Source organism: Hyla sarda, unplaced genomic scaffold (assembly GCF_029499605.1).
Source record: "Hyla sarda isolate aHylSar1 unplaced genomic scaffold, aHylSar1.hap1 scaffold_262, whole genome shotgun sequence".
NCBI classification, from domain to species: Eukaryota; Metazoa; Chordata; class Amphibia; order Anura; family Hylidae; genus Hyla; species Hyla sarda.
The window spans coordinates 12,606-142,436 of NW_026609310.1; the positions used below are offsets into that span (position 1 = coordinate 12,606).

Sequence of the window (129,831 nt, forward strand, 5' to 3'; positions counted from 1 at the left end):
GACGTGAGGACCATACAATATAGTAGAGATGATAAGAGTGACCCCATGGTGATGATGATGATCAGTGATAATAGTGAGGATGTGAGGACCATACAATATAGTAGAGATAAGAGTGACCCCATGGTGATGGTGATCAGTGATAATAGTGAGGATGTGAGGACCATACAATATAGTAGAGATGATAAAAGTGACCCCATGGTGATGGTGATCAGTGATAATAGTGAGGATGTGAGGACCATACAATATAGTAGAGATGATAAGAGTGACCCCATGGTGATGATGATCAGTGATAATAGTGAGGATGTGAGGACCATACAATATAGTAGAGATAAGAGTGACCCCATGGTGATGATGATCAGTGATAATAGTGAGGATGTGAGGACCATACAATATAGTAGAGATAAGAGTGACCCCATGGTGATGGTGATCAGTGATAATAGTGAGGATGTGAGGACCATACAATATAGTAGAGATAAGAGTGACCCCATGGTGATGGTGATCAGTGATATTAGTGAGGATGTGAGGACCATACAATATAGTAGAGATGATAAGAGTGACCCCATGGTGATGGTGATCAGTGATAATAGTGAGGATGTGAGGACCATACAATATAGTAGAGATGATAAGAGTGACCCCAGGGTGATGGTGATCAGTGATAATAGTGAGGATGTGAGGACCATACAATATAGTAGAGATGATAAGAGTGATCCCATGGTGATGGTGATCAGTGATAATAGAGAGGATGTGAGGACCATACAATATAGTAGAGATGATAAGAGTGACCCCATGGTGATGATGATCAGTGATAATAGTGAGGATGTGAGGACCATACAATATAGTAGAGATGATAAGAGTGACCCCATGGTGATGGTGATCAGTGATAATAGTGAGGATGTGAGGACCATACAATATAGTAGAGATGATAATAGTGACCCCATGGTGATGGTGATCAGTGATAATAGTGGGGATGTGAGGACCATGCAATATAGTAGAGATAAGAGTGACCCCATGGTGATGATCAGTGATAATAGTGAGGATGTGAGGACCATACAATATAGTAGAGATGATAAGAGTGACCCCATGGTGATGGTGATCAGTGATAATAGTGAGGATGTGAGGACCATACAATATAGTAGAGATGATAAGAGTGACCCCATGGTGATGGTGATCAGTGATAATAGTGAGGATGTGAGGACCATACAATATAGTAGAGATGATAAGAGTGACCCCATGGTGATGATCAGTGATAATAGTGAGGATGTGAGGACCATACAATATAGTAGAGATGATAAGAGTGACCCCATGGTGATGGTGATCAGTGATAATAGTGAGGATGTGAGGACCATACAATATAGTAGAGATGATAAGAGTGACCCCATGGTGATGATCAGTGATAATAGTGAGGATGTGAGGACCATACAATATAGTAGAGATAAGAGTGATCCCATGGTGATGGTGATCAGTGATAATAGTGAGGATGTGAGGACCATACAATATAGTAGAGATGATAAGAGTGACCCCATGGTGATGATCAGTGATAATAGTGAGGATGTGAGGACCATACAATATAGTAGAGATAAGAGTGACCCCCATGGTGATGGTGATCAGTGATAATAGTGAGGATGTGAGGACCATACAATATAGTAGAGATGATAAGAGTGACCCCATGGTGATGGTGATGATCAGTGATAATAGTGAGGATGTGAGGACCATACAATATAGTAGAGATGATAAGAGTGACCCCATGGTGATGATGATCAGTGATAATAGTGAGGATGTGAGGACCATACAATATAGTAGAGATAATAAGAGTGACCCCATGGTGATGGTGATCAGTGATAATAGTGAGGATGTGAGGACCATACAATATAGTAGAGATGATAAGAGTGACCCCATGGTGATGGTGATCAGTGATAATAGTGAGGATGTGAGGACCATACAATATAGTAGAGATAAGAGTGACCCCATGGTGATGATGGTGATCAGTGATAATAGTGAGGATGTGAGGACCATACAATATAGTAGAGATGATAAGAGTGACCCCATGGTGATGGTGATCAGTGATAATAGTGAGGATGTGAGGACCATACAATATAGTAGAGATAAGAGTGACCCCATGGTGATGGTGATCAGTGATAATAGTGAGGATGTGAGGACCATACAATATAGTAGAGATGATAAGAGTGACCCCATGGTGATGGTGATGATCAGTGATAATAGTGAGGATGTGAGGACCATACAATATAGTAGAGATGATAAGAGTGACCCCATGGTGATGGTGGTGATCAGTGATAATAGTGAGGATGTGAGGACCATACAATATAGTAGAGATGATAAGAGTGACCCCATGGTGATGGTGATCAGTGATAATAGTGAGGATGTGAGGACCATACAATATAGTAGAGATGATAAGAGTGACCCCCAGGGTGATGATCAGTGATAATAGTGAGGATGTGAGGACCATAAAATATAGTAGAGATAAGAGTGACCCCATGGTGATGGTGATGATCAGTGATAATAGTGAGGATGTGAGGACCATACAATATAGTAGAGATAAGAGTGACCCCATGGTGATGGTGATGATCAGTGATAATAGTGAGGATGTGAGGACCATACAATATAGTAGAGATGATAAGAGTGACCCCATGGTGATGATGATCAGTGATAATAGTGAGGATGTGAGGACCATACAATATAGTAGAGATGATAAGAGTGACCCCATGGTGATGGTGATCAGTGATAATAGTGAGGATGTGAGGACCATACAATATAGTAGAGATAAGAGTGACCCCATGGTGATGGTGATGATCAGTGATAATAGTGAGGATGTGAGGACCATACAATATAGTAGAGATGATAAGAGTGACCCCATGGTGATGATGATCAGTGATAATAGTGAGGATGTGAGGACCATACAATATAGTAGAGATGATAAGAGTGACCCCATGGTGATGGTGATCAGTGATAATAGTGAGGATGTGAGGACCATACAATATAGTAGAGATAAGAGTGACCCCCATGGTGATGGTGATCAGTGATAATAGTGAGGATGTGAGGACCATACAATATAGTAGAGATAAGAGTGACCCCATGGTGATGGTGATCAGTGATAATAGTGAGGATGTGAGGACCATACAATATAGTAGAGATGATAAGAGTGACCCCCATGGTGATGATGATCAGTGATAATAGTGAGGATGTGAGGACCATACAATATAGTAGAGATGATAAGAGTGACCCCATGGTGATGGTGATCAGTGATAATAGTGAGGATGTGAGGACCATACAATATAGTAGAGATGATAAGAGTGACCCCATGGTGATGATGATCAGTGATAATAGTGAGGATATGAGGACCATACAATATAGTAGAGATGATAAGAGTGACCCCATGGTGATGGTGATGATCAGTGATAATAGTGAGGATGTGAGGACCATACAATATAGTAGAGATAAGAGTGACCCCATGGGGATGGTGATCAGTGATAATAGTGAGGATGTGAGGACCATACAATATAGTAGAGATGATAAGAGTGACCCCCATGGTGATGATGATCAGTGATAATAGTGAGGATGTGAGGACCATACAATATAGTAGAGATGATAAGAGTGACCCCATGGTGATGGTGATCAGTGATAATAGTGAGGATGTGAGGACCATACAATATAGTAGAGATGATAAGAGTGACCCCATGGTGATGATGATCAGTGATAATAGTGAGGATATGAGGACCATACAATATAGTAGAGATGATAAGAGTGACCCCATGGTGATGGTGATGATCAGTGATAATAGTGAGGATGTGAGGACCATACAATATAGTAGAGATAAGAGTGACCCCATGGGGATGGTGATCAGTGATAATAGTGAGGATGTGAGGACCATACAATATAGTAGAGATGATAAGAGTGACCCCATGGTGATGATGGTGATCAGTGATAATAGTGAGGATGTGAGGACCATACAATATAGTAGAGATGATAAGAGTGACCCCATGGTGATGGTGATCAGTGATAATAGTGAGGATGTGAGGACCATACAATATAGTAGAGATGATAAGAGTGACCCCATGGTGATGGTGATCAGTGATAATAGTGAGGATGTGAGGACCATACAATATAGTAGAGATGATAAGAGTGACCCCATGGTGATGATCAGTGATAATAGTGAGGATGTGAGGACCATACAATATAGTAGAGATGATAAGAGTGACCCCATGGTGATGGTGATCAGTGATAATAGTGAGGATGTGAGGACCATACAATATAGTAGAGATGATGAGAGTGACCCCATGGTGATGGTGATCAGTGATAATAATGAGGATGTGAGGACCATACAATATAGTAGAGATGATAAGAGTGACCCCATGGTGATGGTGATCAGTGATAATAGTGAGGATGTGAGGAACATACAATATAGTAGAGATGATAAGAGTGACCCCATGGTGATGGTGATCAGTGATAATAGTGAGGATGTGAGGACCATACAATATAGTAGAGATGATAAGAGTGACCCCATGGTGATGGTGATCAGTGATAATAGTGAGGATGTGAGGACCATACAATATAGTAGAGATAAGAGTGACCCCATGGTGATGATCAGTGATAATAGTGAGGATGTGAGGACCATACAATATAGTAGAGATGATAAGAGTGACCCCATGGTGATGGTGATGATCAGTGATAATAGTGAGGATGTGAGGACCATACAATATAGTAGAGATGATAAGAGTGACCTCATGGTGATGGTGATCAGTGATAATAGTGAGGATGTGAGGACCATACAATATAGTAGAGATGATAAGAGTGACCTCATGGTGATGGTGATCAGTGATAATAGTGAGGATGTGAGGACCATACAATATAGTAGAGATGATAAGAGTGACCCCATGGTGATGGTGATGATCAGTGATAATAGTGAGGATGTGAGGACCATACAATATAGTAGAGATGATAAGAGTGACCTCATGGTGATGATGATCAGTGATAATAGTGAGGATGTGAGGACCATACAATATAGTAGAGATAAGAGTGACCCCATGGTGATGATCAGTGATAATAGTGAGGATGTGAGGACCATACAATATAGTAGAGATAAGAGTGACCCCATGGTGATGGTGATCAGTGATAATAGTGAGAATGTGAGGACCATACAATATAGTAGAGATGATAAGAGTGACCCCATGGTAATGATCAGTGATAATAGTGAGGATGTGAGGACCATACAATATAGTAGAGATGATAAGAGTGACCCCATGGTGATGGAGATCAGTGATAATAGTGAGGATGTGAGGACCATACAATATAGTAGAGATGATAAGAGTGACCCCATGGTGATGATGATCAGTGATAATAGTGAGGATGTGAGGACCATACAATATAGTAGAGATAAGAGTGACCCCATGGTGATGGTGATCAGTGAAAATAGTGAGGATGTGAGGACCATACAATATAGTAGAGATGATAAGAGTGACCCCATGGTGATGGTGATCAGTGATAATAGTGAGGATGTGAGGACCATACAATATAGTAGAGATGATAAGAGTGACCCCATGGTGATGGTGATGATCAGTGATAATAGTGAGGATGTGAGGACCATACAATATAGTAGAGATGATAAGAGTGACCCCATGTTGATGGTGATCAGTGATAATAGTGAGGATGTGAGGACCATACAATATAGTAGAGATAAGAGTGACCCCATGGTGATGATGATCAGTGATAATAGTGGGGATGTGAGGACCATACAATATAGTAGAGATGATAAGAGTGACCCCATGGTGATGATCAGTGATAATAGTGAGGATGTGAGGACCATACAATATAGTAGAGATGATAAGAGTGACCCCATGGTGATGATGATCAGTGATAATAGTGAGGATGTGAGGACCATACAATTTAGTAGAGATGATAAGAGTGACCCCATGGTGATGATCAGTGATAATAGTGAGGATGTGAGGACCATACAATTTAGTAGAGATGATAAGAGTGACCCCATGGTGATGATCAGTGATAATAGTGAGGATGTGAGGACCATACAATATAGTAGAGATGATAAGAGTGACCCCATGGTGATGGTGATCAGTGATAATAGTGAGGATGTGAGGACCATACAATATAGTAGAGATAAGAGTGACCCCATGGTGATGATGATGATCAGTGATAATAGTGAGGATGTGAGGACCATACAATATAGTAGAGATAAGAGTGACCCCATGGTGATGATGATGATCAGTGATAATAGTGAGGATGTGAGGACCATACAATATAGTAGAGATAAGAGTGACCCCATGGTGATGGTGATCAGTGATAATAGTGAGGATGTGAGGACCATACAATATAGTAGAGATGATAAGAGTGACCCCATGGTGATGATGATCAGTGATAATAGTGAGGATGTGAGGACCATACAATATAGTAGAGATGATAAGAGTGACCCCATGGTGATGATGATCAGTGATAATAGTGAGGATTTGAGGACCATACAATATAGTAGAGATGATAAGAGTGACCCCATGGTAATGATCAGTGATAATAGTGAGGATGTGAGGACCATACAATATAGTAGAGATGATAAGAGTGACCCCATGGTGATGGTGATCAGTGATAATAGTGAGGATGTGAGGACCATACAATATAGTAGAGATGATAAGAGTGACCCCATGGTGATGATGATCAGTGATAATAGTGAGGATGTGAGGACCATACAATATAGTAGAGATGATAAGAGTGACCCCATGGTAATGATCAGTGATAATAGTGGGGATGTGAGGACCATACAATATAGTAGAGATGATAAGAGTGACCCCATGGTGATGATGATCAGTGATAATAGTGAGGATGTGAGGACCATACAATATAGTAGAGATGATAAGAGTGACCCCATGGTGATGGTGATCAGTGATAATAGTGAGGATGTGAGGACCATACAATATAGTAGAGATGATAAGAGTGACCCCATGGTGATGATGATCAGTGATAATAGTGAGGATGTGAGGACCATACAATATAGTAGAGATAAGAGTGACCCCATGGTGATGGTGATCAGTGATAATAGTGAGGATGTGAAGACCATACAATATAGTAGAGATGATAAGAGTGACCCCATGGTGATGATGATCAGTGATAATAGTGAGGATGTGAGGACCATACAATATAGTAGAGATGATAAGAGTGACCCCATGGTGATGATGGTGATGATCAGTGATAATAGTGAGGATGTGAGGACCATACAATATAGTAGAGATGATAAGAGTGACCCCATAGTGATGGTGATGATCAGTGATAATAGTGAGGATGTGAGGACCATACAATATAGTAGAGATGATAAGAGTGACCCCATGGTGATGATGATCAGTGATAATAGTGAGGATGTGAGGACCATACAATATAGTAGAGATGATAAGAGTGACCCCATGGTGATGGTGATCAGTGATAACAGTGAGGATGTGAGGACCATACAATATAGTAGAGATAAGAGTGACCCCATGGTGATGGTGATCAGTAATAATAGTGAGGATGTGAGGACCATACAATATAGTAGAGATGATAAGAGTGACCCCATGGTGATGGTGATCAGTGATAATAGTGAGGATGTGAGGACCATACAATATAGTAGAGATGATAAGAGTGACCCCATGGTGATGGTGATCAGTGATAATAGTGAGGATGTGAGGACCATACAATATAGTAGAGATGATAAGAGTGACCCCATGGTGATGATGATCAGTGATAATAGTGAGGATGTGAGGACCATACAATATAGTAGAGATGATAAGAGTGACCCCATGGTGATGGTGATCAGTGATAATAGTGAGGATGTGAGGACCATACAATATAGTAGAGATGATAAGAGTGACCCCATGGTGATGGTGATCAGTGATAATAGTGAGGATGTGAGGACCATACAATATAGTAGAGATGATAAGGGTGACCCCATGGTGATGGTGATCAGTGATAATAGTGAGGATGTGAGGACCATACAATATAGTAGAGATGATAAGAGTGACCCCATGGTGATGATGATCAGTGATAATAGTGAGGATGTGAGGACCATACAATATAGTAGAGATGATAAGAGTGACCCCATGGTGATGATGATCAGTGATAATAGTGAGGACGTGAGGACCATACAATATAGTAGAGATGATAAGAGTGACCCCATGGTGATGGTGATGATCAGTGATCATAGTGAGGATGTGAGGACCATACAATATAGTAGAGATGATAAGAGTGACCCCATGGTGATGGTGATCAGTGATAATAGTGAAGATGTGAGGACCATACAATATAGTAGAGATAAGAGTGACCCCATGGTGATGATGATCAGTGATAATAGTGAGGATGTGAGGACCATACAATATAGTAGAGATAAGAGTGACCCCATGGTGATGGTGATCAGTGATAATAGTGAGGATGTGAGGACCATACAATATAGTAGAGATGATAAGAGTGACCCCATGGTGATGATGATCAGTGATAATAGTGAGGATGTGAGGACCATACAATATAGTAGAGATGATAAGAGTGACCCCATGGTGATGGTGATCAGTGATAATAGTGAGGATGTGAGGACCATACAATATAGTAGAGATAAGAGTGACCCCATGGTGATGATGATCAGTGATAATAGTGAGGATGTGAGGACCATACAATATAGTAGAGATGAAAAGAGTGACCCCATGGTGATGATGATCAGTGATAATAGTGAGGATGTGAGGACCATACAATATAGTAGAGATAAGAGTGACCCCATGGTGATGATGATCAGTGATAATAGTGAGGATGTGAGGACCATACAATATAGTAGAGATGAAAAGAGTGACCCCATGGTGATGGTGATGATCAGTGATAATAGTGAGGATGTGAGGACCATACAATATAGTAGAGATGATAAGAGTGACCCCATGGTGATGATGATCAGTGATAATAGTGAGGATGTGAGGACCATACAATATAGTAGAGATAAGAGTGACCCCATGGTGATGGTGATGATCAGTGATAATAGTGAGGATGTGAGGACCATACAATATAGTAGAGATGATAAGAGTGACCCCATGGTGATGGTGATCAGTGATAATAGTGAGGATGTGAGGACCATACAATATAGTAGAGATGATAAGAGTGACCCCATGGTGATGGTGATGATCAGTGATAATAGTGAGGATGTGAGGACCATACAATATAGTAGAGATGATAAGAGTGACCCCATGGTGATGATCAGTGATAATAGTGAGGATGTGAGGACCATACAATATAGTAGAGATGATAAGAGTGACCCCATGGTGATGGTGATGATCAGTGATAATAGTGAGGATGTGAGGACCATACAATATAGTAGAGATGATAAGAGTGACCCCATGATGATGGTGATCAGTGATAATAGTGAGGATGTGAGGACCATACAATATAGTAGAGATGATAAGAGTGACCCCATGGTGATGGTGATCAGTGATAATAGTGAGGATGTGAGAACCATACAATATAGTAGAGATGATAAGAGTGACCCCATGGTGATGATGATCAGTGATAATAGTGAGAATGTGAGGACCATACAATATAGTAGAGATGATAAGAGTGACCCCATGGTGATGATCAGTGATAATAGTGAGGATGTGAGGACCATACAATATAGTAGAGATAAGAGTGACCCCATGGTGATGGTGATCAGTGATAATAGTGAGGATGTGAGGACCATACAATATAGTAGAGATGATAAGAGTGACCCCATGGTGATGATGATCAGTGATAATAGTGAGGATGTGAGGACCATACAATATAGTAGAGATGATAAGAGTGACCCCATGGTGATCAGTGATAATAGTGAGTATTTGAGGACCATACAATATAGTAGAGATGATAAGAGTGACCCCATGGTGATGATGATCAGTGATAATAGTGAGGATGTGAGGACCATACAATATAGTAGAGATAAGAGTGACCCCATGGTGATGGTGATCAGTGATAATAGTGAGGATGTGAGGACCATACAATATAGTAGAGATGATAAGAGTGACCCCATGGTGATGGTGATCAGTGATAATAGTGAGGATGTGAGGACCATACAATATAGTAGAGATGATAAGAGTGACCCCATGGTGATGATGATCAGTGATAATAGTGAGGATGTGAGGACCATACAATATAGTAGAGATGATAAGAGTGACCCCATGGTGATGGTGATCAGTGATAATAGTGAGGATGTGAGGACCATACAATATAGTAGAGATGATAAGAGTGACCCCATGGTGATGGTGATGATCAGTGATCATAGTGAGGATGTGAGGACCATACAATATAGTAGAGATGATAAGAGTGACCCCATGGTGATGATGATCAGTGATAATAGTGAGGATTTGAGGACCATACAATATAGTAGAGATAAGAGTGACCCCATGGTGATGGTGATCAGTGATAATAGTGAGGATGTGAGGACCATACAATATAGTAGAGATGATAAGAGTGACCCCATGGTGATGGTGATCAGTGATAATAGTGAGGATGTGAGGACCATACAATATAGTAGAGATGATAAGAGTGACCCCATGGTGATGATGATCAGTGATAATAGTGAGGATGTGAGGACCATACAATATAGTAGAGATGATAAGAGTGACCCCATGGTGATGGTGATCAGTGATAATAGTGAGGATGTGAGGACCATACAATATAGTAGAGATAAGAGTGACCCCATGGTGATGATGATCAGTGATAATAGTGAGGATGTGAGGACCATACAATATAGTAGAGATAAGAGTGACCCCATGGTGATGATGATCAGTGATAATAGTGGGGATGTGAGGACCATACAATATAGTAGAGATGAAAAGAGTGACCCCATGGTGATGGTGATCAGTGATAATAGTGAGGATGTGAGGACCATACAATATAGTAGAGATAAGAGTGACCCCATGGTGATGGTGATGATCAGTGATAATAGTGAGGATGTGAGGACCATACAATATAGTAGAGATGATAAGAGTGACCTCATGGTGATGATGATCAGTGATAATAGTGAGGATGTGAGGACCATACAATATAGTAGAGATAAGAGTGACCCCATGGTGATGGTGATGATCAGTGATAATAGTGAGGATGTGAGGACCATACAATATAGTAGAGATGATAAGAGTGACCCCATGGTGATGATCAGTGATAATAGTGAGGATGTGAGGACCATACAATATAGTAGAGATGATAAGAGTGACCCCATGGTGATGATGATCAGTGATAATAATGAGGATGTGAGGACCATACAATATAGTAGAGATGATAAGAGTGACCCCATGATGATGGTGATCAGTGATAATAGTGAGGATGTGAGGACCATACAATATAGTAGAGATGATAAGAGTGACCCCATGGTGATGATGATCAGTGATAATAGTGAGGATGTGAGGACCATACAATATAGTAGAGATGATAAGAGTGACCCCATGGTAATGATCAGTGATAATAGTGAGGATGTGAGGACCATACAATATAGTAGAGATGATAAGAGTGACCCCATGGTGATGATGATCAGTGATAATAGTGAGGATGTGAGGACCATACAATATAGTAGAGATGATAAGAGTGACCCCATGGTGATGATGATCAGTGATAATAGTGAGGATGTGAGGACCATACAATATAGTAGAGATGATAAGAGTGACCCCATGGTGATGGTGATCAGTGATAATAGTGAGGATGTGAGGACCATACAATATAGTAGAGATGATAAGAGTGACCCCATGGTGATGGTGATGATCAGTAATAATAGTGAGGATGTGAGGACCATACAATATAGTAGAGATGATAAGAGTGACCCCATGGTGATGGTGATCAGTGATAATAGTGAGGATGTGAGGACCATACAATATAGTAGAGATGATAAGAGTGACCCCATGGTGATGGTGATCAGTGATAATAGTGAGTATTTGAGGACCATACAATACAGTAGAGATCTTCCAGGCTGCCTTAAGGTAGCACCTGTGAGGCCATGCACCTATATTAGCCAACTTAGGTGGGGCTTGCAGTCTGCCTCCCTCCTCCCATTGTATGTGTGCTCATCCACACTGGAGGTAATCTGGGAGCAGCCTGTAAGTCGGCCTAATGCTGCTGTAATTACCCACTGGCCCCTTTTTTGTTTATTACGCACAGGTAGGTTAGTGTTAGGTCCCTTGCCACTTGAGAAACCTTGGCGTGGTGTGCGGGCTCTGGTGTGTCCTTCATATAAGGATATACTGGCCAATGTCTTTTAACATCAGTGTTGAGGGATAGCCAATGTCATTGTATACATCTACCACAATAGTGACCCATATTCCTGTATTGTATAATTCTTATTGCTACACATCCACACCGTTTATCTGGTGTAGGATACTGGGGGAGCAGATCCTGCCCTTGTAGTCCGTTGCTAGGGGCGATCCCCAGCATAAAAATGCATACAATGGAGGATGCCTGCAGCGGACTACAAGGGCAGGATCTGCTCCCCCCCAGTATAAATGCACAACCGCATTTGGGGTTGAGCACCTCCAGCCATTTGAGACCACGTCTTTTGTTATTTAAAGATACTGCAACATTTTTTGACTTGTATCTGCATGTGTGGACTAATACGGCTACTTTAATTTCCTGTATTATATGTGTAATAATACAAGAAATCATCTTTAATACATGTTTTCTGTGATCCTTTTTTTTCCAGATATTGATCTGAAGGAGATCAGCGCATCCTTGGAGCTGATTAAATCATCATCATCAAGAGGTAATGGAGGATTCACCAGGGGGAGATATAGTTTGGGGGAATATTACAGAGAGACATTTGTATTACATGTTTTATATAGCATATGTTGGATATTACATTGTAGCAAGTGTATTATATTTGTGATATTGCACAGGTGGATAATGGTTATTACATGTGTGATATTATATAGAGGGTGTATATTTCATGTTTGATATTACATGGGGAGTGTCTGTATTACATGTGTGATTATGCATGAGAAATTTCTGTTTAACATCTGTGATATTACATGAGGAGTGTCTATATTACATGTGTGATATTACATGGGGAGTGTCTGTATTACATGTGTGATTAAGCATGAGAAAGTTCTGTATTACATGTGTGATATTACATGAGGAGTGTCTGTATTAGATGCGTGATATTACATGAGGAGTGTCTATATTACATGTGTGATATTATATGGGGAGTGTCTGTATTACATGTGTGAAATTACATGGGGAGTGTCTGTATTAGATGCTTGATATTACATGAGGAGTGTCTATATTACATGTGTGATATTATATGGGGAGTGTCTGTATTACATGTGTGATATTACATGGGGAGTGTCTGAATTACATGTGTGATATTACATGAGGAATGTCTGTATTACATGTGTGATATTACATGAGGAGTGTCTGTATTACATATGTGATATTACATGGGCAGTGTCTGTATTACATGTGTGATATTACATGAGGAGTGTCTGTATTACATGTGTGATATTATATGGGGAGTGTCTGTATTACATGTGTGATATTATATGAGGAGTGTCTGTATTACATGTGTAATATTATATGGGGAGTGTCCATATTACATGTGTGATATCACATGAGGAGTGTTTTTATTACATGTGTGATATTACATGAGGAGTGTCTGTATTACATGTGTGATATTACATGTGGAGTGTCTGTATTACATGTGTGATATTACATGAGGAGTGTCTGTGTTACATGTGTGATATTACATGGGGAGTGTCTGTATTACATGTGTAATATTATATGGGGACTGTATAACGTGTATTTGTATTCATGTCACTGTATGGAAATGGCTGTAGATATTGTATATCCCAAACTGTTGTATCCTCCATGTGACTATAAAGGAAAGAACAGAAATACTCAGGCTGTACATCATATATAACATGTCTACATCATTTATAAAATGTTTTCTGATCCTTTTCCACAGATAAAGACCTGAAGGAGATCAGTGCATCCTTGGAGCAGATCAAGTCATCAACAGCAAGAGGTAATGGAGGATCCACCAGGGGGATATTAACCAATGTTATCCTACCTGTATGTTTTCTTTCCTCTGGTCCAAAGGCAGCACACCAATAAAACATCTGTGCTGCCTGAGGACAAAGAGGAAAATATAAACTACATGAAGATATTCTCTTAGGGGGAGATTTATCAAAACCTGTTCAAAGGAAAAATTGCCAAGTTGCCCATAGCAGCCAATCAGATCGCTTCTTTCATTTTACAGAGCCCTTGTTAAAAATGAAAGAAGTGAGTTGATTGGTTGCTATGGGCAAATTTTCATTTGAACAGGTTTTGATAAATCTCCCTCTATGGGTTGTATTAGACATGTGCAATTCGTTTCATAACGAACACGGAAAGAAACGAATTTTCCCGTTTTCGGATGTTCGTTATGAAAAGAATGCACTAAAAAAAAAATCACTAAATCCCGAAAAAGCATACGAATATACAGTTAACAAATGCATTCGTTATCAGTATACCGAATGTCGGGGCCATGCATCAACTGCTATCCGGCAGCGCATAATGCATAAGCTGCTGCCGGATAGCAGTTGAAGCAACCCGGGCAGGTTCACTCACCTTTCCGCACTGCTCCGGGCCATCCTCCATTGGGTCCTGGGCTGGTCCGGGGCCTTCATACGGATCTCCTTCTGACGTCATTATGACGCTGCCGCGCACAACATCCCGTCATCTAATAGAAACAGCGTGCGCAACAACATGATGACGTCGCTACGGAGGCCCAGTAAGGCCTTGCGGCAAACAGCGTAGGATTGGAGGAGACCAGGAGAGCCCAGCGGAGTACCAAAGAGGACTTTTACATTGCACGAATCCCTTAACATACAAATTACCATCATATGTTGAGGGATCACTAGACATGTGCAGAACCAAAAATCAGAATTAACAAATGCATCCGAAAACGGGAAAAAAAGAATTTGTGGATGCATCCGAAAACCAAATATGACGAATGCACAGCATTCCGAATATTCACAGAACCGAACATTTTAAAAAAATGAAAACGAACAAAATGAAAACAAAAATGTTTTGGTTCTGCACATGTCTATGTTGTATATTACATGGGGAACATTCGAATTACATGTCTAATATTAAATAGGGAGTGTCTTTATTACATGTGTAATATTACATGAGAAGTGTCTGTATTACATGTGGGATATTACATGGGGAGTGTCTGTATTACATGTGATATTACATGAGGAGTGTCTGTATTACATGTGTGATATTACATGAGCAGTGTCTGTATTACATGTGTGATATTACATGAGGAGTATCTGTATTACATGTGGGATATTACATGGAGGAGCGTCTGTATTACATGTGGGATATTACATGGGGAGTGTCTGTATTACATGTGATATTACATGAGGAGTGTCTGTATTACATGTGTGATATTACATGGAGGAGTGTCTGTATTACATGTGTGATATTACATGAGGAGTATCTGTATTACATGTGGGATATTACATGGAGGAGCGTCTGTATTACATATGTGATATTACATGAGGAGTGTCTGTATTACATGTGTGATATTACATGAGGACTGTCTGTGTTACATGTGTGATATTACATTGGGAGTGTCTGTATTACATGTGATATTACATGAGGAGTGTCTGTATTACATGTGTAATATTACATGAGGGGTGTCTGTATTACATGTGTGATATTACATGAGGAGTGTCAGTATTACATGCGTGATATTACATGAGGAGTGTATATATTACATGTGAGATATCACATGAGGAGTGTTTGTATTACATGTGGGATATTACACAGGGAGTGTCTGTATTACAGGTGTGATATTACATGAGGAGTGTCTGTATTACATGTGTGATATTACACGAGGAGTGTCTGTATTACATGTGGAATATTACATGGGGAGTGTCTGTATTACATGTGTGATATTACACGAGGAGTGTCTGTATTACATGTGGGATATTACATGGGGAGTGTCTGTATTACATGTGATATTACATGAGGAGTGTCTGTATTACATGTGTGATATTACATCAGGAGTGTCTGTATTACATGTGTGATATTATACGAGGAGTGTCTGTATAACAGGTGTGATATTACATCAGGAGTGTCTGTATTACATGTGTGATATTACTTGAGGAATGTCTGTATTACACATGTGATATTACATGAGGAGTATCTGTATTACATGTGTGATATAACATGAGGAGTGTATGTATTACATGTGAGATATTATATGGGGAGTGTCTGTATTACACGTGTGATATTACATGAGAAGTGTCTGTATTAGATGTGTGATATTACATGAGGAGTGTCTGTATGACATGTGAGATATTACATGAGGAGTGTCTGTATTACATGTGTGATATTATATGGGGAGTGTCTGTATTACACGTGTGATATTACATGAGAAGTGTCTGTATTAGATGTGTGATATTACATGAGGAGTGTCTGTATTACATGTGAGATATTACATGAGGAGTGTCTGTATTACATGTGTGATATTATATGTGGAGTGTCTGTATTACATGTGTGATATTACATGGGGAATGTCCATATTACATGTGTGATATTACATGAGGAGTGTCTGTATTACATGTGAGATATTACATGAGGAGTGTCTGTATAACATGTGTGATATTATATGGGGAGTGTCTATATTACAACTGTGATATTACATGAGGAGTGTATGTATTACATGTGTGATATTACATGAGGAGTGTCTGTATTACATGTGGGATATTACATGGGGAGTGTCTGTATCACATGTGATATTACATGAGGAGTGTCTGTATCACATGTGATATTACATGGGAGTGTCTGTATTACATGTGTGATATTACATGAGGAGTGTCTATTACATGTGTGATATTACATGGGCAGTGTCTGTATTACATGTGTGATATCATATTGGGAGTGTCTGTATTACATGTGTGATATTACATGGACAGTGTCTGTATTACATGTGTGATATTACATGGACAGTGTCTGTATTACATGTGTAATATTATATGGGGACTGTATAACGTGTATTTGTATTCATGTCACTGTATGGAAATAGCTGTAGATATTCTATATCCCAAACTGTTGTATCCTCCATGTGACTATAAAGGAAAGAACAGAAATACTCAGGCTGTACATCATATATAACATGTCTACATCATTTATAAAATGTTTTCTGATCCTTTTCCACAGATAAAGACCTGAAGGAGATCAGTGCATCCTTGGAGCAGATCAAGTCATCAACAGCAAGAGGTAATGGAGGATCCACCAGGGAGATATTAACCAATGTTATCCTACCTGTATGTTTTCTTTCCTCTGGTCCAAAGGCAGCACACCAATAAAACATCCGTGCTGCCTGAGGACAAAGAGGAAAATATAAACTACATGAAGATATTCTCTTAGGGGGAGATTTATCAAAACCTGTTCAAAGGAAAAATTGCCAAGTTGCCCATAGCAGCCAATCAAATCGCTTCTTTCAATTTACAGAGCCCCTGTTAGAAATGAAAGAAGTGAGGTGATTGGTTGCTATGGGAAACTTTTCCTTTGAAAAGGTTTTGATAAATCTCCCTCTATGGGTTGTATATTACATGGGGAACATTCAAATTACATGTCTAATATTACATGGGCAGTGTTTGTTTTACATATGTGATGTTGAATGGGGATTGTCTGTATTACATGTGTGTTATTACATGGGGATTGTCTGTATTACATGTCTGTTATTACATGGGGTTTGTCTGTATTACATGTGTGTTATTACATGGGGATTGTCTTTATTACATGTGTGATATTATATGGGGAGTGTCTGTATTACATGTGTGATATTACATGAGGAGTGTCTGTATTACATGTGTGATATTACATGAGGAGTGTCTGTATTACATGTGGGATATTACATGAGGAGTGTCTGTATTACAAGTGTGATAGTGTATGGGGAGTGTCTGTATTACATGTGTGATACTACATGAGGAGTGTCTGTATTACATGTGTGATATTACATGGGAGTGTCTGTATTATGTGTGTGATATTACATGAGGAGTGCCTGTATTACATGTTTGAAATTACATGGGCAGTGTCTGTATTACATGTGTGATATTACATGAGGAGTGTCTGTATTACATATATGATATTACATGGGGAGTGTCTGTATTACATGTGTGATATTACATGGGGAGTGTCTGTATTACATGTGTGATATTACATGGGGAGAGTCTGTATTACATGTGTGATATTACATGGGGAATATCTGTATTACATGTGTAATATTATATGGGGACTGTATAACATGTCTTTGTATTCATGTCACTGTATGGAAATAGCTGTAGATATTCTATATCCCAAACTGTTGTATCCTCCATGTGACTATAAAGGAAAGAACAGAAATACTCAGGCTGTACATCATATATAACATGTCTACATCATTTATAAAATGTTTTCTGATCCTTTTCCACAGATAAAGACCTGAAGGAGATCAGTGCATCCTTGGAGCAGATCAAGTCATCAACAGCAAGAGGTAATGGAGGATCCACCAGGGGGATATTAACCAATGTTATCCTACCTGTATGTTTTCTTTCCTCTGGTCCAAAGGCAGCACACCAATAGAACATCTGTGCTGCCTGAGGACAAAGAGGAAAATATAAACTACATGAAGATATTCTCTTAGGGGGAGATTTATCAAAACCTGTTCAAAGGAAAAATTGCCAAGTTGCCCATAGCAGCCAATCAGATCGCTTCTTTCATTTTACAGAGCCCTTGTTAAAAATGAAAGAAGTGAGGTGATTGGTTGCTATGGGCAACTTTTCCTTTGAAAAGGTTTTGATAAATCTCCCTCTATGGGTTGTATATTACATGGGGAACATTCAAATTATATGTCTAATATTACATGGGCAGTGTCTGTTTTACATATGTGATATTACATGGGGATTGTCTATATTACATGTGTGATATTACAAGGGGATTGTCTTTATTACATGTGTGATATTACATGGGTAGAGTCTGTATTACATGTGTGATCTAACATGAGGAGTGTCTGTATTACATGTGTGATATTATATGAGGAGTGTCTGTATTACATGTGTGATATTATATGAGGAGTGTCTGTATTACATGTGTGTTATTACATGGGGATTGTCTTTATTACATGTGTGATAATATATGGGGAGTGTCTGTATTTCATCTGTGATATTACATGAGGAGTGTCTGTATTACATGTGGGATATTACATGAGGAGTGTCTGTATTACATGTGTGATATTACATGAGGAGTGTCTGTATTACATGTCTGATATTACATGAGGAGTGTCTGTATTACATGTGATATTACATGAGCAGTGTTTGTATTACATGTGTGATATTACATCAGGAGTGTCTGTATTACATGTGTGATATTACATCAGGAGTGTCTGTATTACATGTGTGATATAACATGAGTAGTGTCTGTATTACATGTGTGTATTACATCAGGAGTGTCTGTATTACATGTGTGATATTATATGGGGAGTGTCTGTATTACATGTGTGATATTACATGAGAAGTGTCTGTATTACATGTGTGATATTACATGAGGAGTGTCTGTATTGCATGTGTGATATTACATGGGGAGTGTCTGTATTACATGTGTGATATTACATGAGGAGTGTCTGTATTACATGTGGGATATTACATGGGGAGTGTCTGTATTACATGTGTGATATGATATAAGGAGTGTCTGTATAACATGTGTGATATTACATGAGGAGTGTCTATTACATGTGTGATATTACATGGGGAGTGTCTGTATTACATATGTGAAATTACATGGGGAGTGTCTGTATTACATATGTGATAATATATAAGGGGAGTGTCTGTATTACATGTGTGATATTACATGGGGAGTGTCTGTATTACATGTGTGATATTACATGAGGAGTGTCTGTATTACATGTGTGATATTATATAAGGAGTATCTGTATTACATGTGTGATATTACATGGGGAGTGTCTATATTACATGTGTGATATTACATGAGGAGTGTCTGTATTACATGTGTGATATTACATGAGGAGTGTCTGTATTACATGTGTGATATTATATAAGGAGTATCTGTATTACATGTGTGATATTACATGGGGAGTGTCTATATTACATGTGTGATATTACATGAGGAACGTCTGTATTACATGTGTGATATTACATGGGGAGTGTCCATATTACATGTGTGATATCACATGAGGAGTGTCTGTATTACATGTGTGATATTACATGGGGAGTGTCTGTATTACATGTGTGATATTATATGAGGAGTGTCTGTATTACATGTGTAATATTAAAGGGGGACTGTATAACATGTCTTTGTATTCATGTCACTGTATGGAAATGGCTGTAGATATTGTATATCCCAAACTGTTGTATCCTCCATGTGACTATAAAGGAAAGAACAGAAATACTCAGGCTGTACATCATATATAACATGTCTACATCATTTATAAAATGTTTTCTGATCCTTTTCCACAGATAAAGACCTGATGGAGATCAGTGCATCCTTGGAGCAGATCAAGTCATCAACAGCAAGAGGTAATGGAGGATCCACCAGGGGGGTATTAACCAATGTTATCCTACCTGTATGTTTTCTTTCCTCTGGTCCAAAGGCAGCACACCAATAAAACATCTGTGCTGCCTGAGGACAAAGAGGAAAATATAAACTACATGAAGATATTCTCTTAGGGGGAGATTTATCAAAACCTGTTCAAAGGAAAAATTGCCAAGTTGCCCATAGCAGCCAACCAGATCGCTTCTTTCATTTTACAGAGCCCTTATTAAAAATGAAAGAAGTGAGTTGATTGGTTGCTATGGGAATTACATATCTAATATTACATGGGCAGTGTCTGTATTACATATGTGATGTTACATGGGGGATTGTCTGTATTACATGTGTGTTATTACATGGGGATTGTCTGTATTACATCTGTGAAATTACATGAGTAGTGTCTGTATTACATGTGTGATATTACATGAGGAGTGTCTGTATTACATGTGGGATATTACATGGGGAGTGTCTGTATTACATGTGATATTATATGAGGAGTGTCTGTATTACATGTGTGATATTACATGAGGAGTGTCTGTATTACATGTGATATTACATGAGGAGTGTCTGTATTACATGTGTGATATTACATGAGGCGTGTCTGTATTACATGTGTGATATTACATGGGGAGTGTCTGTATTACATGGGTGATTTTACATGAGGGGTGTCTGTATTAAATGTGTGATATTACATGAGAAGTGTCTGTATTACACATGTGATATTACATGAGGAGTATCTGTATTACATGTGTGATATTACATGAGGAATGTATGTATTACATGTGTGATATTACATGAGGAGAGCCTGTATTACATTTGTGATATTACATGGGGAGTGTCTGTATTACATGTGTGATATTACATGGATAATGTCTGTGTTACATGTGTAATATTACATGGGGAGTGTCTGCATTACATGCATGATATTACATGAGAAGTGTCTGTAGTACATGCGTGATATTACATGGATAATGTCTGTATTACATGTGTGATATTATATGGGGAGTGTCTTTATTACATATGTGATATTAAATGAGGAGAGTCTGTATTACATGTGGGATATTACATGGGGAGTGTCTGTATTACATGAGGAGTGTCTGTATTACATGTGTGATATTATATGTGGAGTGTCTGTATTACAACTGTGATATTACATGAGGAGTGTGTGTATTACATGTGTGATTTTACATGAGGAATGTCTGCATTGCATGTGGGATATTACATGAGGAGTGTCTGTATTACATGGGTGATTTTACATGAGGAGTGTCTGTATTACATGTGTGATATTACATGAGGAATGTCTGTATCACACATGTGATATTACATGAGGAGCATCTGTATAACATGTGTGATATTACATGAGGAGTGTGTGTATTAAATGTGTGATATTACATCAGGAGTGTCTGTATTACATGTGTGATATTATATGGGGAGTGTCTGTATTACATGTGTGATATTACATGAGGAGTGTCTGTATTACATGTGTGATATTACATGGGAGTGTCTGTATTATGTGTGTGATATTACATGAGGAGTGTCTGTATTACATGTGTGATATTACCGGAGGAGTGTCTGTATTACATGTGTGATATTACATGAGGAGTGTCTGTATTACATGTGTGATATTACATGAGGAGTGTCTGTATTACATGTGTGATATTACATGGGCAGTGTCTGTATTACATGTGTGATATTACAAGTGGAGTGTCTGTATTACATGTGTGATATTACATGAGCAGTGTCTGTATTACATGTGTGATATTACATGAGCAGTGTCTGTATTACATGTGTGATATTACATGGGCAGTGTCTGTATTACATGTGTGATATTACATGAGGAGGGTCTGTATTACATGTGTGATATTACATGGGCAGTGCCTGTATTACATGTGTGATATTACATGAGGAGTGTCTGTGTTACATGTGTGATATTACATGGGGAATGTCTGTATTACATGTGTAATATTATATGGGGACTGTATAACTTGTATTTGTATTCATGTCACTGTATGGAAATAGCTGTAGATATTCTATATCCCAAACTGTTGTATCCTCCATGTGACTATAAAGGAAAGAACAGAAATACTCAGGCTGTACATCATATATAACATGTCTACATCATTTATAAAATGTTTTCTGATCCTTTTCCACAGATAAAGACCTGATGGAGATCAGTGCATCCTTGGAGCAGATCAAGTCATCAACAGCAAGAGGTAATGGAGGATCCACCAGGGGGATATTAACCAATGTTATCCTACCTGTATGTTTTCTTTCCTCTGGTCCAAAGGCAGCACACCAATAGAACATCCGTGCTGCCTGAGGACAAAGAGGAAAATATAAACTACATGAAGATATTCTCTTAGGGGGAGATTTATCAAAACCTGTTCAAAGGAAAAATTGCCAAGTTGCCCATAGCAGCCAATCAGATCGCTTCTTTCATTTTACAGAGCCCTTATTAAAAATGAAAGAAGTGAGTTGATTGGTTGCTATGGAAATTACATATCTAATATTACATGGGCAGTGTCTGTATTACATATGTGATGTTACATGGGGGATTGTCTGTATTACATGTGTGTTATTACATGGGGATTGTCTGTATTACATCTGTGAAATTACATGAGTAGTGTCTGCATTACATGTGTGATATTACATGAGGAGTGTCTGTATTATATGTGGGATATTACATGGGGAGTGTCTGTATTACATGTGATATTATATGAGGAGTGTCTGTATTACATGTGTGATATTACATGAGGAGTGTCTGTATTACATGTGTGATATTACATGAGGCGTGTCTGTATTACATGTGTGATATTACATGGGGAGTGTCTGTATTACATGGGTGATTTTACATGAGGGGTGTCTGTATTAAATGTGTGATATTACATGAGAAGTGTCTGTATTACACATGTGATATTACATGAGGAGTATCTGTATTACATGTGTGATATTACATGAGGAATGTCTGTATTACATGTGTGATATTACATGAGGAGTGCCTGTATTACATTTGTGATATTACATGGGGAGTGTCTGTATTACATGTGTGATATTACATGGATAATGTCTGTGTTACATGTGTAATATTACATGAGGAGTGTCTGCATTACATGCATGATATTACATGAGAAGTGTCTGTAGTACATGCGTGATATTACATGGATAATGTCTGTATTACATGTGTGATATTATATGGGGAGTGTCTTTATTACATATGTGATATTAAATGAGGAGAGTCTGTATTACATGTGGGATATTACATGGGGAGTGTCTGTATTACATGAGGAGTGTCTGTATTACATGTGTGATATTATATGTGGAGTGTCTGTATTACAACTGTGATATTACATAAGGAGTGTGTGTATTACATGTGTGATTTTACATGAGGAGTGTCTGTATTACATGTGTGATATTACATGAGGAATGTCTGTATCACACATGTGATATTACATGAGGAGCATCTGTATAACATGTGTGATATTACATCAGGAGTGTCTGTATTACATGTGTGATATTATATGGGGAGTGTCTGTATTACATGTGTGATATTACATGAGGAGTGTCTGTATTACATGTGTGATATTTCATGGGAGTGTCTGTATTATGTGTGGGATATTACATGAGGAGTGTCTGTATTACATGGGTGATTTTACATGAGGAGTGTCTGTATTACATGTGTGATATTACATGAGGAATGTCTGTATCACACATGTGATATTACATGAGGAGCATCTGTATAACATGTGTGATATTACATCAGGAGTGTCTGTATTACATGTGTGATATTATATGGGGAGTGTCTGTATTACATGTGTGATATTACATGAGGAGTGTCTGTATTACATGTGTGATATTTCATGGGAGTGTCTGTATTATGTGTGTGATATTACATGAGGAGTGTCTGTATTACATGTGTGATATTACCGGAGGAGTGTCTGTATTACATGTGTGATATTACATGAGGAGTGTCTGTATTACATGTGTGATATTACATGAGGAGTGTCTGTATTACATGTGTGATATTACATGGGCAGTGTCTGTATTACATGTGTGATATTACAAGTGGAGTGTCTGTATTACATGTGTGATATTACATGAGCAGTGTCTGTATTACATGTGTGATATTACATGAGCAGTGTCTGTATTACATGTGTGATATTACATGGGCAGTGTCTGTATTACATGTGTGATATTACATGAGGAGGGTCTGTATTACATTTGTGATATTACATGGGCAGTGCCTGTATTACATGTGTGATATTACATGAGGAGTGTCTGTGTTACATGTGTGATATTACATGGGGAATGTCTGTATTACATGTTTAATATTATATGGGGACTGTATAACGTGTATTTGTATTCATGTCACTGTATGGAAATGGCTGTAGATATTGTATATCCCAAACTGTTGTATCCTCCATGTGACTGTAAAGGAAAGAACAGAAATACTCAGGCTGTACATCATATATAACATGTCTACATCATTTATAAAATGTTTTCTGATCCTTTTCCACAGATAAAGACCTGAAGGAGATCAGTGCATCCTTGGAGCAGATCAAGTCATCAACAGCAAGAGGTAATGGAGGATCCACCAGTGGGGTATTAACCAATGTTATCCTACCTGTATGTTTTCTTTCCTCTGGTCCAAAGGCAGCACACCAATAGAACATCTGTGCTGCCTGAGGACAAAGAGGAAAATATAAACTACATGAAGATATTCTCTTAGGGGGAGATTTATCAAAACCTGTTCAAAGGAAAAATTGACAAGTTGCTCAAAGCAGCCAATAAGATCGCTTCTTTCATTTTACAGAGCCCTTGTAAAAAATGAAAGAAGTGAGGTGATTGGTTGCTATGGGCAACTTTTACTTTGAACAGGTTTTGATAAATCTCCCTCTATGGGTTGTATATTACATGGGGAAGATTCAAATTACATGACTAATATTACATGGGCAGTGTCTGTATTACATATGTCATGTTACATGGGGATTTTCTGTATTACATGTGTGATATTACATGGGCAGTGTCTGTATTACATGTGTGTTATCACATGGGGATTGTCTGTATTACATGTGTGTTATTACATGGGGATTGTCTGTATTGCATGTCTTATATTACATGAGGAGTGTCTGTATTACATGTGATTTTACATGAGGAGTGTCTGTATTACATGTGTGATATTACATGAGGAGTGTCTGTATTACATGTGTGATATTACATGAGGACTGTGTATATTACATGTGTGATATTATATGGGGAGTGTCTTTATTACATGAGAAGTGTCTATATTACATGTGTGATATTACTTGAGGAGTGTCTGTATTACATGTGTGATATTACATGAGGAATGTCTGTATTACATGTGGGATATTACATCGGGATTGTCTGTATTACATGTCTTATATTACATGAGGAGTGTCTGTATTACATGTGATTTTACATGAGGAGTGTCTGTATTACATGTGTGATATTACATGAGGAGTGTCTGTATTACATGTGTTATTTTATATGGGGAGGGTCTTTATTACATGTGTGATATTACATGAGGAGTGTCTGTATTACATGTGGGATATTACATGGGGAGTGTCTGTATTACATGTGATATTACATGGGGAGTGTCTGTATTTCATGGGTTATTTTACATGAGGGGTGTCTGTATTACATGTGTGATATTACATGAGGAGTGTCTGTGTTACACATGTGATATTACATGGGAAGTATCTGTATTACATGTGTGATATAACATGAGGAGTGCCTGTATTACATGCGTGATATGACATGAGGAGTGCCTGTATAACATGTGTGATATTACATGGGGAGTGTCTGTATTACATGTGTGATATTACATGAGGAGTGTCTGTATTACATGTGTCATATTATTTGGGGAGTGTCTGTATTACAGGTGTGATATTACATGGGGAGTGTCTGTATTACATGTGTAATAGTACATGGGGAGTGTCTGCATTACATATGTGATATTACATGTGTTATATTATATGGGGAGTGTCTTTATTACATGTGTGATATTACATGAAGGAATGTCTGTATTACATGTATGATATTATATGGGGAGTGTCTGTATTACATTTGAGATATTACATGAGGAATGTCTATATTACGTGTGTGATATTACATGGGGAATGAATGCATTACATGTGTGATATTACATGAGGAATGTCTGCATTACATGCATTATATTACATGAGGAGTGTCTGTATTACATGTGTGATATTACATGAGGAGTGTCTGTATTACATGTGTGATATTACATGAGGAATATCTGTATTACATGTGTGATATTTTATGGGCAGTGTCTGTATTACATGTGTGATATTACATGGGGCGTGTCTGTATTACATTTTTGATATTACATGGGGAGTGTTTGTATTACATGTGTGATATTACATTTGGAGTGTCTGTATTACATGTGTGATATTAATTGAGGATTGTCCGTATTACATGTATGATATTTTATGGGCAGTGTCTGCATTGCATGTGTGATATTACATGGGGAGTGTCTATATTACATTTTTGATATTACATGGGGAGTGTTTGTATTACGTGTGATATTACATGGGGAGTGTCTATATTACATTATTGATATTACATGGGCAGTGTCTGTATTACATTTGTGATATTACATGCAGAGTTTATCCATTACATGAGTGATATTACATGAGGAGTGTCTGTAGTACATGTGTGATATTACATGGATAATGTCTCTATTACATGTGTGATATTACATGGAGGAATGTCTGTATTACATGTATGATATTACATGGGGAGTGTCTGTATTACATGTGAGATATTACATGGGGAGTGTCTGTATTACATGTGTGATATGACATGGGGAGTGTCTGTATTACATGTGATATTACATGGGGATTGTCTGTATTACTTGTGTGATATTGCATGAGGCGTGTCTGTATTACATGTGTGATATTACTCGAGGAGTGTCTGTATTACATGTGTGATATTACATGGGGAGTGTCTGTATTACATGTGTGATATTATAGGAGGAGTGTCTGTATTACATGTGTGATATTACATGAGGAGTGTCTGTATTACATGTGTGACATTATATGAGGAGTGTCTGTATTACATGTGTGATATTACATGGGTAGAGTCTGTATTATATGTGTGATCTAACATGAGGAGTGTCTGTATTACATGTGTGATATTATATGAGGAGTGTCTGTATTACATGTGTAATATTATATGGGGACTGTATAACGTGTATTTGTATTCATGTCACTGTATGGAAATGTCTTTAGATATTGTATATCCCAAACTGTTGTATCCTCCATGTGACTGTAAAGGAAAGAACAGAAATACTCAGGCTGTACATCATATATAACATGTCTACATCATTTATAAAATGTTTTCTGATCCTTTTCCACAGATAAAGACCTGAAGGAGATCAGTGCATCCTTGGAGCAGATCAAGTCATCAACAGCAAGAGGTAATGGAGGATCCACCAGGGGGGTATTAACCAATGTTATCCTACCTGTATGTTTTCTTTCCTCTGGTCCAAAGGCAGCACACCAATAGAACATCTGTGCTGCCTGAGGACAAAGAGGAAAATATAAACTACATGAAGATATTCTCTTAGGGGGAGATTTATCAAAACCTGTTCAAAGGAAAAATTGCCAAGTTGCCCATAGCAGCCAATCAGATCGCTTCTTTCATTTTACAGAGCCCTTGTTAAAAATGAAAGAAGTGAGGTGATTGGTTGCTATGGGCAACTTTTCCTTTGAAAAGGTTTTGATAAATCTCCCTCTATGGGTTGTATATTACATGGGGAACATTCAAATTATATGTCTAATATTACATGGGCAGTGTCTGTTTTACATATGTGATATTACATGGGGATTGTCTATATTACATGTGTGTTATTACATGGGGATTGTCTGTATTACATGTGTGTTATTACAAGGGGATTGTCTTTATTACATGTGTGATATTACATGGGTAGAGTCTGTATTACATGTGTGATCTAACATGAGGAGTGTCTGTATTACATGTGTGATATTATATGAGGAGTGTCTATATTACATGTGTGATATTATATGAGGAGTGTCTGTATTACATGTGTGTTATTACATGGGGATTGTCTTTATTACATGTGTGATATTTTATGGGGAGTGTCTGTATTTCATCTGTGATATTACATGAGGAGTGTCTGTATTACATGTGGGATATTACATGAGGAGTGTCTGTATTACATGTGTGATATTACATGAGGAGTGTCTGTATTACATGTCTGATATTACATGAGGAGTGTCTGTATTACATGTGATATTACATGAGGAGTGTCTGTATTACATGTGTGATATTACCGGAGGAGTGTCTGTATTACATGTGTGATATTACATGAGGAGTGTCTGTATTACATGTGTGATATTACTTGAGGAATGTTTGTATTACACATGTGATATTACATGAGGAGTATCTGTATTACATGTGTGATATAACATGAGTAGTGTCTGTATTACATGTGTGTATTACATCAGGAGTGTCTGTATTACATGTGTGATATTATATGGGGAGTGTCTGTATTACATGTGTGATATTACATGAGAAGTGTCTGTATTACATGTGTGATATTACATGAGGAGTGTCTGTATTGCATGTTTGATATTACATGGGGAGTGTCTGTATTACATGTGTGATATTACATGAGGAGTGTCTGTATTACATGTGGGATATTACATGGGGAGTGTCTGTATTACATGTGTGATATGATATAAGGAGTGTCTGTATAACATGTGTGATATTACATGAGGAGTGTCTATTACATGTGTGATATTACATGGGGAGTGTCTATATTACATATGTGAAATTACATGGGGAGTGTCTGTATTACATATGTGATAATATATATGGGGAGTGTCTGTATTACATGTGTGATATTACATGGGGAGTGTCTGTATTACATGTGTGATATTACATGAGGAGTGTCTGTATTACATGTGTGATATTATATAAGGAGTATCTGTATTACATGTGTGATATTACATGGGGAGTGTCTATATTACATGTGTGATATTACATGAGGAGTGTCTGTATTACATATGTGATATTACATGAGGAGTGTCTGTATTACATGTGTGATATTATATAAGGAGTATCTGTATTACATGTGTGATATTACATGGGGAGTGTCTATATTACATGTGTGATATGATATAAGGAGTGTCTGTATAACATGTGTGATATTACATGGGGAGTGTCTGTATTACATGTGTGATATTATATGAGGAGTGTCTGTATTACATGTGTAATATTAAAGGGGGACTGTATAACATGTCTTTGTATTCATGTCACTGTATGGAAATGGCTGTAGATATTGTATATCCCAAACTGTTGTATCCTCCATGTGACTGTAAAGGAAAGAACAGAAATACTCAGGCTGTACATCATATATAACATGTCTACATCATTTATAAAATGTTTTCTGATCCTTTTCCACAGATAAAGACCTGAAGGAGATCAGTGCATCCTTGGAGCAGATCAAGTCATCAACAGCAAGAGGTAATGGAGGATCCACCAGGGGGGTATTAACCAATGTTATCCTACCTGTATGTTTTCTTTCCTCTGGTCCAAAGGCAGCACACCAATAGAACATCTGTGCTGCCTGAGGACAAAGAGGAAAATATAAACTACATGAAGATATTCTCTTAGGGGGAGATTTATCAAAACCTGTTCAAAGGAAAAATTGCAAAGTTGCCCATAGCAGCCAATCAGATCGCTTCTTTCATTTTACAAAGCCCTTGTTAAAAATGAAAGAAGTGAGTTGATTGGTTGCTATGGGCAACTTTTCCTTTGAAAAGTTTTGATAAATCTCCCTCTATGGGTTGTATATTACATGGGGAACATTCAAATTACATGTGTGATATTACATGGGGATTGTCTGTATTACATATGTGTTATTACATGGGAATTGTCTGTATTACATGTGTGTTATTACATGGGGAATGTCTGTATTACATGTGTGATATTATATGGGGAGTGTCTGTATTTCATCTGTGATATTACATGAGGAGTGTCTGTATTACATGTGTGATATTACATGAGGAGTGTCTGCATTACATGTGGGATATTACATGGGGAGTGTATGTATCACATGTGATATTACACGAGGAGTGTCTGTATTACATGTCTGAGATTACATGAGGAGTGTCTGTATTACATGTGATATTACATGAGGAGTGTTTGTATTACATGTGTGATATCACATGAGGAGTGTCTGTATTGCATGTGTGATATTACATGGGGAGTGTTTGTATTACACATGTGATATTACATGAGGAGTATCTGTATTACATGTGGGATATTACATGGGAAGTGTCTGTATCACATGAGGAGTGTCTGTATTACATGTGTGATATTATATGGGGAGTGTCTGTTTTACAACTGTGATATTACATGAGGAGTGTATGTATTACATGTGTGATATTACATTAAGAGTGTCTGTATTACATGTGGGATATTACATGAGGAGTGTCTGTATTACATGGGTGCTTTTACATGAGGAGTGTCTGTGTTACATGTGTGATATTACATGAGGAATGTCTGTATTACACATGTGATATTACATGAGGAGTATCTGTATTACATGTGTGATATTACATGAGGAGTGTCTGTATTAAATGTGTGATATTACATCAGGAGTGTCTGTATTACATGTGTGATATTACATGAGGAGTGTCTGTATTACATGTGTGATATTACATGGGAGTGTCTGTATTACATGTGTGATATTACATGAGGAGTGTCTGTATTACATGTGTGATATTACATGGAGGAGTGCCTGTATTACATGTGTGATATTACATGGGAGTGTCTGTATTACGTGTGTGATATTACATGAGGAGTGCCTGTATTACATGTTTGAAATTACATGGGCAGTGTCTGTATTACATGTGTGATATTACATGAGGAGTGTCTGTATTACATGTGTGATATTACATGGGGAGTGTCTGTATTACATGTGTGATATTATATGAGGAGTGTCTGTATTACATGTGTAATATTATATGGGGACTGTATAACGTGTATTTGTATTCATGTCACTGTATGGAAATGGCTGTAGATATTGTAGATCCCAAACTGTTGTATCCTCCATGTGACTATAAAGGAAAGAACAGAAATACTCAGTTGGACATCATTTATAATATGTCTACATCATTTATAAAATGTTTTCTGATCCTTTTCCACAGATAAAGACCTGAAGGAGATCAGTGCATCCTTGGAGCAGATCAAGTCATCAACAGCAAGAGGTAATGGAGGATCCACCAGGGGGGTATTAACCAATGTTATCCTACCTGTATGTTTTCTTTCCTCTGGTCCAAAGGCAGCACACCAATAGAACATCTGTGCTGCCTGAGGACAAAGAGGAAAATATAAACTACATGAAGATATTCTCTTAGGGGGAGATTTATCAAAACCTGTTCAAAGGAAAAATTGCCAAGTTGCCCATAGCAGCCAATAAGATCGCTTCTTTCATTTTACAGAGCCCTTGTTAAAAATGAAAAAAGTGAGGTGATTGGTTGCTATGGGCAACTTTTACTTTGAACAGGTTTTGATAAATCTCCCTCTATGGGTTGTATATTATATGGGGAACATTCAAATTACATGTCTAATATTACATGGGCAGTGTCTGTATTACATGTGTGTTATTACATGGGGATTGTCTGTATTACATGTGTGTTATTACATGGGGATTGTCTGTATTACATGTGTGTTATTACATAGGGATTTTCTGTATTACACGTGGGTTATTACATCGGGATTGTCTGTATTACATGTCTGATATTACATGAGGAGTGTCTGTATTACATGTGTGATATTACATGGGGAGTGTCTGTATTACATGGGTGATTTTACACGAGGAGTGTCTCTATTACATGTGATACAACATGAGGAGTGTCTGTATTACATGTGTGATATTACATGAGGAGTTTCTGTATTACATGTGTGATATTACATCGGGATTGTCTGTATTACATGTCTGATATTACATGAAGAATGTCTGTATTACATGTGTGATATGATATGGGGAGTGTCTGTATTACATGTGTGATATTACATGAGGAGTGTCTGTATTACATGTGGGATATTACATCGGGATTGTCTGTATTACATGTGTGAAATTACATGAGGAGTGTCTATATTACATGTGTGATATTACATGAGGAGTGTCTGTATTACATGTCTGATATTACATGAGGAGTGTCTGTATTACATGTGTGATATTACATCAGGAGTGTCTGTATTACATGTGTGATATTACATGAGGAGTGTCTGTATTACATGTCTGATATTACATGAGGAGTGTCTTTATTACAAGTTTGATATTACATCAGGAGTGTCTGTATTACATGTGTGATATTACATGGGGAGTGTCTGTATTACATGTGTGATATTACTTGAGGAATGTCTGTATTACACATGTGATATTACATGAGGAGTATCTGTATTACATGTGTGATATAACATGAGGAGTGTCTGTATTACATGTGTGATATTATATGGGGAGTGTCTGTATTACATGTGTGATATTACATGAGAAGTTTCTGTATTACATGTGTGATATTACATGAGGAGTGTCTGTATTGCATGTGTGATATTACATGGGGAGTGTCTGTATTACATGTGTGATATTACATGGGGAGTGTCTGTATTACATGTGAGATATTACATGGGGAGTGTCTGTATTACATGAGAAGTGTCTGTATTACATGTGTGATATTATATGGGGAGTGTCTGTATTACAACTGTGATATTACATGAGGAGTGTATGTATTACATGTGTGATATTACATGAGGAGTGTCTGTATTACATGTGGGATATTACATGGGGAGTGTATGTATCACATGTGATATTACACGAGGAGTGTCTGTATTACATGTGTGATATTACATGAGGAGTGTCTGTATTACATGGGTGATTTTACATGAGGAGTGTCTGTATTACATGTGTGATATTACATGAGGAATGTCTGTATTACACATGTGATATTATATGAGGAGTATCTGTATTACATGTGTGATATTACATGAGGAGTGTCAGTATTAAATGTGTGATATTACATCAGGAGTGTCTGTATTGCATGTGTGATAGTTTATGGGGAGTGTCTGTATTACATGTGTGATACTACATGGGAGTGTCTGTATTATGTGTGTGATATTACATGAGGAGTGCCTGTATTACATGTTCGAAATTACATGGGCAGTGTCTGTATAACATGTGTGATATTACATGAGGAGTGTCTGTATTACATGTGTGATATTACATCAGGAGTGTCTGTATTACATGTGTGATATTACTTGAGGAATGTCTGTATTACACATGTGATAATACATGAGGAGTATCTGTATTAAATGTGTGATATAACATGAGTAGTGTCTGTATTACATGTGTGATATTACTTCAGGAGTGTCTGTATTACATGTGTGATATTATATGGGGAGTGTCTGTATTACATATGTGATATTACATGAGAAGTGTCTGTATTACATGTGTGATATTACATGAGGAGTGTCTGTATTGCATGTGTGATATTACATGGGGAGTGTCAATATTACATGTGTGATATCACATGAGGAGTGTCTTTATTACATGTGTGATATTACATGAGGAGTGTCTGTATTACATGTGTGATATTACATGAGGAGTTTCTGTATTACATGTGTGAAATTACATGGGGAGTGTCTGTATTAGATGCGTGATATTACATGAGGAGTGTCTATATTACATGTGTGATATTATATGGGGAGTGTCTGTATTACATGTGTGATATTACATGGGGAGTGTCTGTATTACATGTGTGAAATTACATGGGGAGTGTCTGTATTAGATGTGTGATATTACATGAGGAGTGTCTATATTACATGTGTGATATTATATGGGGATTGTCTGTATTACATGTGTGATATTACATGAGGAGTGTCTATATTACATGTGTGATATTATATGGGGAGTGTCTGTATTACATGTGTGATATTACATGGGGAGTGTCTGAATTACATGTGTGATATTACATGAGGAATGTCTGTATTACATGTGTGATATTACATGAGGAGTGTCTGTATTACATATATGATATTACATGGGCAGTGTCTGTATTACATGTGTGATATTACATGAGGAGTGTCTGTATTACATGTGTGATATTATATGGGGAGTGTCTGTATTACATGTGTGATATTATATGAGGAGTGTCTGTATTACATGTGTAATATTATATGGGGAGTGTCCATATTACATGTGTGATATCACATGAGGAGTGTCTTTATTACATATGTGATATTACATGAGGAGTGTCTGTATTACATGTGTGATATTACATGTGGAGTGTCTGTATTACATGTGTGATATTACATGAGGAGTGTCTGTGTTACATGTGTGATATTACATGGGGAGTGTCTGTATTACATGTGTAATATTATATGGGGACTGTATAACGTGTATTTGTATTCATGTCACTGTATGGAAATGGCTGTAGATATTGTATATCCCAAACTGTTGTATCCTCCATGTAACTATAAAGGAAAGAACAGAAATACTCAGGCTGTACATCATATATAACATGTCTACATCATTTATAAAATGTTTTCTGATCCTTTTCCACAGATAAAGACCTGAAGGAGATCAGTGCATCCTTGGAGCAGATCAAGTCATCAACAGCAAGAGGTAATGGAGGATCCACCAGGGGGGTATTAACCAATGTTATCCTACCTGTATGTTTTCTTTCCTCTGGTCCAAAGGCAGCACACCAATAGAACATCTGTGCTGCCTGAGGACAAAGAGGAAAATATAAACTACATGAAGATATTCTATTAGGGAGAGATTTATCAAAACCTGTTCAAAGGAAAAATTGACAAGTTGCTCAAAGCAGCCAATAAGATCGCTTCATTCATTTTACAGAGCCCTTGTTAAAAATGAAAGAAGTGAGTTGATTGGTTGCTATGGGCAAATTTTCCTTTGAACATTTTTTGATAATTCTCCCTCTATGGGTTGTATATTTCATGGGGAAGATTCAAATTACATGACTAATATTACATGGGCAGTGTCTGTATTACATATGTCATGTTGCATGGGGATTTTCTGTATTACATGTGTGATATAACATGAGGAGTGTCTGTATTACATGTCTGATATTATATGGGGATTGTCTGTATTACATGTGTGTTATCACATGGGGATTGTCTGTATTACATGTGTGATATTATATGGGGATTGTCTGTATTACATGTCTTATATTACATGAGGAGTGTCTGTATTACATGTGATTTTACATGAGGAGTGTCTGTATTACATGTGTGATATTACATGAGGAGTGTCTGTATTACATGTGTGATATTACATGAGGACTGTGTATATTACATGTGTGATATTATATGAGGAGTGTCTTTATTACATGAGAAGTGTCTATATTACATGTGTGATATTACGTGAGGAGTGTCTGTATTACATGTGTGATATTACATGAGGAATGTCTGTATTACATGTGGGATATTACATCGGGATTGTCTGTATTACATGTCTTATATTACATGAGGAGTGTCTGTATTACATGTGATTTTACATGAGGAGTGTCTGTATTACATGTGTGATATTACATGGGGAGTGTCTGTATTATATGTGTGATATTACATCGGGATTGCCTGTATTACATGTCTGATATTACATGAGGAATGTCTGTATTACATGTGTAATATGATATGGGGAGTGTCTGTATTACATGTGTGATATTACATGAGTAGTGTCTGTATTACATGTGGGATATTACATCGGGATTGTCTGTATTACATGTGTGATATTACATGAGGACTGTCTGTATTACATGTGTGATATTACATGAGGAGTGTCTGTATTACATGTGTGATATTACATGAGGAGTGTCTGTATTACATGTGTGATATTACATGAGGAGTGTCTGTATTACATGTGTGATATTACATGAGGAGTGTCTGTATTACATGTGTGATATTACATGGGGATTGTCTGTATTACATGTGTGATATTACATGGGGAGTGCCTGTATTACATGTGTGATATTACATGAAGAATGTCTGTATTACATGTGTGATATTATATGAGAAGTGTCTGTATTACATGTGTAATATTATATGGGGAGTGTCCATATTACATGTGTGATATCACATGAGGAGTGTCTTTATTACATGTGTGATATTACATGAGGAGTGTCTGTATTACATGTGTGATATTACATGGGGAGTGTCTGTGTTACATGTGTGATATTACATGAGGAGTGTCTGTATTACATGTGTAATATTATATGGGGACTGTATAAGGTGTATTTGTATTCATGTCACTGTATGGAAATAGCTGTAGATATTGTATATCCCAAACTGTTGTATCCTCCATGTGACTATAAAGGAAAGAACAGAAATACTCAGGCTGTACATCATATATAACATGTCTACATCATTTATAAAATGTTTTCTGATCCTTTTCCACAGATAAAGACCTGATGGAGATCAGTGCATCCTTGGAGCAGATCAAGTCATCAACAGCAAGAGGTAATGGAGGATCCACCAGGGGGATATTAACCAATGTTATCCTACCTGTATGTTTTCTTTCCTCTGGTCCAAATGCAGCACACCAATAGAACATCTGTGCTGCCTGAGGACAAAGAGGAAAATATAAACTACATGAAGATATTCTCTTAGGGGGAGATTTATCAAAACCTGTTCAAAGGAAAAATTGCCAAGTTGCCCATAGCAGCCAATCAGATCGCTTCTTTCATTTTACAGAGCCCTTATTAAAAATGAAAGAAGTGAGTTGATTGGTTGCTATGGGAATTACATATCTAATATTACATGGGCAGTGTCTGTATTACATATGTGATGTTACATGGGGGATTGTCTGTATTACATGTGTGTTATTACATGGGGATTGTCTGTATTACATCTGTGAAATTACATGAGTAGTGTCTGTATTACATGTGTGATATTACATGAGGAGTGTCTGTATTACATGTGGGATATTACATGGGGAGTGTCTGTATTACATGTGATATTATATGAGGAGTGTCTGTATTACATGCGTGATATTACATGAGGAGTGTCTGTATTACATGTGATATTACATGAGGAGTGTCTGTATTACATGTGTGATATTACATGAGGCGTGTCTGTATTACATGTGTGATATTACATGGGGAGTGTCTGTATTACATGGGTGATTTTACATGAGGGGTGTCTGTATTAAATGTGTGATATTACATGAGAAGTGTCTGTATTACACATGTGATATTACATGAGGAGTATCTGTATTACATGTGTGATATTACATGAGGAATGTCTGTATTACATGTGTGATATTACATGAGGAGTGCCTGTATTACATTTGTGATATTACATGGGGAGTGTCTGTATTACATGTGTGATATTACATGGATAATGTCTGTGTTACATGTGTAATATTACATGGGGAGTGTCTGCATTACATGCATGATATTACATGAGAAGTGTCTGTAGTACATGGGTGATATTACATGGATAATGTCTGTATTACATGTGTGATATTATATGGGGAGTGTCTTTATTACATATGTGATATTAAATGAGGAGAGTCTGTATTACATGTGGGATATTACATGGGGAGTGTCTGTATTACATGAGGAGTGTCTGTATTACATGTGTGATATTATATGTGGAGTGTCTGTATTACAACTGTGATATTACATGAGGAGTGTGTGTATTACATGTGTGATTTTACATGAGGAGTGTCTGCATTGCATGTGGGATATTACATGAGGAGTGTCTGTATTACATGGGTGATTTTACATGAGGAGTGTCTGTATTACATGTGTGATATTACATGAGGAATGTCTGTATCACACATGTGATATTACATGAGGAGCATCTGTATAACATGTGTGATTTTACATGAGGAGTGTGTGTATTAAATGTGTGATATTACATCAGGAGTGTCTGTATTACATGTGTGATATTATATGGGGAGTGTCTGTATTACATGTGTGATATTACATGAGGAGTGTCTGTATTACATGTGTGATATTACATTGGAGTGTCTGTATTATGTGTGTGATATTACATGAGGAGTGTCTGTATTACATGTGTGATATTACCGGAGGAGTGTCTGTATTACATGTGTGATATTACATGAGGAGTGTCTGTATTACATGTGTGATATTACATGAGGAGTGTCTGTATTACATGTGTGATATTACATGGGCAGTGTCTGTATTACATGTGTGATATTACAAGTGGAGTGTCTGTATTACAGGTGTGATATTACATGAGCAGTGTCTGTATTACATGTGTGATATTACATGAGCAGTGTCTGTATTACATGTGTGATATTACATGGGCAGTGTCTGTATTACATGTGTGATATTACATGAGGAGGGTCTGTATTACATGTGTGATATTACATGGGCAGTGCCTGTATTACATGTGTGATATTACATGAGGAGTGTCTGTGTTACATGTGTGATATTACATGGGGAATGTCTGTATTACATGTGGGATATTACATGGGGAGTGTCTGTATTACATGTGTAATATTATATGGGGACTGTATAACGTGTATTTGTATTCATGTCACTGTATGTAAATGGCTGTAGATTTTGTAGATCCCAAACTGTTGTATCCTCCATGTGACTGTAAAGGAAAGAACAGAAATACTCAGGCTGTACATCATATATAACATGTCTACATCATTTATAAAATGTTTTCTGATCCTTTTCCACAGATAAAGACCTGATGGAGATCAGTGCATCCTTGGAGCAGATCAAGTCATCAACAGCAAGAGGTAATGGAGGATCCACCAGGGGGGTATTAACCAATGTTATCCTACCTGTATGTTTTCTTTCCTCTGGTCCAAAGGCAGCACACCAATAGAACATCTGTGCTGCCTGAGGACAAAGAGGAAAATATAAACTACATGAAGATATTCTCTTAGGGGGAGATTTATCAAAACCTGTTCAAAGGAAAAATTGCCAAGTTGCCCATAGCAGCCAATCAGATCGCTTCTTTCATTTTACAGAGCCCTTATTAAAAATGAAAGAAGTGAGTTGATTGGTTGCTATGGGAATTACATATCTAATATTACATGGGCAGTGTCTGTATTACATATGTGATGTTACATGGGGATTGTCTGTATTACATCTGTGAAATTACATGAGTAGTGTCTGTATTACATGTGTGATATTACATGAGGAGTGTCTGTATTACATGTGGGATATTACATGGGGAGTGTCTGTATTACATGTGATATTATATGAGGAGTGTCTGTATTACATGTGTGATATTACATGAGGAGTGTCTGTATTACATGTGATATTACATGAGGAGTGTCTGTATTACATGTGTGATATTACATGAGGCGTGTCTGTATTACATGTGTGATATTACATGGGGAGTGTCTGTATTACATGGGTGATTTTACATGAGGGGTGTCTGTATTAAATGTGTGATATTACATGAGAAGTGTCTGTATTACACATGTGATATTACATGAGGAGTATCTGTATTACATGTGTGATATTACATGAGGAATGTCTGTATTACATGTGTGATATTACATGAGGAGTGCCTGTATTACATTTGTGATATTACATGGGGAGTGTCTGTATTACATGTGTGATATTACATGGATAATGTCTGTGTTACATGTGTAATATTACATGGGGAGTGTCTGCATTACATGCATGATATTACATGAGAAGTGTCTGTAGTACATGCGTGATATTACATGGATAATGTCTGTATTACATGTGTGATATTATATGGGGAGTGTCTTTATTACATATGTGATATTAAATGAGGAGAGTCTGTATTACATGTGGGATATTACATGGGGAGTGTCTGTATTACATGAGGAGTGTCTGTATTACATGTGTGATATTATATGTGGAGTGTCTGTATTACAACTGTGATATTACATGAGGAGTGTGTGTATTACATGTGTGATTTTACATGAGGAGTGTCTGCATTGCATGTGGGATATTACATGAGGAGTGTCTGTATTACATGGGTGTTTTACATGAGGAGTGTCTGTATTACATGTGTGATATTACATGAGGAATGTCTGTATCACACATGTGATATTACATGAGGAGCATCTGTATAACATGTGTGATATTACATGAGGAGTGTGTGTATTAAATGTGTGATATTACATCAGGAGTGTCTGTATTACATGTGTGATATTATATGGGGAGTGTCTGTATTACATGTGTGATATTACATGAGGAGTGTCTGTATTACATGTGTGATATTACATGGGAGTGTCTGTATTATGTGTGTGATATTACATGAGGAGTGTCTGTATTACATGTGTGATATTACCGGAGGAGTGTCTGTATTACATGTGTGATATTACATGAGGAGTGTCTGTATTACATGTGTGATATTACATGAGGAGTGTCTGTATTACATGTGTGATATTACATGGGCAGTGTCTGTATTACATGTGTGATATTACAAGTGGAGTGTCTGTATTACATGTGTGATATTACATGAGCAGTGTCTGTATTACATGTGTGATATTACATGAGCAGTGTCTGTATTACATGTGTGATATTACATGGGCAGTGTCTGTATTACATGTGTGATATTACATGAGGAGGGTCTGTATTACATGTGTGATATTACATGGGCAGTGCCTGTATTACATGTGTGATATTACATGAGGAGTGTCTGTGTTACATGTGTGATATTACATGGGGAATGTCTGTATTACATGTGTAATATTATATGGGGACTGTATAACGTGTATTTGTATTCATGTCACTGTATGTAAATGGCTGTAGATTTTGTAGATCCCAAACTGTTGTATCCTCCATGTGACTATAAAGGAAAGAACAAAAATACTCAGGCTGTACATCATATATAACATGTCTACATCATTTATAAAATGTTTTCTGATCCTTTTCCACAGATAAAGACCTGATGGAGATCAGTGCATCCTTGGAGCAGATCAAGTCATCAACAGCAAGAGGTAATGGAGGATCCACCAGGGGGATATTAACCAATGTTATCCTACCTGTATGTTTTCTTTCCTCTGGTCCAAAGGCAGCACACCAATAAAACATCCGTGCTGCCTGAGGACAAAGAGGAAAATATAAACTACATGAAGATATTCTCTTAGGGGGAGATTTATCAAAACCTGTTCAAAGGAAAAATTGACAAGTTGCTCAAAGCAGCCAATAAGATCGCTTCTTTCATTTTACAGAGCCCTTGTTAAAAATGAAAGAAGTGAGGTGATTGGTTGCTATGGGCAACTTTTACTTTGAACAGGTTTTGATAAATCTCCCTCTATGGGTTGTATATTACATGGGGAAGATTCAAATTACATGACTAATATTACATGGGCAGTGTCTGTATTACATATGTCATGTTACATGGGGATTTTCTGTATTACATGTGTGATATTACATGGGCAGTGTCTGTATTACATGTGTGTTATCACATGGGGATTCTCTGTATTACATGTGTGTTATTACATGGGGATTGTCTGTATTACATGTCTTATATTACATGAGGAGTGTCTGTATTACATGTGATTTTACATGAGGAGTGTCTGTATTACATGTGTGATATTACATGAGGAGTGTCTGTATTACATGTGTGAAATTACATGAGGACTGTGTATATTACATGTGTGATATTATATGGGGAGTGTCTTTATTACATGAGAAGTGTCTATATTACATGTGTGATATTACGTGAGGAGTGTCTGTATTACATGTGTGATATTACATGAGGAATGTCTGTATTACATGTGGGATATTACATCGGGATTGTCTGTATTACATGTCTTATATTACATGAGGAGTGTCTGTATTACATGTGATTTTACATGAGGAGTGTCTGTATTACATGTGTGATATTACATGAGGAGTGTCTGTATTACATGTGTTATTTTATATGGGGAGGGTCTTTATTACATGTGTGATATTACATGAGGAGTGTCTGTATTACATGTGGGATATTACATGGGGAGTGTCTGTATTACATGTGATATTACATGGGGAGTGTCTGTATTTCATGGGTTATTTTACATGAGGGGTGTCTGTATTACATGTGTGATATTACATGAGGAGTGTCTGTGTTACACATGTGATATTACATGGGAAGTATCTGTATTACATGTGTGATATAACATGAGGAGTGCCTGTATTACATGCGTGATATGACATGAGGAGTGCCTGTATAACATGTGTGATATTACATGGGGAGTGTCTGTATTACATGTGTGATATTACATGAGGAGTGTCTGTATTACATGTGTCATATTATTTGGGGAGTGTCTGTATTACAGGTGTGATATTACATGGGGAGTGTCTGTATTACATGTGTAATAGTACATGGGGAGTGTCTGCATTACATATGTGATATTACATGTGTTATATTATATGGGGAGTGTCTTTATTACATGTGTGATATTACATGAAGGAATGTCTGTATTACATGTATGATATTATATGGGGAGTGTCTGTATTACATTTGAGATATTACATGAGGAGTGTCTGTATTACGTGTGTGATATTACATGGGGAATGAATGCATTACATGTGTGATATTACATGAGGAATGTCTGCATTACATGCATTATATTACATGAGGAGTGTCTGTATTACATGTGTGATATTACATGAGGAGTGTCTGTATTACATGTGTGATATTACATGAGGAATATCTGTATTACATGTGTGATATTTTATGGGCAGTGTCTGTATTACATGTGTGATATTACATGGGGCGTGTCTGTATTACATTTTTGATATTACATGGGGAGTGTCTGTATTACATGTGTGATATTACATTTGGAGTGTCTGTATTACATGTGTGATATTAATTGAGGAATGTCCGTATTACATGTATGATATTTTATGGGCAGTGTCTGCATTGCATGTGTGATATTACATGGGGAGTGTCTATATTACATTTTTGATATTACATGGGGAGTGTTTGTATTACGTGTGATATTACATGGGGAGTGTCTATATTACATTATTGATATTACATGGGCAGTGTCTGTATTACATTTGTGATATTACATGCAGAGTTTATCCATTACATGAGTGATATTACATGAGGAGTGTCTGTAGTACATGTGTGATATTACATGGATAATGTCTGTATTACATGTGTGATATTACATAGAGAGTGTCTCTATTACATGTGTGATATTACATGGAGGAATGTCTGTATTACATGTATGATATTACATGGGGAGTGTCTGTATTACATGTGAGATATTACATGGGGAGTGTCTGTATTACATGTGTGATATGACATGGGGAGTGTCTGTATTACATGTGATATTACATGGGGATTGTCTGTATTACTTGTGTGATATTGCATGAGGCGTGTCTGTATTACATGTGTGATATTACTCGAGGAGTGTCTGTATTACATGTGTGATATGACATGGGGAGTGTCTGTATTACATGGGTGATTTTACATGAGGGGTGTCTGTATTACATGTGATATTACATGGGGATTGTCTGTATTACATGTGTGATATTGCATGAGGCGTGTCTGTATTACATGTGTGATATTACACGAGGAGTGTCTGTATTACATGTGTGATATGACATGGGGAGTGTCTGTATTACATGGGTGATTTTACATGAGGGGTGTCTGTATTACATGTGTGATATGACATGAGGAGTGTCTGTGTTACACATGTGATATTACATGGGGAGTATCTGTATTACATATGTGATATCACATGAGGAGTGCCTGTATTACATGTGTGATATTACATGAGGAGTGTCTGTATTACATGTGTGATATTACATGGGGAGTGTCTGTATTACATGTGTAATAGTACATGGGGAGTGTCTGCATTACATATGTGATATTACATGTGTGATATTATATGGGGAGTGTCTTTAGTGCATGTGTGAAATTACATGGAGGAGTGTCTGTATGACATGCATGATATTATATTGGGATTGTCTGTATTACATTTGAGATATTACGTGAGAAGTGTCTGTATTACAAATGTGATATTACATGGGGAGTGTATGTAGTACATGTGTGATATTACATGGCAATGTCTATATTACATGTGTGATATTTTATGGGCAGTGTCTGTATTACATTTTTTAAATTACATGGGGAGTGTCTGTATTACATTTGCGATATTACATGCGGAGTTTATCCATTACATGTGTGATATTACATGAGGAGTGTCGGTAGTGTATGTGTGATATTACATGGATAATGTCTGTATTATATGTGTGATATTACATGGGGAGTGTCTGCATTACATTTGTGATATTACATGGGGAGTTTCTATATTACATGTGTGATATTACATGGGAAGTGTCTGCATTAAATGTGTGATATTATATGGGGAGTGTCTTTATTACATGTGTGATATTACATGGAGGAATGTCTGTATTACATGTATGATATTACATGGGGAGTGTCTGTATTACATGTGTGATATTACATGAGGAGTGTCTGTATTACATGTGTGTTATTACATGAGGAGTGTCTGTATTACATATGTGATATTACATGGGGAGTGTCTTTATTACATGTGTAATATTACATGAGTGTCTGTATTACATGTATGATATTACATGGGGAGTGTCTGTATTACATGTGTGATATTACATGAGGAGTGTCTGTATTACATGTGTGATATTAAAAGGGGAGTGTCTGTATTACATGTGTGATAATACATGGGGAGTGTCTGTATTACATGTGTGATATTACATGGGGAGTGTCTGGATTACATGTGTAATATTATATGGGGACTGTATAAGGTGTATTTGTATTCATGTCACTGTATGGAAATGGCTGTAGATATTGTATATCCCAAACTGTTGTATCCTCCATGTGACTATAAAGGAAAGAACAGAAATACTCAGGCTGTACATCATATATAACATGTCTACATCATTTATAAAATGTTTTCTGATCCTTTTCTACAGATAAAGACCTGAAGGAGATCAGTGCATCCTTGGAGCAGATCAAGTCATCAACAGCAAGAGGTAATGGAGGATCCACCAGGGGGGTATTAACCAATGTTATTGTCAGGATCTGGGTACTGTGAGGACACTGGTGGTGGATCCTCTGTGTCAGTGGGGTGATGACGTGGGCCGTACCAGGGGAACGGAGTCTAAGGGGTTACTGGTATTCACCAGAGCCCGCCGCAAAGCGGGATGGACTTGCTGCGGCAGGTAACCCCCAGGTCATTCCACCCGATAGCGACTCAACCCCGACTGACTGCAGAGATAGGCGCGGTACAAGGGATCAGGCAAGAGCAAGGTCGGACGTAGCAGAAGGTCAGGGCAGGCAGCAAGGATCGTAGTCAGGGGCACTTGCTTGGGACATACAAGGAACGCTTTCACTGGCACAATGACAACAAGATCCGGCAATAAAAGGAAGGGGAAGTGAGGTAATATAGACCAAGGCACAGGTGAAATTACTAATTTGGGCCAGGCGCCAATCAGCGGCGCACTGGCCCTATAAATCTCAGAGAGCCGGCGCGCGCGCCCTAGGGAGCGGGGCCGCGCACGCCGGGACTGGACAGACGGAGGACAGGTCCAATAAGCAGGCTGGGATGCGAACCGCGAGCGGGCGCGTCCCGCATCGCGGGTCGCATCCCCGCCAGAGACACTATCGCAGCGCTCCTGGTCAGCGGGTCTGACCGGGGCGCTGCAAGCAGGTAAGCGCAGCGAGCGCTCCGGGAGGCGTAACAGTACCCCCCCCCCCCCTTGGGTCTCCCCCTCTTTTTGGAACCCGAGAATTTGTGAATGAGGTCTTTGTCGAAGATGTTATCCTCGGGCTCCTACGACCTCTCCTCAGGACCGCAATTCTCCCAATCTAAGAGAATTTTTTTTTTACCTCTGACCGTCTTAGACACAAGAATTTCTTTAACATAGAAGACATCGGAGGAGCCGGAGACAGGAGCTGGAGCGACAACCTTGGGAGAGAAGCGGTTAAGGACATGCGGTTTAAGGAGAGAAACATGAAAAGCGTTAGGAATACGGAGAGAAGGGGGAAGAAGGAGTTTGTAGGAGACAGGGTTGATTTGGCACTTGATTTTAAAGGGTCCAAGATAACGTGGTCCCAGTTTATAACTGGGGACACGGAAGCGGATATACTTGGCGGAGAGCCACACTTTGTCTCCAGGAGCAAAGACAGGAGGAGTTCTTCTCTTTTTGTCGGCATGCTTCTTCATCCGGGATGAGGCCTGTAGGAGGGATTTTTGAGTCTCTTTCCAGGTGGTGGAGAAGTCCCGGGTAACTTCGTCAACAGCGGGCAAACCAGAAGGCGTGGGAGTGGGGAGGGGGGGAAGAGGGTGACGGCCGTACACCACAAAAAACGGGGATTTGGCGGAGGATTCAGAGTCCTTGAAATTGTACGAGAATTCAGCCCAGGGTAGAAAATCAGCCCAATCGTCCTGGCGGGAGGAAACAAAATGTCGCAAATAGTCACCTAGGATCTGATTAACTCTATCTACTTGCCCATTGGATTGGGGATGATAGGAAGAAGAGAAATTTAATTTGATTTTTAGTTGATTACAGAGAGCTCTCAAAAATTATCTATCCGAGACGATATGCGTGGGAAGCCCGTGAAGCCGAAAAATGTGCACAAAAAATTGCTTCGCCAACTGTGGCGCAGAAGGAAGGCCTGGAAGTGGAATAAAATGTGCCATCTTGGAGAAACGATCAACGACCACCCAGATGACTGTGTTGCCATGGGATAAAGGCAGGTCCGTTATAAAATCCATGGCAATCTGAGACCATGGTAGCTCAGGAACAGGCAGAGGATGAAGGAGACCGGCAGGCTTCTGGCGAGGAGTCTTGTCCCGGGCACAAACTGTACAGGCCCGAACGAAATCAGCGACATCTGCCTCCAGGGCAGGCCACCAATATAAACGAGAGATGAGTTAGATGGACTTCTTGACGCCAACATGGCCAGCGAGGTGCGAGGAATGTCCCCACCTGAGGATCTTGATGCGCTGGCGTGGAGGGACGAAAGTCTTTCCAGAAGGTGTTTGTCTGATAGAAGCTGGAGATGAGGAGATCAGACACTCTGTAGGAACAATGTGTTGCAGGGGGGCTTCCGATTCGGAAGCATCAGAGGAACGAGAAAGGGCGTCAGCCCTGATGTTTTTGTCAGCAGGGCGAAAATGAATCTCGAAGTTAAAACGGGCAAAAAACAACGACCACCTAGCCTGGCGTGGGTTCATCCGTTGGGCAGACTGGAGATACGAGAGATTCTTGTGATCCGTGTAGATGACAATCGGGTATTTGGAACCCTCCAGCAGGTGCCTCCATTCTTCGAGGGCTAGTTTAATGGCCAGAAGTTCCCGATCACCAATGGAGTAATTTTTTTCCGCCGGAGAGAAGGTTTTAGAAAAGAAACCACAAGTAATGTTATGTCCAGTAGAGTTTTTTTGTAGGAGTACGGCTCCGGCTCCAACCGAGGAGGCGTCCACCTCCAGCAAGAAGGGTTTAGATGGATCAGGTCTGGAGAGTACGGGAGCAGAAGCAAAGGCAGTTTTGAGACGATTGAATGCCACATCCGCTTGGGGAGGCCAGGACTTAGGGTTGGCGTTCTTCTTGGTTAGGGCAACAATCGGAGCCACAATGGTGGAAAAATGCGGAATAAACTGTCGGTAGTAATTGGCAAACCCCAAGAAGCGTTGGATAGCTCGGAGTCCGGAGGGGCGTGGCCAATCTAAAACAGCTGACAGTTTGTCTGGGTCCATTTGAAGTCCCTGGCCAAAGACTAAATAACCTAGAAAGGGAAGAGATTGGCATTCAAAGAGATATTTCTCTATCTTGGCAAATAATTGATTGTCACAGAGTCTCTGGAGCACTAGACAGACATGGCGGCGGGAAGAAAAAATCAAAATGTCGTCCAGGTAAACCACAACACAGGTATATAACAGATCCCAAAATATTTCATTCATGAAGTCCTGGAAGACAGCGGGGGCGTTGCAGAGCCCAAAGGGCATAACCAGATATTCAAAATGTCCGTCTCTGGTATTAAATGCGGTCTTCCACTCATCCCCTTTCCTGATGCGGATGAGATTATATGCGCCTCTTAAGTCCAATTTGGTGAAGATGTTAGCTGTCACGATGCCGGCTGGCAGGTAGTGGATCCTCTGTGCCAGAGAGGGATTGGCGTGGACCGTGCTAGTGGATCGGTTCTAAGTCACTACTGGTTTTCACCAGAGCCCGCCGCAAAGCGGGATGGTCTTGCTGCGGCGGTAGTGACCAGGTCGTATCCACTAGCAACGGCTCAACCTCTCTGGCTGCTGAAGATAGGCGCGGTACAAGGGAGTAGACAGAAGCAAGGTCGGACGTAGCAGAAGGTCGGGGCAGGCAGCAAGGATCGTAGTCAGGGGCAACGGCAGGAGGTCTGGAACACAGGCTAGGAACATACAAGGAACGCTTTCACTGGCACAATGGCAACAAGATCCGGCAGGGAAGTGCAGGGGAAGTGAGGTGATATAGGGAAGTGCACAGGTGAAGACACTAATTGGAATCACTGCGCCAATCAGCGGCGCAGTGGCCCTTTAAATCGCAAAGACCCGGCGCGCGCGCGCCCTAGGGAGCGGGGCCGCGCGCGCCGGGACAGGACCGAGGGAGAGCGAGTCAGGTACGGGAGCCGGGGTGCGCATCGCGAGCGGGCGCTACCCGCATCGTGAATCGCATCCCGGCTGGCAGCAGAATCGCAGCGCCCCGGGTCAGTGGATCTGACCGGAGCGCTGCAGCGGAGAGAGTGTAGCGAGCGCTCCGGGGAGGAGCGGGGACCCGGAGCGCTCGGCGTAACAGTACCCCCCCCCTTGGGTCTCCCCCTCTTTTTAGGGCCTGAGAACCTGAGGAGCAGACTTTTATCTAGGATGTTGTCCTCAGGTTCCCAGGATCTCTCTTCAGGACCACAACCCTCCCAGTCCACTAAAAAAAAAGTTTTCCCTCTGACCTTTTTAGAGGCTAAGATCTCTTTGACAGAGAAGATGTCCGAGGAGCCGGAAACAGGAGTGGGAGGAACAGATTTGGGAGAAAAACGGTTGAGGATGAGTGGTTTAAGAAGAGAGACGTGAAAGGCATTAGGGATACGAAGAGAAGGAGGAAGAAGAAGTTTGTAAGAGACAGGATTAATTTGACACAAAATTTTGAAAGGACCAAGATAGCGTGGTCCCAACTTGTAGCTAGGGACACGGAAGCGGACATATTTAGCGGAGAGCCATACCTTGTCTCCAGGGGAAAAAACGGGAGGAGCTCTTCTTTTCTTATCCGCGAACCTCTTCATGCGTGAAGAAGCCTGTAAGAGAGAATTTTGGGTCTCTCTCCATATAATGGAAAGGTCACGAGAAATTTCATCCACAGCGGGCAGACCAGAGGGCAAGGGGGTAGGGAGGGGGGGAAGAGGGTGACGGCCGTACACCACGAAAAATGGGGATTTGGAGGAAGATTCAGAGACTCTGAAGTTATACGAGAATTCGGCCCATGGAAGGAGATCTGCCCAGTCATCCTGGCGGGAGGAAACAAAATGTCGCAAATAATCACCCAAGACTTGGTTAATTCTTTCTACTTGTCCATTGGACTGGGGATGATATGCAGAAGAAAGACAGAGCCCTCCAGAATTTAGACACAAATTGGACGCCTCTATCCGAGACGATCTGCGTAGGCAACCCGTGAAGACGAAAAATGTGTACAAAAAATTGTTTAGCCAACTGAGGCGCTGAAGGAAGACCAGGAAGAGGGATGAAATGTGCCATTTTGGAGAATCGATCAACGACCACCCAAATAACAGTGTTGCCACGGGAAGGGGGTAAATCAGTAATAAAATCCATACCAATCAGAGACCAAGGCTGTTCGGGGACAGGCAGGGGATGAAGAAAACCAGCGGGCTTCTGGCGAGGAGTCTTATCCCGGGCACAGATAGTGCAGGCTCGCACAAAGTCCACAACATCCGTCTCCAGAGTCGGCCATGGATCCCGCTGAAGTTCCTCTGCCAGTTGTCGCTGACCTCACCACGGTGGTCGCCCAGCAGTCACAACAGATAGCGCAACAAGGCCAACAGCTGTCTCAACTGACCGTTATGCTACAACAGTTACTACCACAGCTTCAGCAGTCATCTCCTCCGCCAGCTCCTGCACCTCCTCCGCAGCGAGTGGCCGCTCCTGGGCTACGCCTATCCTTGCCGGATAAATTTGATGGGGACTCTAAGTTTTGCCGTGGCTTTCTTTCCCAATGTTCCCTGCATCTGGAGATGATGTCGGACCTGTTTCCCACTGAAAGGTCTAAGGTGGCTTTCGTAGTCAGCCTTCTGTCCGGAAAAGCCCTGTCATGGGCCACACCGCTCTGGGACCGCAATGATCCTGTCACTGCCTCTGTACACTCCTTCTTCTCGGAAGTCCGAAGTGTCTTTGAGGAACCTGCCCGAGCCTCTTCTGCTGAGACTGCCCTGTTGAACCTGGTCCAGGGTAATTCTTCCGTTGGCGAGTATGCCGTACAATTCCGTACTCTTGCTTCAGAATTGTCCTGGAATAATGAGGCCCTCTGCGCGACCTTTAAAAAAGGCCTATCCAGCAACATTAAAGATGTTCTGGCCGCACGAGAAATTCCTGCTAATCTACATGAACTTATTCACCTAGCCACTCGCATTGACATGCGTTTTTCCGAAAGGCGTCAGGAGCTCCGCCAAGATATGGACTCTGTTCGCACGAGGCGTTTCTTCTCCTCGGCTCCTCTCTCCTCTGGTCCCCTGCAATCTGTTCCTGTGCCTCCCGCCGTGGAGGCTATGCAGGTCGACCGGTCTCGCCTGACACCTCAAGAGAGGACACGACGCCGCATGGAGAACCTCTGCCTGTACTGTGCTAGTACCGAACACTTCCTGAGGGATTGTCCTATCCGTCCTCCCCGCCTGGAAAGACGTCCGCTGACTCCGCACAAAGGAGAGACAGTCCTTGATGTCTACTCTGCTTCTCCACGTCTTACTGTGCCTGTGCGGATGTCTGCCTCTGCCTTCTCCTTCTCTACCGTGGCCTTCTTGGACTCTGGATCTGCAGGAAATTTTATTTTGGCCTCTCTCGTCAACAGGTTCAACATCCCAGTGACCAGTCTCGCCAGACCCCTTTACATCAATTGTGTAAACAATGAAAGATTGGACTGTACCATACGCTTCCGCACGGAGCCCCTTCTAATGAGCATCGGATCTCATCACGAGAGGATTGAACTTTTGGTCCTCCCCAATTGCACCTCGGCAATTCTCCTTGGACTTCCCTGGCTTCAACTTCATTCCCCAACCCTGGATTGGTCCACTGGGGAGATCAAGAGTTGGGGGCCCTCTTGTTCCAAGGACTGTCTAAGACCGGTTCCCAGTAACCCTTGCCGTGACTCTGTGGTTCCCTCAGTAACCGGTCTCCCTAAGGCCTATATGGACTTCGCGGATGTTTTCTGCAAAAAACAAGCTGAGACTCTACCTCCTCACAGGCCTTATGATTGCCCTATCGACCTCCTCCCGGGTACTACTCCACCCCGGGGCAGAATTTATCCTCTCTCTGCCCCAGAGACTCTTGCCATGTCTGAGTATGTCCAGGAAAATTTAAAAAAGGGCTTTATCCGTAGATCCTCCTCTCCTGCCGGAGCTGGATTTTTCTTTGTGTCCAAAAAAGATGGCTCCCTACGTCCTTGCATTGACTACCGCGGTCTTAATAAAATCACGGTTAAGAACCGCTACCCCCTACCCCTCATCTCTGAACTCTTTGATCGCCTCCAAGGTGCCCACATCTTTACTAAATTGGACTTAAGAGGCGCCTATAACCTCATCCGCATCAGAGAGGGGGATGAGTGGAAAACGGCGTTTAACACCAGAGATGGACACTTTGAGTATCTGGTCATGCCCTTTGGCCTGTGCAACGCCCCTGCTGTCTTCCAAGACTTTGTCAATGAAATTTTTCGTGATCTGTTATACTCCTGTGTTGTTGTATATCTGGACGATATCCTAATTTTTTCTGCCAATCTAGAAGAACACCGCCAGCATGTCCGTATGGTTCTTCAGAGACTTCGTGACAATCAACTCTATGCCAAAATTGAGAAATGTCTGTTTGAATGCCAATCTCTTCCTTTTCTAGGATATTTGGTCTCTGGCCAGGGACTACAAATGGATCCAGACAAACTCTCTGCCGTCTTAGATTGGCCACGCCCCTCCGGACTCCGTGCTATCCAACGCTTTTTGGGGTTCGCCAATTATTACAGGCAATTTATTCCACATTTTTCTACCGTTGTGGCTCCTATCGTGGCTTTAACCAAAAAAAATGCCGATCCCAAGTCGTGGCCTCCTCAAGCGGAAGACGCCTTTAAACGACTCAAGTCTGCCTTTTCTTCGGCTCCCGTGCTCTCCAGACCTGACCCTTCCAAACCCTTCCTATTGGAGGTTGATGCCTCCTCAGTGGGAGCTGGAGCTGTTCTTTTACAAAAAAATTCTTCCGGGCATGCTGTCACTTGTGGTTTTTTTTCTAGGACCTTCTCTCCGGCGGAGAGGAACTACTCCATCGGGGATCGAGAGCTTCTAGCCATTAAATTAGCACTTGAGGAATGGAGGCATCTGCTGGAGGGATCAAGATTTCCAGTTATTATTTACACCGACCACAAGAACCTCTCCTACCTCCAGTCTGCCCAACGGCTGAATCCTCGCCAGGCCCGGTGGTCTCTGTTCTTTGCCCGATTTAATTTTGAGATTCACTTTCATCCTGCCGATAAGAACATTAGGGCCGATGCTCTCTCTCGTTCCTCGGATGCCTCAGAAGTTGAACTCTCTCCGCAACACATCATTCCACCTGACTGCCTGATCTCCACTTCTCCAGCCTCCATCAGGCAAACTCCTCCAGGAAAGACCTTTGTTTCTCCACGCCAACGCCTCGGAATCCTCAAATGGGGTCACTCCTCCCATCTCGCTGGTCATGGGGGCATCAAGAAATCTGTGCAACTCATCTCCCGCTTCTATTGGTGGCCGGATCTACTGTCACGATGCCGGCTGGCAGGTAGTGGATCCTCTGTGCCAGAGAGGGATTGGCGTGGACCGTGCTAGTGGATCGGTTCTAAGTCACTACTGGTGTTCACCAGAGCCCGCCGCAAAGCGGGATGGTCTTGCTGCGGCGGTAGTGACCAGGTCGTATCCACTAGCAACGGCTCAACCTCTCTGGCTGCTGAAGATAGGCGCGGTACAAGGGAGTAGACAGAAGCAAGGTCGGACGTAGCAGAAGGTCGGGGCAGGCAGCAAGGATCGTAGTCAGGGGCAACGGCAGGAGGTCTGGAACACAGGCTAGGAACATACAAGGAACGCTTTCACTGGCACAATGGCAACAAGATCCGGCAGGGAAGTGCAGGGGAAGTGAGGTGATATAGGGAAGTGCACAGGTGAAGACACTAATTGGAATCACTGCGCCAATCAGCGGCGCAGTGGCCCTTTAAATCGCAAAGACCCGGCGCGCGCGCGCCCTAGGGAGCGGGGCCGCGCGCGCCGGGACAGGACCGAGGGAGAGCGAGTCAGGTACGGGAGCCGGGGTGCGCATCGCGAGCGGGCGCTACCCGCATCGTGAATCGCATCCCGGCTGGCAGCAGAATCGCAGCGCCCCGGGTCAGTGGATCTGACCGGAGCGCTGCAGCGGAGAGAGTGTAGCGAGCGCTCCGGGGAGGAGCGGGGACCCGGAGCGCTCGGCGTAACATTAGCGCCACGTAGGCGGTCAAAGAGTTCCGAGATAAGAGGTAGGGGATAGCGTTTTTTTATAGTGATCTTATTTAAACCGCGGTAATCGATGCACGGCCGTAAGGAACCGTCTTTTTTGGAGACAAAGAAGAACCCTGCTCCGGCAGGGGATGAAGACTTGCGGATGAATCCCCTCTTTAAATTTTCCTGGATGTAGTCTGACATGGCTTGAGTCTCAGGAGCAGACAGAGGATAGATCCTGCCCCAGGGTGGAGTAGTACCAGGAAGGAGATCAATAGGGCTGTTACGCCGAGCGCTCCGGGTCCCCGCTCCTCCCCGGAGCGCTCGCTTCACTCTCGCTGCCGCAGCGCTCCGGGCAGCTCCACTGACTCGGTGCGCTGCGATACCGTCTCCAGCCGGGATGCGATTCGCGATGCGGGTGGCGCCCGCTCGCGATGCGCATCCCGGCTCCCGTACCTGACTCGCTCTCCGTCTGTCCTGTCCCGGCGCGCGCGGCCCCGCTCCCTAGGGCGCACGCGCGCCGGGTCTATGCGATTTAAAGGGCCACTGCGCCGCTGATTGGCGCAGTGGTTCCAATTAGTGTGTTCACCTGTGCACTCCCTATTTATACCTCACTTCCCCTTCACTCCCTCGCCGGATCTTGTTGCCATTGTGCCAGTGAAAGCGTTTCCTTGTGTGTTCCTAGCCTGTGTTCCAGACCTCCTGCCGTTGCCCCTGACTACGATCCTTGCTGCCTGCCCCGACCTTCTGCTACGTCCGACCTTGCTTCTGTCTACTCCCTTGTACCGCGCCTATCTTCAGCAGCCAGAGAGGTTGAGCCGTTGCTAGTGGATACGACCTGGTCACTACCGCCGCAGCAAGACCATCCCGCTTTGCGGCGGGCTCTGGTGAAAACCAGTAGTGACTTAGAACCGGTCCACTAGCACGGTCCACGCCAATCCCTCTCTGGCACAGAGGATCCACCTCCTGCCAGCCGGCATCGTGACAGTAGATCCGGCCATGGATCCCGCTGAAGTTCCTCTGCCAGTTGTCGCCGACCTCATCACGGTGGTCGCCCAGCAGTCACAACAGATAGCGCAACAAGGCCACCAGCTGTCTCAACTAACCGTGATGCTACAGCAGCTACTACCACAGCTTCAGCAATCATCTCCTCCGCCAGCTCCTGCACCTCCTCCGCAGCTAGTGGCCACTTCAGGCCTACGACTATCCTTGCCGGATAAATTTGATGGGGACTCTAAATTTTGCCGTGGCTTCCTTTCTCAATGTTCCCTGCACTTGGAGATGATGTCGGACCAGTTTCCCACTGAAAGGTCTAAGGTGGCTTTCGTAGTCAGCCTTCTGTCTGGAAAAGCTCTGTCGTGGGCTACACCGCTTTGGGACCGCAATGACCCCGTCACTGCCTCTGTACACTCCTTCTTCTTGGAAATTCGAAGTGTCTTTGAGGAACCTGCCCGAGCCTCTTCTGCTGAGACTGCCCTGTTGAACCTGGTCCAGGGTAATTCTTCCGTTGGCGAGTACGCCATACAATTCCGTACTCTTGCTTCAGAACTATCCTGGAATAACGAGGCCCTCTGCGCGACCTTTAAAAAAGGCCTATCCAGCAACATTAAAGATGTTCTGGCCGCACGAGAAATCCCTGCTAACCTACATGAACTCATTCATCTTGCCACTCGCATTGACATGCGTTTTTCCGAAAGGCGTCAGGAGCTCCGCCAGGATATGGACTTTGTTCGCACAAGGCGTTTTTTCTCCCCGGCTCCTCTCTCCTCTGGTCCCCTGCAATCCGTTCCTGTGCCTCCCGCCGTGGAGGCTATGCAGGTTGACCGGTCTCGCCTGACACCTCAAGAGAGGACACGACGCCGCATGGAGAATCTCTGCCTGTACTGTGCCGGTACCGAACACTTCCTGAAGGATTGTCCTATCCGTCCTCCCCGCCTGGAAAGACGTACACTGACCCCGCACAAAGGTGAGACAGCCCTTGATGTCAACTCTGCTTCTCCGCGTCTTACTGTGCCTGTGCGGGTATCCGCCTCTACCTTCTCCTTCTCTACTATGGCCTTCTTGGATTCCGGATCTGCAGGAAATTTTATTTTGGCCTCTCTCACCAACAGGTTCAACATCCCGCTGACCAGTCTCGCCAGACCTCTCTACATCAATTGTGTTAACAATGAAAGATTGGACTGTACCATACGTTTCCGCACGGAGCCCCTCCTAATGTGCATCGGATCTCACCATGAAAAAATTTAGTTTTTGGTCCTCCCCAATTGCACTTCCGAAATTCTCCTTGGACTACCCTGGCTTCAACACCACTCCCCTACCCTGGATTGGTCCACTGGGGAGATCAAGAGTTGGGGCCCCTCTTGTTCTAAGGACTGTCTTAAACCGGTTCCCAGTACTCCCTGCCGTGACCCTGTGGTGCCTCCTGTAACCGGTCTCCCTAAGGCCTATATGGACTTTGCGGATGTTTTTTGCAAAAAACAAGCTGAGACTTTACCTCCTCACAGGCCTTATGACTGTCCCATTGACCTCCTCCCGGGTACTACTCCACCCCGGGGCAGAATTTATCCTCTCTCTGTCCCAGAGACTCTTGCTATGTCTGAGTATATCCAGGAAAATTTAAAGAAGGGCTTTATCCGCAAATCTTCCTCTCCTGCCGGAGCCGGATTTTTCTTTGTGTCCAAAAAAGATGGCTCTCTACGTCCTTGCATTGACTACCGCGGTCTTAATAAAATCACTGTAAAAAACCGCTACCCCCTACCTCTCATCTCTGAACTCTTTGATCGCCTCCAAGGTGCCCACATCTTTACCAAACTGGACTTAAGAGGTGCCTATAATCTCATTCGCATCAGAGAGGGGGATGAATGGAAAACGGCATTTAACACCGGAGATGGACACTTTGAGTATCTGGTCATGCCCTTTGGCCTGTGCAACGCCCCTGCCGTCTTCCAAGACTTTGTTAATGAAATCTTTCGTGATCTCTTATATTCCTGTGTTGTTGTATATCTGGACGATATCCTGATTTTTTTTGCCAACCTAGAAGAACACCGCCAGCATGTCCGCATGGTTCTTCAGAGACTTCGTGACAATCAACTGTATGCCAAAATGGAGAAATGTCTGTTTGAATGTCAATCTCTTCCTTTCCTAGGATACTTGGTCTCTGGCCAGGGACTACAAATGGATCCAGACAAACTCTCTGCCGTCTTAGATTGGCCACGCCCCTCCGGACTTCGTGCTATCCAACGTTTTTTGGGGTTCGCCAATTATTACAGACAATTCATTCCACATTTTTCCACCATTGTGGCTCCTATCGTGGCTTTAACCAAAAAGAATGCCAATCCTAAGTCATGGCCTCCTCAAGCAGAAGACGCCTTTAAACAGCTCAAGTCTGCCTTTTCTTCGGCTCCCGTGCTCTCCAGACCTGACCCATCTAAACCCTTCCTATTGGAGGTTGATGCCTCCTCTGTAGGAGCTGGAGCGGTCCTTCTACAGAAAAATTCTTCCGGGCATGCTGTTACTTGTGTTTTTTTTTCTAGGACCTTCTCTCCAGCTGAGAGGAACTACTCCATCGGGGACCGAGAGCTTCTAGCCATTAAATTAGCACTTGAGGAATGGAGGCATCTGTTGGAGGGATCAAGATTTCCAGTTATTATTTACACCGATCACAAGAACCTCTCCTATCTCCAGACTGCCCAACGGCTGAATCCTCGCCAGGCCAGGTGGTCTCTGTTCTTTGCCCGATTTAATTTTGAAATTCACTTTCGGCCTGCCGATAAGAACATTAGGGCCGATGCTCTCTCTCGTTCCTCGGATGCCTCGGAAGTAGAGCTCTCTCCGCAACACATCATTCCACCTGACTGCCTGATCTCCACTTCTCCAGCCTCCATCAGGCAAACTCCTCCAGGGAAGACCTTCGTTTCTCCACGCCAACGCCTCGGAATCCTCAATTGGGGTCACTCCTCCCATCTCGAAGGTCATGCGGGTATCAAGAAATCCGTGCAACTCATCTCTCGTTTCTATTGGTGGCCGACTCTGGAGACGGATGTTGTGGATTTTGTACGAGCCTGCACTGTTTGTGCCCGGGATAAGACTCCTCGCCAGAAGCCCGCTGGTCTTCTTCATCCTCTGCCTGTCCCCGAACAGCCTTGGTCTCTGATTGGTATGGACTTTATTACGGACTTACCCCCATCCCGTGGCAACACTGTTGTTTGGGTGGTCGTTGATCGATTCTCCAAGATGGCACATTTCATCCCTCTTCCTGGTCTTCCTTCAGCGCCTCAGTTGGCAAAACAATTTTTTGTACACATTTTTCGTCTTCACGGGTTGCCCACGCAGATCGTCTCGGATAGAGGCGTCCAATTCGTGTCAAAATTCTGGAGGGCTCTCTGTAAACAACTCAAGATTAAATTAAACTTTTCCTCTGCATATCATCCTCAATCCAATGGGCAAGTAGAAAGAATTAACCAGGTCCTGGGTGATTATTTACGCCATTTTGTTTCCTCCCGCCAGGATGACTGGGCAGATCTTCTACCATGGGCCGAATTTTCGTATAACTTCAGAGTCTCTGAATCCTCCTCCAAATCCCCATTTTTTGTGGTGTACGGCCGTCACCCTCTTCCCCCCCTCCCTACTCCCTTGCCCTCTGGTTTGCCCGCTGTGGATGAAATTTCTCGTGATCTTTCCACCATATGGAAAGAGACCCAAAATTCTCTTTTACAGGCCTCATCACGCATGAAGAAGTTTGCTGATAGAAAAAGAAGAGCTCCTCCCATTTTTTCTCCCGGAGACAAGGTATGGCTCTCCGCTAAATATGTCCGCTTCCGTGTCCCTAGCTACAAATTGGGACCACGCTATCTTGGTCCTTTCAAAATCTTGTGCCAGATTAATCCTGTCTCTTACAAACTTCTTCTTCCTCCTTCTCTTCGAATTCCTAATGCCTTTCACGTTTCTCTTCTTAAACCACTTATCATCAATCGTTTCTCTCCTAAGTTTGTTTCTCCCACTCCTGTTTCCGGCTCCTCGGACATCTTCTCCGTTAAAGAGATACTGGCCTCCAAGAAGGTCAGAGGGAAAACCTTTTTCCTGGTCGATTGGGAGGGTTGTGGTCCTGAAGAGAGATCCTGGGAACCTGAGGACAATATCCTAGACAAAAGTCTGCTCCTCAGGTTCTCAGGCTCTAAGAAGAGGGGGAGACCCAAGGGGGGGGGTACTGTTACGCCGAGCGCTCCGGGTCCCCGCTCCTCCCCGGAGCGCTCGCTTCACTCTCGCTGCCGCAGCGCTCCGGGCAGCTCCACTGACCCGGTGCGCTGCGATACCGTCTCCAGCCGGGATGCGATTCGCGATGCGGGTGGCGCCCGCTCGCGATGCGCATCCCGGCTCCCGTACCTGACTCGCTCTCCGTCTGTCCTGTCCCGGCGCGCGCGGCCCCGCTCCCTAGGGCGCGCGCGCGCCGGGTCTCTGCGATTTAAAGGGCCACTGCGCCGCTGATTGGCGCAGTGGTTCCAATTAGTGTGTTCACCTGTGCACTCCCTATTTATACCTCACTTCCCCTTCACTCCCTCGCCGGATCTTGTTGCCATTGTGCCAGTGAAAGCGTTTCCTTGTGTGTTCCTAGCCTGTGTTCCAGACCTCCTGCCGTTGCCCCTGACTACGATCCTTGCTGCCTGCCCCGACCTTCTGCTACGTCCGACCTTGCTTCTGTCTACTCCCTTGTACCGTGCCCATCTTCAGCAGCCAGAGAGGTTGAGCCGTTGCTAGTGGATACGACCTGGTCACTACCGCCGCAGCAAGACCATCCCGCTTTGCGGCGGGCTCTGGTGAAAACCAGTAGTGACTTAGAACCGGTCCACTAGCACGGTCCACGCCAATCCCTCTCTGGCACAGAGGATCCACCTCCTGCCAGCCGGCATCGTGACAAGGGCAGTCATAAGGCCTGTGAGGAGGCAAAGTCTCTGCCCGTTTTTTGCAAAAAACATTGGCATAGTCCTGATAGGCCTTGGGGAGACCTGGTATAGGAGGAGCCTGACGGGACTTTTGACTGACGGGACTGGGAGCAGACGTGAGGCTTTTTATGTGGCAAGAAGCACCCCAGCTCTTGATCTCCCCGGTGGTCCAGTCAAGGGTAGGAGAATGGCGTTGGAGCCAAGGCAAGCCGAGGAGAATTTCAGAAGTGCAGTTAGAGAGGACCAGAAATTCAATTTTTTCGTGATGAGGTCCAATGCACATTATCAGGGGTTCTGTGCGGTAACGCACAGTGCAGTCTAATTTTTCTCCATTAACTGAAGCAATATAGAGAGTTCTGGCGAGACTGATCACTGGGATGTTGAACCTGTTAACGAAAGAGGCCAAAATAAAATTTCCTGCAGAGCCTGAATCCAAGAAGGCCACAGCTGAGAAGGAGGAGTTAGCAGAAGAAGAAATTCGCACAGGCACAGTAAGACGTGGAGAAGCAGAGTTCACACCTAGAGCTGTCTCACCTTTGTGCGGAATCGGAGTGCGTCTTTCCAGACGTGGAGGACGGATAGGACAATCCTTCAGGAAGTGTTCGGTACTGGCACAGTACAAGCATAAGTTCTCATTGCGGCGGCGTGTCCTCTCTTGAGGTGTCAGGCGAGACCGGTCTACTTGCATAGCCTCCACGTCAGAAGGCACAGGAACGGATTGCAGCGGACTAGAGAAGAGAGGAGCCGGGGAGAGAAATCGCCTAGTGCGAACAAAGTCCACATCCTGACGGAGCTCCTGGCGTCTTTCGGAAAAACGCATGTCAATGCGGGTGGCCAAATGGATAAGTTCATGCAGGTTGGCAGGAATTTCTCGTGCGGCCAGCACATCTTTGATGTTACTGGATAGGCCTTTTTTAAAGGTCGCGCAGAGGGCCTCGTTGTTCCAAGATAATTCAGAGGCGAGGGTATGAAATTGGATGGCATATTCGCCTACAGAAGAATTTCCTTGGACAAGGTTCAGCAAGGCAGTTTCAGCAGAAGAGGCTCGGGCTGGTTCCTCGAAGACACTACAAACCTCAGCGAAGAAGGACTGAACAGTGTCAGTGACAGGATCATTGCGGTCCCAGAGCGGTGTGGCCCATGACAAGGCCTTCCCAGACAGGAGACTAACCACGAAAGCCACCTTTGACCGTTCAGTAGGAAATTGGTCCAACATCATCTCCAAATGCAGGGAACATTGTGAGAGAAAACCACGGCATAGTTTAGAGTCCCCATCAAATTTGTCCGGCAGGGACAAGCGGAGGCTGGATGCGGCCACTCACTGCGGAGGGAGTGCAGGAGCTGGCGGAGGAGATGGTTGCTGTAGCTGTGGTAAAAGCTGTTGTAGCATCACAGTCAGTTGAGACAGCTGATGACCTTGTTGCTCTCTCTGTTGCGACTGCTGGGCGACCACCGTGGTAAGGTCAGCGACAACTGGCAGCGGGACCTCAGCGGGATCCATGGCCGGATCTACTGTCAGGATCCGGGTACTGAGAGGATACTGGTAGTGGATCCTCTGTGTCAGTGGGGTGATGACGTGGGCCGTACCAGGGGAACGGAGTCCAAGGGGTTACTGGTATTCACCAGAACCCGCCGCAAAGCGGGATGGACTTGCTGCGGCAGGTAACCCCCAGGTCGTTCCATCCGATAGCGACTCAACCCCGACTGACTGCTGAGATAGGCGCGGTACAAGGGATTAGGCAAGAGCAAGGTCGGACGTAGCAGAAGGGCAGGCAGCAAGGATCGTAGTCAGGGGCAACGGCAAGAGGTCTGGAACACTGGCTTGGGACATACAAGGAACGCTTTCACTGGCACAATGACAACAAGATCCGGCAATACAGGGAAGGGGAAGAGAGGTAATATAGACCAAGGCACAGGTGAAATTACTAATTTGGGCCAGGCGCCAATCAGCGGCGCACTGGCCCTTTAAATCGCAAAGAGCCAGCGCGCGAGCCCTAGGGAGCAGGGCCGCGCGCGCCGGGACTGGACAGACGGGGGACAGGTCAGGTAAGCAGGCTGGGATGCGAACCGCGAGCGGGCGCATCCCGCATCGCGGGTCGTATCACCGCCAGAGACAGTATCGCAGCGCTCCAGGTCAGCGGGTCTGACCGCAGCGCTGCGAGCAGGTAAACGCTGCGAGCGCTCCGGGGAGGAGCGGGAAACTGGAGCGCTCGGCGTAAAAGTTATCCTACCTGTATGTTTCCTTTCCTCTGGTCCAAAGGCAGCACACCAATAAAACATCTGTGCTTCCTGAGGACAAAGAGGAAAATATAAACTACATGAAAATATTTTCTGGAGATTTATCAAAACCTGTTTAAAGGAAAAATGACACAGTAGCCCATAGAAGCCAATCAGATCGCTTCTTTCATTTTACAGAGCCCTTGTTAAAAATGAAAGAAGTGAGTTGATTGGTTTCTATGGGCAAATTTTCCTTTGAACAGGTTTTGATAAATCTCCCTCTATGGGTTGTATATTACATGGGGAACATTTGAATTACATGTCTAATATTACATGGGGAGTGTCTATATTACATATGTGATGTTACATAGGGATTGTCTGTATTACATGTGTGATATTACATGGGGATTGTCTGTATGACATGTGTGTTATTACATGGAGATTGTCTGTATAACATGTGTGTTATTATATGGGGAGTGTCTGTATTACATCTGTGATATTACATGGGGAGTGTCTGTATTACATCTGTGATATTACATGGGGAATGTCTTTATTACATGTGTGATATTACCTGAGGAGTGTCTATATTACATTTTGGATATTACATGGGGAATGTCTGTATTACATTTTTGATATTACATGGGCAGTGTCTGTATTACATCTGTGATATTACATGGGGAGTGTCTGTATTACATTTTTGATATTACATGGGCAGTGTCTGTATTACATCTGTGATATTACATGAGGAGTGTCTGTATTACATGTGTGATATTACATGGGGAGTGTCTATATTACATTTTTGATATTACATGGATTAATGTCTGCATTACATGTGTGATATTACACATGTGTGATATTACATGGGGAGTGTCTGTATTACATTTTTGATATTACATGGGCAGTGTCTGTATTACATCTGTGATATTACATGAGGAGTGTCTGTATTACATTTGTTATATTACATGAGGAGTGTCTGTATTACATGTGTGATATTACATGGATTAATGTCTGCATTACATGTGTGATATTACATGGGAACTGTCTGTATTAAATGTGTGATATTACAAGGGGAGTGTCTGTATTATATTTGAGATATTACATGAGGAGTGTCTGTATTAATTGTGTGATATTACATGGGGAATGTCTCTATTACATGTGTGATATTTTATGGGCAGTGTCTGTATTACATGTGTGATATTACATCGGGAGTGTCTATATTACATTTTTGATATTACATGGGCAGTGTCTGTATTACATGTGTGATATTACAAGGGGAGTGCCTATATTACATGTGTGATATTACATGAGGAGTGTCTGTATTACATGTGGGATATTACATGGGCAGTGTCTGTATTACATGTGTGATATTACATGAGGAGTGCCTGTATTAAATGTGTGATATTACATGGGGAGTAGTCTGTATTACATGTGTAATAGTACATGGGGAGTGTCTGAATTACATGTGTGATATTACATGGGAATTGTCTGTATTACATGTGTGATATTACATGAGGAGTGTCTGTATTACATGTGTGATATTACATGAGGAGTGTCTTTATTACATGTGTTATATTACAAGGGAATTGTCTGTATTACATGTGTGATATTACATGGGAAGTGTCTGTATTACATGCATGATATTATATAAGGAGTGTCTGTAGTACATGTGTGATATTATATAAGGAGTATCTGTTTTACATGTGGAATATTACGTGGGGAGGGTCTGTATTACATGTGTGATATAACATGTGGAATGTCTGTATTACATGTGTGATATTACATGAGGAATGTCTGTATTAAATGTGTGATATTACATGAGTAGCGTCTGTATTACATGTGTGATATTACATGGGGAGTGTCTGTATTACATGTGTGATATTACATGGGGAGTGTATGTATTGCAGGTGTGATATTACATGGGGACTGTCTGTATTACATGTGTGAGATTACATGAGGAGTGTCTGCATTACATGAGTGATATTACATGTGAATTGTCTGTATTACATGTATGATATTATATGGGGAGTGTCTGTATTACATGTGTGATATTACATGTGGAGTGTCAGTATTACATGTATGATATTACATGGGGAGTGTCTGTATTACATGTGAGATATTACATGAGGAGTGTCTGTATTACATGTGTGATATTACATGGGGAGTGTCTGCATTACATGTGTGATATTACATGGGAAGTGTCTGTATTACATGTGTGATATTACATAGGGTGTTTCTGTAGTACATGTATGATATTATATAAGGAGTATCTGTTTTACATGTGGGATATTACGTGGGGAGGGTCTGTATTAAATTTGTGATATTACATGGGGAGTATCTGTATTACATTTGTGATATAACATGAGGAGTGTCTGTATTACATTTTTTATATTACATGGGAAGTGTCAGTATTACGTGTGTGATATTATAGGAGGAGTGTCTGTATTACATGTGTGATATTATAGGAGGAATGTCTGTATTACATGTGTGATATTACATGGGGATTGTCTGTATTACATGTGTGATATTACATGGTGAGTGTCTCTATTACATGTCTAATATTACATGAGGAGTGTTTGTATTACATGTGTGATATTACATGGATAATATCTGTATTACAATGGGATATTACAGTGGGAGTGTCTGTATTACATGTGTGATATTACATGAGGAATGTCTGTATTACATGTGATCATTTATGGGCAGTGTCTGTATTACATGTGTGATATTACATGGGGAGTGTCTGTATTACATATGTGATATTACATGGGGAGTGTCTGTATTACATGTGTGATATTATATGACGAGTGACCATATTACATGTGTGATATTACATGAGGAGTGCCTGTATTACATGTGTGATATTACTTGGGAAGTGTCTGTGTTACATGTGTGATATTACATCAGGAGTGTCTTTATTACATGTGTGATATTATATGAGGAGTGTCAGTATTAAATGTGTGATATTACTTGGGGAGTGTCTGTATTACATGTGTGATATTACATGGGGAGTGTCTGTATTACATGTGGGATATTACAAGGGGAGTGTCTATATTACATGTGTGATATTACATGAGGAGTGTCTGTATTACATGTGTGAGATTACTTGGGGAGTGTCTGTATTACCTGTGTGATATTACATGAGGAGTGTCTGTATTACATGTGTAATAGTACATGGGGAGTGTCTGCATTACATGTGTGATATTACATGGGAATTGTCTGTATTACATGTGTGATATTACATGGGAAGTGTCTGTACTACATGCATGATATTATATAAGGAGTGTCTGAATTACATGTGTGATATTACATAGGGTGTTTCTGTAGTACATGTGCGATATTATATAAGTAGTATCTGTTTTACATGTGGGATATTACGTGGGGAGGGTCTGCATTAAATTAGTGATATTACATGGGGAATGTCTGTATTACATGTGGGATAATTCATGGGGATTGTCTGTATTACATGTGTGATATTACATGTGGAATGTCTGTATTACATGTGTGAGATTACTTGGGGAGTGTCTGTATTACCTGTGTGATATTACATGAGGAGTGTCTGTATTACATGTGTGATATTACATGGGGAGTGTCTGCATTACATGTGTGATATTACATGGGAATTGTCTGTATTACATGTGTGATATTACATGACGAGTGTCTGTATTACATGTGTGATATTACATGAGGAGTGTATTTATTACATGTGTGATATTACATAGGGTGTTTCTGTAGTACATGTGCGATATTATATAAGTAGTATCTGTTTTACATGTGGGATATTACGTGGGGAGGGTCTGTATTACATTTGTGATATTACATGGGGAATGTCTGTATTACATGTGGGATAATTCATGGGGATTGTCTGTATTACATGTGTGATATAACATGTGGAATGTCTGTATTACATGTGTGATATTACATGAGGAGTGTCTGTATTACATGTGTGATATAACATGGGGAGTGTCTGTATTACATGTGTGATATTACATGAGGAGCGTCTGTATTACATGTGTGATATTACGTGGGGAGTGTCTGTATTACATGTGTGATATTACATGGGGAGTGTATGTATTGCAGGTGTGATATTACATGGGTACTGTCTGTATTACATGTGTAATAGTACATGGGGAGTGTCTGCATTACATGTGTGATATTACATGGGAATTGTCTGTATTACATGTGTGATATTATATGGGGAGTGTCTTTATTACATGTGTGATATTACATGGAGGAATGTCTGTATTACATGTATGATATTACATGGGGAGTGTCTGTATTACATGTGAGATATTACATGAGGAGTTTCTGTATTACATGTGTGATATTACATGGGGAGTGTCTGCATTACATGTGTGATATTACATGGGAAGTGTCTGCATTACATGCGTGATATTACTTGAGGAGTGTTTATATTATACGTGTGATATCACATGGAGAGTGTCTGTATTACATGTGTGATATTACATAGGGTGTTTCTGTAGTACATATGTGATATTATATAAGGAGTATCTGTTTTACATGTGGGATATTTCGTGGGGAGGGTCTGTATTAAATTTGTGATATTACATGGGGAGTATATGTATTACATGTGATATTACATGGAGGAGTGTCTGTATAACATTTGTGACATAACATGAGGAGTATCTGTATTACATTTTTTATATTACATGGGAAGTGTCAGTATTACATGTGTGATATTATAGGAGGAGTGTCTGTATTACATGTGTGATATTACATGGGAGTGTCTGTATTACATGTGTGATATTACATGGGGAGTGTCTCTATTACATGTGTGATATTACATGGATAATGTCTGTATTACAATGGGATATTACAGTGGGAGTGTTTGTATTACATGTGTGATATTACATCAGGAATGTCTGTATAACATGTGATCATTTATGGGCAGTGTCTGTATTACATGTGTGATATTACATGGGGAGTGTCTATATTACATTTTTGATATTACATGGGGAGTGTCTCTATTACATGTGTGATATTACATGGGGAGTGTCTATATTACATTTTTGATATTACATGGGGAATGTCTTTATTACATTTGTGATATTACATGCGGAGTTTATCCATTACATGTGTGATATTACATGAGGAGTGTCTGTAGTACATGTGTGATATTACATGCAGAGTTTATCCATTACATGTGTGATATTGCATGGATAATGTCTGTATTACATGTGTGATATTACATGTTGAGTGTCTGTATTACATTTGTGATATTACATGAGGATTGTCTGTATTACATGTGTGATATTACATGAGGAGTGTCTGTTGTACATTTGTGATATTACATGAGGAGTTTCTGTATTACATGTGGGATATTACATGGAGGAGTGTCTGTATTACATGTGTGATATTACATGAGGACTGTCTGCCTTACATGTGTGATATTACATGGATAATGTCTAAATTACATTTGTGATATTGCATGAAGAGTGTCTTTATTACATGTGTGATATTACATGAGGAGTGTCTGTATTACATGTGTGAAATTACATGGGGAGTGTCTGTTTTACATTTGTTATATTATATGGGGAGTGACTGTATTACATGTGTGATATTATATAAGGAGTATCTGTATTGCATGTGTGATATTACATGGGCAGTGTCTGTATTACATGTATTATATTATATGGGGAGTGTCTTTATTACATGTGTGATATTACATGAGGAGTGTCTATATTATGTGTGTGATATTACATAGGGTGTTTCTGTAGTACATGTGTGATATTATATAACGTGTATCTGTTATACATGTGGGAAATTACGTGGGGAGTGTCTGTATTACATGTGATATTACATGGAGGAGTGTCTGTATTAAATGTGTGATATAACATGAGGAGTATCTATATTAAATGTGTGATATTGCAGGAGCAGTGTCTGTATTACATGTGTGATATTACATGAGGAGTGTCTGTATTACATATGTAATATTACATGAAGAGTGTCTGTACTACATGTGTGATATTACACGTGGAGTGTCTGTATTACATGTGTGATATTACATGATCAGTGTCTGTATTACATGTGTGATATTACATGGACATTGTCTGTATTACATGTGTGATATTACATGAGGAGTGTCTGTATTACATGTGTGATATTACATGAGGAGTGTCTGTATTACATGTGTGATATTACAAGGGGATTGTCTTTATTACATGTGTGATATTACATGATCAGTGTCTGTATTACATGTGTGATATTACATGGACATTGTCTGTATTACATGTGTGATATTACATGAGGAGTGTCTGTATTACATGTGTGATATTACATGAGGAGTGTCTGTATTACATGTGTGATATTACAAGGGGATTGTCTTTATTACATGTGTGATATTACATGAGGAGTGTCTGTATTACATGTGTGAGATTACTTGTGGAGTGTCTGTATTACATGTGTGAAAGTACATGAGGAGTGTCTGTATTACATGTGTGAAATTACTTGGGGAGTGTCTATATTACATGTGTGATATTACATGAGGAGTGTCTGTATTACATGTGTGAGATTACTTGGGGAGTGTCTGTATTACATGTGTGAAAATACATGAGGAGTGTCTGTATTACATTTGTGAAATTACTTGGGGAGTGTCTGTATTACATGTGTGATATTACATGGGGAGTGTCTGTATTACATGTGTGATATTATATGGGGAGTGTCTGTATTACATGTTCGATATTACATTAGGAGTGTCTGTATTTCACGTGTGATATTACATGAGGAGTGCCTGTATTAAGTGTGTTATATTACATGAGGAGTGTCTGTATTACATGTGTGATATTACTTGGGGAGTGTCTGTATTACATGTGTGATATTATATGAAGAGTGTCTGTATTACATGTGTGATATTACTTGGGGAGTGTCTGTATTACATGTGTGATATTACATCAGGAGTGTCATTATTACATGAGTGATATTATATAAGGAGTGTCTGTATTACATGTGGGATATTACATGAGGAGTGTCTGTATTACATGTGTGATATCACATGAAGAGTGTCTATATTACATGTGTGATATTACATGAGGAGTGCCTGTATTACATGTGTGAGATTACTTGGGGAGTGTCTATATTACCTGTGTAATAGTACATGGGGAGTCTCTGTATTACGTGTGTAATCTTACATGTAGAGTGTCTGTATTATATGTGTGATATTACATGAGGAGTGTCTGTATTACATGTGTAATCTTACATGTAGAGTGTCTGTATTACATGTGTTCTATTACATGGGGAGTGTCTGTATTACATGTGTGATATTATAGGAGGAGTGTCTGTATTACATGTGTGATATTACATGGGGAGTGTCTGTATTACATGTGTGATATTACATGGGGAGTGTCTCTATTACATGTGTAATATTACATGGATAATGTCTGTATTACAATGGGATATTACAGTGGGAATGTTTGTATTACATGTGTGATATTACATCAGGAATGTCTGTATAACATGTGATCATTTATGGGCAGTGTCTGTATTACATGTGTGATATTACATGGGGAGTGTCTATATTACATTTTTGATATTACATGGGGAGTGTCTCTATTACATGTGTGATATTACATGGGGAGTGTCTATATTACATTTTTGATATTACATGGGGAATGTCTTTATTACATTTGTGATATTACATGCGGAGTTTATCCATTACATGTGTGATATTACATGAGGAGTGTCTGTAGTACATGTGTGATATTACATGCAGAGTTTATCCATTACATGTGTGATATTGCATGGATAATGTCTGTATTACATGTGTGATATTACATGTTGAGTGTCTGTATTACATTTGTGATATTACATGAGGATTGTCTGTATTACATGTGTGATATTACATGAGGAGTGTCTGTTGTACATTTGTGATATTACATGAGGAGTTTCTGTATTACATGTGGGATATTACATGGAGGAGTGTCTGTATTACATGTGTGATATTACATGAGGACTGTCTGCCTTACATGTGTGATATTACATGGATAGTGTCTAAATTACATTTGTGATATTGCATGAAGAGTGTCTTTATTACATGTGTGATATTACATGAGGAGTGTCTGTATTACATGTGTGAAATTACATGGGGAGTGTCTGTTTTACATTTGTTATATTATATGGGGAGTGACTGTATTACATGTGTGATATTATATAAGGAGTATCTGTATTGCATGTGTGATATTACATGGGCAGTGTCTGTATTACATGTATTATATTATATGGGGAGTGTCTTTATTACATGTGTGATATTACATGAGGAGTGTCTATATTATGTGTGTGATATTACATAGGGTGTTTCTGTAGTACATGTGTGATATTATATAACGTGTATCTGTTATACATGTGGGAAATTACGTGGGGAGTGTCTGTATTACATGTGATATTACATGGAGGAGTGTCTGTATTAAATGTGTGATATAACATGAGGAGTATCTGTATTAAATGTGTGATATTGCAGGAGCAGTGTCTGTATTACATGTGTGATATTACATGAGGAGTGTCTGTATTACATATGTAATATTACATGAAGAGTGTCTGTACTACATGTGTGATATTACACGTGGAGTGTCTGTATTACATGTGTGATATTACATGATCAGTGTCTGTATTACATGTGTGATATTACATGGACATTGTCTGTATTACATGTGTGATATTACATGAGGAGTGTCTGTATTACATGTGTGATATTACATGAGGAGTGTCTGTATTACATGTGTGATATTACAAGGGGATTGTCTTTATTACATGTGTGATATTACATGATCAGTGTCTGTATTACATGTGTGATATTACATGGACATTGTCTGTATTACATGTGTGATATTACATGAGGAGTGTCTGTATTACATGTGTGATATTACATGAGGAGTGTCTGTATTACATGTGTGATATTACAAGGGGATTGTCTTTATTACATGTGTGATATTACATGAGGAGTGTCTGTATTACATGTGTGAGATTACTTGGGGAGTGTCTGTATTACATGTGTGAAAGTACATGAGGAGTGTCTGTATTACATGTGTGAAATTACTTGGGGAGTGTCTATATTACATGTGTGATATTACATGAGGAGTGTCTGTATTACATGTGTGAGATTACTTGGGGAGTGTCTGTATTACATGTGTGAAAATACATGAGGAGTGTCTGTATTACATTTGTGAAATTACTTGGGGAGTGTCTGTATTACATGTGTGATATTACATGGGGAGTGTCTGTATTACATGTGTGATATTATATGGGGAGTGTCTGTATTACATGTTCGATATTACATTAGGAGTGTCTGTATTTCACGTGTGATATTACATGAGGAGTGCCTGTATTAAGTGTGTTATATTACATGAGGAGTGTCTGTATTACATGTGTGATATTACTTGGGGAGTGTCTGTATTACATGTGTGATATCACATGAAGAGTGTCTATATTACATGTGTGATATTACATGAGGAGTGCCTGTATTACATGTGTGAGATTACTTGGGGAGTGTCTATATTACCTGTGTAATAGTACATGGGGAGTCTCTGTATTACGTGTGTAATCTTACATGTAGAGTGTCTGTATTATATGTGTGATATTACATGAGGAGTGTCTGTATTACATGTGTAATCTTACATGTAGAGTGTCTGTATTACATGTGTTCTATTACATGGGGAGTGTCTGTATTACATGTGTGATATTACATGAGGAGTGTCTGTATTACATGTGTGATATTACATGAGGAGTGTCTGTATTACATTTGTGATATTACATGAGGAGTGTCTGTATTACATGTGTAATCTTACATGTAGAGTGTCTGTATTACATGTGTTACATTACATGGGGATTGTCTGTATTACATGTGTGATATTACATGAGGAGTGTCTGTATTACATGTGTAATCTTACATGTAGAGTGTCTGTATTACATGTGTTCTATTACATGGGGAGTGTCTGTATTACATGTGTGATATTACATGAGGAGTGCCTGTATTACATGCGTGATATGACATGAGGAGTGTCTGTATTACATGTGTTATATTACATGGTGAGTGTCTGTATTACATGTGTGACATTACACGGAGGAATGTGCGTACTACCTGTACCAGATATATTCAGGTTATACATCATAAATAATAAGTTTTCTGTGATTTTTCTCCCCAGATAAAGACCTGAAGGAGATCAGCGCATTCTTGGAGCAGATCAAGTCATCCACAGCAATAGGTAATTTTGGATCCACCGATTACTGTATTGAAGGATGGGTCACAGACTCCTTTGGGTAGTGTCAGTCATAGTTCCCATTGTAGAATCAGAGGTTGGGGGTTTTGTGGCTCACCGCCATCCTGGAGTCTCTTGACTCGACGGCCCCCACAGAATTGATAGAAAACTACATCGCCATCTCTGTAGATTTTGCTGTCTGGAGAAGATGCTCTATCTCTGAACTGTCGGGCGCCCTTATCCCGGATGAGTCTTGACATTCACTTCCTGAGCAGGGACGGAACATCTTATGGCTTCCTGCATATTCTGAGCTCAGAATTATCTCGTAAAATAGAATTCAGAAAGGAAATAAGAATGTTTGTGCTCAGGGCTTTCATTCGTGCACGTGGTTGCAAGAGTTGACTACCGATGTATACATAAACACATATTGACTTACCGAGAGTTTAGAGTTCTTCCCTACCTGAGATTGCACCTTACAGACAGACCTAAACCTATACCAATGAGAATGCCTAACTCAGCGGTTGAATTGTGCCCATAACCGCGTATGAGGGCACGCCTGAAGAGGGCAAAAAACTCAGACATAGGATTGACAACATTGCTCCTGATCAAGATAACCCACATCACCACTAGACATATCTATCTACCCCTAACTGTACTACCTAACCTTGAGCAACCAACATTAGGCAGTACCTGACCCTGAGAAGTAACGGTAGAGACGCCTACTACGGATGGCCTGAAGCTGGAATCGGACCTGACTACATACTGGCTGATCCGAGCCTATTGACATACTTACTGTGGCAAATGCAGCAAGATAAACTTACCAGGCATAACATACTTCAGTCCCTCTGCCTCTCTGTGGTACCCCCCTTGTACCATCCGTCGTCTCCCCGAGAATTGTACTACGGCTGTGAGCAATGTGCAATAAAATCTGCTGAATTGGAAACCCGGTGAGTGCTGACTTTTCTTTGTCTTCTCATGCACTGATACTTCAGTCCCTGCTAATAAGTGGCAAAGTTTCCACTGTTAGTCAAGTGATACGCAACCTGACACAATGACCTACCTTTGGTGACAATGACCTTCCATTGGCATGATGCCTATACCAATTAAGCCTCGATAAGCAACCTACCTGAAGAGTTGACTCGACTGAACAGTGAGTCATACCCACACCTGCCCAACATGTCGTCATGACTAAGATCTGAGGAGTGGGTCTCCTTGTCATGCACATTCCTATAGATTTGACAGAACTTGTGTAACAATTGCGCCTATAGACTGTCGTACATGAACGCGTGACAGGTATAAACAGAAGCATTGTGTCTGTAGTTTAGACAGTACCTGTAGTTTAGACAGGTCCTGCGTACCCTCGTGCCTATAGATGCGGCAGGACTTGCGTAATCATCGTGCCCGTAACAAGACAATCTAACTCAAACCTCATACCTGAAGGCGTGACAGATCTTGAGTAACCCTGTGGACGTGATGTACGTACGTGTGATGTTGACATCACGTGACTAAACTGATTAATGCTGACCACGAACTACACACGTACGCACCATGGACTGCTACCACCGTATATTCAGTGCAAGTTTATGCCAAGTATACTGGCACAGAGGTATGTGCGGTGTCACTATTGGTGATTGTAGAGTACAAGCTATGAGTACAGTATGAAAGCTATGAACGTATGTGTAGTATACTCCGTATGCATCCATGAGCGTATGACCAGTTCGAGCTATGTAAGATACGAAGCAAGATACGACAACAGTTATGAGCATATGTTCTCGATAGCGACCTGCGTATGTATGAAAGGACGGCACGAGTGAGTGCAAGATGACCATGACAAGCACACGAATAGTGCTCAAGGCCTTAGTGTTTAACACTGTCCTTACACATTGCATATAACACAATGAGCGTATGAACAGTGCGAGCTATGTGTATGGTAAGACAGTATGAAGCTAGATACGACAACAGTTATGAGCATATGTTCTGGATAGCGACCCATGTATGTATGAAAGGACGGCACACGTGAGTGCAATATGACCATGACAAGCACACGAACAGTGCTCAAGGCCTGAGTGTCTAACACTGTCTGTACACATTGCATATAGCACGAGTGCATAAATGTACACAACAGTAGCTGTACCTGCTGCCTAAGACACTATGAGTGCATGTACTGTATGCAACACCAACTGTGAATCCTGCATGTGACACTATGAGTGTATGTACTGTAAACAAAACACTAACTGTACCTGCTGTATTTAACACAAGCACTGTGTCCATAGACATGAACGGTCTCCGCGTGCCTATCGTACCTGTCGATTAGACGTAGTCCTGCGTATCCTCGTGCCTGTAGATGTCACCGGTCTTTGCGTAATCATCTTGCCTGTAACAAGACAATCTAACTCAAACCTCGTACCTGTAGACGTGACAGGTCTTTGAATAACGCTGTGGACGTGATGGACGCTCGCATGATGTTGACCTGAATGGACTAAACAGATTAATGCTGACCCCAAACTGCAACGTACGCACCGTGGAATGCTACAAACGTATGTTCAGTGCTAGCTTAAACGTATGCGAAGTATACTGGCACCGAGGTATGTTCAGTGTAACTATCAATGATTGTAGAGAACAAGCTATGAGTAACTGAAAGTATGAAGCTACGAACGTATGTATAGTATATTCTGTGTGAATCCATGGGCGTATGAACAGTGCAAGCTATGAGCGTGAGTATGGTAAGACAGTATAAAGCTAGATAAAACAATAGTCATGAGCATATGTTCTGGACAGTGACCTGAGAATGTATGGAAAGGATGGCACACGAAAGATCAATATGACCACGACAAGCACACGAACAGTGCTCAAGGTCTGAGTGTATGACCCTATGTCTGTACACGTAGCGTGTGACACAACAAGCGCATGAACTATACACAACAGTAACTGTACCTGCTGCATGAGACACTATGGGCGCATGTACTGTATGCAACACTAACTGTGGGTTCTGCATATGACACTATGAGAATACGTGCTGTAACAAAAACACTTACTGTACCTGCTGCATATGACACTAAGCATAAGCACTGTATGCCACCTAACTGTGCCTACCGCCTATAACACTATGAGCATATGCACTGTGTACCATACCAGTGTGACTGTACTCACTGCATATGACACTGCGCATATGTACTGCGAACTACCCTAACTGTACCTACTGCATGTGATACTATGAGCATATTTACTGTATACCTATGACTGTAACCCCTACAAAAACACTATAAGCATGTATGCTGGTGTACAAATTAACTATACCCACTGCAACGACACTATGAGCGCATGGACTGTATACAATACTAACTACCCACTGCAATATAACACTATGAGCGTATGTACTGTATCCGATACTACCATGTACCCACTGCCACAAGCGTATGTGCTATGCCCAACCCTGTAACCTACTGCATGCTGCTATGACCTTGTGTACTCTATACGACACTGTAACTGCACCTTCTGCATATATGCTACAACGCATGTATGTACTATATATGCTCATTCTTTTTTTTTTTGAGTGACTGTACGGTATGAATGTTATGAACGACTGCATGAAACGCTATGAGTGACTGCACAGTATTTAACACTATGAGTGACTACGCGCACCGTGACCTACGTGCAGTATGGAAACTGCCATGTGTCGCAAAAGCAGTACGCAAATGAGTGTAGGTACTGTGTATGTGTTACGTGTGGAGCGAAGGTATGAGACTAGGCCGTGTAGCAACGTGCGGCGTGGATGCTACGAGTGACTGCCCGGTATGGACGCTGTGAGTAACTGCACGGTACGAGCTAGAAGTGACTGCACGGTGTAAAAAGCTATGAGAGCCTGTACAGTGTGAAATGCTATGAGTGACTGTACGGTGTGAATGCTATAAGTGACTGCTCGGTATTAATGCTGAGAGCGTCTGTACGGTATGAATGCTACGAGTGACTACACGGGATGAGTGCTGAATGACTGTACGGTATGAAATACTGTGAGTGACCATACGGTATGGATGTTACAAGTAACTGCATGGCCCAAACATTGTGAGTGGCTGTGCAGCATGGACACTACGTGAACGTTTGCCACCACTGACGCGGTCCGTGGTGGCCCTAAGTCTGGCAGGGGAACCTGGGGCGGGAAAACTGGGAAGGGAAATTGCACGAGAAACTCTGCCCCCCTGTCATACACACGGTCCGGTGGCTGCGGGGAGCCGAGCCCTTGCATGTGATAGGGCTGCGCCATTCCCCTGTGTGTCGGGGCCGGTGTGTTGAACCCGGCCGCCCTGGTTATTTACAAACCTTTTTTTTTGGGCTCCGCCCCTTCGCACGCCACGTGGCCAGGCAGCGCCGCCCCAGCAACCGGGGAGGATGCCATCCTAGCCGTCCGGAACCACGGGGAGCGAGGAGGAGGAGAGCCTGGTGCGCGGATCAGGCCGGGCATCGTGAGAACGTTCAAGCCGCTCGGAGCAATGGGGTGATACTACATGGGGAGGTGTGATATTACATGGGGAGTGTCTGTATTACATGTGTGATATTACATGAGGAGTGTCTGTATTACATGTGTGATATTACATGGGGAGTGTCTGTATTACATGTGTGATATTACATGGGGAGTGTCTGTATTACATGTGTGATATTACATGGGGAGTGTCTGTATTACATGTGTGATATTACATGAGGAGTGTCTGTATTACATGTGTGATATTACATGAGAAGTGTCTGTATTACATGTGTGATATTACATGGAGAGTATCTGTATTACATGTGTGATATTATATGGGGTGTGTCTGTATTACATGTGTGATATTACATGGGGAGTGTCTGTATTACATGTGTGATATTACATGGAGAGTGTCTATAAGATGTGTGATATTACATGGAGAGTATCTGTATTACATGTGTGATATTATATGGGGTGTGTATGTATTACATGTGTGATATTACATGAGGAGTATCTGTATTACATGTGTGAAATAACATGAGGAGTGTCTGTATTAAATGTATGATATTACATGAGGAGTGTGTATTACATGTGTGAAATTACATGGGGAGTGTCTGTATTACATGTGTGATATTACATGGGGAGTGTCTGTATTACATGTGTGATATTACATGGGGTGTGTCTGTATTACATGTGTGATATTACATGGGGAGTGTCTGTATTACATGTGTGATATTACATGGAGAGTGTCTAGAAGATGTGTGATATCACATGAGGGTGTCTGTATTACATGTGTGATATTACATGGGGAGTGTCTGTATTACATGTTTGATATACATGAGGAGTGTCTGTATTACATGTGTGATATTACATGAGGAGTGTCTGTATTACATGTGTGATATTACATGAGGAGTGTCTGTATTGCATGTGTAATATTACATGAAGAATGCCTGTATTACATGTGTGATACTACATGGGGAGTGTCTGTATTACATGTTCTAAATTACATGGGGAGTGTCTGTATTACATGTGTGATATTACATGAGGAGTGTCTGTATTACATGTGTGATATTACATGAGGAGTGTCTGTATTACATATGTGATATTACATGAGAAGTGTCTGTATTACATGTGTGATATTATATGGGGAGTATCTGTATTACATGTGTGATATTATATGGGGAGTGTCTGTATTACAAGTGTGATATTACATGGAGAGTATCTGTATTACATGTGTGATATTACATGGGGAGTGTCTGTATTACATGTGTGATATTAAATGAGGAGTGTCTGTATTACATGTGTGATATTACATGAGGAGTGTCTGTATTACATGTGTGATATTACATGAGGAGTGTCTGTATTACATGTGTGATATTACATGGGGAGTTTCTGTATTACATGTGTGAAATAACATGAGGAATGTCTGTATTAAATGTATGATATTACATGAGGAGTGTGTATTACATGTGTGAAATCACATGAGGAGTGTATGTATTACATGTGTAATATTACATGTAGAGTGTCTGTATTACATGTGTGATATTACATGAAGAGTGTCTGTATTACATGTGTGATATTACATGAGGAGTGTCTGTATTACATGTGTGATACTACATGGGGAGTGTCTGTATTACATGTTCTAAATTACATAGGGAGTGACTATAACATGTGTGATATTGCAGGAGGAGTGTCTATATTACATGTGTGATATTATATGAAGAGTGTCTATATTACATGTGTGATATTACATGGGGAGTGTCTGTATTACATGTGTGATATTACATGAGGAGTGTCTGTATTATATGTGTAATATTATATGAGGAGTGTCTGTATTACATGTGTGATATTACATAGGGAGTGTCTGTATTACATGTGTGATATTACATGAGGAGTGTCTGTATTACATGTGTGATATTACATGAGGAGTGTCTGTATTACATGTGTGATATTACATAAGGTTGTATGTATTACATGTATGATATTACATGGGGAGTGTCTGTATTACTTGTGTGATATTACATGAGGAGTGTCTGTATTGCATGTGTAATATTACATGAGAAATGTCTGCATTACATGTGTGAAATTACATGGACAGTATCTGTATTACATGTGTGATATTATATGGGGAGTGTCTGTATTACATGTGTGATATTACATGGGGAGTGTCTGTTTTACATGTGTGATACTACATGGGGAGTGTCTGTATTACATGTTCTAAATTATATGGGGAGTGACTATAACATGTGTGATATTACATGAGGAGTGTCTGTATTACATGTGTGATATTACATGAGAAGTGTCTGTATTACATGTGTGATATTACATGGAGAGTATCTGTATTACATGTGTGATATTATATGGAGAGTGTCTGTATTACATGTGTGATATTACATGGGGAGTGTCTGTATTACATGTGTGATATTACATGGAGAGTGTCTATAAGATGTGTGATATTACATGAGGGTGTCTGTATTACATGTGTGATATAACATGGGGAGTGTCTGTATTACATGTGTGATATACATGAGGAGTGTCTGTATTACATGTGCAATATTACATGAGAAGTGTCTGCATTACATGTGTGATATTACATGAGAAGTGTCTGTATTGCATGTGTAATATTACATGAAGAGTGCCTGTATTACATGTGTGATACTACATGGGGAGTGTCTGTATTACATGTTCTAAATTACATAGGGAGTGACTATAACATGTGTGATATTACATGGGGAGTGTCTGTATTACATGTGTGATATTACATGAGGAGTGTCTGTATTACATGTGTGATATTACATGAGAAGTGTCTGTATTACATGTGTGATATTACATGAGAAGTGTCTGTATTACATGTGTGATATTAGATGGAGAGTATCTGTATTACATGTGTGATATTATATGGGGAGTGTCTGTATTACATGTGTGATATTACATGGGGAGTGTCTATAACATGTGTTATATTACATGAGGAGTGTCTTTATTACATGTGTGAAATTACATGAGGAGTGTCTGTATTAAATGTATGATATTACATGAGGAGTGTCTGTATTACATGTGTGAAATTACATGAGGAGTGTCTGTATTACATGTGTAATATTACATGAAGAGTGTCTGTATTACATGTGTGATATTACATGGGGAGTGTCTGTATTATATGTGTGATATTACATGGGTATTTTCTGTATTACATGTGTGATATTATATGGGGAGTGTCTGTATTACATGTGTGATATTATATGGGGTGTGTCTGTATTACATGTGTGATATTACATGGGGAGTGTCTGTATTACATGTGTGATATTACATGGAGAGTGTCTATAAGATGTGTGATATTACATGGAGAGTATCTGTATTACATGTGTGATATTATACGGGGTGTGTCTGTATTACATGTGTGATATTACATGAGGAGTATCTGTATTACATGTTTGAAATAACATGAGGAGTGTCTGTATTAAATGTATGATATTACATGAGGAGTGTGTATTACATGTGTGAAATTACATGGGGAGTGTCTGTATTACATGTGTGATATTACATGGGGTGTGTCTGTATTACATGTGTGATATTACATGGGGAGTGTCTGTATTACATGTGTGATATTACATGGAGAGTGTCTATAAGATGTGTGATATTACATGAGGGTGTCTGTATTACATGTGTGATATTACATGGGGAGTGTCTGTATTACATGTTTGATATACATGAGGAGTGTCTGTATTACATGTGCGATATTACATGAGGAGTGTCTGTATTACATGTGTGATATTACATGAGGAGTGTCTGTATTGCATGTGTAATATTACATGAAGAATGCCTGTATTACATGTGTGATACTACATGGGGAGTGTCTGTATTACATGTTCTAAATTACATGGGGAGTGTCTGTATTACATGTGTGATATTACATGAGGAGTGTCTGTATTACATGTGTGATATTACATGAGGAGTGTCTGTATTACATGTGTGATATTACATGAGAATTGTCTGTATTACATGTGTGATATTACATGGGGAGTGTCTGTATTACATGTGTGATATTACATGGGGAGTGTCTGTATTACATGTGTGATATTATATGAGGAGTGTCTGTATTACATGTGTGATATTACATGAGGAGTGTCTGTATTACATGTGTGATATTACATGAGGAGTGTCTGTATTACATGTGTGATATTACATGGGGAGTTTCTGTATTACATGTGTGAAATAACATGAGGAGTGTCTGTATTAAATGTATGATATTACATGAGGAGTGTGTATTACATGTGTGAAATCACATGAGGAGTGTATGTATTACATGTGTAATATTACATGTAGAGTGTCTGTATTACATGTGTGATATTACATGGGGAGTGTCTGTATTACATGTGTGATATTACATGAAGAGTGTCTGTAGTACATGTGTGATATTACATGAGGAGTGTCTGTATTACATGTGTGATGTTACATGGGGAGTGTCTGTATTACATGTTCTAAATTACATAGGGAGTGACTATAACATGTGTGATATTACATGAGGAGTGTCTATATTACATGTGTGATAGTATATGAAGAGTGTCTATATTACATGTGTGATATTACATGGGGAGTGTCTGTATTACATGTGTGATATTACATGAGGAGTGTCTGTATTACATGTGTAATATTATATGAGGAGTGTCTGTATTACATGTGTGATATTACATAGGGAGTGTCTGTATTACATGTGTGATATTACATGAGGAGTGTCTGTATTACATGTGTGATATTACATGAGGAGTGTCTGTATTACATGTGTGATATTACATAAGGTTGTATGTATTACATGTATGATATTACATGGGGAGTGTCTGTATTACATGTGTGATATTACATTGGGAGTGTCTGTATTACATGTGTGATATTATATGGGGAGTGTCTGTTTTACATGTTTGATATTACATGTGGAGTGTCTGTATTACTTGTGTGATATTACATGAGGAGTGTCTGTATTGCATGTGTAATATTACATGAGAAATGTCTGTATTACATGTGTGATATTACATGGAGAGTATCTGTATTACATGTGTGATATTACATGGGGAGTGTCTGTTTTACATGTGTGATACTACATGGGGAGTGTCTGTATTACATGTTCTAAATTATATGGGGAGTGACTATAACATGTGTGATATTACATGAGGAGTGTCTGTATTACATGTGTGATATTACATGAGAAGTGTCTGTATTACATGTGTGATATTACATGGAGAGTATATGTATTACATGTGTGATATTATATGGAGAGTGTCTGTATTACATGTGTGATATTACATGGGGAGTGTCTGTATTACATGTGTGATATTACATGGAGAGTGTCTATGAGATGTGTGATATTACATGAGGGTGTCTGTATTACATGTGTGATATTACATGAGGAGTGTCTGTATTACATGTGTGATATACATGAGGAGTGTCTGTATTACATGTGCAATATTACATGAGAAGTGTCTGCATTACATGTGTGATATTACATGAGGAGTGTCTGTATTGCATGTGTAATATTACATGAAGAGTGCCTGTATTACATGTGTGATACTACATGGGGAGTGTCTGTATTACATGTTCTAAATTACATAGGGAGTGACTATAACATATGTGATATTACATGGGGAGTGTCTGTATTACATGTGTGATATTACATGAGGAGTGTCTGTATTACATGTGTGATATTACATGAGAAGTGTCTGTATTACATGTGTGATATTACATGAGAAGTGTCTGTATTACATGTGTGATATTAGATGGAGAGTATCTGTATTACATGTGTGATATTATATGGGGAGTGTCTGTATTACATGGGGAGTGTCTATAACATGTGTTATATTACATGAGGAGTGTCTTTATTACATGTGTGAAATTACATGAGGAGTGTCTGTATTAAATTTATGATATTACATGAGGAGTGTCTGTATTACATGTGTGAAATTACATGAGGAGTGTCTGTATTACATGTGTAATATTACATGAAGAGTGTCTGTATTACATGTGTGATATTACATGGGGAGTGTCTGTATTATATGTGTGATATTACATGGGTATTGTCTGTATTACATGTGTGATATTATATGGGGAGTGTCTGTATTACATGTGTGATATTACATGGGGAGTGTCTGTATTATATGTGTGATATTACATGGGTATTGTCTGTATTACATATGTGATATTACATGAGGAGTGTCTGTATTACATGTGTGATATTACATGAAGAGTCTCTTTATTACTTGTGTGATATTACATGGGGAGTGTCTGTATTACATGTGTGATTTTAAATAGGGAGTGTCTGTATTACGTGTGCATTATTACATGTGTGATATTACATGGAAAGTGCCTGTATTACATGTGTGATATTACATGTGGAGTGTCTGTATTATATGTGTGATATTACATGGAGGCGCGTCTGTATTACATGTGTGATATTACATGGGGAGTGTCAGTATTACATGTGTGATATTACATGGGGAGTGTCTGTATTACATGTGTGATATTACATGACGGTGTCTGTATTACATATGTGATATTATATGGGGAGTGTCTGAATTACATGTGTGATATTACATTGGAAGCGTTTGTAATACATGTGTTATCTTACGTGAGGAGTGTCTGTATTACATGTGAGATATTACATGAGGAGTGTCTGTATTACATGTGTGATTTTAAATAGGGAGTATCTGTATTACGTGTGCATTATTACATGTGTGATATTACATTTAGAGTGCCTGTATTACATGTGTGATATTACATGTGGAGTGTCTGTGTTATATGTGTGATATTACATGGAGGCGTGTCTGTATTACATGTGTGATATTACATGGGGAGTGTCAGTATTACATGTGTGATATTACATGGGGAGTGTCTGTATTACATGTGTGATATTACATGACGGTGTCTGTATTACATATGTGATATTATATGGGGAGTGCCTGTATTACATGTGTGATATTACATGACGGTGTCTGTATTACATATGTGATATTATATGGGGAGTGTCTGAATTACATGTGTGATATTACATGGGGAGTGTCTTTATTACATGTGTGATATTACATTGGAAGTGTCTGTATTACATGTGTGATATTACATAAGGAGTACCTGTATTACATGTGTGATATTACATGGGGAGTGTCTGTATTACATGTGGGATAATACATGACGGTGTCTGTATTACTTATGTGATATTATATGGGGAGTGTCTGCATTACATGTACTATATTACATGGGGAGTGTCTGTATTACATGTGTGATATTACATGGGGAGTGTCTGTATTACATGTATGATATTACATGGGGAGTGTCTGTATTACATGTGTGATATTACATGACGGTGTCTGTTTTACATATGTGATATTATATGGGGAGTGTCTGTATTACATATGTGATATTATATGGGGAGTGTCTGTATTACATGTGTGATATTACATAAGGAGTGTCTGTGTTACATGTGTTTATATTACAAGGGGATCATCTGTTTTACATGTGTGATATTACATGGGAAGTGTCTGTAATACTTGTGTGATATTACATGTGTGATATTACATGGAGAATGTCTGTATTACAGGGGTGATATTACATGAGGAGTAGCTGTATTACATGTGTGATATAACATGGGAAGTGTCTGTATTACATGTGTGATATTACAAGGGGAGTGTCTGTATTACATGTGCGATATTAAATGGGGAGTGTCTGTATTACATATGTTATATTACATAGAGGAGTGTTTGTATTACATGTGTGATATTACATGGAGACTGTCTTTATTACATGTTTGATATTACATGTGGAGTGTCTGTATTACATGTGTGATATTACATGGGGAGTGTCTGTATTACATGTGTGATATTACATGGGGAGGGTCTGTATTACATGTGTGATATTGCATGAGGAGTGTCTGTATTATATGTGTGATATTACATGGGGAGTGTCTGTATTACATGTGTGATATTGCATGAGGAGTGTCTGTATTGCATGTGGGATATTACATGGGGAGTGTCTGTATTACATGTGTGATATTACATGGGGAGGGTCTGTATTACATGTGTGATATTGCATGAGGAGTGTCTGTATTATATGTGTGATATTACATGGGGAGTGTCTGTATTACATGTGTGATATTAAATGGAGTAGTATCTGTAGAACATCTGTGATATTACATGGAGAGTGTGTGTATTACATATGTGATATTACATGGGGAGTGTCTGTATTACATGTGTGATATTAAATGGAGGAGTATCTGTAGGACATCTGTGATATTACATGGGGAGTGTCTGTATTACATGTGTGATATTACATGGGGAGGGTCTCAATTACATGTGTGATATTACATAGGGAGTGTATGTATTACATATGTGATATTATATGTTGAGTGTCTGTATTATATGTGTGATATTACATGGGGAGTGTCTGTATTACATGTGTGATATTATATGGGGAGTGTCTGTATTACATGTGTGATATTACATGTGGAGTGTCTGTATTACATGTGTGATATTATATGGGGAGTGTCTGTATTACATGTGTGATATTGCATGAGGAGTGTCTGTATTATATGTGTGATATTATATGGGGAGTGTCTGTATTACATGTGTGATATTATATGGGGAGTGTCGGTATTACATGTGTGATATTACATGGGGAGTGTCTGTATTACATGTGTGATATTACATGAGAAGTGTCTGTATTACATGTGTGATATTATATGGGGACTGTCTGTATTACATGTGTGATATTACATGGAGGAGTATCTGTAGGACATCTGTGATATTACATGGAGAATGTGTGTGTATTACATGTGTGATATTACATGAGAAGTGTCTTTATTACATGTGTGATATTATATGGGGAGTGTCGGTATTACATGTTTGATATTACATGGGGAGTGTCTGTATTACATGTGTGATATTACATGAGAAGTGTCTGTATTACATGTGTGATATTACATGGGGACTATCTGTATTACATGTGTGATATTACATGACGGTGTCTGTATTACATATGTGATATTATATGGGGAGTGCCTGTATTACATGTGTGATATTACATGACGGTGTCTGTATTACATGTGTGATATTACATGAGGAGCGTCTGTATTACATGTGTGATATTACATGAGGAGTGTCTGTATTACATGTGAGATATAACATGAGGAGTATCTGTATTACATGTGTGATATTACATGGAGAGTGTCTGTATTACATGTGTGATATTACAGGAGGAGTGTCTGTATTACATGTGTGATATTACATGGGGAGTGTCTATATTACATGTGTGATATTACATGGGGAGTGTCTGTATTACATGTGTGATATTACATGAGGAGTGTCTGTATTACATCTGTGATATTACATGAGAAGTGTCTGTATTACATATGTGATATTACATGAGGAGTGTCTGTATTACTTATGTGATATTACATGAGGAGTGTCTGTATTGCATGTGTGATATTAAATCAGGAGTGTCTGTATTACATGTGTGATATTACATGAGGAGTGTCTTTATTACATGTGTGTTATTACATGGAGAGTGTCTGTATTACTTATGTGATATTCCATGGGGAGTGTCTGTATTACATGTGTGATATTACATGGGGGAGTGTCTGTATTACATGTGTGATATTACATGGGGAGTGTCTATATTACATGTGTGATATTACATGGGGAGTGTCTGTATTACATGTGTGATATTACATGGAGGAGTATCTGTAGGACATCTGTGATATTACATGAGAAGTGTCTGTATTACATATGTGATATTACATGAGGAGTGTCTGTATTACGTATGTGATATTACATGAGGAGTGTCTGTATTGCATGTGTGATATTACATCAGGAGTGTCTGTATTACATGTGTGATATTACATGAGGAGTGTCTTTATTACATGTGTGATATTACATGGAGAGTGTCTGTATTACTTATGTGATATTACATGGGGAGTGTCTGTATTACATGTGTGATATTACATGGGGGAGTGTCTGTATTACATGTGTGATATTACATGGGGAGTGTCTATATTACATGTGTGATATTACATGGGGAGTGTCTGTATTACATGTGTGATATTTCATGGGGAGTGTCTGTATTACATGTGTGATATTACATGAGGAGCGTCTGTATTACATGTGTGATATTATATGGGGAGTGTCTGTATTACATGTGTGATGTTACATGAGGAGTGTCTGTTTTACATGTGTGATATTATATGGGGAGTGTCTGTATTACATGTGTGATATTACATGGTGAGTGTCTGTATTACATGTGTGATATTTTATGGGGAGTGTCTGTATTACATATGTGATATTCCATGGTGAGTGTCTGTATTACATGTGGGATATTATATGGGGAGTGTCTGTATTACATGTGTGATATTACATGGGGAGTGTCTGTATTACATGTGTGAAATTACATGAGGAGTGTCTGTATTACATGTGTAATATTACGTGAAGAGTGTCTGTATTACATGTGTGATATTACATGGGGAGTGTCTGTATTATATGTGTGATATTACATGGGTATTTTCTGTATTACATGTGTGATATTATATGGGGAGTGTCTGTATTACATGTGTGATATTATATGGGGTGTGTCTGTATTACATGTGTGATATTACATGGGGAGTGTCTGTATTACATGTGTGATATTACATGGAGAGTGTCTATAAGATGTGTGATATTACATGGAGAGTATCTGTATTACATGTGTGATATTATATGGGGTGTGTCTGTATTACATGTGTGATATTACATGAGGAGTATCTGTATTACATGTTTGAAATAACATGAGGAGTGTCTGTATTAAATGTATGATATTACATGAGGAGTGTGTATTACATGTGTGAAATTACATGGGGAGTGTCTGTATTACATGTGTGATATTACATGGGGTGTGTCTGTATTACATGTGTGATATTACATGGGGAGTGTCTGTATTACATGTGTGATATTACATGGAGAGTGTCTATAAGATGTGTGATATTACATGAGGGTGTCTGTATTACATGTGTGATATTACATGGGGAGTGTCTGTATTACATGTTTGATATACATGAGGAGTGTCTGTATTACATGTGCGATATTACATGAGGAGTGTCTGTATTACATGTGTGATATTACATGAGGAGTGTCTGTATTGCATGTGTAATATTACATGAAGAATGCCTGTATTACATGTGTGATACTACATGGGGAGTGTCTGTATTACATGTTCTAAATTACATGGGGAGTGTCTGTATTACATGTGTGATATTACATGAGGAGTGTCTGTATTACATGTGTGATATTACATGAGGAGTGTCTGTATTACATGTGTGATATTACATGAGAAGTGTCTGTATTACATGTGTGATATTATATGGGGAGTATCTGTATTACATGTGTGATATTATATGGGGAGTGTCTGTATTACAAGTGTGATATTACATGGAGAGTATCTGTATTACATGTGTGATATTACATGGGGAGTGTCTGTATTACATGTGTGATATTATATGAGGAGTGTCTGTATTACATGTGTGATATTACATGAGGAGTGTCTGTATTACATGTGTGATATTACATGAGGAGTGTCTGTATTACATGTGTGATATTACATGGGGAGTTTCTGTATTACATGTGTGAAATAACATGAGGAGTGTCTGTATTAAATGTATGATATTACATGAGGAGTGTGTATTACATGTGTGAAATCACATGAGGAGTGTATGTATTACATGTGTAATATTACATGTAGAGTGTCTGTATTACATGTGTGATATTACATGGGGAGTGTCTGTATTACATGTGTGATATTACATGAAGAGTGTCTGTATTACATGTGTGATATTACATGAGGAGTGTCTGTATTACATGTGTGATATTACATGGGGAGTGTCTGTATTACATGTTCTAAATTACATAGGGAGTGACTATAACATGTGTGATATTACATGAGGAGTGTCTATATTACATGTGTGATAGTATATGAAGAGTGTCTATATTACATGTGTGATATTACATGGGGAGTGTCTGTATTACATGTGTGATATTACATGAGGAGTGTCTGTATTACATGTGTAATATTATATGAGGAGTGTCTGTATTACATGTGTGATATTACATAGGGAGTGTCTGTATTACATGTGTGATATTACATGAGGAGTGTCTGTATTACATGTGTGATATTACATGAGGAGTGTCTGTATTACATGTGTGATATTACATAAGGTTGTATGTATTACATGTATGATATTACATGGGGAGTGTCTGTATTACATGTGTGATATTACATTGGGAGTGTCTGTATTACATGTGTGATATTATATGGGGAGTGTCTGTTTTACATGTTTGATATTACATGTGGAGTGTCTGTATTACTTGTGTGATATTACATGAGGAGTGTCTGTATTGCATGTGTAATATTACATGAGAAATGTCTGTATTACATGTGTGATATTACATGGAGAGTATCTGTATTACATGTGTGATATTACATGGGGAGTGTCTGTTTTACATGTGTGATACTACATGGGGAGTGTCTGTATTACATGTTCTAAATTATATGGGGAGTGACTATAACATGTGTGATATTACATGAGGAGTGTCTGTATTACATGTGTGATATTACATGAGAAGTGTCTGTATTACATGTGTGATATTACATGGAGAGTATCTGTATTACATGTGTGATATTATATGGAGAGTGTCTGTATTACATGTGTGATATTACATGGGGAGTGTCTGTATTACATGTGTGATATTACATGGAGAGTGTCTATAAGATGTGTGATATTACATGAGGGTGTCTGTATTACATGTGTGATATTACATGGGGAGTGTCTGTATTACATGTGTGATATACATGAGGAGTGTCTGTATTACATGTGCAATATTACATGAGAAGTGTCTGCATTACATGTGTGATATTACATGAGGAGTGTCTGTATTGCATGTGTAATATTACATGAAGAGTGCCTGTATTACATGTGTGATACTACATGGGGAGTGTCTGTATTACATGTTCTAAATTACATAGGGAGTGACTCTAACATGTGTGATATTACATGGGGAGTGTCTGTATTACATGTGTGATATTACATGAGGAGTGTCTGTATTACATGTGTGATATTACATGAGAAGTGTCTGTATTACATGTGTGATATTACATGAGAAGTGTCTGTATTACATGTGTGATATTAGATGGAGAGTATCTGTATTACATGTGTGATATTATATGGGGAGTGTCTGTATTACATGGGGAGTGTCTATAACATGTGTTATATTACATGAGGAGTGTCTTTATTACATGTGTGAAATTACATGAGGAGTGTCTGTATTAAATTTATGATATTACATGAGGAGTGTCTGTATTACATGTGTGAAATTACATGAGGAGTGTCTGTATTACATGTGTAATATTACATGAAGAGTGTCTGTATTACATGTGTGATATTACATGGGGAGTGTCTGTATTATATGTGTGATATTACATGGGTATTGTCTGTATTACATGTGTGATATTATATGGGGAGTGTCTGTATTACATGTGTGATATTACATGGGGAGTGTCTGTATTATATGTGTGATATTACATGGGTATTGTCTGTATTACATGTGTGATATTACATGAGGAGTGTCTGTATTACATGTGTGATATTACATGAAGAGTCTCTTTATTACTTGTGTGATATTACATGGGGAGTGTCTGTATTACATGTGTGATTTTAAATAGGGAGTGTCTGTATTACGTGTGCATTATTACATGTGTGATATTACATGGAAAGTGCCTGTATTACATGTGTGATATTACATGTGGAGTGTCTGTATTATATGTGTGATATTACATGGAGGCGCGTCTGTATTACATGTGTGATATTACATGGGGAGTGTCAGTATTACATGTGTGATATTACATGGGGAGTGTCTGTATTACATGTGTGATATTACATGACGGTGTCTGTATTACATATGTGATATTATATGGGGAGTGTCTGAATTACATGTGTGATATTACATTGGAAGTGTTTGTAATACATGTGTTATCTTACGTGAGGAGTGTCTGTATTACATGTGAGATATTACATGAGGAGTGTCTGTATTACATGTGTGATTTTAAATAGGGAGTATCTGTATTACGTGTGCATTATTACATGTGTGATATTACATTTAGAGTGCCTGTATTACATGTGTGATATTACATGTGGAGTGTCTGTGTTATATGTGTGATATTACATGGAGGCGTGTCTGTATTACATGTGTGATATTACATGGGGAGTGTCAGTATTACATGTGTGATATTACATGGGGAGTGTCTGTATTACATGTGTGATATTACATGACGGTGTCTGTATTACATATGTGATATTATATGGGGAGTGCCTGTATTACATGTGTGATATTACATGACGGTGTCTGTATTACATATGTGATATTATATGGGGAGTGTCTGAATTACATGTGTGATATTATATGGGGAGTGTCTTTATTACATGTGTGATATTACATTGGAAGTGTCTGTATTACATGTGTGATATTACATAAGGAGTACCTGTATTACATGTGTGATATTACATGGGGAGTGTCTGTATTACATGTGGGATAATACATGACGGTGTCTGTATTACTTATGTGATATTATATGGGGAGTGTCTGCATTACATGTACTATATTACATGGGGAGTGTCTGTATTACATGTGTGATATTACATGGGGAGTGTCTGTATTACATGTATGATATTACATGGGGAGTGTCTGTATTACATGTGTGATATTACATGACGGTGTCTGTATTACATATGTGATATTATATGGGGAGTGTCTGTATTACATATGTGATATTATATGGGGAGTGTCTGTATTACATGTGTGATATTACATAAGGAGTGTCTGTGTTACATGTGTTTATATTACAAGGGGATCATCTGTTTTACATGTGTGATATTACATGGGAAGTGTCTGTAATACTTGTGTGATATTACATGTGTGATATTACATGGAGAATGTCTGTATTACAGGGGTGATATTACATGAGGAGTAGCTGTATTACATGTGTGATATAACATGGGAAGTGTCTGTATTACATGTGTGATATTACAAGGGGAGTGTCTGTATTACATGTGCGATATTAAATGGGGAGTGTCTGTATTACATATGTTATATTACATAGAGGAGTGTCTGTATTACATGTGTGATATTACATGGAGACTGTCTTTATTACATGTTTGATATTACATGTGGAGTGTCTGTATTACATGTGTGATATTACATGGGGAGTGTCTGTATTACATGTGTGATATTACATGGGGAGGGTCTGTATTACATGTGTGATATTGCATGAGGAGTGTCTGTATTATATGTGTGATATTACATGGGGAGTGTCTGTATTACATGTGTGATATTGCATGAGGAGTGTCTGTATTGCATGTGGGATATTACATGGGGAGTGTCTGTATTACATGTGTGATATTACATGGGGAGGGTCTGTATTACATGTGTGATATTGCATGAGGAGTGTCTGTATTATATGTGTGATATTACATGGGGAGTGTCTGTATTACATGTGTGATATTAAATGGAGTAGTATCTGTAGAACATCTGTGATATTACATGGAGAGTGTGTGTATTACATATGTGATATTACATGGGGAGTGTCTGTATTACATGTGTGATATTAAATGGAGGAGTATCTGTAGGACATCTGTGATATTACATGGGGAGTGTCTGTATTACATGTGTGATATTACATGGGGAGGGTCTCAATTACATGTGTGATATTACATAGGGAGTGTATGTATTACATATGTGATATGATATGTTGAGTGTCTGTATTATATGTGTGATATTACATGGGGAGTGTCTGTATTACATGTGTGATATTATATGGGGAGTGTCTGTATTACATGTGTGATATTACATGTGGAGTGTCTGTATTACATGTGTGATATTATATGGGGAGTGTCTGTATTACATGTGTGATATTGCATGAGGAGTGTCTGTATTATATGTGTGATATTATATGGGGAGTGTCTGTATTACATGTGTGATATTATATGGGGAGTGTCGGTATTACATGTGTGATATTACATGGGGAGTGTCTGTATTACATGTGTGATATTACATGAGAAGTGTCTGTATTACATGTGTGATATTATATGGGGACTGTCTGTATTACATGTGTGATATTACATGGAGGAGTATCTGTAGGACATCTGTGATATTACATGGAGAATGTGTGTGTATTACATGTGTGATATTACATGAGGAATTTCTGTATTATATGTGTGATATTACATGAGAAGTGTCTGTATTACATGTGTGATATAACATGAGGAGTGTCTGTATTACATGTGTGATATTATATGGGGAGTGTCGGTATTACATGTTTGATATTACATGGGGAGTGTCTGTATTACATGTGTGATATTACATGAGAAGTGTCTGTATTACTTGTGTGATATTACATGGGGACTATCTGTATTACATGTGTGATATTACATGACGGTGTCTGTATTACATATGTGATATTATATGGGGAGTGCCTGTATTACATGTGTGATATTACATGACGGTGTCTGTATTACATGTGTGATATTACATGAGGAGCGTCTGTATTACATGTGTGATATTACATGAGGAGTGTCTGTATTACATGTGAGATACAACATGAGGAGTATCTGTATTACATGTGTGATATTACATGGAGAGTGTCTGTATTACATGTGTGATATTACAGGAGGAGTGTCTGTATTACATGTGTGATATTACATGGGGAGTGTCTATATTACATGTGTGATATTACATGGGGAGTGTCTGTATTACATGTGTGATATTACATGAGGAGTGTCTGTATTACATCTGTGATATTACATGAGAAGTGTCTGTATTACATATGTGATATTACATGAGGAGTGTCTGTATTACTTATGTGATATTACATGAGGAGTGTCTGTATTGCATGTGTGATATTAAATCAGGAGTGTCTGTATTACATGTGTGATATTACATGAGGAGTGTCTTTATTACATGTGTGATATTACATGGAGAGTGTATGTATTACTTATGTGATATTCCATGGGGAGTGTCTGTATTACATGTGTGATATTACATGGGGGAGTGTCTGTATTACATGTGTGATATTACATGGGGAGTGTCTATAATACATGTGTGATATTACATGGGGAGTGTCTGTATTACATGTGTGATATTACATGGAGGAGTATCTGTAGGACATCTGTGATATTACATGAGAAGTGTCTGTATTACATATGTGATATTACATGAGGAGTGTCTGTATTACTTATGTGATATTACATGAGGAGTGTCTGTATTGCATGTGTGATATTACATCAGGAGTGTCTGTATTACATGTGTGATATTACATGAGGAGTGTCTTTATTACATGTGTGATATTACATGGAGAGTGTCTGTATTACTTATGTGATATTACATGGGGAGTGTCTGTATTACATGTGTGATATTACATGGGGGAGTGTCTGTATTACATGTGTGATATTACATGGGGAGTGTCTATATTACATGTGTGATATTACATGGGGAGTGTCTGTATTACATGTGTGATATTTCATGGGGAGTGTCTGTATTACATGTGTGATATTACATGAGGAGCGTCTGTATTACATGTGTGATATTATATGGGGAGTGTCTGTATTACATGTGTGATGTTACATGAGGAGTGTCTGTTTTACATGTGTGATATTATATGGGGAGTGTCTGTATTACATGTGTGATATTACATGGTGAGTGTCTGTATTACATGTGTGATATTTTATGGGGATTGTCTGTATTACATATGTGATATTCCATGGTGAGTGTCTGTATTACATGTGGGATATTATATGGGGAGTGTCTGTATTACATGTGTGATATTACATGGGGAGTGTCTGTATTACATGTGTGATATTACATGGGGATTGTCTGTATTACATGTGTGATATTACATGGGGAGTGTCTGTATTACATGTGTGATATTACATGGGGAGTGTCTGTATTACATGTGTGATATTACATGGGGATTGTCTGTATTACATTTGTGATATTACATGAAGTGTCTAAATGATGGGACCCCTTTGCCCTTATGACCTTTCTATGGGTAGGCATGCCATTGCAGAGGGGATGGAGGTGGGGATGCAGGGTATGCTGTGTCCATCCTCTATTGCACAGATTGGTAATGCTTGTAATACCATGGGTATCTATGGAGAGTGATGCCTCATTGTAATCTGGGTAACCCACTATGACCCTGGGAACCGCCCGTCCATTTTGCTTTAAGGGCAAGTTCACACTACTGAAAATCACGGCTTAATCAGTGTGTCATGTCTTCCACAGTCATTGGGTATTAGGAAGAGATGGGTGGAGTTAGGAGGAGCCACCAATAGTCTCTCACTTATCTCCACTAAATCAATTTAGGGCACGGGTACCCCATAATGGGGAATATTACAGTGAGATGATGTTTCTGGTATTTTAGGGGAACTGCAGAGTGATGTGCAGAGAGTGCTCGCCGACCTCAAGACACTGTCCGATCAGGTGGAGAAGATTTCTTCCTCTAAAGGTGAGATCAGGTCTGTAGGTCATAGGTCAATGTCCAACTAACAATCCAGCCAACTAGAGATGACCCCAACAGAAGGGATTATCCTCCGGGGGCCACGGCCCCAGATCATAAAATCCTCACCAGGTCATCACATCCAGATAATATTGTAGTCCCAGATCATAGTTCTCACACCAGGTCATGATGTCACCACAAGGACTATGACATCATCCCCAGGTCACAGTGTCTTCTCTCACCCCCATGTTTTATCCTCTTCTATGTAAAGTCTGCCCCTCTGATTGGTCTAAAACTCATCTCGGCTGTTACCTTTACTCCAATGAAGAAAAATCCTGGGAAGACGCCAAAAATACCTGCAAAGCCAAAAATTCTCACCTGGTGGTCATCAACACCGAAGAAGAGCAGGTCCGTGGGGGTCGTCTGTGGGCTTCTGTGGGGGGTCAGTGAGGGGGTCTGTGGGGGGTCAGTTAGGGTGTCTGTGGGGGTCAGCGAGGGCGTCTGTGGGGGAGGTCTGTGAGGGCATCTGTGTGGGGGGTGTCTGTGGGGGGGTCAATGAGGGGGTCTGTGGGGGGTCAGTTAGGGGGTCTGTGGGGGTCAGCGAGGGCGTCTGTGGGGGGAGGTCTGTGAGGGCATCTGTGTGGGGGGTGTCTGTGGGGGGGTCAGTGAAGGGGTCTGTGGGGGGTCAGTTAGGGGGTCTGTGGGGGGGGGTCTGTGAGGGCATCTGTGTGGAGGGTGTCTGTGGGGGGTCTGTGGGGGTTTGGTAGAGTGATGGTTAATAGGTAGACAAGAGGTGACCTTTAAAGGATTTTATACCCATCCATTGCAGGACACAATACTGGGGGGCGGAGCACTGGGGCCACAGGGAGGAGAACAAAGGTGTGATGGGAAACGTCTCTTCTCTCCACAGAATTTCATATTTGGGATCACAAAGGGGAAATACACCTGGATCGGTCTGACGGACGTGTCTGGAGAATGGATATGGGTGGACGGAACCAAATACGATTCTACCCCCCAGTAAGTGGGAAATGGTGCCGCAAGTGTTATCATCCTGTACCCCAAGTGTCATCATTCTGTACCCCGAGTGTTATCATCCTGTACCCCGAGTGTTATCATCCTGTACCCCGAGTGTTATCATCCTGTACCCCAAGTGTTATCATCCTGTACCCCCAGTGTTATCATCCTGTAGCCCGAGTGTTATCATCCTGTACCCCAAATGTTATCATCCTGTACCCCAAATGTCATCATCCTGTACCCCCAGTGTTATCATCCTGTACCCCAAATGTTATCATCCTGTACCCCAAGTGTTATCATCCTGTACCCCGAGTGTTATCATCCTGTACCCCAAGTGTTATCATCCTGTAGCCTGAGTGTCATTATCCTGTACCCCGAGTGTTATCATCCTGTAGCCTGAGTGTCATTATCCTGTACCCCGAGTGTTATTATCCTGTACCCAAAGTGTCATCATCCTGTACCCCAAGTGTTATCATCCTGTACCATGAGTGTTATCATCCTGTACCCCAAGTGTTATCATTCTGTACCGCAAGTGTTATCATCCTGTACCACGAGTGTCATCATCCTGTACCCCGAGTGTTATTAACCTGTACCCCGAGTGTTATCATCCTGTACCCCAAGTGTTATTATCCTGTACCCCAAGTGTCATCATCCTGTACCCCCAGTGTTATCATTCTGTACCCCAAGTGTTATTATCCTGTACCCCAAGTGTTATCATCCTGTACCCCAAGTGTTATTATCCTGTACCCCAAGTGTCATCATCCTGTACCCCCAGTGTTATCATCCTGTACCCCAAGTGTTATTATCCTGTACCCCAAGTGTTATAATCCTGTACCCCAAGTGTTATCATCCTGTATTCCAAGTGTCATCATCATGTACCCCAAGTGTTATCATCTTGTACCCCAAGTGTCATCATCCTGTACCCCGAGTGTCATCATCCTGTACCCCGAGTGTTATCATCATGTACCCCGAGTGTTATCATCCTTTACCCCAAGTATCATCATCCTGTACCCCGAGTGTTATCATCCTTTACCCCAAGTGTCATCATCCTGTAGCCCGAGTGTCATCATCCTGTACCCCGAGTGTCATCATCATGTACCCCAAGTGTTATCATCCTTTACCCCAAGTGTCATCATCCTGTACCCCAAGTGTCATCATCCTGTACCCCGAGTGTTATCATCCTGTACCCCAGTGTTATTATCCTGTACCCCCAGTGTTATCATCCTGTACCCCGAGTGTTATCATCCTGTACCCCAAGTATTATTATCCTGTACCCCAAGTGTCATCATCCTGTACCCCCAGTGTTATCATCCTGTACCCCAAGTGTTATCATCCTGTACCCCAAGTGTTATCATCCTGTACCCCAAGTGTTATCATCCTGTACCCCGATTGTCATCATCCTGTGCCCAGTGTCATCATCCTGTACCCCAAGTGTCATCATCCTGTGCCCCGAGTGTCATCATCCTGTGCCCCGTGTGTCATCATCCTGTAGCCCGAGTGTCATCATCCTGTACCCCAAGTGTCATCCTCCTGTACCCCAAGTGTTATCATCCTGTACCCCGAGTGTCATCATCCTGTGCCCAGAGTGTCATCATCCTGTGCCCCGAGTGTCATCCTCATGTACCCCAAGTGTTATCATCTTGTACCCCAAGTGTTATCATCCTTTACCCCGAGTGTTATCATCCTGTACCCAAGTGTTATTATCCTGTACCCCGAGTGTTATCATCCTGTATTCCAAGTGTCATCATCATGTACCCCAAGTGTTATCATCTTGTACCCCAAGTGTCATCATCCTGTACCCCGAGTGTTATCATCCTGTACCCAAGTGTTATTATCCTGTACCCCGAGTGTTATCATCCTGCATTCCAAGTGTCATCATCTTGTACCCAGAGTGTCATCATCCTGTACCCAGAGTGTCATCATCCTGTGCCCAGAGTGTCATCATCCTTTACCCCCAGTGTCATCATCCTGTACCCCAAGTGTCATCATCCTGTACCCCCAGTGTTATCATCCTGTACCCCAAGTGTTATTATCCTGTACCCCAAGTGTTATCATCCTGTACCCCAAGTGTTATTATCCTGTGCTCCGAGTGTTATCATCCTGTACCCCGAGTGTCATCATCCTGTGCCCAGTGTCATCACCCTGTACCCCGAGCGTCATCATCCTGTACCCCGAGCGTCATCATCCTGTACCCCAAGTGTCATCATCCTGTACCCCGAGCGTCATCATCCTATACCCCAAGTGTCATCATCCTGTGCCAGAACTGTCATCGTGTTGTTGAACCTTTGTTCTGGGGGATGATAATTTTCATATTCATGTTGTAGTAATTGGGTCCCCGGTCAGCCGGATAATTATTTTGGCCATGGACTTGGAGGAGGAGAAGATTGCGCTCATCTGCATAACAACGGACAATGGAACGATGACCACTGCTCACGACCCTACTGGTTCATGTGTGAGATGAATATGTGAGAGGAACCAATTATTTATGGAGTCTGTTATAGGCGTCTATCCTCTAACTGTCATCTCTGGTGGAGACCACCCAACCTACCTCCAAGACGCCTCAGACCCAAAATCTATACAAAGGAGACATTTATATATCAGATCAAGAGCAGATGGAGATGAGAGCCGAGGGCCCCAAAATCCAACAATATCCAAGAAAATTTGAGAAAATTATAATATAGATATGAATAGAGATGATCGATACAGAAGATACATGTAGGATGTTATTCTTGGAGATATATATATAAACCAAGATATGGTGATTGTTCTGATCTGTAATATGAATTTCCTGATTTCTCAGACGTCCTCGATATCGATGAGTGATCTCCTGATCCTGATCATCTGATTATAAATCATGCAATAAATTGTAACATTCTGATCAGTTCTGTAAGTGTTGTGTATGACCACAGGGGGCATTAGTAGACCTTTTTCTAAATTTGTCATGCGACAGGATGATGTATTTAGCCGGGTGTTGCCTGGAGACTCATCCACCACCTTTTTGTCAGTGGAGTTGTTCCCGTAAGTGCAGGAATAAGAGAAAATAATAAAAAAATAAAAAAACAGGCAGATGGCGCTACAACCCAACTCCAAACAGAAATCAGACCAAAATTATTAGGTGGGACTCACTGGGTGTCCGTGGGAGGCTGTAGTCATTCATACATCAGCCTACCACTACACCGAAGGGCCCAGTCAGCATTTCAAAGTATATACCGTATTTATCGGGGTATACCACGCACCGGCCTATAACACGCACCCTCATTTTACCAAGGATATTTGGGTGAAAAAAGTTTTTTACCCAAATATCCTTGGTAAAATGAGGGTGCGTGTGTGTGCATGCGTATAACACCGATACTCCCCCAGGAAAGGCAGGGGGAGAGGGGCCATCGCTGCCCGCTTCTCTCCCCCTGCCTGTCCTGGGGTCTAGAGCCCTGCTGTCGGCCCTTCTCTCCCCCTGGCTATCGGTGCCGCTGCCCATTCTCTCCCCCTGACTATCGGTGCCGGCACCCTATTGCCGGCACTGATAGCCTGGGGGAGAGAAGCGGCGCCGGCAATGGGGCAGCGGCGCCGATAGCCAGGGGGAGAGAAGGGGCAGCGGCACCCATTGCCAGCGCCACTGCCCCGTTGTCTTCCCCATCCCCGGTTGTATAATTACCTGTTGCCGGGGTCGGGTCCGCGCTGCTTCAGGCCTCCGGTGTGCGTCCCATGCGTCGTTGCTATGCACTGCACGGTACGGCGCAATGACAAGTGACGTCATTGCGTCTCGCAGCACATAGCAACGACGCAGGGGACGCACACCGGAGGCCTGAAGCAGCGCGGACCCGACCCCGGCAACAGGTAACTATACAACCGGGGATGGGGAGGCAACGGGGCAGCAATGCCGGCAATGGGTGCCGCTGCCCCTTCTCTCCCCCTGGCTATCGGCGCCGCTGCCCTATTGCTGGCGCCGCTTCTCTCCCCCTGGCTATCGGTGCTGCTGCCCCTTCTCTCCCCCTGGCTATCGGCACCACTGCCCCATTGCCGGCGCCACTTCTCTCCCCCTGGCTATCGGCGCCGGCAATGGGGCCAGAACCGATAGTCAGGGGGAGAGAACGGGCAGCGGCACCGATAGCCAGGGGGAGAGAAGGGCCGGCAGCAGGGCTCTAGACCCCAGGACAGGCAGGGGCAGAGAAGCCAGCAGCGGTGGCGGTCTCTGCACCTGCAAAGCCGCTGCAGTTCATTGATTTAAAGAGCCCGCTTTAAATCATTGAACTGCAGCGGCTTATCAGCGTATAACACGCAGGTAGACTTTAGGCTAAAAATTTTAGCCTAAAAAGTGCGTGTTATACGCCGATAAATGCGATATATCTTCCAAAGAGTGGTCTTCACAATCCACAGCACAACATAGGGGGCGCTATTGAAGGGGTACGCCGCTGCCCCATCGTTCGGAACATTTTGTTCCGAACGCTTGAAGAGGGTGGCGGGGGTCGTGACGTCACGGCCATGCCTCTCATGACATCACACCACACACCCTCAATGCAAGTCTATGGGAGGGGGCGTGGCGACCACCATGCCCCCTCCCGAAGACTTGCATTGAGGGAGTGTGGTGTTATGTCACGAGGGAGCATCACAACCCCAGCTGCCCGCACCCAGCGTTCTAAACGAACGCTGAGTACTGCACAGTGATCGCGGGGGTCCTGGCAGGGATGGGTCATTTATTAACCATATAAAATCTTTTATAAAGCAAGACAATAGCTAGCGAGGCGTTTCGGGGTGTCTAATGACCTGTATACCCTTCCTCAGGCTGTAAACATATAGTATACAGAACCCTTTATATACAGAGTTTTTTTTTACAGTAATATTGATAGCATGCTGCATTTCTGGAAGCCGGCGCAGCGGCCCCCCCTGCAATCCTACACTTTGGAATCTTTGTGATACATTTACCAGGAGGTGGGATTTCTGATACACTTCATATCCCCCATCGTGACGTAAGTTACCACTTTGTGTACCACAATATTGTTCTGCGGAGCTAGTTGTGAACTCCCAAGTGCTGGATATTTCTTGTTTCTTTCAAAGTGCAAGAATGAGACCTCTGGGCATTTGGATTCCATGAAACAACTTGAACAACCTTACCCAAACTTTTGGAGACATTCCAATAAAATACAGTTACTTTGGTACAACTTGGAGCATTTGCACTAACTCTCCAGTACCTCATAAACATTTATGCATTAAGAAACCTTTTGACTATTAAAACCAAAAACCTTATAGCTGAACCATTGGCACTGGGACACTGCATACTCCCCCTCTTAAAAGCTGTCCTCTGAGCCATGGCTGAAGGGTGGTAACTATACTTAGAAAACTAGATAAGAGCATACACAAGTTTAAGGTCCCAGAGAGAACCATAATGGCAAACCAACTGATGATTGGTCCAAACTGCAAGACAAGCCATTCCAGGCACTGAAAACTCTCCTAACCCAACCTCCAATGCTGGTATACCCAGACTATAGCCGACTGTGCCAACTCTATACAGATACCAAGTATTGGAGCCGTGTGATGTCAAGTTCTTGAAAACAAGGGAAGAATAATCCCTTATGCCAGCCAAACCAGGTGCCGAATAGAATGAAAGGTATTACGGGTCCTTCGAGCTAGAGCTGCTAGCTGTTGTGTGAGCCCCACAGAAAAAAAAATCAAGGATCCCTGTGCGCCAACACCATTCACCGTGTATAGAGATAATAATCCTTTGGTACATCTCGACACAGCAAGACCCGGTGCCCTAGAACAAAAGATGGGCTTACTGATTCACAAACTACTGCTTCACTATCAAGTATAGAAGGGACAAGACCAAGATTAATGCAGACACCTTATATCGGTGGTCTTAATTAAACTGTGGCCCTCCATATGTTGCAAAAATTCTACTCTGTTGGCTACCCGGGCATGCTGGGAGTTGAAGTTTTGCAACATCTGGAGGGCCAGAGTTTGAAACCACTGGTATAAAGTGTCAGCATTAACGTTAGTCTTGCCCCTTCTATACTTGAGTGAATCAGTAAGCCCATCTTTTGTTCTAGGGCACCGGGTCATGCTGTGTCGAGATGTACCAAAGGATTGTTATCTCTATTCACGGTGAATGGTGTTGACGCACGGTGATCCTTGATTTTTTTTCTGTGGGGCCCACACAACAGCTAGCAGCTCTAGCTCGAAGGAACCGTAATACCTTTCATTCTATTCGGCACCTGGTACGGCCGGCATAAGGGATGACTCTTCCCTTGTTATCGTCAACTTGACATCACACGACTCCAAGACTTGGTATCCGTATATAATCGGCACAGTCGGAGGTTGAGTCAGGAGAGTTTTCAGTGTCTGGAATGGCTTGTCTTGCAGTTCTGACCAATCATGAATAGGCTTGCCATTACGGTTCTCTATGGGACATCCATGAAGGAGTTCAATATGCGGGATGAAGCGGCACTAGTAGCTGGCAAATCCCAGGAAACTTCTTACTTCCTTCATGGTTGTTAGTGTTGGCCTTTTGTGGGTCTAGGTGTATTCTTTCGGCATGCACTACATGTCCATGGTTTACTCTTGGTTTCAGCAGGTGGCACAAAGAAGGCTTGACCTTAAAGGGGTACGCCACTGGCCAGCGTATGGAACATTTTGTTGCAAACACTGTGTGCCCCCTCAATGCAAGTATATGGGAGGGGGCACCACGCCTCCTCCGATAGACTTGCATTGAGGGGGTGTGGTGTGACGTCACCAGTGGCACACAGTGTTTGCAACTAAATGTTTCATACGCTGGCAGGTGGAGTACCCCTTTAAGACCATATTGAGAAAGTATATCAAAGACTTCAGACATGGGACGCAGATGCTCTTCATGTCCTGGAGTAGACAATGATGTCATCAAGGTACAGTAACACATGATGCCCATGACCTACAGTGAAGAGGGGAGAGGATGGACTACAGATTTTGTACATTTGCCCACTGACAAAGAAATGATCCGTCTATAATTTTATTGGTATATGTGAAATAAGTATTTGACCCCCTATCAATCAGTAAGATTTCTAGCTCCCAGGTGTCTGTTATACGGGTAAGGAGTTGAGATTAGGAGCACTCTCTTATAGGAAGAGTTAACTGTATAAAAGACACCTGATCACAGAGGCAATCAATCAAATTCCAAACTATTCACCATGGCCAAGACCAAAGAGCTTTCCTAAGGATGTTAAGGACAAGATTTTAGACCGACTCAAGGCTGGAACGGGCTACAAGATTATCACCATGACCATCGCCAAGCAGCTTGGGGCAAAATTTACAATTGGGATTGTTATTTCTGAATGAGGGAGATGGAAAGTTTTTTTTTTTTTGTGTTTCTTCCAGTCGGGGGCTCCATGTAAGATCTCACCTCATAGAGCCTCAATGGTCATGGGAGCGGTGAAGAATCAGCCTAGAACTACAAAGCTCATGTAGAGGCCCATCTGAATGATTCAGAGAAGACCTGGGGGAGGGAGTTGTGGTCAGAAAGATCTAAATCAAGCTCTTTGGAAATTCAAATTGTGTTGTTTGGAGAAGGAGGAATTCTGCCAATGACCCCAAGATCACCGTCCCCACCATCACACATTATACTTTGGGGGCGTTTTTCTGCAGAGGGGACAAGACCACTTCACTGCATCAAAGAGATGATGGATGGGACCAAGTACATCAAATATTGTATGAGAACCTCCCTTCTACAGCAAGGGAATAGATAATGTGTGGTCCATGGGTATTCCAGAGGGACAAAAACATACGACCAAGGCCACAAAGCAGCTGACTCTGATCACACACCCCCCTCCCCTTTCTTTTCACCTCTTTTGCTCCATTATTCTTTTCTTAGCTCTCTGCCAAGTTGACCCAGACTTTCTAGAATCAGGACACGTGGACACCCCATGGCTTCCTTCCTGAATGTATATTTTGGCTTAGAATATTGTTGGTTTTAGATTCCATGCAATCCAGTGCACGATTTTAGCTCTGAGGTTCTCATGAGTCCTTAGTCAGCATTACTGCAAACATTTTAGGAACTGGACACTAAACATTCTAAAGAAAAGAAGGTGTCCCAACCAATAATGGGAAGGAGAGGTCTCCAGAAAAAACAACTCCCCCAGAATGAAGACAATGACTAATCTATAAAGAAGACTAACTGGGGAGAACTGCTGCCAAACACCAGACTACGGTAAGGTGAGAGGAGACACATGGGACTTGTGTCATATAAGGACAGCAGGGACTAATATAGGGTAAGATGGTGATGAGGGACTGCTGCCAGGTGATATGGAAATGACGGACTATTGCCAGGTGAGATAGAAATGAGGGACAACTGCCAGGTGAGAGAAGATGAGGGACTACTGCCAGGTAAGAGAGGAGATAAGGAACTATTGCCAGGTTAGAAAGGAGATGAAACACTACTGCCAGGTGAGAGGAGATGAGGGACTACTGCCAGCTGAGAGGAGAGGAGGGACTACTGCCAGGTGTGAGGAGATGAGGGACTACTGCCAGATGAGAGAGGAGATGAGGGACTACTGCCAGGTGAGAGAGGAGATGAGGGACTACTGCCAGATGAGAGGGAGAGATAATGTACTACTGCCAGGTGAGAGAGGAGATGAGGGACTACTGCCAGGTGAGAGAGGAGATAAGGGACTACTGCCAGATAAGTGGGAGATGAGGGACTACTGCCAGATGCGAGAGGAGATTAGGGACTACTGCCAGGTGTGAGAGAAGATGAGGGACCACTGCCAGGTGAGAGAGAGAAAAGGGACTACTGCCAGGTGAGAGAGAGAAAAGGGACTACTGCCAGGTGAGAGAGGAGATGAGGGACTACTGGCAGATGAGAGGGAGAGATAATGGACTACTGCCAGGTGAGAGAGAGATGAGAGACTACTGCCAAGTGAGAGAGGAGATAAGGGACTACTGAAAGGTAAGTGGGAGATGAGGGACTACTGCCAGATGCGAGAGGAGATTAGGGACTACTGCCAGGTGTGAGAGAAGATGAGGGAATACTGCCAGGTGAGAAAGGAGATGAGAGACTACTGCCAGGTGAGAGAGGAGATGAGAGACTACTGTCAGATGAGAGGGAGAGATAATGGACTACTGCCAGGTGAGAGAGAGATGAGAGACTACTGCCAAGTGAGAGAGGAGATAAGGGACTACTGCCAGGTAAGTGGAAGATGAGGGACTACTGCCAGATGCGAGAGGAGATTAGGGACTACTGCCAGGTGTGAGAGAAGATGAGGGACCACTGCCAGGTGAGAAAGGAGATGAGAGACTACTGCCAGGTAAGTGGGAGATGAGGGACTACTGCCAGGTGTGAGAGAAGATGAGGGACCACTGCCAGGTGAGAGAGAGAAAAGGGACTACTGCCAGGTGAGAGAGAGAAAAGGGACTACTGCCAGGTGAGAGAGGAGATGAGGGACTACTGGCAGATGAGAGGGAGAGATAATGGACTACTGCCAGGTGAGAGAGAGATGAGAGACTACTGCCAAGTGAGAGAGGAGATAAGGGACTACTGAAAGGTAAGTGGGAGATGAGGGACTACTGCCAGATGCGAGAGGAGATTAGGGACTACTGCCAGGTGTGAGAGAAGATGAGGGAATACTGCCAGGTGAGAAAGGAGATGAGAGACTACTGCCAGGTGAGAGAGGAGATGAGAGACTACTGTCAGATGAGAGGGAGAGATAATGGACTACTGCCAGGTGAGAGAGAGATGAGAGACTACTGCCAAGTGAGAGAGGAGATAAGGGACTACTGCCAGGTAAGTGGAAGATGAGGGACTACTGCCAGATGCGAGAGGAGATTAGGGACTACTGCCAGGTGTGAGAGAAGATGAGGGACCACTGCCAGGTGAGAAAGGAGATGAGAGACTACTGCCAGGTAAGTGGGAGATGAGGGACTACTGCCAGGTGTGAGAGAAGATGAGGGACCACTGCCAGGTGAGAGAGAGAAAAGGGACTACTGCCAGGTGAGAGAGAGAAAAGGGACTACTGCCAGGTGAGAGAGGAGATGAGGGACTACTGCCAGATGAGAGGGAGAGATAATGGACTACTGCCAGGTGAGAGAGAGATGAGAGACTACTGCCAAGTGAGAGAGGAGATAAGGGACTACTGCCAGGTAAGTGGGAGATGAGGGACTACTGCCAGATGCGAGAGGAGATTAGGGACTACTTCCAGGTGTGAGAGAAGATGAGGGAATACTGCCAGGTGAGAAAGGAGATGAGAGACTACTGCCAGGTGAGAGAGGAGATGAGAGACTACTGTCAGATGAGAGGGAGAGATAATGGACTACTGCCAGGTGAGAGAGAGATGAGAGACTACTGCCAAGTGAGAGAGGAGATAAGGGACTACTGCCAGGTAAGTGGAAGATGAGGGACTACTGCCAGATGCGAGAGGAGATTAGGGACTACTGCCAGGTGTGAGAGAAGATGAGGGACCACTGCCAGGTGAGAGAGAGAAAAGGGACTACTGCCAGGTGAGAGAGAGAAAAGGGACTACTGCCAGGTGAGAGAGGAGATGAGGGACTACTGCCAGATGAGAGGGAGAGATAATGGACTACTGCCAGGTGAGAGAGAGATGAGAGACTACTGCCAAGTGAGAGAGGAGATAAGGGACTACTGCCAGGTAAGTGGGAGATGAGGGACTACTGCCAGATGCGAGAGGAGATTAGGGACTACTGCCAGGTGTGAGAGAAGATGAGGGACCACTGCCAGGTGAGAGAGAGAAAAGGGACTACTGCCAGGTGAGAGAGAAAAGGGACTACTGCCAGGTGAGAGAGGAGATGAGGGAATACTGCCAGGTGAGAAAGGAGATGAGAGACTACTGCCAGGTGAGAGGGAGATGAGGGACTGCTGCCAGGTGAGAAAGGAGATGAGAGACTACTGCCAGGTTAGAGAGGAGATGAGGGACTCCTGTCAGGTGATAGGGAGATGAGGGACTACTGTCAGGTGAGAGAGGGAGATGAGGGACTACTGTCAGGTGAGAGGAAAAGAGGGACTACTGCCAGGTGAGAGTAGATGAGGGACTACTGTCAGCTGAGAGTAGATGAGGGACTACTGCCAGGTAAGAGAGGAGATAAGGAACTACTGCCAGGTTAGAAAGGAGATGAAACACTACTGCCAGGTGAGAGGAGATGAGGGACTGCTGCCAGCTGAGAGGAGATGAGGGACTACTGCCAGCTGAGAGGAGATGAGAGACTACTGCCAAGTGAGAGGAGAGGAGGGACTACTGCCAGGTGAGAGAGGAGATGAGGGACTACTGCCAGGTGAGAGGAGATGAGGGACTACTGCCAGGTGAGAGAGGAGATGAGGGACTACTGTCAGGTGAGAGAGGAGATGAGGGACTACTGCCAGGTGAGAGAGGAGATGAGAGACTACTGCCAGGTGAGAGAGGAGATGAGGGACTACTGCCAGGTGAGAGAGGAGATGAGAGACTACTGCCAGGTGAGAGAGGAGATGAGAGACTACTGCCAGGTGAGAGGAGATGAGGGACTACTGCCAGGTGAGAGAGAGATGAGAGACTACTGCCAGATGAGAGAGGAGATGAGAGACTACTGCCAGGTGAGAGGAGATGAGGGACTACTGCCAGGTGAGAGAGAGATGAGAGACTACTGCCAGATGAGAGAGGAGATTAGAACTTCTGCCAGGTGTGAGAGAAGATGAGGGACCACTGCCAGGTGAGAGAGAAAAGGGACTACTGCCAGGTGAGAGAGGAGATGAGGGAATACTGCCAGGTGAGAGTGGAGATGAGGGAATACTGCCAGGTGAGAGGGAGATGAGGGACTACTGCCAGATGAGAGAGGAGATGAGAGACTACTGCCAGGTGAGAGTGGAGATGAGGGACTACTGCCAGGTGAGAGAGGAGAGGAGAGACTACTGCCAGGTTAGAGAGGAGATGAGGGGCTTCTGCCAGGTGAGAGGGAGATGAGGGACTACTGCCAGGTGAGAGAGGAGATGAGAGACTACTGCCAGGTGAGAGTGGAGATGAGGGACTTCTGCCAGGTGAGAGAGAGATGAGGGACTACTGCCAGGTGAGAGAGGAGATGAGGGACTCCTGCCAGGTGAGAGGGAGATGAGGGACTACTGCAAGGTGAGAGAGGGAGATGAGGGACTACTGCCAAGTGAGAGGGAGATGAGGGACTACTGCCAGATGAGAGGAGATGAGGGACTACTGCCAAGTGAGAGGAGATGAGAGACTTCTGCCAGGTGAGAGAGGAGATGAGGGACTACTGCCAGGCGAGAGGGAAAGAGGGACTACTGCCAGGCGAGAGGGAGATGAGGGACTACTGCCAGGCGAGAGGGAGATGAGGGACTACTGCCAGGCGAGAGGGAAAGAGGGACTACTGCCAGGCGAGAGGGATATGAGGGACTTCTACCAGGTGAGAGGAAATGAGAGACCACTGCCAGGTAAGAGGGAGATGAGGGACTTCTGTCTGTGACGAGACCAATCCCGCCACATTGCATTGGAGGAGCCTGGTTGCCCACCTGCTGCCTTTGGACTATGTCCCTGGGAGATTGGGCCCTTTAAAAACAGTATTCAGCGATACCAGAGGGTATGTCACTCATTCTGGCCGTTTAAATACAGTGGGGTCATTGGGTACTTGCCCTGTGTGAGCGGTGATACCCCCGATAGCTATGCCATGGAGCCCACTCATATAATGAAAGACTATGGGAAAGACTTTAGCTCTATGGCAATTGAACTGTATGTGATTGTTCTGATCACCATTGGATAACGTGCGCCCAGTCCTCAGCTATCTGGGGATATGTTGCATGTATATGTTTTATGTAGTAATTGTGGCATTGTGGAGTTTTATGTCTTTTTGCCACCATGTGCTCAGGAGTCCGCCTCTATCCCTGGATATAATTGGATTATATTCCCATTCTCTCCAGGACAGAGGGCTCTGTGGAACCAGTTTGAGCCAGATAGCCATGTGCCAGCCAGGGCCCAAAAGAGACTTTACATGTGTTTTCTTGTTGTGTTCTGGGATGGCGATTGTCTCTGTCCTGGGAGATAATTGGATTTCTTTGTCCTGGGAGATAATTGGATTTCTTTGTCCTGGGAGATAATTGGATTTCTTTGTCCTGGGAGATAATTGGATTTCTTTGTCCTGGGAGATAATTGGATTTCTTCCCAGTTGTCTGGGGGATAGAGAGGAGGGAGGTATGGGTAAAGTGGGAAGGGCTTATGTTGAAGCCACTGCGATTGGCTACTGTCCACTATGTTCTACAGTCTTCCATCAGGTCCCCTAGGTGGAGACCTGCATAAATACTGGGCAGGTAGCCCCATCAAAGAGACCACTGCTTGACCCTCAACACAGACCCTTGTCTCGTTCTTGGGGGGGATTCACTTTATGCTGTTAGAGACTGATTGCCAGGAGTGTAAACCGCTTGGGAGCTTTTCCTGTTCGTCTGTTAGCAGCTATTCGTGAGGTTCCAGTTTGGAGTGCTATTGTGTATCCAGTTCGGGAGTTTGGTGTTCTGCAGTAGCTGTGCCCGTGTTTCTGAAAAGGGGATTATCGCCTAAACGGTTTTTAACCCCTTGTGTGCAGAAACGGTCCGTTACACTGTGTTATTCAGCCACTTTATGATCTCCTCATGCTGCCGCCACCTCCACGTTGTGTCATTCAGCCACTATATGGTCTCCTCATGCTGCCGCCACCTCCACGCTGTGTCAGCCACTATATGGTCTCCTCATGCTGCCAACACCTCCACACTGTGTCATTCAGACAATATATGGTCTCCTCATGCTGCCGCCACTTCCACGCTGTAGTGAAAAAAAATCCCCCTCTAGGCGCTGCTTCTCCCAATGGAATGACACAGAAGAGGTAGTCAGGCAAACAGATATTCTCTGTTGACAAATCCAGCCACTATATGGTCTCCTCATGCTGCCGCCACCTCCCAGCTGTGTCATTCAGCCACCATATGGTCTCCTCATGCTGCCAACCTCTCCACGCTGTGTCATTCAGTCACTATATGGTCTCCTCATGCTGCCGCCACCTCCCAGCTGTGTCATTCAGCCACCATATGGTCTCCTCATGCTGCCAACCTCTCCACGCTGTGTCATTCATCCACTATATGATCTCCTCATGCTGCCAACACCTCCAGACTGTGTCATTCAGCCACTATATGGTCTCCTCATGCTGCCAACACCTCCACGCTGTGTCATTCAGCCACTATATGGTCTCCTCATGCTGCCAACACCTCCACACTGTGTCATTCAGCCACTATATGGTCTCCTCATGCTGCCAACACCTCCACGCTGTGTCATTCAGCCACTATATGGTCTCCTCATGCTGCCAACACCTCCAAACTGTGTCATTCAGTCACTATATGGTGTCCTCATGCTGCCAACACCTCCAGGCTGTGTCATTCAGCCACTATATGTCTCCTCATGCTACCAACACCTTCACACTGTGTCATTCAGCCACTATATGGTCTCCTCATGCTGCCTACACCTCCACACTGTGCCATTCAGCCACTATATGATCTCCTCATACTGCCAACACCTCCACGCTGTGTCATTCAGTCACTATATGGTCTCCTCATGCTGCCAACACCTCCACGCTGTGTCATTCAGCCACTATATGGTCTCCTCATGCTGCCAATGCCTCCACGCTATGTCATTCATCCACTATATGATCTCCTCATGCTGCCAACACCTCCACCATGTGTAATTCAGCCACTATATGGTCTCCTCATGCTGCCAACACCTCCACGCTGTGTCATTCAGCCACTATATGGTCTCCTCATGCTGCCAACACCTCCACACTGTGTCATTCAGTCACTATATGGTGTCCTCATGCTGCCAACACCTCCACGCTGTGTCATTCAGCCACTATATGGTCTCCTCATGCTGCCAACACCTCCACACTGTGTCATTCAGTCACTATATGGTGTCCTCATGCTGCCAACACCTCCACGCTGTGTCATTCAGTCACTATATGATCTCCTCATGCTGCCAACACCTCCAAACTGTGTCATTCAGTCACTATATGGTGTCCTCATGCTGCCAACACCTCCAGGCTGTGTCATTCAGCCACTATATGTCTCCTCATGCTACCAACACCTCCACACTGTGTCATTCAGCCACTATATGGTCTCCTCATGCTGCCTACACCTCCACACTGTGCCATTCAGCCACTATATGGTCTCCTCATACTGCCAACACCTCCACGCTGTGTCATTCAGCCACTATATGGTCTCCTCATGCTGCCAACACCTCCACGCTGTGTCATTCATCCACTATATGGTCTCCTTCTGCTGCCAATACCTCCACGCTGTGTCATTCAGCCACTATATGGTCTCCTCATGCTGCTAACACCTCCACACTGTGTCATTCATCCACTATATGGTCTCCTCATTGTTACGCCTAGCGCTCCGGGTCCCCGCTCCTCCCCGGAGCGCTCACGGCGTCTCTTTCCCTGCAGCTCCCCGGTCAGTCCCGCTGACCGGGAGCGCTGCTCTCTCATGGCCGTTGGGGATGCGATTCGCACAGCGGGACGCGCCCGCTCGCGAATCGCATCCCAGGTCACTTACCCGTTCCCGTCTCCTGCGGTCATGTGCTGGCGCGCGCGGCTCCGCTCTCTAGGGCGCGCGCGCGCCAGCTCCCTGAGACTTAAAGGGCCAGTGCACCAATGATTGGTGCCTGGCCCAATTAGCTTAATTGGTTCCCACCTGTTCCCTGCTTATATCTAGTCTCCTCCCTTGCACTTCCTTGCCGGATCTTGTTGCCTTAGTGCCAGTGAAAGCGTTCTTTGTGTGTTTATACCCTGTGTACCAGTACCTTTGCTATCTCCCTTGACTACGAACCTTGCCGCCTGCCCCCGACCTTCTGCTACGTCCGACCTTGCTACTGCCTACTCCCTTGTACCTCGCCTATCTTCTGTATCTTCAGCAGCCAGAGAGGTGAGCCGTTGCTAGTGGATACGACCTGGTCACTACCGCCGCAGCAAGACCATCCCGCTTTGCGGCGGGCTCTGGTGAAAACCTGTAGTGTCTTAGAACCGGTCCACTAGCACGGTCCTCGCTATCCCTCTCTGGCACAGAGGATCCACCTCCTGCCAGCCGGCATCGTGACAGTAGATCCGGCCATGGATCCCGCTGAGGTTCCCCTGCCAGTTGCCTCTGATATCACCACGGTGGTCGCCCAGCAAGCCCGACAGATCGCCCATCTAACCCACCAGATGTCAGAAATGTCCACCATTGTGCACCAACTTCAGTCGCAACTTCATCAGCAATCATCTCCTCCGCCAGCTCCTGCACCCCTTCCGCAGCGAGTGGCCACTCCTAGCCTCCGCCTGTCTTTGCCGGACAAATTTAATGGGGACTCTAAGTTTTGTCGTGGCTTCCTTTCGCAATGTTCTCTGCACTTGGAGATGATGTCGGACCTGTTTCCTACTGAAAGGTCTAAGGTGGCTTTCGTAGTCAGCCTTCTGTCTGGAAAAGCCCTGTCATGGGCCACACCGCTCTGGGACCGCAATGACCCCGTCACTGCCTCTGTTCACTCCTTCTTCTCGGAAATTCGAAGTGTCTTTGAGGAACCTGCCCGAGCCTCTTCTGCTGAGACTGCCCTGCTGAACCTGGTCCAGGGTAATTCCTCCGTTGGCGAGTACGCCATACAATTCCGTACTCTTGCTTCTGAACTTTCCTGGAATAATGAGGCTCTCTGCGCGACCTTTAAAAAAGGCCTATCCAGCAACATTAAAGATGTTCTGGCCGCACGAGAGACTCCTGCTAACCTGCATGAACTCATTCATCTAGCCACTCGCATTGACATGCGTTTTTCTGAGAGGCATCAAGAGCTCCGCCAGGAAAAAGACTTAGATCTCTGGCCACCTCTCCCACAGTCTCCACTGCAATCTGCGCCTAGGCCTCCCGCCGAGGAGGCCATGCAAGTGGATCGGTCTCGCCTGACCCTGGAAGAGAGGAATCGCCGTAAGGAAGAGAATCTTTGTTTGTACTGTGCCAGTACTGAACATTTTCTGGTGGATTGCCCAATCCGTCCTCCACGTCTGGGAAACGCACGCTCGCACTCAGCTCTCGTGGGTGTGGCGTCTCTTGATGCCAAGTCGGCTTCTCCACGTCTCACGGTACCTGTTCGGATTTCCACTTCAGCCAGCTCTCCCCTCTCAGCCGTGGCCTGCCTGGACTCTGGAGCTTCTGGGAATTTTATTCGGGACTCCTTTGTGAATAAATTCCGTATTCCGGTGACCCGTCTTGTCAAGCCACTCCACATTTCCGCGGTCAACGGAGCCAGGTTGGACTGTACCATACGTTTCCGCACGGAGCCCCTTCTTATGAGCATCGGATCTCACCACGAGAGGATTGAACTTTTGGTCCTCCCCAATTGCACCTCGGAAATTCTCCTTGGACTTCCCTGGCTTCAACTTCATTCCCCAACCCTGGATTGGTCCACTGGGGAGATCAAGAGTTGGGGGTCCTCTTGTTCCAAGAACTGTCTAAAACCGGTTCCCAGTAACCCTTGCCGTAACTCTGTGGTTCCTCCTGTATCTGGTCCCCCTAAGGTCATTAAGGACTCTGCCTGCCACAGGAAATGCCCCTCCCCCCCTCCCAGTTCCATCAGGCAAGCTTCTGTGTCCCCTCATGGCCCTCGTCCTGGTGTCACACTGCCCCGTGCCAGGTCCCGCCCTCTGCCCTCTCTCCCCATTCCTACTCCTGCGGTTCTGCCTGCCGTTGAGGAATCCCTCCATCCTTTCCCGGTGTCCTCATCCCAGGGGAGGCAGTTACCCGATAAAGAGAAGGGGAGACCTAAGGGGGGGGGTACTGTTACGCCTAGCGCTCCGGGTCCCCGCTCCTCCCCGGAGCGCTCACGGCGTCTCTTTCCCTGCAGCTCCCCGGTCAGTCCCGCTGACCGGGAGCGCTGCTCTCTCATGGCCGTTGGGGATGCGATTCGCACAGCGGGACGCGCCCGCTCGCGAATCGCATCCCAGGTCACTTACCCGTTCCCGTCTCCTGCGGTCATGTGCTGGCGCGCGCGGCTCCGCTCTCTAGGGCGCGCGCGCGCCAGCTCCCTGAGACTTAAAGGGCCAGTGCACCAATGATTGGTGCCTGGCCCAATTAGCTTAATTGGTTCCCACCTGTTCCCTGCTTATATCTAGTCTCCTCCCTTGCACTCCCTTGCCGGATCTTGTTGCCTTAGTGCCAGTGAAAGCGTTCTTTGTGTGTTTATACCCTGTGTACCAGTACCTTTGCTATCTCCCTTGACTACGAACCTTGCCGCCTGCCCCCGACCTTCTGCTACGTCCGACCTTGCTACTGCCTACTCCCTTGTACCTCGCCTATCTTCTGTATCTTCAGCAGCCAGAGAGGTGAGCCGTTGCTAGTGGATACGACCTGGTCACTACCGCCGCAGCAAGACCATCCCGCTTTGCGGCGGGCTCTGGTGAAAACCTGTAGTGTCTTAGAACCGGTCCACTAGCACGGTCCTCGCTATCCCTCTCTGGCACAGAGGATCCACCTCCTGCCAGCCGGCATCGTGACACTCATACTGCCAACACCTCCCCGCTGTGTCATTCAGTCACTATATGGTGTCCTCATGCTGCCAACACCTCCACGCTGTGTCATTTAGCCACTATATGGTCTCCTCATGCTGCCAACACCACCACGTTGTGTCATTCATCCACTATATGGTCTCCTTCTGCTGCCAACACCTCCCCGCTGTGTCATTTAGCCACTATAAGGTCTCCTCATGCTGCCAACACCTCCACACTGTGCCATTCAGCCACTATATGGTCTCCTCATGCTGCCAACCCCTCCACGCTGTGTCATTCAGCCACTATATGGTCTCCTCATGCTGCCGCCATCTCCACGCTGTGTCATTCAGCCACTATATGGTCTCCTCATGCTGCCAACACCTCCACACTGTGTCATTCAGACAATATATGGTCTCCTCATGCTGCCAACCCCTCCACGCTGTGTCATTCAGCCACTATATGGTCTCCTCATGCTGCCGCCATCTTCACGCTGTGTCATTCAGCCACTATATGGTCTCCTCATGCTGCCAACACCTCCACACTGTGTCATTCAGATACTATATGGTCTCCTCATGCTGCCAACACCTCCACGCTGTGTCATTCATCCACTATATGGTCTCCTCATGCTGCCGCCACTTCCACGCTGTAGTGAAAAAAAATCCCCCTCTAGGCTCTGCTTCTCCCAATGGAATGACACAGAAGAGGTAGTCAGGCAAACAGATATTCTCTATTGACAAATTCAGCCACTATATGGTCTCCTCATGCTGCCGCCACCTCCACGCTGTGTCATTAAGCCACTATATGGTCTCCTCATGCTGCCAACCTCTCCACGCTGTGTCATTCAGTCACTATATGGTCTCCTCATGCTGCCAACACCTCCACGGTGTGTCATTCAGCCACTATATGGTCTCCTCATGCTGCCAACACCTCCACGCTGTGTCATTCATCCACTATATGGTCTCCTCATGCTGCCTACACCTCCACACTGTGTCATTCAGCCACAATATGGTCTCCTCATGCTGCCAACACCTCCACGCTGTGTCATTATGCCACTATATGGTCTCCTCATGCTGCCAACACCTCCACGCTGTGTCATTCAGCCACTATATGGTCTCCTCATGCTGCCAACACCTCCAAACTGTGTCATTCAGTCACTAAATGGTGTCCTCATGCTGCCAACACCTCCAGGCTGTGTCATTCAGCCACTATATGTCTCCTCATGCTACCAACACCTCCACACTGTGTCATTCAGCCACTATATGGTCTCCTCATGCTGCCTACACCTCCACACTGGGCCATTCAGCCACTATATGGTCTCCTCATACTGCCAACACCTCCACGCTGTGTCATTCAGCCACTATATGGTCTCCTCATGCTGCCAACACCACCACGCTGTGTCATTCATTCACTATATGGTCTCCTTCTGCTGCCAACACCTCCACGCTGTGTCATTCTGCCACTATATGGTCTCCTCATGCTGCTAACACCTCCACACTGTGTCATTAATCCATTATATGGTCTCCTCATGCTGCCAACACCTCCACGCTGTGTCATTCAGTCACTATATGGTGTCCTCATGCTGCCAACACCTCCAGGCTGTGTCATTCGTCCACTATATGGTGTCCTCATGCTGCCAACACCTCCACGCTGTGTCATTCAGCCACTATATGGTCTCATGCTGCCAACACCTCCACGCTGTGTCATTCATCCACTATATGGTCTCCTCATGCTGCCAACACCTCCACGCTGTGTCATTCAGCCACTATATGGTCTCCTCTTGCTGCCAACACCTCCACGCTGTGTCATTCATCCACTATATAGTCTCCTCATGCTGCCAACACCTCCACGCTGTGTCATTCAGCCACTATATGGTCTCCTCATGCTGCCAACACCTCCACACTGTGTCATTCAGCCACTATATGTTCTCCTCATGCTGCCAACACCTCCACACTGTGTCAATCAGCCACTATATGGTCTCCTCATGCTGCCAACACCTCCACACTGTGTCATTCAGCCACAATATGGTCTCCTCATGCTGCCAAAACCTCCAAACTGTGTCATTCAGTCACTATATGGTGTCCTCATGCTGCCAACACCTCCAGGCTGTGTCATTCGGCCACTATATGGTCTCCTCATGCTGCCAACACCTCCACATTGTGTCATTCAGCCACTATATGGTCTCCTCATGCTGCCAACACCTCCACACTGAGTCATTCAGCCACTATATGGTCTCCTCATGCTGCCAACACCTCCACGCTGTGTCATTCAACCACTCTATGGTGTCCTCATGCTGCCAACACCTCCACGCTGTGTCATTCAGCCACTATATGGTCTCCTCATGCTGCCAACACCTCCACGCTGTGTCATTCATCCACTATATGGTCTCCTCATGCTGCCAACACCTCCACGCTGTGTCATACAGCCACTATATGGTCTCCTCATGCTGCCAACACCTCCACGCTGGGTCAATCAGTCACTATATGGTCTCCTGACACTGATGCCACCTCCAGGCTCTTTCATTATGTTGCCATGTGACATGGGACTCCTTGTTAGATTTGGTCCTTTGTAACCACACTATTTATTCAAAGTAAATGATGGGGCCTGGGACATTAAAACTTGGGAGTGTAATATTAATTTCAATTTCAAAAAATCTTCATGACTGAGGCCCTATGGTCGTCGACGCCATGTAGTATATGTGGAATTACCACAAGAATCCAATGAAACAGGTTGGAGCGATGACAATGAACCATTACTGATTAAATTAAACATTTGCAGTTCCACAAAGAGTAAGACAGAGGGAGGGGGATGGTGGCCGGAGGTGCTGAGAGGCAGGGGCTGGAACAAGTGATAGCTCGCCTCGCGGCGAACCGCCAGCTCAATGCTCACCAGAATGGGCACTCAAAATATGTAAATAAAATCAAATTAATTAAAATTACTTTAAAAAAAACTATTTAATTTTCAATGTTGACACCATATGGCCTCCCTGCTGCCACATCCAGATGCTCTGCGGCAGTGATTCTAATAGTGATGCCGGTAATCTTCATGTTATTCTGAATAATAGTACATAATGATGTATGAATATGAATGGAAGAAACTCATAGTGTGAAAGCAGCCTAACACTGCACACTAATCTCTTATACTGATCATTATTATCCCATAGGAGACTATAACACTGCACACACTGATCTCTTATACTGATCATTATTATCCCATAGGAGACTATAACACTGCACACACTGATCTCTTATACTGATCATTATTATCCCATAGGAGACTATAACAGTGCACACACTGATCTCTTATACTGATCATTATTATCCCATAGGAGACTATAACACTGCACACACTGATCTCTTATACTGATCATTATTATCCCATAGGAGACTATAACACTGCACACACTGATCTCTTATACTGATCATTATTATCCCATAGGAGACTATAACACTGCACACACTGATCTCTTATACTGATCATTATTATCCCATAGGAGACTATAAACACTGCACACACTGATCTCTTATACTGATCATTGTTATCCCATAGGAGACTATAACACTGCACACACTGATCTCGTATACTGATCATTATTAAAAAAAAAAAAAAAAAAAAAAAAAGAATCAAAGTCATTACTTGTTATTGACAAATGATTTTAAAAGTACACAGAAGAAATGATATTAAATACTCACACGACCACGTCCTCTGCCTCGGACAATGAGGCCTCCTCTTCCTCTTTTTGGCTGATGCTCAGGACGCTATTTAAAAAAAGTTAATATATTTAACATATGATACAACATTTTGAAAAAAAAAAAAAAAAAAGGAAACATACCGTATATACTCGAGTATAAGCCGACCCGAATATAAGCCAAGGCCCCTAATTTCACCCCAAAAACCCAGGAAAAGTTATTGACTCGACTATAAGCCTAGGGTGGGAAATACATCATCCCCCCTGTCATCATCCAGACCCCCGTCATTAACACCCCCGTCATCATCACCCCCGTCATCACCCCCCCTTTCATTATCACCGCCTGTCAATCCCTTCATTAGTGGTCTTCAACCTGCAGACCTCCAGATGTTTCAAAACTACAACTCCCAGCATGCCCGGACAGCCGATGGCTGTCCGGGCATGATGGGAGTTGTAGTTTTGCAACATCTGGAGGTCTGCAGGTTGAAGACAACTGAGAAGGGATTGATAGGCGGAGAGTTCACTCGAGTATAAGCCGAGGGGGGCGTTTTCAGCGAGAAAAATCGTGCTGAAAAACTCGGCTTATACTCGAGTATATACGGTAATTATACTATACATACTGATTCAGGCTCTTTGGGAAGCCTATCCTGGGAGTCCTTGGGGGCCGACACATGCGGGACTTAAACTCTCTCCACCTCGGATTCCTCTTTAGAATGTAGGGATGGTATATATTCTGACTATGAAATCAAAATCAAAATATTATATAAAAATATACTGTATCATTGTATTTTTTCAAAAATTTTTAGCATAAAGTCTATACGCCAATAAACTTTTTCTATGCCTGCCAAAGCAGCTACATTCTAACGATTTAAGGCGGGCGCTTGCAATCAATCAACTACAGTGAATTTTTGCTGGTCCAGAGACAAGATGCTGCTGCCCGCTTCTATCACCCTGCCTATCCTGGGGCCAGAGAAGACCTACGTGCTGCGCCATCGCCTCCCCATTGCCCGTTTTATATTTACCTGTTCCAGGGGTCCGCGCGGCTTCTGGCTCTGGCGGCGTACTGCATTCTTGCTGTGCCCTGTACAATGACGATGGAAATCCTCAATGCAATGTCACCATCAGCGGCCATGCGCGCACTGAAAGCTAAGTACACCGCCGGATGCAGAAACCGTGCGGACCTCGAGAACAGGTAAATATGGCCATGGTGGAGGCAATGGGGCCACGACAGCAGCAATATCTGGCCCCAGGACAGGCAGGGGGAGAGAAGCGGGCAGCGGCATCAGCAGTTTCAGAGTCTACTCAAAAGCCGCTGCAGTCCATTGATTTAAAACGCCTGTATTAAATTGTTGATCTGCATCGTCTCATGGCCAGAAACACTATCAGAGTATATACCTGCACAAAGACACGCCCACCCTCATTTTACAAAGGATATCTGGTGATAAATTATTTTTTTTTTTTTATATTGACATTGAAAAATGAGGGTGCGTGGCCGGTGTGTGGTATACCATGATAAATACGTTGTTTAAATAAAAAATTAACACTGGGACTTCTGGATAGGTTTGTTTTTTCGGACATAGCCTCTTCGGAGGATTCCCGTCGCCTCTTTTCAGCCAAATGCTTCTGCAAAAAAAAATAAAAAATGTATTTATTATTAATCAATCATTAACATTTTCATACATTCCATTAAAAAATTTTATAAAAATTCCCCTTTTTTGATTTGCTTTTCTTTTGTGATGATTGACTTTTGGACACTTTGGACCTCTGCTGAGGTGGAGGCGGCGGTGAATACTGTGTGTCTATAAAAGATTAAAAAAAACATTGATAACAAGTGACAGTCCACTTAAATAACGAAAGCACAAATTGACATTACTCACACTGGAGACTGAAGAATCTGATGAGCTTTCTTCATTATCAGAGGAAGAATCCACGATTGGTGGTGCTGGTGTTCGGTACTGAAAAATACTACATTTAACCTCTTCCCGCTATTGGACGTATGCATACGTCCAGGTGAATTACACGTTCGCGCAAATGGACGTATGCATACGTCCAAGCGATCTCCTGCTCTGCCGCGGGCAGCGCAGGAGATCGCGGGTGGGACTCAGCTGTCAATCACAGGCGGAGTCCCACCGCAGCTGCCGGGGCCGCGATCGCGCCGGTCCCGGCAGCATTAACCGCATAGATGCTGTGATCAGTTCTGATCACGGCATCTATGGTGTTTGCAGGGGGAGCGCTCTCCCCCTGCCCATCAACGGCGGCTCCGCGATAAAATAAGGGGGATCGAGGGTGTCCAAGACACCCTCGATCCCCCTTGAAGAGATAGGAGTGAGGTGGCAGGGTTGCCACCCCTCCTATCCCTGCTATTGATCGGTCGAGCGACCGACCAATAGCAGACTGGGGGCGGGGGGGTTAAAGTTCGGTTCCCCTCCGCTATGCCCACCCATCGGTGTCCGGGCACAGCGGGGGGGAACCGTGTAGTAGCGGCAGCGGCGGTGGAGGTGAGTATGACGCCGCGTGTCCGGGAGTCTGTTGCCTAGCAACATCTGCAGGGCGACAGTTTAGAGAGTGGTCTCTAAACTGTCGCCCTCCAGATGTTGCAAAACTACAACTCCCACCATGCCTTGACAGCTGTTTGCTGTGTTGGCATGCTGGGAGTTGTAGTTTTGCAAGATTTACAGGGGTTCAGGCTGGAGATCACTGACAGTGGTCTCTAAACTGTAGCCCTCCAGATATTAAAACACTACAACTCCCAGCATGCCCAGACAGCAGTTTGCTGTCTAAGCATGCTGAGATTTGTAGTTTTGCAACATCTGGAGGGCCACAGTTTAGAGACCACTGTCAGTGATCTCCAGCCTGAACCCCTCTAATTCTTGCAAAACTACAACTCCCAGCATTCAGGAACAGCAAATGGCTGTCTCGGCATGCTGGGAGTTGTACTTGCGTGCCTCCAGCTGTTGCATAACTACATCTCCCAGCATTCCCTTTGGCAATCAGTACATGCTGAGAGTTGTAGTTCTGCAACAGCTGGAGGCACACTGGTTGGGAAATACCGAGTCAGGTAATAGGTTCTATTACCTAACTCAGTATTTTCCAACCAGTGTGCCTCCAGCTGTTGCAAAACTACAACTCCCAGCATGCCCGTTCTGTCAGTGCATGCTGGGAGTTGTAGTTTTGCCCCCCCCCTCCCATGTGAATGTACAGGTTACATTCACACTGGCGGCGGATTACAGTGAGTTCCCTGCTTCAAGTTTGAGCTGCAGCAGCCGCAGCTCAAACTCCTAGCGGGAGACTCAGTGTAATCCGCCGTCAGTGTGAATGTAACCTAAAAACACTACACTAACATAAAATAAAGAGAAAAACACTACATATACACACGTACACTGCCCCCCCTTCCCCCCCCCAATAAAAATGAAAAACGTATCCTACAGCAGTGTTTCCAAAACGGAGCCTCCAGCTGTTGCAAAACAAAAACTCCCAGCATTTCCGGACAGCCATTGACTGTCCAAGCATGCTGGGAGTTTAGCAACAGCTGGAGGCACCCTGTTTGAGAATCACTGGTGTAGAATACCCCTATGTCCACCCCTATGCAAATCCCTAATTTAGGCCTCAAATGCGCATGGCGCTCTCACTTTGGAGCCCTGTCGTATTTCAAGGCAACAGTTTAGGGCCACATATGGGGTATCACCGTACTCGGGAGAAATTGTGTTACAAATTTTGGTGGGCTTTTTCTCCTTTTACCCCTTATGAAAAGGTAAAGTTGGGGTCTACACCAGCATGTTAGTGTAAAAAAAAAAACATTTTTGCACACTAACATACTGGTGTTGCCCCATACTTTAAAATTTCACAAGCGGTAAAAGAAAAAAAACTCAAAAATTTGTAACGCAATTTCTCCTGAGTACGGAATTACCCCATATGTGGGCGCAAAGTGTTCTGGGGACGCACAACAAGGCTCAGAAGGGAGAGTGCACCATGTAAATTTGAGGTCTAAATTGGTGATTTGCACAGGGGTGGCTGATTTTACAGCGGTTCTGACATAAGTGCAAAACAATAAATACCCACATGTGACCCCATTTTGGAAACTACACCCCTCACGGAATGTAACAAGGGGTACACTGAGCATTTACACCCCACAGGTGTCTGACAGATCTTTGAAACAGGGGTCTGTGAAAATGAAAAATAAAATTTTTAATTTGCACAGCCCACTGTTACAAAGATCCATCAAATGCCAGTGGGGTGTAAATTCTCCCTGCACCCATTATTACCTTCCGTGAGGGGTGTAGTTTTAAAAATGGGGTCACATGTGGGGGGGGTCCACTGTTCTGGCACCACGGGGGGGCTTTGGAAATGCACATGGCCAAATTCTCTCTCCAAAAGCTTAATGATGCTCCTTCTCTTCTGAGCATTGTAGTTCGCCCCCAGTGCACTTTATGTCCACTTATTGGGTATTTCCATACTCAGAAGAGATGGGGTTACAAATTTTGGGGGGTATTTTCTGCTATTATCCCTTGTAAAAAATGTAAAATTTGGGGGAAAACAAGCATTTTAGTGTAAAAAAAATAATTTTTTTTTTACATATGCAAAAGTCGTGAAACACCTGTGGGGTATTAAGGTTCACTTTACCCCTTGTTACATTCCCCAAGGGGTCTAGTTTCCAAAATGGTATGCCATGTGGGGTTTTTTTTCTGTCCTGGCACCATAGGTGCTTCCTAAATGCGGCATGCCCCCAGAGCAAAACTTGCTTCCAAAAAGCCAAATGTGACTCCTTCTCTTCTGAGACCTGTAGTGCGCCAGCAGAGCACTTCTCACCCCCATATGGGGTGTTTTCTGAATCGGGAGAAATTGGGCTTCAAATTTTGGGGGGTATTTTCTGCTATTACCTTTTTTAAAAATGTAAAATTTTTGCTAAACCAAGCATTTTTGGTAAAAAAAATTTTTTTTTTTTTACATATGCAAAAGTCGTGAAACACCTGTGGGGTATTAAGGTTCACTTTATCCCTTGTTACGTTCCTCAAGGAGTCTAGTTTCCAAAATGGTATGCCATGTCGTTTTTTTTTGCTGTCCTGGCACCATAGGGGCTTCCTAAATGCAACATGCCCCCAAAAAACCATTTCAGAAAAACGTACGTAAACGTACGTAAAAGCCAAATATGACTCCTTCTTTTCTGAGCATTGTAGTTCGCCCGTAATGCACTTCAGGTCAACTTATGGGGTATCTCCACACTCAGAAGAGATGGGGTTACAAATTTTGGGGGGTATTTTCTGCTATTAACCCTTGCAAAAATGTGAAATTTTGGGGGAAACACACATTTCAGAAAAACGTACTCTCCAAAATCCCCTTGTCGCTCCTTCGCTTCTGAGCCCTCTTCTGCGCCCGCCGAACAATTTACATAGACATATGAGGTATGTGCTTACTCGAGAGAAATTGGGCTACAAATTCAAGTATAAATTTTATCCTTTTGCCCCTTGTAAAAATTCAAAAATTGGGTTTACAAGAACATGCAAGTGTAAAAAATGAAGATTTTGAATTTTCTCCTTCACTTTGCTGCTTTTCCTGTGAAACACCTAAAGGGTTAAAACACTTACTGAATGTCATTTTGAATACTTTGGGGGGTGCAGTTTTTGTAATGGGGTCATTTATGGGGTATTTCTAATATGAAGACCCTTCAAATCCACTTCAAACCTGAACTGGTCCATGAAAAATAGTGAGTTTGAAAATTTTGAGAAAAATTGTAAAATTGCTGCTGAACTTTGAAGCCCTCTGGTGTATTCCAAAAGTAAAAACTTGTCAATTTTATGATGAAAATATAAAGTAGACATATTGTATATGTGAATCCCCAAAAAAAATATTTGGAATATCCATTTTCCTTACAAGCAGAGAGCTTCAAAGTTAGAAAAATGCAAAATTTTCAATTTTTTCATCAAATTTGGGGATTTTTCACCAAGAAAGGATGCAAGTTACCACAAAAATTTACCACTATGTTAAAGTAGAATATGTCACGAAAAAACAATCTCAGAATCAGATTGATAAGTAAAAGCATTTCCGAGTTATTAATGTTTAAAGTGACAGTGGTCAGATGTGCAAAAAAGGGCTGCGTTCTAGAGGTGAAAATGGGCTGTGTCCTTAAGGGGTTAAAAATACATATTATATACAGAGATATAAGCAATTAAAGCAATTAAAGAATGTCAATCAATTACAATGATGATAACTCACCTTTTTTGATGGTTTTTATTTTTGTCCATTTTAAATTTTTAAATTTTTTCTTGTTCGGGTCTATAATAAAATAAAAATAATTATATTAAAAAATGATTTAAACTTAGTATTCCAAAGCATTCCTGCACCCATCCAAAGTAAAGGGCATGCAAAAAAAATGCCAGCACATGGGTGAAATAAAACTATGGCCCACACGGTGAAGGATGATCATGCATATATCCATATCAAAAAAACATTCATACACCCATAGAAACTTTGGGAAAAAAAACACAAACAGCAAAGCAAATGTTAAATTAAACACCAAAAAAAAACCAAATAATTGCAGCCATCAATGTACCCACCTTATGGCTACATATATCTGCTGCGAGAGATTAGGGATTGTATTGAGAATCCAAGGATTGAGCTGGATTGAGCTGGATGGGTTTGCTGCCTCCTGCCGAGTTCACAAGGAAGGAGGGGGTGGGACAGGGGGTGTGAGCACTACATCCCATGTGACTTCAGGGTCGTGAAAGCTGTACTGAGCATGCTCAGTAAAAATAACGTCCGTTATTATAACGGGCATTAACGTGTGTATTTAGTAACGTACGTCGGCCATAGACTTCAATGATAAAAAATAACGCACATTAATTTACACGTTTCTTGTGGCGTGCGAAAAATTTGTGCTTGTCACGTTATTTCTCCCGTCACAACTAACGTACGTTAGTCATGGCGGGCTATAACGTGTGGCAAAGGGTAAATAAAAAAACCATTGACTTCAATGGAGTTGTTTAACATGTGTTAATAATTATGTTTCAGACGTACGGATATTAACGGGAGAAACTCATAGTGTGAAAGCAGCCTTATAGGTCCCTATGGGATAACAATGATCAGTATAAGAGATCAGTGTGTGCAGTGTTATAGTCTCCTATGGGATAACAATGATCAGTATAAGAGATCAGTGTGTGCAGTGTTATAGTCTCCTATGGGATAACAATGATCAGTATAAGAGATCAGTGTGTCCAGTGTTATAGTCTCCTATGGGATAACAAGGATCAGTATAAGAGATCAGTGTGTGCAGTGATTGTCACGATTCGGCTGGCTGGAGGTGGATCCTCTGTGCCAGAGAGGGATTGGCGTGGACCGTGTTGGTGGACCGGTTCTAAGTTGCTACTGGTATTCACCAGAGCCCGCCGCAAAGCGGGATGGTCTTGCAGCGGCGGTAGCAACCAGGTCGTATCCACCAGCAACGGCTCAACCTCTCTGACTGCTGAAGATAAGCGCGGTACAAGGGAGTAGACAGAAGCAAGGTCGGACGTAGCAGAAGGTCGGGGCAGGCAGCAAGGATCGTAGTCAGGGGCAACGGCAGGAGGTCTGGAACACAGGCTAGGAACACACAAGGAAACGCTTTCACTGGCACAATGGCAACAAGATCCGGCAAGGGAGTACAGGGGAAGTGAGGTAGAAGTAGGGAGTGCACAGGTGAACACACTAATTAAGCCTGCTGCGCCAATCAGTGGCGCAGTGGCCCTTTAAATTGCAGAGAACCGGCGCGCGCGCGCCCTAAGGAGCGGGGCCGCGCGCGCCGGGACAAGACCGACGGGGAGCGACTCAGGTACGGGCGTCGGAATGCGCATCGCGAGCGGGCGCCTCCCGCATCGCAAATCGCATCCCGGCTGAGAGAGACATTGCAGCGCACCCGGTCAGCAGGTCTGACCAGGGCGCTGCAAATGCGAGGAAGTTGCGAGCGCTCCGGGGAGGAGCGGGGACCCGGAGCGCTCGGCGTAACAGTACCCCCCCCCTTGGGTCTCCCCCTCTTCTTGGAGCCTGAGAACCTGAGAATAAGACATTTGTCTAGGATGTTGTCCTCAGGTTCCCAGGATCTCTCTTCTGGACCACAGCCTTCCCAATCCACCCAAAAAAAATTTTTTTCCTCTGACCGTCTTGGAGGCCAGAATCTCCTTCACGGAGAAGACGTCAGAAGAACCGGATACAGGAGTGGGAGAAACAAGTTTGGGAGAGAAGCGGTTAATAATGAGTGGTTTAAGGAGAGAGACATGGAAGGCATTTGGAATACGAAGAGAAGGAGGAAGGAGGAGTTTGTAAGAGACAGGGTTGATCTGGCACAAGACTTTGAAAGGACCAAGATAGCGTGGTCCCAGTTTGTAACTGGGGACACGAAAGCGGACATATTTAGCAGAGAGCCATACCTTGTCTCCGGGAGCAAAAATGGGGGGAGTTCTTCTTTTCTTATCGGCAAATCTTTTCATCCGGGATGAAGCCTGTAAAAGAGAATTTTGGGTCTCTTTCCATATGGTGGAGAGATCACGAGTCACTTCATCCACAGCGGGCAAACCAGAGGGCAAGGGAGTAGGGAGGGGGGGAAGAGGGTGACGGCCGTACACCACGAAAAATGGGGACTTAGCAGAAGATTCGGAGACTCTGAAGTTGTATGAGAATTCGGCCCATGGTAGAAGATCTGCCCAGTCATCCTGGCGGGAGGAAACAAAATGCCGTAAATAGTCACCCAGGACCTGATTAATTCTTTCTACTTGCCCATTGGATTGGGGATGATAAGAAGAAGAGAAGTTTAATTTAATCTTGAGCTGTTTACAGAGGGCCCTCCAGAATTTAGACACGAATTGGACGCCTCTATCCGAGACGATATGCGTGGGCAATCCATGAAGGCGAAAAATGTGTACAAAAAATTGCTTTGCCAACTGAGGCGCTGAAGGAAGACCAGGAAGAGGAATAAAATGTGCCATCTTGGAAAATCGATCAACGACCACCCAAACAACTGTGTTGCCACGGGATGAGGGCAAGTCTGTAATAAAGTCCATACCAATCTGTGACCAAGGCTGTTCGGGAACGGGCAGAGGATGAAGGAGGCCAGCAGGCTTCTGGCGAGGAGTCTTATCCCGGGCACAGACAGTACAGGCCCGCACAAAATCAACAACATCCGTCTCCAGAGTCGGCCACCAATAAAAACGAGAGATGAGTTGCAAGGATTTTTTGATGCCCGCATGGCCTGCGAGATGGGAGGAGTGTCCCCATTTGAGAATCCCGAGACGCTGGCGTGGAGAAACGAAGGTCTTCCCTGGAAGAGTTTGCCTGATGGAGGCTGGAGAAGTGGAGATCAGACAGTCCGGAGGAATGATGTGTTGCGGAGAGACCTCTACTTCCGAGGCATCAGAAGAACGAGAGAGGGCATCGGCCCTAATGTTCTTATCGGCAGGCCGAAAGTGAATTTCAAAATTAAATCGGGCAAAGAACAGAGACCACCTGGCCTGGCGAGGGTTCAGCCGTTGGGCAGACTGGAGATAGGAGAGATTCTTGTGATCAGTGTATATGATAATTGGAAATTTTGATCCCTCCAGCAGATGCCTCCATTCCTCAAGCGCCAATTTAATGGCCAGTAGTTCTCGATCCCCGATGGAGTAATTTCTCTCCGCTGGAGAGAAGGTCCTAGAAAAAAAAACACAAGTAACAGCATGCCCGGAAGAATTTTTCTGTAGAAGGACAGCTCCAGCTCCCACCGAGGAGGCATCAACCTCCAATAGGAAGGGTTTAGATGGGTCAGGTCTGGAGAGCACGGGAACAGAAGAAAAGGCAGACTTGAGCTGTTTAAATGCGTCTTCCGCTTGTGGAGACCAGGACTTAGGATTGGCATTTTTCTTGGTTAAAGCCACAATAGGAGCCACAATAGTGGAAAAGTGTGTAATAATTTGTCTGTAATAATTGGCAAACCCCAAAAAACGCTGGATAGCACGGAGTCCGGAGGGGCGTGGCCAATCTAAGACGGCAGAGAGTTTATCTGGGTCCATTTGTAGTCCCTGGCCAGAGACCAAGTATCCTAGGAAAGGAAGAGATTGACATTCAAATAGACATTTCTCCATTTTGGCATAAAGTTGATTGTCCCGAAGTCTCTGAAGAACCATGCGGACATGCTGGCGGTGTTCTTCTAAGTTGGCAGAAAAAATCAGAATATCGTCCAGATAAACCACAACACAGGAATATAGGAGATCACGAAAAATGTCATTAACAAAGTCTTGGAAGACGGCAGGGGCGTTGCACAGGCCAAAGGGCATGACCAGATACTCAAAGTGTCCATCTCTGGTGTTAAATGCCGTTTTCCATTCGTCCCCCTCCCTGATGCGGATGGGATTATAAGCACCTCTTAAGTCCAGTTTGGTAAAGATGTGGGCACCTTGTAGGCGATCAAAGAGTTCAGAGATAAGAGGTAAGGGGTAGCGTTTTTTTACCGTGATTTTATTAAGTCCGCGGTAATCAATGCAAGGACGTAGGGAGCCATCTTTTTTGGACACAAAAAAAAATCCAGCTCCGGCAGGAGAGGAGGATTTGCGGATAAAGCCCTTTTTTAAATTTTCCTGGATGTACTCTGACATGACAAGAGTCTCTGGAGCAGACAGAGGATAGATTCTGCCCCGGGGTGGAGTAGTGCCTGGGAGGAGGTCAATAGGACAGTCATAAGGCCTGTGAGGAGGTAAAGTCTCAGCTTGCTTCTTGCAAAAGACGTCAGCATAGTCCATATAAGCCTTAGGAAGACCGGATACAGGGGGAACCACAGGGTCACGGCAGGGAGTACTGGGAACCGGTTTAAGACAGTCCTTGAAACAAGAAGTACCACAGCTCTTGATTTCTCCTGTGGACCAATCAAGGGTTGGGGAATGGCGTTGAAGCCACGGTAATCCAAGAAGAATTTCAGAAGTGCAGTTGGAGAGGACCAAAAATTCAATTTTTTCGTGATGAGGTCCGATGCACATTAGGAGAGGTTCCGTGCGGTAACGCACGGTACAGTCCAATCTTTCATTGTTAACACAATTG

The 129,831-nt window shown here is 42.3% G+C and overlaps 1 protein-coding gene across 1 annotated transcript; it reads left to right on the plus strand.

Moving 5' to 3' along the window:
* Positions 1 to 12,679: 12,679 nt before the first annotated feature.
* LOC130324280 (C-type lectin domain family 4 member M-like) lies at positions 12,680 to 99,113 on the plus strand (the record flags this gene model as incomplete). Its single annotated transcript, XM_056553230.1, has 20 exons — positions 12,680 to 12,739; positions 13,937 to 13,996; positions 17,185 to 17,244; positions 18,443 to 18,502; positions 20,481 to 20,540; positions 22,707 to 22,766; positions 25,070 to 25,129; positions 27,953 to 28,012; positions 30,025 to 30,084; positions 31,773 to 31,832; positions 35,189 to 35,248; positions 37,042 to 37,101; positions 39,302 to 39,361; positions 41,492 to 41,551; positions 45,507 to 45,566; positions 72,575 to 72,634; positions 95,556 to 95,657; positions 95,902 to 96,038; positions 96,541 to 96,647; positions 98,969 to 99,113. Coding segments are annotated over 20 exons (1,451 nt in total), but the record flags the coding sequence as incomplete, so codon positions are not given.
* Between the last annotated feature and the right edge of the window lie 30,718 nt (positions 99,114 to 129,831).